This window comes from Vulpes vulpes, chromosome 5 (assembly GCF_048418805.1).
Source record: "Vulpes vulpes isolate BD-2025 chromosome 5, VulVul3, whole genome shotgun sequence".
In the NCBI taxonomy this organism is placed as follows: domain Eukaryota; kingdom Metazoa; phylum Chordata; class Mammalia; order Carnivora; family Canidae; genus Vulpes; species Vulpes vulpes.
The window spans coordinates 18,728,063-18,872,241 of record NC_132784.1 but is presented as its reverse complement, the minus strand read 5'-3'; the positions used below and the strand labels follow the sequence as shown (position 1 = coordinate 18,872,241).

At 37.8% G+C, this 144,179-nt stretch overlaps 1 protein-coding gene and 1 long non-coding RNA gene across 8 annotated transcripts; one reads left to right on the top strand and one right to left on the bottom strand.

Annotated features, from left to right (window-relative positions):
- Nucleotides 1-22,069: 22,069 nt before the first annotated feature.
- Nucleotides 22,070-37,294, bottom strand: LOC140598977 (uncharacterized). The gene is made up of 3 exons (XR_012001503.1): nucleotides 37,113-37,294; nucleotides 35,800-35,923; nucleotides 22,070-22,682 (listed from the first exon to the last, which is right to left on the bottom strand). It is a non-coding gene; the product is annotated as an uncharacterized lncRNA (long non-coding RNA).
- Nucleotides 37,295-80,239: 42,945 nt separating this feature from the next.
- Nucleotides 80,240-142,284, top strand: DARS1 (aspartyl-tRNA synthetase 1). 7 transcript variants are annotated; one of them, XM_072757641.1, is made up of 17 exons: nucleotides 80,995-81,208; nucleotides 81,300-81,484; nucleotides 82,880-82,937; nucleotides 86,466-86,558; nucleotides 96,606-96,708; nucleotides 120,400-120,502; nucleotides 123,260-123,340; nucleotides 124,341-124,400; nucleotides 126,361-126,472; nucleotides 127,288-127,422; nucleotides 129,484-129,631; nucleotides 132,765-132,911; nucleotides 134,519-134,561; nucleotides 136,015-136,095; nucleotides 137,156-137,267; nucleotides 137,454-137,525; nucleotides 141,621-142,284. In XM_072757641.1, exons 2-17 carry the CDS (start codon nucleotides 81,317-81,319, stop codon nucleotides 141,710-141,712), a joined length of 1,608 nt encoding a protein of 535 aa, XP_072613742.1. In that variant the 5' UTR covers nucleotides 80,995-81,208; nucleotides 81,300-81,316; the 3' UTR covers nucleotides 141,713-142,284. The 7 variants fall into 7 exon arrangements, with proteins under 7 accessions (XP_025871336.1, XP_072613739.1, XP_072613742.1 ...); XM_026015551.2 differs by lacking the exons at nucleotides 80,995-81,208; nucleotides 81,300-81,484 and adding an exon at nucleotides 80,240-80,892; XM_026015553.2 differs by lacking the exon at nucleotides 80,995-81,208 and having other exon boundaries at nucleotides 81,255-81,365.
- The last annotated feature ends 1,895 nt before the right edge of the window (nucleotides 142,285-144,179 follow it).

The window sequence follows — 144,179 nt, the reverse complement described above, 5'->3', positions numbered from 1 at the left end:
AGTTTAGCCAATGAGGGGTACCAGCAAGAGATGGGAGGTCAAAACAAGAAGAAAAAGATGGGAGGTCAAAACACCCCTGTTTATTCTCCTGGCCCTCCATCTACCAGGTGGCCACTTGTTTCTCTACCGAAGGCCACTTCTGATGGAAGTCCTCTCCACCAGGGCTACAGCTCTCTCTGGGTTCCAGTATTGGTTTCCTTCCTTTGTCCTTTTAGGGAAACACTAAATGCTTAACCTTCCTTGGTTGGTTCTCTTAACCCTGCCCACATCCTTGAAAACAGTTCTTTCATTAAATTACCCCAATGAACATGTCATCTGTTTCCGACCAGGATGCTGTTCCATACAAATGTCAAATGATAAGTATTTTATATATATATAAAGAAGGGTAAGGGTTAGAGGGTAAGAGGGAACAAGTGGAAGAGGGCTAATTAGTATAGTGTGGATGGAAGTCAGGGAAATCATGCCTGAAAAGATGATGTTTGAGCAGACACAAAAGAAGTAGGGAATAAAGCGTATGGATGTCAGGGGAAGAGCACTTCTGGCAGAGGGAACAGCAAATTCAAAGGCCTAAGGAAGAGTCTTCTTAGAGAGTTTAAAGAGCTACAACAGGTCCAGGGCACCTGGAGTGCAGTGAGGATGAAGGCAAGGATAGCAAATGAGATTGGAAAGGTAGCAATAGGACAAATTAGTTAGGGCATTTGTTATGGACGGAGTGTTTGCATTCCCCCAAAATTTATATGTTGAAATCCTAACCCTCAATGTGATGGTATCGGGAAGTGGGGCCTTTAGTAGGTGATCAGGTGATGAGGGGAAGCACTCATGAGAGGGATTAGTGCTTTTATAAAAGAGGTCCCCAAAACTTCTTCATCTTTTCTATCACATGAGAAGCCAGCAGTTTATAATGTAGGAGTGGGCCCTCACTAGAACCTGACCGTGCTGGCACTCTGATCTTGGACTTCCAGTCTCCAGAATGGTGAGAAATAAATTACTGTTGTTTGCAAGTCACCTAGTCTATGGTACTTTCTTATAGCTGCCCAAATGGACCAAGACAGCCTTGTAGACCATGATAAGGACTTTAGAATTTATTCTGAAAGAAATGGGACTCCACTGAAGAGTTTGAGCAGAAAAATAACATGATATGACTTTAGTTTTAAACGGATCACTCTAATTACTATGTAGAGAATACATTACGGAGGAGTAAAAGTGAAAGCAGGGAAAATCATTAGTGTGCAATTCTAATTGTGTAGGCAAGAAATGATAGCAGCTTTGACTAAAATATGAAGGCAGTCAGATGTCAGAAGTTTGGTTTTGGAAATGTTGATTTGAGATGCTTATTCTATATCCAAATGTAGATGACATGTAGGTAACAGATTTTCAGCTCTAGAGCCTGGAGGAAAGGTCAGGACCAGAGTTATATGTTAAGGAATTATCAATCTATATGTGGTATGTGTGTATGTATGTATTTTTAAAGATTTTATTTATTCTTTTGAGAGAGAGAGAGGGAGAGGTAGCGAGAGAGAGAGAGAGCACAAGCAGGAGAGGAGAGGGAGAAGCAGGTTCCCCGCTGAGCAGGGAGCCCAATGCAGGGCTCAATCCCAGGGCTTTGGGATCATGACCTGAGCTGAAGCTCAGATGCTTAACTGACTGAGCCACTCAGGTGCCCATTTCTCCAGAATGGAGAAATATGTGGTATTTAAAATCATGGACCTGGGTGACTCATGTTGTGAGGGAATGTCGGTACAGATGAAGAGGTCCAAGGGCAAAGCACAGGGCCCTACCATCAATTAGAGTTCAGTGGATCCATCAAAAGCAACTGAATGAAGTAGGGGGTGGGATTCAGAGAGTGACCTCACTGACCAAGTGAAAAAAGTTTGTCCAAAAAAGAGGGAGTAATCAACGGTGTTAACAGCAGATAGGGCTGAGAATTGATCACTGGATTTAGTAATGTAGCACTCATTGGTGACCTTGAAGGGAGATGTTTTGATAGGCAGTGCAGATGAAACCTGGCTTACATGGATCCATGAGAGGGAGTAGGAGGAAAGCAAAAGAAGTTGACATGAAATACAATTCTTTTGAATATTTTGCTATAATAAGAAGCATAAAACTGAGGAGGGGACATGGGGTCAAGGAAGACTCTGTTTTATTTTGATTTGTAAGCTCACAGGAATGATACAGTAGAGAGGGAAAAAAAATAATGTAGGAAAGAGAAAGAGACCAATTATGCAGTCAAGAGGGGGTGGCCTTAAATAAGAGCATAGTCAGTTTATTCTGGGTTATGAGAGGGAAGACAAGGAAGATGGAGGCAGACAGAAACAAATGAGTAGTTATCTTGGAGGAAGCTTGTAGAAATTCTCTTCTGAATGTTTCTATTTTCTCGGTAAGAAATAAAAAGCAGTCATCATCTGAGAATAAGGAAGGGGGAGGAGGTGTTGATGGTTTAGGAGAGAGAAGGTGTAAGACAGACATCTAAGAGAACAAAGAGGGTGCCAACCAGAAATGGATCAGTGCCGAGCACTAAGTGTCCCCTTGAGGTTTGTGGTCACACTGACCAGTGAACTTTGACCACACACCCTTCTGGTATGACCAATCCTCATATAAGGCTCTCTGTCCTATCTGCAGTATTGTCTGACCCTTGGGAAGCAACCATCCCTCTGCTCTCATCTCATGGCATATTGAGAGGCCATTTTCCTAGCATCATGGCTTTAGAAAGGATGGCTTTCGGGCAGGGTGCCACTGAGAAGACTGTCACCCTAAAGAGAACTGTTGTTTAGAGTCTTCTGTATTCTTCCTTTTTCTCTCACTCAAACTGTCTTATCTGAAAGACAGGGATTAATGCCCTACCTCTGATTTTACTCCCTTAGGCACTATGCTTGGTGCTTCAGGAATACAAAGACTAGTAGGGATCCTGACTACACTCAATGAATATATAATCTGTTTAGGAAGCACAGATTTGTACACCAGCCTCTATAGCTACACATACAATAGCTATATCACTTGACTGAGAGCACTTCCACAGCTAAAGCTGCAGACAACTAGTAGGGGTACATGACTCAGATCACTAGAGGGGATCAGAAATTCAAGAGATCAGGAAGGGCTGGCTATCAGGGGAAGCATCTCCTGGAGCAATAGGACTTAAGCAAAGTCATTAGGCATGCAGATCATTTTGCGAGGTTTCCAGTGTGTGCACTGGAATACGTTAATGAGCTCAATTTCTCCCAGCACTGAGGCTCTACTCTAAGCCTTTGAACTGACAGACACACCCTGTCAAAATATGTCAAAATTGGGTATCCTAGGTCCAGACCTCACGTGGAGAATCTGAAGGGAAGAAAGTGAGAAGTACTCACATGGTTGCCACCACCTCGCTCCTTTCCAGGCAGCTGGGTGTACGAGCTTTGCCCATACTTCTCAGCTCATTTTCTTCTCAAGATGTTTTTAACTTCCATGTTTTGTTTTTTTTAACCAGAACTTATCCATATTTGGGGATGCAGGGACATCAATAAAGATAATATAGTCCCACCCTCTCTGGATGGCCTCCTTCCAGTTCCTGGGAGTCTGGGATGTACACATCTCTATTCAGGATGGCAACATTTGGGGCAGGAATTAGCTCATTTGGCCTATTTAAATTAATAAGTTGGAAATGTGCTGTGTCTCTCATAACCATCGTGTAGCTGAGTGACAGATTGATGCCTTTGCCTAATGCAGAGGCTCCAGGGGAAACGCCATGTATTCTTGCTGAATTCTGATGGAAAGACAAGTGTCACAAACCATTTAAATTTGAGATTGTACCTGTCACATCACCTTTCCATTGCTTCAAAGTGATAAGAAATTCACCTAACATCTGTATTTCAAAGATCCTAAACAAGGCTAGTTCATTTTGTAACCTTAAAAAGATCATAGAAACTGCATTATAGCAAGCAATAAAAATACTGGTACAGAGTGCCCTGAGGTGAGCATTAGAGATTAGTGAGAGCAACTTTAGGCCTATCACAGGGAATAAAATGAGTAGCTAAGATAAGTGCTTAACATTGATATAGTTGAACTTAAAAGGGCCACTGTAGGAACACTTAAAATTGGCAACCTCAAAGACAAAGAACAGCAGAAAAGACAAAAATAAATTGAAACAAATCTAGACTATAGAAGGACTTATTTCCTGACTCATGTCAAAAGTTGATTGTCCTCTACGACAAGTGGACAAATAACATCGCCTTTCACCAACACCACCCTTTCTAATTGGTGTTCTCAGGCTGACATCTATTAATGACTATAGCTGGTTACAAGTTTTTAGTGAAGAACCAGCAAGAATTTTGCTCTGGCAACCCAGGGAGAGACTTTTTCACTAGGCAAGGTTATGTCAGAATGGGAGAAATGGTAGTTTCTTAGAAAGACCCATGCTGATTGAGAGAAGGTGGACACCACCAGCCTTGAGGCTCAGGGCTTGGCCAAAAATGCTGCTTGCTCAGGCAAAGTTAGGAGGCAGAACTAGAGCAGAAGGGCTCTTTGGATGAGCTTTGAAGTTCAGGCTGTGGGGGCCCTGCAGAAGGCTCTGCCTGGCCTGGGAGTAGATCAGGAATGGGACCAAACGGAGAAAATAATTTCTGAGCTAGAGAAAAGGGCTAACTGCTCCAGAGTGCTTGTCATCCATACTATCACTTGGCAATTCAACTTTGTGGTGCTATTTCACATCATTTATAGTTAACGTCTCCCCAACTAGATGGTCATATTCTTGAGGGCAAGTTTTTTAGGTTAGACATTTAATCTCTATGGCAATGTATGAGATAAGTAATAATACTGACTCTATTTTGCATAGGAGGGAAGTGAGACAGAGAGGGGCTGGATAAGCAGCTAATCCACGATAACACAGTTAGGGAGTGCATCCTGATATTTTTATTGAAGAAAAGAGTAAATCAATGAGGAGCAATATGTACATTTTCAAAATATTCTTTCAACTTTCTTCTCAAGCAAGTTTAAGATGTCATTTGGAATTTACAATTAAAGTATTGGAAGCAAACTATTTGAAGGAAGCAACTCAAAGTGAGTGCACTGAGATAGCAAAACAGTCAAAGGGGAATCTTTAATTAGTTTATTTGACTGTAAAATGCAAAACAGGGAAGCCTGTTATCTAAAGCACGAGATAAAAGACAATGCTGAGTCAAAGATAACAATTTCAGCAGTTATTTCTCTCTCTGGAAATCACAACTGTTTTTGAATCTGCCGACCAAGTAGAACTTGGTTGGCAGATTTATTGATTTATTAAAAGCACACAAGGTCCTGGCAGTGCATACAAGAGCCTGCAGAGGATATGGGCTGTCTCTTTCAGGGCCTCATATTTGAAAGAGGATTCACCATGAGAATTCAAAGGAAATCTGACCTGATGAGTATGACAGGACAAGCTTTGGAGCATGGTCTCACACACCCTAACACTTACACCAGGGAGCATAGCCCCTGGCCACTCTGTACAACAAAGAGGAAACAGGGACACCAAAAAGTCTATATGCACTGAAAGGCTATTATTGCTTTTAATATTTATGATTGAGGGTATATCAGTGTTGATAATGGTCACTCAGTCAACAAGCATTTGGGAGAATCTACTCTGCACTGGGCTCAATGCTTATTAGAAATTTGTCAGCATAGAGACCCCTAGAATCTGTGTAACTCAAGGAACCTCTTCTCCTCTTCATAAACCAACAAGCTCAAGTTGCATGTTGACTCAAGAAAGCATTAGATAGAGGTCCAGCAGGGCTAACAAGTCATCCAACCAGCTCTTATCCAATCAGCAAGTTGTCTTCCTGCTTGTCCCCCATCACCAAGGCAACAGAAGTAGGCCTGAAACTGACTGTCAAAGCCCTCCTCCCATTCCACCCCCCAGCCCCCTGGCCCTTGGGTGACATATCCCTCATCTCACCCCTTGACTGCCTTCCTTCCCCCACACTCTACCCACAGCTGTCCATGGTGTTGATGCTCACACTGATCAAGGCTGCCTTTGAAGTTTCATTTTTAGTAGGTTTCTTATGTCTGCTGCGTCACTGGGGAGTGGATACAGACGTCTTACCCTCAGAATGAAGCCTTGCAAGAGGTTGCTATGAAGAAGGCTAGCTGAGGTGAAAGGAAAAATGGGGTTAGTATTTACCGAAACTGGTCAGGCTGAAGTGGAAATCCCCAAAGAGAAAGATGCAAAAACACTCTACTGTTTCTAGTAGGGATAGAGAGATTTGTGGAACCAAAGTGGGAGTGGGGGGGTGGAATATGGCACAAAGTCAGTTATAGGGCAGGAGAAGATGAACTGGGGGCTACTTCTTTGTAGATAAAAGATGAAAGTGTTCCAACATGGTACAGAAATAATCTAATAGTGTCCAGATTAGACAAATGTTAACATTATGCCTTTTTGCTTCAACATCTTTGTTTTAAGAAATAAGATGTTACAGATCTAATTAAAGCCTCTTTTGTAATCCTTCTGATCTTATTTTCCCTCCCTCCCCCAAATGCAGATAATTTTCAAAAAGAATGAGAGCTACTGAGTCATCATATTGGGATCATTTTTGCAGCCTTTCATTGATTTTTGCTTCATGTTAGATATAATAAAGCTTTGTTAAACAACTACCAGTTTGTTAAAAATGTGTGTAACACAAGGCAAATCCTATTTCATATATACTCTACTATGCTCAAATAGATCAGACATTTCTTTTTAACATTTCTTTTTTTTATTTTTTTAGTGTTTATTTATTTATGATAGTCACACAGAGAGAGAGAGAGGCAGAGACATAGGCAGAGGGAGAAGCAGGCTCCATGCACCGGGAGCCGGACGTGGGACTCGATCCCGGGTCTCCAGGATCGCGCCCTGGGCCAAAGGCAGGCGCTAAACCGCTGCGCCACCCAGGGATCCCAGATCAGACGTTTCTTAACGAAGTTACTCATGGGGCACCTGGGTGGCTCAGTCAGTTAGGCGTCTGCTTTTGGCTCAGGTCATGATCTCAGGGGCCCTGGGACAGAGCCCAGAGTCAGGCTCCCTGCTCAGTGGAGAGTGTGCTTTTCCCTCTCTATCTCCCTCTGTGTGCTCTCTCTCTTGCTCTCTCACTCTATCACTCTCTTTCAAATAAATAAATTAAATCTTTAAAAAAAGAAAAGAAAGTTACTCACTTTATAGTCTGAAAGAAATGGAGACTTAGCTTATCTTCTCCTAAATATCTCCTGCGAGGCCCTGGAAAGAATCTGTCTGTCTGCCCCATTTCTGAAATTCGCCTCTTTCAACCTACATTTTTCACATGTGGCCTGTATCATTTTTGTAGCTAGCTAGCACGTCTTCCTAAGAACATATCTCCATGTGTATAATATAAATCAATAGGGATTGACTGAACACTTTATGTATATTAATTCACTTAATCTTCACAACAACCCAATGAGTCAGATACGGATAGTGTCCCCATTTTACAGATGTGAAAACTCATCTGTAAAATGTACTGGTCTTTGTGTACTTCTGTGAAGGAGTGACGTAGCTGTCACGAATTCTTAAGGACAGAGTAAGCTGTAGCCCTTGTCCAATTTTTCAATACTGCACTATGGAATTACTGGATCGTTAATAGCCGAAGGCTTCAATCCCTCCAGTCATTGTGCCAGGGCCTACACACTGTAGCTACTCCCTTGATTTTCTTCAAATACAGAAATTTCCTTTCTTCATGGAGAACTTACCAAAAGACAAATGGCTCCCTGGACCCAAGTCATCTATTTTGCATGTGGGAATATGTTAGCCATCCAGCTTCTTGAGCCTAAGGAAGGTCTGGGACTCCCAAGATGGTAAATCAGAGGTACTCAGCTGCAGCAGGACACACACCACAAACAGATGTGGTGGGAACGCGAAAGATGGTACCCCTTCAGTCCCAGTGCCTTTCTCCCCTCTTCCTTTCATTCTACTTTCTGACATCCTTCCTTGCCCTGATGCCTGGACAAACTGTAAAAGTTCTTCAAGGTCCAGAATAATCCTACATCTCCGATGAAGCCATCCTGGACAACTGCAGGCCACACTGGCTCCTCATCATGTTGGCCCTTAGTGTTATGGAATTGGTTTCTCTCTCTCTTTCTCTCTCTCTCTCTCTCTTTCTCTCTCTGACTGCCCAAGGAACTTCCAAAGGGCAGAAATAATATTTTATACTTACGCATACCTAACAGCAACCACTATCAAACTCAATGGAGTGCTGATTACTTTCTGTTTTAAGGATATAGAGAGGAGAGTGTGGAGGAGATGGGACAGAGACAGGGATATTATTATCATGTTGATTCTACCCAATCCACCCTTAAAAGGCAGATGGTGTTGCTTGGGCATTGCACAATCCTCCAGCAATAGAAGGGGCAATATTCCCTCCTTCTACTCCAAGCAAAAAATAATAACACATCTCAGGGATCTTCAAATGCCTTCTTACCCTGGTTTATAGGAGGCTCTACAGGATCTGTTATTAGATTGTATGTTATAAGAGGAATTAAACACAAGATAAAGATAGCAGAGTGAAGGGGTTAAGAACACAGACTCTAGGGATCCCTGGGTGGCTCAGTGGTTTAGCGCCTGCCTTCGGCCCAGGGCATGATCCTGGAGTCCCGGGACTGAGTCCCACATCAAGCTCCCTGCATGGAGCCTGCTTCTCCCTCTGCCTATGTCTCTGCCTCTCTCTTTCTCTCTCTGTGTCTCTCATGAATAAATAAATAAAATCTTAAAAAAAGAAAGAAAGAAGAAAGAAAGAACGAAAGAAAGAAAAGAGAAAAAGAAAAGAAAAGAAAAGAAAAGAAAAGAAAAGAAAAGAAAAGAAAAGAAAAGAAAAAAAAAAAAGAACACAGACTCTAGAACCAGACTGTCTGGGATCAAATCCTAGCTCTACTATTTACAACCTTGAGTGAGCTACTTAACTTCTCTATATCCCTGTTTCTTAATCTGGAAAACCAAGGTGATAACAATAGCACCTATCCCATAAGGTTTTATGAGTTTTAAATGTATTGATAGTCATAAAGCACTTAGAACAGTGCCTTCTACAAAACGACATCATATATACTTACTGCCATTTTTCACGTCCCTACTCTCTTCTAACAGTTTCTTTTCTACTAAAACAGGGCTTCCATTCAGACTGCTTATCTTATAGCTTTGCATACCACAGCTTGTGCCCAACAGGCCTCCTCAGTGTATATAATATTTTTTCTCAAAAACTATCAAGAAAAATGCCTTTCAGTCTGGCATAATGGGAGGAGTGTGGCAGACCCAAGTTCAAGTGCCAGTGCTACTCCCCAGCATTTCTGAATCTCAATTTCTTTATTTGTACAATGGGTTAATATTACTTTCTTCATATCATTATAAAAATTAGAAATGATGCTGGATATAATAATAAGCTGGCAAACAGTAGGCACTCAATTAATGAAAGCAACTTTCATCATCATAAATTGGGTTTCTGTCATGTCCCATAGAGTAACTTAAGATACTCTTAAGGGATTCCTGGGTGGCGTAGCGGTTTGGCGCCTGCCTTTGGCCCAGGGCTTGATCCTGGAGACCCGGGATCAAATCCCACATCAGGCTCCCGGTGCATGAAGCCTGCTTCTCCCTCTGCCTGTGTCTCTGCCTCTCTCTCTCTCTCTGTGACTATCATAAATAAATAAATTTTAAAAAAAAAGATACTCTTAAAATTTGTTTTTAAAAGATAGTTATTATATTCTTAAAGTTCTTAAGATTTCCTACAACAGTTTGCAGGTTCTATTATGAAAGTTAACACGGACTCTGTAAACACATTATCATGTAATTCTAATACTTCCTACCAGTTAACAGAGATGTGCTCAAGAAACCTAAAAATAGGGGGTCCCCGGGTGGCTCAGTGGTTTGGCGCCTGCCTTTGGCCCAGGGCGTGATCCTGGAGTCCCGGGATCGAGTCCTGCGTTGGGCTCCTGGCATGGAGCCTGTGTCTCTCTCTGCCTATGTCTCTGCCTCTCTCTGTCTCTGTCATGAATAAATAAATAAAAATCTTAAAAATAAATAAATAAAAATAAAAACTATCCAGTCAAAACCACATTTTTTTGGTAAGGCCTAAAAGGCTTTGACCACTCTCACCAGAAGGCACACACTGAATATTAGCATCAGGTCAGGCGGGTTACAGGAAGAACACCAAGAGCAGACTTGTTTTAGTCAACCTGATGTATATGGTTATAATGCATGTTTATGGAAAGCCCCAGTATTCACAGCGACTCAAATAGAGCAAAACCTTCACAGATGCTAGTGTACAAATTCTGTTCTCAAGCATACCTACCCCATCCCTCTTGATGCTATTGGACACTGCCTCCCAGAGGAAACTCACCAAGTACCCTACGTGGGCAGCTCAAAATGGCTTTGAACAGGTGTTTCCACAATGGCTTTTCAATTCCATGTTCTTGTAAAGGGCTATCAGATACCAGAATTAGAGACACGATGCAAACACAAAACTAGATTTTTTCCCCATTGTCCTGATATGACTCTTCACTGGTTATTCCATCCTATAGAAGCCACCCTCCTCATTGGATTACTTGGGGACAAAAATTGTTGAGGTTAAAATTTGTTCACAGGATGGAGAAAGTGACTTGCTAAAATTCTTATTATATCCCTGCTCACAGCACATCCTGAGTCTTCTGGGAATAGGGCAAGGGAAATGGAGATCATCTCTCCAAGGCACTCCAGCTTTCTCATGTATTTTCCTCATGATTATTTTTGAAATATATGAGGGTGAGTTATTTTGAAATCTTTATTTCCTACTTTTTTCCTCCTATTAATTAACTTTATTGTTATTTCGGTGCTTATTAGCACCTCTACTACACAACACAAAAAGGAAATGAAACTCATCTATAATTAGACGACACTGAGTAAACATTTAATTCAGTCAGTATTAGAGGAAAAAGAATCATAGAATGAAGTAACTTCAGAGATCAAGTAATTTGTAGTGATTAAGATGCTTCTAGATATGATATGGGCTGCAAGAAGAAAAAACTTGACTTTGTTTAAGAGCTAAGATATATGACTATATAATAAGAAGTTCATGGATAAACAGTTCAAAGGTTGGTGTAATGGCTCAGCAATGCAGCCAGGGACTTAGCCTCCTTCTGTCTCTAGACCCCACCACCATCAGATTGTTGGCTTTTCATCCTCACACTTGTTTACACATGGAAGAAAGATGGTTGTCACAATTCTAGGCATCTCTTTTCTCCCACAACTGCATTCAAGGCAGGAAACAGAAGGGAAAGAATGGGCATTCTTCCCATGTCTCTGACACCTTATCTAGGAAATAATGCTTCTCAGAAACCCTCTAGCAGCCTGTCCCTTGGTTTATATGAGCCAGATCTAGCTGCAAAGGAGGCTGAGCAAGGTCCTATTTCATTTCTCAGGCTCTATTCTATCCTAAGAAGTAGGCAGAAAAGGGTGCGTTGAAATGACTGCAGGGCTAGCCAACCAATAGTGTCTGCCATAAGTGAAAACTGCTTTAGTTATCAGAGGAGAAAACTGAGGCCAAGAGAACTTAAGAAACTCATATTTAACATTGGTTGGGCACCCAGTATACACTAGCTGGTCACAAAGCTAAAGCTAAAAGCTGGGTCAGTCTGACGTGCACGTTATGTGTATTAGATCACCCTATAGTCTGTTCAGTAGCAGAAGAGAGCAGGGGGCACACTGGAGATAGAAGCAAACATGTTCTTTGATTCTTCTTAAATAATATACACACAAACACCTTTCTACTAGATATTAGCACTGGTAGAAAGTTGCATCAAGGAAGGAATTTTGAAACTGGCTACTAGTAGTATGTTGGGATCTACAATCCCTGATTAATTACCACTGTCAACAAGGATACAAGTGATGTGTCCTTAAGATTGGGGGGGAATTGGATATAAATTTCTTCTACATCAGGTATCTACAAAAAATTGAGAATCTACCATCCAAAAGACTAAAAAAAAAATATATATATATAAAACACTTCCCTATTTTAGAAACTTTTTATCATCCCTGACTTCAGGAATGAAGAAACTGAAGCTAAACAAGTTTCAGTAACTTATGTTAAGTCTCAAGGAGATTCAATGACACAGTGCAGACCAGAGATCAATGAAATTTTTGTATGACATTAGGCAGCAGAGCTTAAGGTACACATTTAAGTAGAGTATATATTTATTTTTCTGAAGCATGTTAACTCTGTCTAATTTCCCAGACAATTCAGGCAAAGGGAGGGACATTAATCTGAATCACCTTTGAAATTCATCTCAAAATTGAGATTATTTCGTGAATGACCTAGATAGCTGTAGCTATGGTCCACTATGATCCTATGCATAACTTTACATGGAGACTTCTAATGACAGCTGAAAATCGTTTAGTTGGTAGCTTACACATGGAAATAAGAGTTTCAGAATTATGCTCTGGTCTGAATATAAACAACTCCAAATTACCAACACAAGCTTTGCCCAAAATAAATGGTCACAATAAGTCTATCCATCAAGGGCATTGACACAGGTCCCATGGACTAAGAGTATCCCTATATACTCAAAGGAAGGGGTGGGGATGGTGTCACCAGGCTGCAGGCCTAGAAATTAAAGAGGTCCAAGTCCAGGCCAGACCAGACTGGGGAAGGAGCATATGGGTGGGTCTCTTTACCTCTGCTCAGACCTTAGGCAGTTCCCAAGATATCTTGTGTGACTACAAGCAACTATAGTAGCAAAGGCATTGAAGAGTAGCCCTCTACTCTATGGAAAATTTGCTCCTACCTTTGGTAGTGCTTGGAGGGAAGGGGGATTTCAATTTCTTCATCCTGTTCCCTCATTAAGACATTGTTCTGGTTTAACCAAGCTCATTCCTTTGGAGAAAGACAGATGCCTCTTTGTTATATTCAGGGGAAATCCACATTAGATTTAGCATGGAGGCCCATTTTTACTAATTATGTCACCATGTAATTCTGTGCATGTGTACAGGCCTCAGAAAATATGAATTTGTAATTGTGTTTTTGCCCTATTGTATACACATTTTTTGTTCTCTAATTCAGATTATTTGTTCTAAAGACATACTGAATGCTAGAGACGCAAGAGCTCTAGAGATGATCTATTTAGACTCTTTAGATCCTTGAGACCCTTTTGACCCTTAGTTCCTTTGACAAAACAAAAAAAGACACCCTGACAGTTCTAAGAAAGCAGCCAAAGCAGAAATGCAATCCAGAGCTCCCAACTCCCAATCCAACCTTCTTTGATTCTCTTATGGAAGAAATGAAGTGCTTCCTGCTCTTCTGTGGCTCTATTTCCAATCACCCATCATGGGAGACATGTCCCTTCCTAGAATCCAGAATGTATCTCACTGTGAATAAACAGTTTAATAAATAGCAATTGGTAAAGGTAAAATCATACCATACTTCATGTATGTTATGGTATCTTGCAGATTTACTAGGAAACCTAATTATTACTATTGCTATTGCTATGGAAAAAAATTATTTAGGATTCCAAATAATCAACTTTCATATGCAATTTTGGAATAAAGACAGTTCATAAATAGCCTAAGACTATGAGCCCTATAGTATAGTTCTTGGAAATACTTGCATCATCTTCATGGATTTATGGGCAAATTTTTCTCCCAAATATATATCCTCCCTAATATGATATATATGATATATATGATATATAATGTATATATATCATAAAGTTTCAAGGAGAAAAGAGTTTTCCACACACTTATCTCCCTGTCTACTGAAGATAGTCCCATGATGCATGATACCTGGAATTGCAGCAACCTTAGGCACAAAGCAATCCAGAGGGGCAAATGCTCCTGGATCTTTTATGACATCATCAAGCTACTATAGAATTCTCATCACATAAATAATAAATGCCCTCATGGTTAAGACACTGCCAGTTGGGTTTTCTATGCCTTGCAGCTGAAAGCATTTCTAACACGAACTCACTCAGCTGGCACGAAAAGGGGGTTTATTATAAGGATTCACATGGCTAACAGGGAGAAAGAATCTCATAATGCTTTAATAAAAGGGCCAGGCCTCACAGAACCTGAATTGAACAGTAGTTCTAAATTCAAGGCAGGAATCCTCACTTGCAATTTTAGAGATTTTCATTCAAGTTCTTCACTGTATGTATCTTTTCTCTGCCTCATATCGTCTGCTTGCTCACAAATATAGTGAACTCGCTTAGGGCATTTCAAGTCTCTTTAAATGATATTTCAGCTACAGATATATCTGCTGAAGTCCTTCAGGGATAAAATACAACTGACCAATTGATTAAACACATCTTTTCTGCCAGGCCATACCACAAGCTACTAGTCAGTTTACAGATTATCTTTGGCACAAGTGTCCTGTCTTGTTCCAATCAACCATGCTCGGAGCAACAAAGTCATATCATATAAAACTGAGCCACAGAGAGCTGCCCCTTCAACAAGACTTCATGGGACAGTGGGTTGTTTAGTCGCAGAGACACATTAAGGTCTAGTACAGCAGTACTTGGGAGCAGAAAGGTGGAGATACCAATGCCCTGTGCTCTTATCCCTTATCTCTGTCCTCCCACCAAATTAGTCTAGTTCTAAGACCTTTTGTCTGTTATTTCTGGAAGCATTCCTGTCTCACACAAATAAAAGACAAGATGTCCCCAAATAAACTGTGATTACTGCTACTGGGAAGGAAGGAAGGAAGGAAGGAAGGAAGGAAGGAAGGAAGGAGAAGAGGAGAGGGACGGAGGGATGAAGGGAAGGAGGGAGAAAAGAAAGAAGGAAGAGACAAAGAGAAGGAAGGAAAGAAGGAAGGAAGGAAGGAAGGAAGGAAGGAAGGAAAGAAAGAAAGAGAGGGAGGGAGGGAAGGGGAGGAAAAAAGAAGGAAGGAAGGAAGGGAAAGAGGGAGGGAAGGGGAAGGAAGGATAGAGGGAGGGAGGGAGGAAGAAAGAACAGGGCAAGAGGCTATTGTCTTTGACAGGCACAGGCAGATGTTGATGAGGCACAGACAGGTGTTGATGACAAAGACTTGGCACATTAGTGAGAGAGGAAGACAGAAAGCAAAGCCATGGAGGAGTGAGGTCCAAGCCAGCTCCCAACTCAGCCTAGAACCAATGGGAAACAGAGGTGGTTTCATGCAAGACAGCGGTTTTAATGGATGACATAAACTAGACTAATCCAACAGGCTCCTGTGGTACAATCCTGCCTCAAAAGAAAGCATTCCATGGACTCAGCCATACTGTGGGTCTTACCATTCTTCCCACAGGAGTGTCACCTCTTTTCCCTGATATCAGCATTTATAATATATTTTTACTGCACATCTCATCAAATAGGCCTAAATTCATTCCATTCCCAAAAAGGCAAAAATACCCAACTTGCCCCTGGAAGTAAGACAAGCAATGAGGGAAAAAAAAAAAAAACCACACACACACACACAGCCCAATGTATCTAAAAGCACAGAGTGAAACTATGAAAATGGGATTTTACTCCATGACTACCAGAGGTTTCTTGCAAGCATTTGCTTTGCAAAAAACCTTGGCTTTCATTCCTCTCTTCATTTTTTTTAAGCTGGTCTTTGAACACTACTCAGTAGGTAGTTGGCCCTTTTGATGTTTGGCACTGGTATAAAAAGGATGAGTTATTTAATTTTCTGCAAAGGCAACCAAGCCTGTTCTGTATGTAAAGAGGCAAGCCGTTCAGGCATATGTGACTGTGCAGGAGTGAAAGCTTTTCTTCTTTGAAGGTTCAAAGTTAACATGTCAACTGATTCCAAGGAATTGTGCATCAGACCCTGAAATGTAGAAACTAAGCTAGGCAGCTTGAAGTGCTGGGTTAAAGCAATTATCAGGGAAATTAAGAGGAACTGAAGAACTGACTGCTCATAGTGGGAAAACACTTCTTTTCTTTTTTGTCTCCAATTACCTAGGTTGGCTCTCTTCTTACCAAATAGAATGTTGGCAATCCAAAGGAAAATCAAAAAGGAGCTTAAGTTGTCTATGTCCATGAAAACAAGACAAATTAGAAATCTTGGCTTGATTATGCAGACAGGTTAGAATACAGGCTAGTGGGAAAGTTCCATTTAGCTTAAATGGTCCAGATTGGTCACTTGCATGGAACTGGGTTGATGTGTTGTGACAGAAGTTTTTAATTTGTGTATAAACAAGGCCTGAGGGAAAGGAACCACATTCAACAAATTTGTTGAATGCCTATATGAGCTAGGCTGTATGCTAAGTGCCAGGAATACAAAACGAAAAAACACAAACATCTAACAAAACTATTTCATGAAATAAATTAAAAATTACAAACTGGAAATAAATTAAAACAGATATCCATAGAGTTAATGGGTTTAGAGGATGATTAAGCACTTTGAGTTTCATGAACTTTGTAAAGCCTCCACTCTACTTCAATCTAATCTCCTTAGCACAGAACCAAAGACGTTCTACAATTTGGCCTCAAATATTTTTCTATTCTTATCTCCTGCCAAAACTCTCCAGCCTCATACCATATACTTTAGCATCAACTCAACAGTTTTCAAATGTACTGTAACTCTATGGTTTTGGTCAAGCTCTCCCTTCAGCCCAGAATATCCTTCCCTCCTGCATTCCTCATATTCCCCATTCTCCCTGCCACCATTCCTTCTACTGTACCACATACAACCGTTCAAACCTGGCTTTTTTTTAAGCCTAATTAATGCTGAAGCCTCCATGAAGAACAGCATTGATTCCTCTTGGTCACAATACATTCTTCTGGGCTCCTATTATATTTTGTTTATGCCTCTTGTTTGGTGGACATTGTTTATGTCTGGCATTATAGTTATAAGCATATCTACAGCCTGATTGCTATTACTAGATTGATGTTTTTCTGAAGAAAGTCATAATCTTATTCATTTCCATAGTCCTGCTAGATTTACACATTGTAGGTATTCAACACGTGTTCATTAATGTGTGGAACTGAACTGAAGGACAAACAAGATGCATGAATATATTCTCCTTAAGTAAGCATAGCCAACAAGTGAAGTCTGGATAGTCTATAAAAATTCATTTATGCTTTTTTTTTTAGTATCTTTTGTTGTTTTCTATATCAGCATATTGCTTTTTCCACTGGCTTACCCTCCAGACTTCTGTAATTTTTGATATTTCTCATTTTTAAAATGTGTTTTTAAAATAATACTCTTCCTTTGTGTCTCTATCTCTACAAGGAAGTCAGACCACTTCAGGAAAGCATGGACCAGTATACATTGACAGAATTTTCTTATCAGAACATGCCTTTGCCCAGACATGTCAAGGAAATGTATATTTTGAAAGAATCTTCAGAACACTATCAGAAGAGTTTTCTTTATTCCAGAGCATGTATGCCAGCTATACAAGGAGAGGCATGTGGACAAACCTCAAATAAGGAATTTCCCATTTGCAACCAAAACTAATTAGATCCCTGAGCTAATTTTATCGAATTCTCCCAAAGACTTAAAAGAGGAAAGTGAAGCTTAGGCAAAGGATTATTTTGTGTCAAGAACTACAAAAATTGAAGATTGAAGGAAGAGCAAGGAAAAAGGGCAGCAGAGAAGGTGTCCCTTACGTGAATCAAGTTGCTTCTAGTTTTATGGGCTTTAGAGGCTTCAGAGAAAAAGGTGGTCAACGTTGTTAATGACAGCTCAAAGATTGAATCATTCACTTAAGCAATCGTTCAGTAAATATTTGTTGAGTGTCTACTACATGGCAAGACTATTTTAGGACTGAGCAGGGCAGTCATGGTCTCTGCCCTCAAAGAGCTTCCAGCCTAGTAGGGGTCAGATCTTAAATAAACAATTGTACAATTAATGGTGGGAAGTGTTACTTTGGAAAAGTGTATGGTGCTATGAGAATGCATGGTGGGGGTACATAATCTAGTCTGCAGGGTCAAGGAACACTGCTCTGTGGAAATAATATTTAAAGGCCCAGAAAGACAAGGGGAAATTTGCCATGTAGAAAAGTGAAGAGAATTCATTTCAGGCAGAGAGATGTGAACATAGACACAAATTAGGCCTGGAAGTCAAAATAGGAGGACAGACTTAAGAGACTAGAAAAATGGAGTGTGAATTTATGTATAGGTAGGGATCTATCTCTGACTGCCCTCACTAGCCAGGCTTCTGTATAATGTGTTCTTATAGCACCCTGTCTATATCCTCCAGAGTTCACAATTGTGTGTGTGAACAAGAGAGATTAATATCAATCTCCATTACCAAACTGTAAGATCCACAAGGGTGAGAATCATTTTCTGTTTTATTCACTGTTGTAAGCCCAGGGCCTGCCACAGAACTTAGAACATCATATACACTTAATACACTTAATAAATATTTGTGAAATGAGTGAATGATCAAGTGAATAAATGATTGGTAGAGGAGTAAAAACATGCCCAGGTGTTGGGTTCCAATTCTGGTTCTAGCATTAACTTTCTATTGATCTTGGATATTTCATTTAACCTCTTTGGGATCCACTTTTCTCCATGATCAAAATTAAAATAAAAATCCCTAAACTCTTTTCCAATTCAAAATTCAAATGTGCCCTATTCCCACAGATTCAGGGTTTTGTTCCTTTTCTTATTTTCCACTAAGTAGCATATGTTTCTCCCATTGCTTATTATTTGCCTGTTCACAAAGTCCAGTACTCTAGGTACTGTCATGTAAAGTTAGAATTTGCAAGTTTATCAGATACTGATCAATGGAAGCAAATCATGAAGAGCTGGCCTTTCCTCTACCCAAAATTATGTGGGTTATCAAAAGACAAACATCAAAGCTGATTACTTTACCAAGAGGTTCCCAGCCAAGCAGCCCTTTGATTTGCTTTTACTACTTACATGCTAAGATAAAGCTAACTAAAAAACAAAATTCAAAAAGATCTTTTCATTACATTTTTGGCTCTTCCAATAAAACAGATTATCCAAAACTAATTAACCATCAGAGGGGTATGATTCTACAGCCTACACCAACACACATATACACACAGGATAGATTTCCAGCAAGGCATATTTTTTTTTCCTGAAAAAATCTTGAATTAACATAATTCTATTTCAGTAGTTTATTAATATGTGATCTTTAAAATGCCTGTCTTAATGAATGTATATAGCACATTATTTATCTTTGTATCCAAAAAAATATTCCAATTAATAACCTAAAATATGCCTAGTAACAAGAGTTAAAATAGCTGATGTTTTTCACTATATTGATTATAACAACAAAAAAAAGTATGTTAAGTGCATAGTTTTTTGCACTAATCAAGGTCATAATGATATCAAAAACATAGATTTACAATATTTTAAATGCCCAATCCTATCATTCTTTGGGCATATAAAGCTTTTCAGCAGGTAAGAAAATTATTTTGAAAGTTGGTTTGGAGTCCTCTGAAAGTTTGTTTCTATTTCTCTGAGGGCCTACATCAGTGAAACTCAAGACATAAATCTACAGCAGTTTGCACAAAGGACATCTAACATATAACTGGGGACCTGAAGGAGTACATGCATATTCTGGAGAGCCTGTCCAGAAAGCAGAGGAAAGTATATCAGATCTAGTCTTCAAACCTTCTTCTTAATTATTTTGCCTCATCCACTTGCTCCTTATGTGAGTAAAGCCTGACTTACTTAACTCAGGATGATCATATTATGAATATAGAAAGTAATGACTATTCTTGCTTTTTTGCAAAGACCAAAGACAAGCTTTGGATGCATATTCTAGTAATACAATATAAAATATAATAAAAGAGAATGGTCAGGTGGAACTTTACCAATTTTGTGAAAAGTGGTAACAAGTCAAAGCTTAATAACAATGTACCAAAAAGGAGGATGTCTTAGCAAAAAAATAAGTGGCATCCATCCTAGCAGAATTCAACTGTTTAGTCTACAGGCAGATTTGTGATAGCCTGAGCAATTTTCTTCTTGCCAAGAAAACTGGCTTTGCCATCCAATTGTTTTCTCATAGAAAAAGACTTTTTTATCAAGACAGTTTATATATATTGATATTTCCCATGTTACATATTTATCTTTCAAATCAATTAAGATATATCTTTTAAAATAGTTTTATTGAAATATAATTCACATACAATTTACTCATTTAAAGTGTACAATTCAAAAAAATAAATAAAGTGTACAATTCAATTGCTTTAGCATATTTAGGGTCATGCACTTGTATAAATGGAGTCGTATAATATATGGTCTTTTGTGGCTGGCTTCTTTTATATGTTTTTAAGGATCATCCATATTGTAGTAGATATCAGTACTTTATTTCTTTTAATTGAAAAATAACATTCCATCGTATGGATATATCACATTTTATTTATCCACTTATCAGTTGATGGCATTTGGGAGGATATTATGAATAATGCTGCTACAAACATCTGAATACAAGTTTTTGTGAGGACATGTGTTTCATTTCTCTTGGCTCTGTCTATAGCTAGAAATGGAATTACTAGATTATGTGGTAACTCTATGTTTAACAACTTGAGAAACTGCCAGATGGTTTACCAAAGCAACTGTACCATTTTAAATTCCCATCAGAAGTGTATGAAGGCTCCAATTTCTCTATATCCTTGTCAAGACGTGTTTTATTTTTCCTTTTGATTATAGCCATCCGAGTATGAAGTGGTACCTCACAGTCATTTTGATTAGCATTTCCCTAATGACTGATTATATTAAACATTTTTTCATGTACTTAATGACCATCTGTATCTCTTCTTTCAAGAAATACATATTCAGATCTTTTGCCCATGTTTTATTGCATTATTTGCCTTTTTATTATTGACTTGTAACAGATATACATATATATTTTTAAGAGCTTCAGTATGTGAAAACACAAACAATTCAATAAATACATATTGATCACCTCTTATGTGCAGTTTAGGACAGTGTGCTAAGTGTGCAGAAAGTAAGGGAAAGATGCATCAAGATGTTTGCAATTCCTAACAATGGGAGTGAAACAAACCCACTAGTAGAGGAAAATCATATCAAATTAGAAAATCAGAATGAGAGGCACCTGAGTGGCTCACAGCGTTAAGCATCTGCCTTTGGCTTAGGTCATGATCTTAGGATCCTAGGATCAAGCCACATATGGGGCTCCCTGCCTAGAGAGGAGCCTGCCTTTCCCTCTTCCTTTGCCCCTCCCTGCCATTTATGCTCTCTCTCTTGCTCTTGCTCTCACGCTCTATCTCAAATAAATAAATAAATAAATAAATAAATAAATAAATAATTTTTTAAAAAAAGGAAATTGGAATGGGCTTCATGGAAAAGTTGGTGTTCTTATTAAGTCTTTTAGAGTAGGCAGAGTTTGGGAATAGAGAGAGATAAGGGACAGCATTTCAGCATGAGAGGGCAGAGGAGAGCTGGTGTTCAAGGCATGATAGGGTAATAGCACAAAGTTGTTGGGCTAGAGAGTGGAATGAAATAGCTAGATGATGAGGCTTGGAGAGGGTTAGATGAGAATATATCTTAGAGGCTTAAATACCAGGTTGAGGGATCTTCATTCAAATCCCCAAATCAGTGGTTCTCAACCAGAAGCAATTGGCTCCCAATATAACAAATATTATAACGTCATTCTGTATTTCAAAAACTTAAGTAGAGTCATAGAAGATATAATTTAAAAAATAAAACTTCTAGGGATAAAAACTACAACATTTGAAAATTAAAATATACTGGATGGGATCAAAAGATGAAGAGACATAGCAGAAGAAACAATAAACTTGAATAGAACTATAGAAAGTATACAAAATGAAATGCGGAGAGAAAAAGAATCTTCAAAAAAAAAACGAAAAGGTGAGCTCTGGGACAACTTCAAGGGGCATAATATACATGTAATTGGAGTCCCTAAAAATGGTTTAGAGGGAGAGAAACAGAATATTTAAAGAACTTATAGATACAATTTTTCTACATTTGATGAAAAACAATAAAACCACAGATCCAAGACTCAGCAAAACTCAAGCACAAGAAACAAAGAGAACCCTACTAAGACACATGATAATCAGATTGCTCAAATTCAGTGAGGAAGAGACAAACCCTATAAAAACAAAAAACAAAAACAAATCAGAGGGGAATAAGATGCATTACAGACAGAGAAATAAAGGTAATGATGGCAGATTTTTCATTAAGAAACAACACAAATGAGAAGACAGTGGAGCAACATCTTTAATAAACTGAAAGAAAAAAACTTCTACCCAGAGAAAATATCATTCTAAATAAAGGCAAAATAAAATTTCTTTCAAACATACAAAAGCTAAAAGAATTCATTACCAATTACGCATTGCATGGAATAGCATTATCTGAAAGTGGACTTAGATTAGTTTTAAATGTATAGTGCATGGATAGAAAAGAATATACCATGGGATGGGATAGGATGGGATGGAAAATGATACACCATTCAGAAAAAAAAATACACCGTGCTTATGGTATAATAATACACCATTCGGAGAGAAAAAAAAAAGATACACCATGCTTATGGTATATCCAAAAGAGAAACATGGAGTAGCTATGTTAATTTCAGATATAGTAGACTACAGAACAAAGAAAATTTTCAGGAATAAAGAGAAATTTTCAGGGGCACCTGGGTGGCTCAGTTGATTGGTATTTGCCTTCAACTCGGGTCATGATCTCAGGGTCCTGGAATCGAGCCCCACATCAAGCTCCCTCCTCAGTGGGCAGTCTGCTTCTTCTTCTTCCTCTGCCCCTCCTCCTGGCTTGTTCTCTCTCTCTCTCTCTTTCTCAATCAAATAAAAAATAAAATCTTTAAGAAAAAAAGAGGAATTTTCAGGAATAAGATAAATAGGTCAATTCTCCAAGAAAATTAAACGAACTTTAACATGGATACACCCAACAGTAGAGCATCATAATACATAAGGCAAAAACTGATAGAACTGCAAAAAGAAAAAGACAAATATAGTTATAGACTTCAACACCCATCTTACAGTAACTGATCCAATAGGCAAAAAATCAGTAAGAATATAGTTGGACTAAATAGTATCACCAACCTGCTAGATTCAATTAACGTTTATAGAATATTTTTATCCAACAGTAGCAGAATACACATTCTTCTCAAGTTTACATGGAATATTTACCAAGATAGCTATATCCCCAAGAGGAATAAACTACTGATCAATGCTACAATCTGGGTTAATCTCAAAATAATCTCTGAATAAAAGAAGCCATGTAAGAGTGCATATTATATGGTTACTTTATATAACATTTTAGAAAATGCAAACTAATCTATTGTGACAGAAAGCAAATGAATAGCTACCTGGAGATGTTGGAAGGGATAAGCTGGGGGGAGGCAACTACACAAGGAAATTTTGGGAGTAATGAATATGAAATATATTCATTATCTTGATTTGTAGCAGTGGTTACATGGGTGTATACATATGCCAAAATTTATAAATTGCACATATATGTAAATATGTGCAGTTTATTGTATATCAGTTACATCTCAAGAAAGCTATTTTTAAATGTATATAAGCAAAGATTCAGACAAAAATAATTTATATAATGTAAATATTTCTTTTGCCCTAAACCAAATTAAAGCATTTTCCAATCTGAGTGCCTTTTGTGGATTAGTTCAGTCAGCTCACAGACCTCTAAAATTCTAAAAGCATGAGTGATAAACTAACTTCATGCAGCCTGTTTCATTTTGTTTTGTTCCATGAATTATTCTTTCAGCAAATATATGCTTGGTTGTGAGTGTAGCAAGGTGAGAGTATATATACAGAGAGAAGCCTCAAGATAAATGATGGTAGGTCAGGAACATCATCTTTTTTTTTTTTTTTTTTAAGATTTTATTCCTTAAGTAATTGCTTTGGCCAACATGGGTCTTGAACTCACAACCTCAAGATCAAGAGTTGCACGCTCCACTGACTGAGCCAGCCAGGCATCCCAACAGCATTATCTTCTTATATAAAAGACATCACATTATATTTTTACAAGAAAGTATTTTATATCTATACTTTAACTGAGAAGCTCCTTACAAATCTCAGCTCTTAAAGACAGAAATCACATCATTTATGAGGGCTTCATCGAGCATCTGGGACTTAAACATACTATTTGATGAAAACAATGATGTTCAAACCAAGTCTTAATTTTGCTCCAAAAATCTAGTTATTTTGCAGTTGCTTAAAGCAACTATGGTCTTCTAGGGCTCTAAGAAAAGCAAATGAGCAAATACTACTTATTCACTTAGACACTATCTGAATATCATGAGGTTCACTTTGTGTTTTAAATTCTAGGTATGTGGACTTTCATTTGTTTTTATGTCAGACTTACATACCTTTGAAGACTTCCATTGGAGATCTGTTGATGACTTTTTTAATTATGGTATTCTCAACCAAATCGCAATTCACCTAGCATTTAACTCGCTATCACCTCTAGATATCATTAATGTAATCATACTTTAAGTGTATTCTACTATATTGAGAAGGAGGAGATTAATATATTTTATAAGTAGTAAGTTAGGTGAAGATATTAAGTGAAGCAATGCTTCTGAATATTTCTAGTTTTGTAGATAACACAAATAACTTTTCTCCAGTGAACCAGCTTCTTTATTTCTCTCTTCCATGAGTTGGCTTTTCTTTCTCAGCACCACAGTTAGAACATTGTAGACTCTGCCCAGGACTTTAAGCACTTTTCACTCTGAACATGTATTTAATATATTGTCAGAACCTCTCGTATGGACCTTAGCAGGATGCATTCAGCATCATTTTTTAATTTTCCATGTATAAATTCTTTCTCCCCAATAAAATTTGTGAGTTCACTGAAGACAGAGACTACATCTGCCTCTTTGAGTCTTATATTGAACATATCTAACTCTTAATATTGTTACCTTTTAAAAAAATCTTTGGAAGCTGAATATGTAAAGGACAGTAGGACTTTAGCAGATTGCACCATCTTCCATCAACATGTATGAAACACTACCCTTGATGCCTAAGTATCATGCTAGACCTGCAGGAAGTACAAGGATATGTCAAGTTGGCACAGAACTCAAATGAGATCAGATTGAAGAGGGCCCCCTGTGCAAGACCAAGGGAACTAATAAAGGTCTCTAAACAGGAAGAGAATACAATGAAAGACAGTTTTAGGAGGATTAGTCTAATGGAATTATACAGGATGCATAAATTCAAGGCAAATTAAAGACAAAAAAGACTAGAGTAGTTAAGGACTAAAGTTATTTGGCTTTGGAATTAAAGCAGAAAGGAAAAAAAAAATAAAGCAGAAAGGAGTGGATGTAACTCACGGAGAAGGACAGTCAAAAATGGATGGAAAGTTTGGTAGTGGAACCACAGTATCAATTAGATGAGTCCTAAGTATTTTTCCCTATTATTTCTATTCTTTACTTATATATGTCCCTTCTTCCAAAATAAAATTTCAGGGAGTTTACAAAAAACTTCATACAAGAAAACATAAAATTTAAAATAAGTTGGTCACTAAATTGGAACAAAGGAATAATTACGGTTAGAAAATAAGATAAAGCCAAAGGTAAGGTTGTTATATAAAATGCATGCTACAAAAAGTGTACAATCTAACACTTGAATCATTATGTAAGTAAGATAAAACACAAACCAATTTCTCAGGATAAGCCCAATAGTTTCTGATACCAAGAACAGACAGAAAGTTCTCTCTAAGGTCTGCACACAGAAGGATATTGTACTCTTTGGTAAACAGTAACTATCCTCAATAATATTCCTATAGTAAGTGCATCCAGTAATGTAGGCAGGCAGTATAAGCCTGGGGTAAGGGGAGTCAAAATCAGTGAGAATCATGTTAATGAAAGGTTCCAAAGCAACAGGATCTGTTTTTAGCTGGTCTGGCTTCATTTGGAGATGGATTTTCTTTTAAATCTCTAGGTATCATGTTCCTCAAAATGCGATCTATATGTCATCAATACAGACTAAAATACTTAATTTTAAAATGTAGATTCCTGGAATTCCCCTAAGATGTAATGAATCAGAACCATTGAAGAAGGGGCCTCAGAAATTTAGTTTGTGCTTTTTGTTTTAAGTTTGCCAAGCAATTCTAATGCACACTGATGTTTGAGAAACTTTGACTAGAGCTAAGTTTTTCAGTCTATGGATAGAGTTATTATGGGGTATGAAATGAATCCAGTGAGGCACGATGAGCATTTATTTTAATTTTTTGAGAGAGAGCATGTGAGCAGGGGTTGGGGGAAGGACAGAGGGAGAGGTAGAGAGAGAACCTCAAGCAGGCTCCATGCCCAGTGCATGAGCCTGACACAGGGCTCAGTCTCACAACCCCAAGATCATGACCTGAGCCAAAACCAAGAGTTGGAGGCTTAGCTAACTGAGCCAACCCAGGCACTCCATTGATGAGCATTAAGAAATGAAATACAGGGATCCCTGGGTGGCGCAGCGGTTTGGCGCCTGCCTTTGGCCCAGGGCGCGATGCTGGAGACCCGGGATAGAATCCCATGTCGGGCTCCCGGTGCATGGAGCCTGCTTCTCCCTCTGCCTGTGTCTCTGCCTCTCTCTCTCTCTCTCTCTGTGACTATCATAAATAAATAAAAATTAAAAAAAAAAACTATAAGAAATGAAATACAAAACAGAATAGACTAGAATATATGTAGAGCAGACTAGAATGTATATGCCCCAAGTTGCAAGGATATGAAATTAGAGTATTCTTTAATTGTGAATACATACATATTATTATATGCAATATGTATAATTTAACATTTTAAATGAAATATATTTGTATGTGTGTACACATATATATAAAGCAGAGTAATTATGATATATATATATGGCATCATGACATATGCAAATATATATGTTACAGTCATGATGTATTTTTCCCATGAAAACCACTAGCTAGAGGAATTCTTCAGACAACCACTCAGTTCTCCTTAAACTCTGAGCAGCAAGAAATCTAAACTCATAATTGTGAGAAGAACCCTATCACCAGGTAGGTGTCAGGTGTCCTAAACTGTCAGCCCCACTAGAGCATGAGTAAGTGACATTAGTGAGAAGCTGAGAAGTTAGGAGGAAGCTGGAAACTAAACAGAAGGCCAGAGATCTCAAAGTTAACTCCTTGAAAATGGGCCCAAAGTGTCCCTCAAGACATAATTTGGAGTCCGCCTAACACACAGGTAGAATGAGCAGGTCTGGGTTTATCTCTGTGTCTGAACAGCCCTTCTTCCATCTGACCATTTTCTCTTTCCCTTCCTAAGTGCAACCTCCCCTCCTACTCAGGAAAGAGCTGATCTTTATGAACCCAGGGCCTTGAAGTTGAGGCATCTGCTCCCTGCCTTCTCCATCTAAGTACCCATATTTCAAGGCCAAACTGAAGTTCCATCTTCTAGGTGAAAACTACCCAAACCACAGTCAAGTTTCCCTTCTTTGAATCTCTACATTTATTTATTCATTATCACAACTTAACTTTTATGACCTCATGCATTCACTCAAAACAAAAATTTATAAAGCACCTATTATATGTCAGGTTCTATGATGGTAGAACATCGTTAAGGCTTTGAAATCCCCCAGCATCCAGCTAAATGGCTCGCCACTAGTATGTTCTCAATATATACTGTTGACTAATTGGCTATTGATATGCATTTTTGCTTCCTACTTATGTTTTTCTTTTTCTTTCTTTCTTTTTTCAATTGAGGAATAATAGATGCAGAGAAAGAACATGAAAGTTTGGAGCAAACTGAGCAGCAGGTAGCTATGCTTACTTTCTCATACCTTTACAATACAAGGTTGCTCTTATGTAGCATGGCCTCCTCAAATCATATTTAACCAAATTAAAAATATTTATCAGGAATGTAGCTGAATACATTCCAAGCATCACTCATACTTAAAATGCAAGTCAGTTGAATGTATAATGAACTCCTTCATTTGTTTCAGTTTGATCCACTTGAGATGCCTAAATGAATACATAATATATTCACATCTCCCTAGGAATATCCTGAACCAAAAGCTGAAAATGACTTGCTTCTTTTTTTGTTAAACAGGCTGTAGGAGTGAAAATATTACCTTTATGCATTTTAAGCAATCAAAATATCTTCATGGGATGAAAAATTTTTATTGAATTTCTGTGGTTTTAATACAGTGTGTGTTTCTGTGGTAAAACAGTTAAAAGCTGGATCCATTAACTCTCTTACAATAAAGCTTTTGAAATACATAATAATACATGCTAATTGCAGAAAACTTTGAAAACACAGGTAAGCACAAATAAAAAGTTCTCTAATAGTTCAACACTTGTAAAACAATCATTGTGATAGATCACATTATAAGAGAAAAAACAAGAACCATATGATCCTCTCAATAGATGCAGAGAAAGCATTTGACAAAATACAGCATCCATTCCTGATTAAAACTCTTCAGAGTGTAGGGATAGAGGGAACATTCCTCTGCATCTTAAAAGCCATTTATGAAAAGCCCACAGCAAATATCACTCTCAATGGGGAAACTCTGGGAGCCTTTCCCCTAAGATCAGGAACACAACAGGGATGTCCACTCTCACCACTGCTATTCAACATAGTACTGGAAGTCCTAGCCTCAGCAAACAGACAACAAAAAGAAATAAAAGGCATTCAAATTGGCAAAGAAGTCAAACCCTCCTTCTTCACGGATGACATGATACTGTATGTAGAAAACCCAAATGACTCCACCCCAAGATTGCTAGAACTCATACAGCAATTCAGCAATGTGGCAGGATACAAAATCAATGCCCAGAAATCAGTGGCATTTCTATACCATTCTTTCTCCAAAGAGAAATTAAGGAGTCAATCCCATTTACAATTGCTCCCAAAAGCATAAGATACCTAGGAATAAACCTAATCAACGAGGTAAAGGATCTATACCCTAAAAACTACAGAACACTTCTGAAAGAAATTGAGGAAGACACAAAGAAATGGAAACACATTCCATGCTCAAGGAATTGAAAGAATAAATATGGTGAAAATGTCTATGCTACCCAGAGCAATTTACACGTTCAATGTAATCCCTATCAAAATACCATGGACTTTCTTCACAGAGTTGGAACAAATAATCTTAAGATTTGTGTGGATCAGAAAAGACCCCAAATAGCCAGGGGAATATTGAAAAAGAAAGCCAATGCCAGGGGCATCACAATGCCAGATTTCAAGCTGTATTACAAACCTGTTATCATCAAGCCAGTGTGGTACTGGCACAAAAACAGACACATAGACCAATGGAACAGAATACAGAACCCAGAAACGGGCCCTCAACTCTATGGTCAACTAATGTTCGACAAAGCAGGACAGACTATCCACTGGAAAAAGCACAGTCTCTTCAATAAATGGTGCTGGGAAAATTGGACAGCCACATGCAGAAGAGTGAAACTGGACGATTCTCTTACACCATACACAAAGATAAACCCAAAATGAATGAAAGACCTAAATGTGAGACAAAAATTCATCAAAATCCTAGAGGAGAACATAAGCAACAAGCTTTTTGAACCTGGCCACGGCAACTTCTTGCAAGATACATCTATGCAGGCAAAGGAAACAAAAGCAAAAATGAACATTGGGACTTCATCAAGATAAAAAGCTTCTGCGCAGCAAAAGGAACAGTCAACAAAAATAAAAGACAACCTACAGAATGGGAGAAGATATTTGCAAATGACATATCAGATAAAGGGCTAGTATCCAAGATCTATAAAGAATTTACCAAACTCAACACCCAAGAAACAAACAATCCAGTCATAAAATGGGCAGAAGACATGAAGAGAAATTTCTCCAAAGAAGACATACACGTGGTCAACAAACACATGAGAAAATGCTCCGCATCACTTGCCATCAGGGAAACACAAATCAAAACCACAATGAGATACCACCTCACACCAGTGAGAATGGTGAAAATTAACAAGACAGGAAACAACAAATGTTGGATAGGATGTGGAGAAAGGGGAACGCTCTTGCACTGTTGGTGGGAATGTGAACTGATACAGCCACTCTGGAAAACTGTGTGGAGGTTCCCCAAAGAGTTAAAAATAGACCTGCCCTACGACCCAGCAATTGCACTACTGGGGATTTACCCCTAAGATACAGATGTAGTGAAACGCCAGGACACCTGCACCATAGCAGCAATGTCCACAATAGCTAAACTGTGGAAGGAGACACGATGTCCATTGACAGAAGAATGGATAAAGAAGATGTGGTACACATATACAATGGAATATTACTCAGTCATCAGAAAAGACGAATACCCATCATTTGCTTTGATGGGATGGAACTGGAGGGTATTATGCTGAGTGAAATAAGTCAGTTGGAGAAGGACAATCATCATATTGTTTCACTCATATGTGGAATATAAGAAATAGTGAAAGGGATTATAAGGGAAAGGAGGGGAGCTGAGTGGGAAAAATTAGAGAGGGAGACAAACCATGAGAGACTCCTAACTCTGGGAAACAAACAAAGGGTAGTATAAGAGTAGGTGGGTGGGGGGATGGGGTAGCTGGGTGACAGGCACTGAGGAGGGCACTTGATGGGATGAGCACTGAATGTTATACTATATGTTGGCAAACTGAACTTAAATAAAAAATGTAAAAAAAAATTGTCTAACAAATCACCTGTAACCCTATTATCCATGAATAAGCACCTGGAATATATCCTTCTAGGGGCATCTGGCTGACTCAGTAGAGTATGCGACCCTTGCTCTTGAGGTTTGTAAGTTTGAGTTCTGTGTTGGGTATAGAGACTACTTAAAAATAAAATCTTAAAAAAAAATAAAAAGAATATATCCTTCTAGGTCTAACTTACAAAGGCTTTCGTTTATCGATCATTTTATGTGAAATCTTTAGATTTACTAGCCCTATGGATAGTCATCTTTGTTATCCAGCCTTGGACATAGTAGTAAAATCAGGTAGAAGAAAATAACGTGGATCAGGCCATCTTTGCAGAGAAAATTCATTACACATCTTTCTTAATGCAGCTATTAAAATGGGGGAGAAAAATTGTTAAGAAAAGGTAACTTTATCACCAGGACAAGATATGCTATTATTGCCTTAATAACCAAATTACTCTGCAATATTACTTTCACTCAAAAATGTTATATGCTTAATAAGAAGTGCCAGGATGGGATGCGCTCGGCATTTTCACACTCATTTACTGCAATACCTCAGAGCATTATAGAATGTTCAATTGAAATGTAATTTTCCAGCTAAGTAACAGCTCTGCAAAGAGTTAGGGAAACTCAAACTCTCGATTTTGTCCTAGAGATTTTAAAGTTTAATGTTATTATGACTATCTCACATGCCAAAGTAAACCCAACAGCATTAAGTTACACCCACGAGAATACAGTGAAACTACACTCACTCACTTACAACTGACTTACAACAGAAAACCCACAGGCTTAAACTGCTGCTTTAAAGGAGACATAACTAATGTCAGCATTGGAAAGATGAAAGCAACTTGATCCCTGCGTATTAATGTCAATATGTCAATTCATATCCAACTATGATGACAATATACATTTGGAAGAAGGTCGGGATAGCTAAGCATGGCACTAAGATCTAGACCAAATTAAATTTGATCAAAGGCCAAAGGTAAGTTACCAATATTAAAAGCATTCTGTTAAGTTGTATTATAACTGTACCCATAATTTATTTCCAGGTTCTCCAAGATACCCTAGCTAGTACTCTGGAATTTTTACCTAACATTTCAGGGATTGAGATATTTTAAGATTCTAAGCCTATAATAATATATTTGTAGATAATTATATGCTGTGGGATGTATAATATGATTCCCTGATCTTTTGATAATACTGGGACTTGTTGAATGAGAGCCTGAGTGAAAGCAATAATTCAAAATTTCCTTCCTTTGTGATTTTTTTGGTCTGAATCTCAGCATTACTTTTGCATTGTTTGGGCCTTATTGTATTAAAAGGCCGGGCAAGCCTGATAAGAGCAAAGGAAAGGCTTAACACAGTTTGGAGAAGGCAGCATGGATTTCCTCCAGAATCAGCACGGGGACCCACCCTAGGGGCCTGGAACCATGAGAATTTCCTACCGAAGGATGTACCAGTCTATAGTTTAATTTTTACCATAAGATTAATGGGACCTAGGATATGGAACATTCTCCGACTCTGAGGAAAATCAAATACCACAAGTTAGAAGTTCAGGTGAATTTCTCCTTTTTATGGATACTAGTATATTGTCAAGGAGACCCACAGACTACACGATGGGAGAAAAAAAATGTCTCTCCTACAACTCCCATGAACTGTGAAGAATTGAAATTATATGCTTGAAGACACAAGCAACAGCACAAAGCCTCAGAAGAAAAAAAAACTTTAAAGCTACTTTTGAAAACCGATGAATATCACATATTATGCTCACAGGATATCCTATCCAAAAGGATTTACTTCTCTCAACCATCCTGCAACTCACAGCTGTGACTGTCACATTCTTGAGGTGAAGCTATCCTCCATGTCCACTTAAGCTTGATCTGCCCATGAAAGCTGCCAACCACAAATATGCAGCCACTGGAGCATCTTGCCTTCCCATCACAACCATAAACATTTTGGATACTGCTTGATTTATTAAAGTGGTAAGTGATTCTACTAGAGCAGACATTCTCAACAGGAGCTGATTTTTACCTCCCAGGGCATATTCGGCAATGTCTGGAAACATTTTTGATGGTCACTGCTAGGGATGAGAGGTTGAGGTGCTACTGGCATTTGGTGGGTAGAGGCCAGAGATGCTGCTAAACATCCTACAAGGCTGAGAACAGTCCTCTATAGCAGAAGCATTATCTTGACCAAAATGTCAATAGCATCTAGGTTGAGATACTCTGAGCTGGACCTTTTGGTTGTTGTTCTTGTTGTTGTTGTTGTTGTTTTCCCACAACTGTTCTGTGCAAATGGGCACAGATGTGACTGTGTAAGGATGGGATAGAAATATATTTTTTTGCTCCCTAATTTCTCCACCCCTCAATACCCTCTTCTACCTTAGTATAACTGGTCACCATTCTGCTTTCACCTAAGTCTATGACCTCTTACTATAAGACACAAGGGGTTGCTTTTAGCACAAAATAAATGTTTCCTCCAGGCGCCAAACAGTCAGTGCTAACTTTTCAGGCATCTTCAACCATTTTTGATGAATTGAGGTTCTTTAGCTGGTGAAGAAAAACACCATAGATAATGGTCCCTGCAGCTGTTGGGAGGTTTCTATGTTATGTACTTTTCTGTCTAGATTAGCTGCCCTGGCCACGTTAATTCACTCACTCGACCAAGCAAAATGCCTCATTCTTAAAATAGGACAGTCAAAGAAACCAGCTCAACCTGGAAGGAAACGTGAAACCGTGGGAAAGAAGATAAGGCTGACAACCCAATCATCTCATTTTCTGAAGAATCAAAGTCTTGCAATGCCAAAGCCACCTGCTGAAGTCCAGGAAAAGAAACAATGGAAGAAGATAGAGATACTGATGAGGATGCAATGATAGGCCAACCTAGAAATGAAGGTTGGAGGGCCAGGGTAGACCACATTCTTTTCTCATAACTACCTCATAGCCATCCCCCCAAACAGAAGCATTGCCTGCCTTCTTTTAAAAGCACCAAAGCATAATCCACATCCTCCCTGGGTTACACATCACAGAGGTAACAGCCCAACTCTAATCAAAAAGAGGATCACTCTATTTCCAGGAATGTTTGGGTCTGGAAGCAGAGCAGCCTAAATGACCTGATACACCCTTATCTGCTATTACCCTTTGCCATAGAGCACATTTGCATTCTAGGTATCTGTGTTACAGAGAATATACTAAGAGGGAAAAAAGCCAAGCTTTTATCAAAAACTACATATCCAGGGATGCCTGGGTGGCTCAGCAGTTGAGTGTCTACCTTCAGCTCAGGGCATGATCCTGGAGTTCCAGGATCTAGTCGAGTCCCACATTGGGCTCCCTACATGGAGCCTGCCTCTCCCTCTGCCCATGTCTCTGCCTCTCTTTTTCTGTTTCTCTCTTGAATAAATAAATAAAATCTTAAAAAAAAAAAAAACCTACATACCCATATTTGGGGGGCAGACTTGAACTTATCATCAGACAGAGTGACATACAGGAGGATCCCTTGCTCAAAGTAAGTTTTCCACTGTCTGTCAAAATGCCTGAAAGTCCACCATTAAACATTCAGTCCTCCTTACTGCTTACACTCTAGCTACATTAGAAGGTGTGGTTTTTCCGCTTCAGAATTTCATTTCCTGCTCTCATTCCCTTTACATGCTATCCCTCACCCTCATCCCCACTCTCATCTTCCCTTTCTTCAAGGTCGGCTCAGATGTCATTTTTAGGGACCTTCCCTTTGACTTCACCCTCATCCCTTTTCTTTTTTTTTTTTTAAGTTTTTACTTAAGTCATCTCCATATCCAACATGGGGCTCGAACTCAGGACATGAGATCAAGAGTCACATGCTCTAGCAACTGACCAGCCAGGCACCCCCCCACTCTCACCCCTCTTCTATGCTTCTAAGATAGCAACAACAACACACTAAGACATTTTCACATCTATCCACATTTCTAGTAGATATCAAATGTTTAGTGAGCAAAATATACACTTGAAGAATCTGCTTAAAAACAAACAAACAAACAAAACAGAATCCCTTTGCTTTGTACAGAGATTTCTGTGGAACAGGCCCAGGAGGTTGCATTTGTAAATAAAACCCTCCCTAGTGATTCTGATCCTAGTATCCACCAACAACACTGGAGAACTCAGCCTTATCAGTACTCTGTGCCCCTTGACACTTGAGGTTAAAAGCCTTCTTTAATTCATCTTTATACCCTGCCCCCAATCCAGGACCACTCCATGGCACAGGGAAAGTTCATGCTTGAAAAAAAGTTGAATAAAAGAGTCCTGAAACATCTCTGGTTGAAAAAACAAACATCAAATAAAGTGTTAATGTGGAGTAGTTGGGAGTGTGAGGCCAGGAAAAGAAATCAGAAGAAAGGAGCAATGGAAAATCCCTGTCATCAAATTTCCAGTTGCTTCACATTTTGCCAAGAAACAGTATTCCAAGTCTCTCCCTCGCTCTCAGCATCAATTCTCATTACTGAGCTTCCTCTCTGCCCACCATGCCGGTGTTACACCAATCTACTATTCGTCGACTTTTGTATCATCTTTATACTGCATCCCACACCCTTCTAGTATTATAGTCAGAAAGGTGTGCTTTCTACTAAATGCCCTCCTGTACTTTCTCATCATCTATTCTTAATCGGTAGTGCCCAGCCTGAGGTGGAATGTTCTAGAACTCAATCTGAAAGAAGGCAAAAAAGAGGATCTCGTAGTATCATACCATCTTCAGGCAACTAAAAGCAGAGTCTGTGTACAACTAATAATATCAGGAAAGGGATATAGATCCTGGTTTGTAAGGAAAAGTCTTGTATGTACTTTGTTTGCTATAGATGTTACCCAGATTGGGAAAGAAAAAAGGAGTGTGTGCGCACATATGTGGGTGTGTGGTTAAAAATGAGCTTCTGAGAATTCCCTAGTTTCCTATTAGAGCAAAATGGATTTTATTCCTTGTTCTGGTGGCCCTCCTCCTGGTTTCAGTGGGAGCTGAAAATATTCTTCATTCAACCCTCAGGGTCAGAAGTTTTTCTGTATTATTGGGAATGTTTTGTTTTCAGGCTGTTTGATGTTAATGGCTTGATTACCCATACAGTGATGCAGTAGAGTTTCATTTTGGGAGGTCTTAGTACCATATGTCAATAAATACTTAGAAAAACATTCCTTTATGTCTCTAGCACACGCACACATGCACACACGTATACTCACTACATTCTGTCTCAACGTTCTATCTAAAAAGCTTTCCATTTAAATATTTTTAATTAACATTTTATTTTGGAGTAATCTTAGATTTACAGAGAACTTGTAAAGAAAGCACAGAGTTCTTACATACCCTTCATCAGTTTCTCCCTAGTGTTAACATCGTACATAACCTTAGTCCATTTATCTAAACCAGGGGATGACACATGGCAGTAGTTTGCTGGCCAAATCCTGGCTACTGCCTGTTTTCGCAGGGTCTGCAAGGCAAAGAAGAGTTTTTCTGTTTTTAAATGGTTGAAAAAATCTAGAAAGAAGAATATTTCATGGCATGTGAAAAGAATATGAATTTCAAACTTCAGTATCCACAGATACAATTTTATTGGAACACAGCTAGCCCAATCCTTTACATACTGCCTGTCGAGGCCTGATCACTATAGCACAAGTACGTAGCTCCAGCAGAGGCCATAAAGCCACAAAGTCTTTACTTTCTGGTCCTTTACAGGAAAAGTTTGCGGACTCCTTATCTAAGCTAAGAAATTAACACTTTAATACTGCTACTAACTACAGACTTTATATTACTAGTTTCTCCACTAATGTCCCACGATGCAATCCAGGATATCACAGAGCATTTAGAGAACACTTTTGCACGGTTGAACCTGTATTCACCCGCCAGGTGCATGGTCCTCTTTGGGAAATATTCCTGCCTAACAAGTGACTTTCTGCAGGCCACTTGGACAGGGCTTGTTTTTTGTTGCTTGCATGTTTTACACAATAGCCAAACAATTTAATACAGCCGGGCCAGGAAGGCCGTGCACTTGAAAGATGGAGGAAGAGCCCTATTTGTTCAAATAGTCCACACGCTAGGCCAAGGCAGGGCACCAAGCCCAGCCCTTCCGAAGAAAGAGCTTCCAAGGGTCCCCCTCGCGCACGGCGAGGCGGTCCCCGGGTCCCACGCAGGCCCCGCCCAGCCCCTGTCCTTTGTTCCCTCTTCCCGCAGCCCGGCCTGTGAACCGCGCGGCTCTCGCTTTCACCCGGCGGCCGCGCCTTTCAGCGGGCTCCGCGGGCACCGGCGGGCGGCGTCCGGTTGCCGGGCAACGGCCTGGGCCCCGCGCACGCTGCCGCCAGGGCCGAGACACATCCGCACCAGCCCGTCTGCGCCGCGAGCCTGTGGCCTGATTCCTTCCCCTCCATTGTTGCAGCTCACACAAAAGGCTACAACTCCAGTGTGGTCACGGGGCCTGCATTGAATTACGCGCCAGGCCCAGCCTTTGTAGCTCGGTTGCTCCCCTCCCGGTGCGGGTGCCGGGGCTCCGGGCCTGTCGCACGCTGGCTGCAGCGCTCCGCAAGCGTGGGCGAGTTGTCCCCCCCATACCCCCCTCCATCCCCCCCTCCATCCCCCCCATCCCCCCCCCATCCCCCCTCCCCCTGCCACATCCACCCACCTACCGCCTTTGTTCCTTTCAGCTGGCGGCCAGGCCCTCGTTTGCCTTTTGGCTGGTATGAGATCACTCCGGCGGCGGTCGCGGGCATTCCTCCTCGCTTCCTTCTCTCTCAAGCGCTGCACATGAAACCCCAGGCCTATTCGGTCATCTTTTCTTATCTCTTTCTCAATCATCCCCCCTCCCCCCATTCCCATCCCATCCCGCCCCCCCCCCCCCATCCCTCTCCCTCAAGTTTCTAAGGCTCCCGTTGCCATGGAACTCAAACAATTTAGAAGATGAAGAGCGCTTTTCTATGCTGTCTGCCAAACTCGCCAAACTTGAGAGACTGAAGTCAGAACTCAGAGTCCTTGGGATTTCCCAAGGCTTCCCTGTCCTCCTGCCTGAAGAGAGTTACATTTAATTCACCACCCTCTATACCCTGACCCCGGGGTGCAACGTTGTGTTTGGATTCGGGGGTGGGTGGTGGGTGGTGGGTGGTGGGTGGGGGGAAGTCGGTGGTGAATCGGGAAGAGAAATTTTAAGTCGTGCTCGGGAGCAATTGCGTGCACAAGCTGGAAGGGATCTCTGTCCAAAGGAAAAGCATGCCAGGATGTGAGCCTGCTTTTCTTCCACAGTGTGACACGGACAAAGAGCGTTACGTCAGCTCTTTGATACCAATAGTACTTGCCCTGGGAGAAGTGCATGAAGGCAACGCTAAGCTACCTGCTTTTTAAAAATATTTTGTTATCAATGAAATGCGTATCGCTCAGCAGGGTTCTCCAGAGCGCCATCCACAGGCCAGGGGCGGAGGTACAGGCACTGGTCCCATATCTCAGCACACTGGCTACTGCTCACCTGGGGCCGCTCTCTGTTTCTCTAGTTATTCCGGCTCCCTTCCCCCATAATATTCTGTTAAATCCCGGGCACAATGAAATAAAGTGGGCCATGAGAAAGATCCAAGTATACAGTAATAGCTTATGTAAGGTACAGAACTCATATTATGGGGGTGAAAGGGAGAGAGTAAAAGCCTGTGTGCCTTAAATCTATTTTAACTTTTTCAGTTGACCAATGTCAAATAACAGTTACCTTAAATCAATCAAGCGGGGGTGATGTGCGAATATTTGTCAACTGATGTGGCACAAGCACTGACCCATCAGAGCAGACACCTAGCAATGAACATGGACCCTGCATGGGTAGTCTGTATGGGTGTAAGCCAGCTAAGCAGTACCACTAACATGCACTGGGATCACAGCCCTGTGTTAGGCAGTGGATTAGAGGGCAAAGAGAGTTCTAAAAAACAAAACATTGTCTTTCCTCGAGGTATTTATTATTTGGTCTTCTTTTAAAGATTTATATATTTATTTTAGAGAGAAAAGGAGAGAGAGTCTCAAGCAGGCTCTGCATTGAGCACAGAGCCCAACATGGGGCTCCATCTGACAATCCCAAGACCATGACCTGAGCCAAAATCAAGAGCCCCCACGCTTAAAGGACTGAGCCACCCAGGTGCCTCTTATTTGTTTTTTTAAAGAATGAAACTAGCATATGTGAAATGATACCAAGTGATAGAAGACAATAAGATTAACTATTCATAGCTTGGAATTTTCCTCAATAATAGTAAGAACTAAACTTTCACAACAACTCTATGAAATTATTGGTACTATTATTATCTCCACTTTACATATGTGGAGACAAAGAATCATTAAGGACTTCTTCCTCCAGCTTTGTATATGTAATACAGAAAAAGAAAGGAGACACTTACTGCCTGCAGTGTTTCAGGTATGGTTCCAGGCAAGATAGATCATGCATACAGATGACCACACTTTAGAAACATGGATTTAGTAGCCATATGTGCAGGACAAGTAGGAGGGAGAAAAAGCTGCATTCAAGGACACTGATTAGGAGTTTATAAGAATCTAGGTTAAAGACTGCAGGAAAAGAGACTAGGGTGATGGTAGTAAACTAGCTTCAGTTAACTAGCAAATTCAGGGGAGCAAAATCCAGGGTATGTTTTGAAGGAAAAGAGAATAGGGATGTTAGGGGTAGCAGGGACCTCTGGAAGAAGGGGCCCCAAACCTCAACCACAGGCTAGAGATGGCAGTTGTGTAACAAGGCCTTCAAGACAAGCAGATGAAGAAAGGAAAGAAGTGATGTAAGAGGCACTTGGGAAAGAACCTTAGCCACTGATTTATGTGGGGGATATGAGACAAAGGAGTAAAACAGCGATGAAGGTTTCAAATTTCAGAAGTTTGTTGTAATAAATAGCTCTCAAGTGGACTCAAAGAGTTAACTTAGCAACTTAAAGTGCCTAACTCATCCCAAAGTAGTTTACTGCCAGAAAGTCTGGACCAATAAATAAATATTAAATTACTTTACATTATGTAAAACAGTGCTGGGCACATAGTAGAAGCTAATGGAATATTTATTGATTGACTGCTTAAATAAATTGAAAACCAAGATATGTGTAAATCCTAAGCTTTTCTTCAAATCAATGTGTTTTCAAGTTTCTGCCCTTCGGATGACCTGGAGGCGCCCAAGGCACAGGGGTGCAATAGAAGGGGCCAGGGATTTAGGTTCTGTCTCTAGCTTGGAGGTTCAGAGGTTCAGAGGTTCATTTTGAGCCTCTGCACTTGGGTGTCCTTGCCTGTTAAATGCTGAGATCAGATCAAATAATCTAAAGTATGAAAATCCATATCTCACAAATATATATCCACCTAAAGCATTGGAAAAAAAATAAATGAAGCATTTTGCACTGAGCAGAGCCTGACCATTTTCTTCAAACGCAATGGAAATGCATCTCACTGAATAGTAAAGAAGATAATCATGGTATTTCTAGGCTTTTCTCCTAGCAATCCTGGCGATTTTCACAAGTACAAAGGGACTTTCCCATCAGTTTTGATTCCCATGATTTCACACTCATGGAAATTTCCTCAGAGAAGCAGTTTCTTTGGCAACTTCATGCTCACGATCATCTTAGTATCAATGGGAGCTACGCAGACATGTCAGCAGGGGAATAGGCCTCTTCTGGGCAGTGGGAAAAAGGAGCTGTCTCCTTTTATTACCAAAAATAAATACAGAAGACACAAAAGATTTTTACTATACTTGTCACATATGGTGAAGTGAGTGGAAGATGAAACTAAAATCTCCTCCGTAAAACAAAAGGCTTTGTATGTGTTTCAAAGGCATTTTATGTTGCATAACATGGAATTAGCTCTAGCTCCAGCCCTTTGAGTTTTGTGTATACTGTATATAATAAATATATTGTCTAAAATGAAAGTATATTGAATTCGTATACTTACCCTCCTCAGAAAATAGAACACCACTATAAAAAAGCTGAAAGGAAACATTTGGAGAGAGCTTGTCTATAAACAATAAATGCCTTAAATAGTAAACAGTTCCAGCAAGTTGCACCATTGGTCAAACTCAGCATGCTTTGGCTTAGTATTTGCTCTTTTTCTAAAATCTATAGACTTAGCTTTGATTCATTACTCTCTACTTAGTCCCATGCTCTTCAGAGCATGCTCTATGGATCAGCTGCAAGAGCATCACCTGAGAGTACACATGCAGAATTGTGAACCCCACACAGACCTACTGTGCCAGAATCTGCATTTTAACAATACCCCAGGTGATTTTTATGCACATTACCATTTGAAAAGCACTGCGCTAGTCTATAACTTCCATCCGGTAGACATAATGTTTCAAAGTGGCTTGAATATTTTGAATGGCAGTTTTCCTTCCTGGGAAAAAAAAACTCTGTCAAAAATGGGACTGGACCCTAACCAGTGACAGGAAATAATAAATTATAGCATGGTATCATTTGTATATGAAAATGTCAGCAGAGATCAACTATCAGTGAGAGTAATTTTGGGGCTCCTCTATCCACACTCTCTTGACACAGCCTTCCTGTGACCAAACACGCACTTTTGAAAGATGACTGGGGTTAAGAGTGCAATCTGGCCACAGAAAGGAGAAAAGCTCGCTGACCCATGCTGGCCTCTGACCTTGACCTCATTAGCTAACCAAATGAGCTAACCAGCCATGGACATCAGAGAGCATTATATGTTGATTAAGCCAAAGCACAAAAAAAAAAGCAGCAAAAGATCAGTTATTGAGATGTTTCTACCTTGATCACCCATATTTATTAACATAATATGAGAAGCACATATATAAAAGGGAAATCTAATTAGTCTTTGGAAATATACAAATATACAAAGTTTCTTATCTTTCATAGCTCTCTACTTTCCCTTCAAAGCACTTAAGATAACTATAATTATTAATTTATTTTTATGTTTAGTCTCTTATAGTAATTTTACCACTAAATTCCCCAAGGGCAGAGACCTTCTTCCTTTGGTTCACCCAACATTTGGCAAGATCCCTGGCACCCACTTCAAGGTTCAAGAAACATTTGTTGAATGACTAAGTGAATGAATAGTGAATGTGAATCATCTTTCTAAAACCAAGCCTATCTCAACTACCGTATAACATTCAATAAATACTCAATACTCTATTATGCTAAGGATCAGATATTCAAAATTTTCCTTCACTGTTAGAACCTTACATTTTGGTGGAAAAGATAGATTTATAATAACATTAATAGCTAACATTTCAGTCAGTCTTCTAAGCATGTTATACATGCTAATGCATTTATCCCAACAACTCTAGGAAGTAGATGTTACAATTATCTCCATTCTGTAGATGTGAAAACTGAGGTTCAGAGAGTAACTTGATGAAGGTCACACATCTAGTACAAGGTGCACCTGTAAGTGAACACAGGCAGTTTAGCTCTTAGCCACATTCCTAATAAGCCATTTGGAAACCCACCTTTTACTAAGCCATGAGAAGGAATCACAGAATCTAAGGAAGCAGAGGAGGGCCAACTAGTTTTGAACCCAGCCTGTGTTCTTCAGACAAGCTCTTTCATGCTTTTCTTTTTATGAGAGCAAGCATTTGCTGCCTGCTAAAGGATTTCCTGGGAAGGTCTCTGTGGTGGATGCAGGGTGCAGCTCAGTGCTCCTGTGGGGATGGAGTCAGCCCGGAATCAGGCTCATCTTCCCTCGGCTTGCTCTTTTTGGCCTTGGTAGCGACAGTCCCATAAAAAAATATATTAACCCTCACTGTGAACATGAAGGAATCAAGTGGTGGCTTCAGTGGTTTAATTAATTCAGAAGAAGTGTGAAGGGGCGATCAATGACATCCAGATTCAGAACTCAGGTCACAACAGGATAGACACTCACTCACCCAGGGACAATACATGTAACTGTTGTCACTCTTGATCACCTTTCCACCTTCATTCTCCCTTTCTTTCCACTCTGGGGAAGGACCTATCTTCTCCAGTCTTGACATAAAATTAGGGTCTTTCAAGTGGAATTACTTCCTTTAATTCCTGATAGGTTATGAGTGTGACCTCAGGTTCTGCTTCATGTGTTTCGAGCTGAGATACCATCACAACTCATATTTCCCTTCCAGGGCTTCACAAATTACTCTGTTATGTGGGTTACATAAAAATATAACTCTCAGTTCCTCGAAGTAGTTCAACAGAACTTAGGATTTAGGGGAAATTATGCACTTTGGCGCGATTTTTAAATAACTTCTTAGACCACTTAAAATCCTAAAAGAGAGAATGCCATTTAATTCAAGTCTTCTGTGAGGCAGCTATCTATAATTAGTTCCTTGGTCACTGACTCGATAAAACAGGGACCTTTTTTTAAGGGATAAGTCATAAGAAGTAAAAGAAACCTTCTACTACATTAAAGTTACCTGGTATAGTCTTGGTACACTTGGCCTCTTTCTACTTTCTGTCTCCCCTTTTGGATAATTATACTTTTACATGTTTACTTTTGTTTCTCTTTTCTTATTTCTTTTATACTTAAAAGGTATCTGAGTTTTTATTTAAAAGAAAATCTCTTCTAATAGCGATTCCACTTACTCCATGGGATTTGGTTGCATTCCTTCTTCCCTTCTTCCTTACCACCCCTCCCAAATTCTTTCCTTTCTCTACTTCTCCTTATTTGCATTCTTTTCCCACCACCATAATTTGTCTTGTTTCTCCTCCTCCTGTGTACCTGGATGATTAAAAAAAAAAATCAATAGTATAGGGTGAGAGTATTTTTCTACGTGCCATTACATCTATCTCTATTCGTTCCATTGTCACGGAATTTGGTCATTCCTGGGAAAACACAAACATTGGCTTGTAATTCAGTATTAACAATCTCCATGATCCCCATTGTTTTAAAACATAGCATATCAATTTGTAGCCATATGAAATGGAACGAATGACCACAGTGAAGGCCAGATAGTGGTAAATTCAGCATCCCTCCCTGCAGTGGCCTGAATGAAGGGAGCCAATTAAGTTGGGCACACTGAGTGGGAATGGGCAGGGGATGCAATGGTAGGAAATGTTCTTATTAGAAACCATTCTGTTTCTCTCATTTGCTCTGCATGGCCTATGAGCAGAACTGGAGAGCAGTAAATTCCGTATGAATAACTAACAATTTATCTGTGATTTTCCAGCCATGTCTACTTGTCTGCATACCTGAAATATTATTGTTCTGCTCCTCATTTCAGACAAGAATTACTCTCAGTGTGTCACTGTCTAAGGAACAAAAATTGAATACGAAAACTCAATGAAATTTGGTAGAAACATAAACCATACAATGGTTTATATTGTTTAAACCATTGTTTATACTGTATGTAGCCATACAGTGTTTCGTTATTAACCTCATGCACATAGTATGGCTTAAATACTTTTAATACTTGGGTGTATCCTCCTAAATTTAACTTTTAACTATGCTTACTAATAAGAATAATCCTATGTCGACTATACTTCAATAAAAATAAAAAGTAATAAAAATAAATAATTAAATCTACTTAAAAAAAAAAAAAGAATCTAAAAAACTACCTTAAGTTTTCATTACCTTCCTAACCAACAGTGCTGTCACCATGGTTCAACTCTTCAGCCTACTGAAGGCATAAACAAGAATATCTGGCAATTTTCCTTTCACTGTTAAATACCAACATTATTTACATCCAAAGAAAGTATGGATGAAATAAGTACAGTTGAGTGGATCAAGGTAGTATAGCACTGATATATCAAGTTTTCTGCTAGTAGTATATCTAAGTAATATACCTTATTGGTATAAAATAAAATTGATGATTTCCAAAGCATGCTATAACAAAGAGAAATCAAATTGGAAGTTTGTTTCTTCCAAAGGTCTTCTGCATTGTCACTGTTCAAAACAAGGTCTCTTTCAACAAAATGCCCACATCCGATGAGTGATGTTGAAATGGTAAGTGATTTGTAATTCCTAATAATAACTTTCATTTTGTCAATCCCTTTCTGCCCTTTAGCATCCTTCAAAGCTTTAATGATCCATATAATTAAGTTATAACTTAGAATGAGAACTTATTAGAAATATAACATACAATACCAGAAATAAAGGTTTTGGTTTAAATCAAAGCAATGTAATTTAAAGACAAAAGGCTAAAATTGAAATTGGGGGAACCTGAGCCTGAAACAAGAAGTGCTTCTGATAAAGAAGTGAGCTGAAGATGTGTGAGAGGACAGAGAGCCACACCCCTGAGGCCAAGGTCAAGATTAATTCACTTTCTAACCAAGACAGATGAGAATCATTGCACAGCAGCCCACGGAGATGAGGGCCATGCATCAAGCTTTGATGCCTATGGATCTCAAATGCTACAAATGGCTACTGAAAACTCATCAATTCCATTTCAAAGGGGGCAGTCTTAATGAACAGGGTGCAGGGCTCATGCAATCATGTAGTTCAGACTTGGGGGACTTTCTGTCCAAAGAGTAAACCGTGTCAGATTCCTGCTACAAACAGAACTACAAGAGAAAAGAAAAAATAAAACTGGGTTTCATCATCACAAAGTGTGTTGCTATTTTGTCATCTGGAAAGAAATAACAGCACAACTGTCCAGCTGACACATTTGGATAATGTCCTGCTATCCTTGGAGAAAAAGATTGTCCGATTGAAAAGTGTGGCAAGTTTCAGTCTGGATTCACTACTTTCATATTTTAGAAAAGATACGATACGTGAAGATATGAAGTGAGCATGAGGAGGAGTGTGTGCAAGTGCACGCACCCAACCTGACAGCTAAACATCTACCGAAGATTCTTACTGCTAGACAAAGCAAATTAGCCATGCTGTTCTGGGTGGCCAGAGGACAAAGGAAAGAGCTCACCCTTTCTCCAGCCTACCCTTCATACAGGTGGGGCAGTGTGGGGGGGTGTAGGATATCTTCTAGCTATTACAGTGCAGGAGGCACATTAGAGGTTGATTAGCCTGGTCAGGTCCATTCTAGAATAGCATTTTTTTAAAGATTTTATTTATTTATTCATGAAAGACACAGACAGAGAGAGAGAGGCAGAGACACAGGCAGAGGGAGAAGCAGGCTCCCCGTGGGAAGCCTGATGCGGGACTCAATTCTGGATCCTGGGATCAGGACCTGAGCCAAAGGCAGACGCTCAACTGCTGAGCCACCCAGGCATCCCTATAATAGCATTTTAGTAGAGCACATCTGCCAGAATTTCTAGACTGATGCCTCAATGTCTCCTCCCCAGACAATTGAAGACATCTACCAGAGATCAGAATCTCTTGAAATTGCACATTATCCACAGATCAAAATAACTGGTCATATCATAGCTCTAGCTCATAGCTCATAGCTCCATCTAACAGCTTCCACAATAGCTCAGCTCTGACCCATTATCTGTAATGCCAAGAACTTATATCATCTTGAAATTGTAAAGAAATGGCCAAAATTCAGATTAGACAGAGTGCCCCCTAAGTTTCTCTTTCTACCCCTAAGAGACTTTTATCTTTCTTATATCCTTTGAATCACACTTTTTTATAATTATAATACTCCATAGCTCTACTGCACTTTCAGAAATATGAGGGAGGTTCTCCTAGACATGTTTGCCAAATATGGAGAATCTATACATGGGGGAGTGGGGGGATAACAAAGTACCAACCTCAGTTTTGTTTGGCTCATATTTTTTTTGACTATCTGTTTTTAAGCCATGTGAGGTTACCTTACACTTATGCCCAATGTGAATTGTTGTTTTGCTTTGATAATGACAGTACTATTCACCCACATGGTAAGTAATTACATGATGAGTAATACATTGGACTATGAAGAATTACTGAAAGCCTGGACACCAAAATTCCAGTCCTGTCTGTTGCCTGACCCTCTGGCATCCCAACATTGTTAGTTCCTTTTCCACACTGCCTAGATATTTTTCCTCCCCTTAAATATAAGGAGATATTCAAAAAGAAATGCTGAGAAACAAGAGAGGTGGAGAAAAGCCCAACCGCACGTGCCTGCAGGAACCTGGAAAAGAAGAAAACTCATTCTGTGAAGCAGAATGCCAGTAAAGAGCTTGCACTGTGTTTGGAATGGGTCCTAGGGAAAGGCGTTTTTAAAAATCACATTTTTGTATTTATACAATTACCATGCAATACTTAAAAGTTAGTAGGGAAAAGAGACAAGTGAAAGGCAAATATGCCACATATTCCACATAGTCAAATTACAGATTCCCACTGTAACTTGTTTGTCCTGTATTTTATACACAGGAATTTAGGACAATATAACCCCTTCCTTTAAAAACAAGCAGTTTTCCCTTCTGGCCACCACACTATAATACAATTGTAACCCTGGCGTGCGGGATGGGCCCCACGGAGCCTGCAGCCTCCCCTTCCTCACAGCTCTGGGAGCTTCCTCCACGCACTGTGTATGCTCTAAGAGTTTGCTTTGACTTTGCCTGTTTATAGAACTGAGGGAGGAAGAAACAAAGCAATTGTGAAGCTTGTTAAGAGGCAGTTCATATGATATTAAAGGTGACCTTGCCACTTCCAGTTCTATTTATTCCACTTCCTTCCAAACTGGAGTAAATCCTTCCTTTCAGGGCAAGAGCACCGCTCTGTGGATGCAGTCTGTGGGAACGGAGGAAAGTTCAAGCCCTCAGAGGTTATTCATTACCCAAGTCTGGAATATAGCATTTCCCATTTGCTCACATGTTAGGTCTGTAAATCACTGCTACTTGGCAGAGGGAGCAAACCTCTGCCCAGTGAAAAGCAGTTTTTGTTGTTGTTTACTGATAAAAATAATCTATTCTAGTGAGGCTTACTTTTGTCATGTTAGGGAGCGTTACAAGAAAAAAGTAATGATCCCCCCAAAAATACTATAAACGCATACATATACACATACGCGGATTTATACATACATATATAGAATCTATACTATTTGGATTTGCATATATCTGTGTGTGTGTGTATATATATACATACATATATATACATATATATGTTTCTTTTTTTTTAATATAAGAACTTCTTTTGTGAACTTGGCCACAGCACAACCTGCAAACACAAATCACCCAAGTACCTAACCCCGTCAAAGAGATAATTACAGTTTACAGTCTAGTGTCAGCTGGCCATGGTGGTATTTTGTGTTGTAGTTTGTTGCATTCTTCAGGAAGTAAAGGCATTTCCTGAAGACCCACAAAAGCCAGCAGGTGTATTGCTAAGTATAATAGGACATGTAGGTTATACCAGGTGGGGACAGAAAATGCCTTAGCAAGACTTGAGCTTGACTATTTGGGGTTTTTTTGTTTGTTTGTTTGGTTGGTTGGTTTTTTTAAAAAGATTTTATTTATTCGTTTATGATAGACATAGAGAGAGACGGGCAGAGACACAGGCTGAGGGAGAAGCAGGCTCCATGCCCGGAGCCTGGCGTGGGACTCAATCCCGGGACTCCAGGATTGTGCCCTGGACCAAAGGCAGGCGCCAAACCGCTGAGCCACCCAGGGATCCCCCCCCCACCTTTTTTTTAAGGAGCTTGACTATTTTGAATAGTTCAGCTGCTCAGCTTATTAACTCCCTCACTGATAGCATCGAGGCATTTTCACCATTAACATGAATGGCATTTATGCTGTCTATTGAATCTGGGAATGTATAAATCAATGTGCATCATCAAAACTCTTTCAAAGTCTTTTCTTCCCCACTGAAAACATTTCATTTTTATTTTGCCTCTCAATTATCCAGCAATCTCATCTCTTCATGGCTGTGTTTAAGACCTACTGATTAAAACACATGTGATTGAGATGGTCAAACAACTGATAACTGATCAAAAGTCCTTATTTTCCCTTGCATAGGTCTTCATCAGTGTTCCCTCTTGGTTAAAATTCTAATCTACTGCTATGGCGAACCAAGGCAGAGCCAAGAACAATCTCTAGGCAGGAGGAGGAAGCCCCAATATTTGGTAGCCATCTAAAATCTTAACTTAAAAGGCCACAGTGATTTTATTGCTATTCTAATTTTCATCTCTTTGATTACTAATAAGGTTAAACATTTTTATTAAATATTAGTGGCTATGGTGCCAACACATAAAATCCTTCAAATTGGATGTTATTAATAAGAAGTGATCCAAAAAGAATGCATCAGATGCATTTTCATTTTGCTTCTTGAAATGAGATTGTAAAACTATTGATCTTGAAGCTACATTGCCAGGAAAATAAGGGAGAGGGCCCTGATTTTCCCATTGATTGCATCCACCCTCATCTTCTGTCTTCGTTTGACTGGGAACAGCTGGCCTTTGAAAATTGGCCATGCAGTAATGCCCTGCACAAGAAGCCCAGTTCTCTGCCTTATCTTAGGCTCTTTGAACCCTGACCTCCTTTTCTTCCAGCTCTTTGAAGCCTCATTAAAATTTATTCATCTCTGAAGGCATGTATCATATTTTGTTTCAAAAAATCTTTCCCTTCTACTAGGTTTTAAGTTTTCTTGAGAGTCAGTTATTTTGTCAAATTCACATTATCTCCCACCCACAATGCCTAAAATGTGGGAGTGTGTTTTTGAATGGAAATAAATGTAATGGTTTAAAAAGTATTTATTTCCTTTTCTTAAAAACAATTACCTTTTTGTTGTCTGTGTGATCTCTTATTTTTGGGAAAAGTCCCCCACATGAAAAGAAAATCTCAAAAAAAAATTACCAAGTTAAATGGCATAATGAATTAAATAATAACATTAATACATAAATAATATCTGAAGAGGATATTTTCTCATTTCTAGAAACTCTCCCCTTCATGGACCAGCTGTCACTGAATCATTAAATCATGTTGTATTCCAGTTGATGTAAATAGGTACACATTTTTAAAGATCCTTATCTTTTGATTCACAAATAAATTCAAATTTTTTATATATTTATGGAATGTTTATTTAAAACTCCAGATTTTAAAGTGAATTCCAAACATAATCCATGTTTTATTTCTCCACTGAAAAGCTTCACCTCTGTTGAGAACAGGGTTTGTGAAATGGAACCTTAATAGCATACTTAGCAAAGGAATAGTTGCCAGCTGACTAGCTATTGATTTAATGTTCTATCATTTCCATGGTTCAATCATGCCTACCATGGTGAATCAGTTGGAGCATCCTCAATGAACCAATAAATGAGCAATTTCCCCCACCAAAGGAATATGTTTCCTGTGTGGCAAAGGCACATATAACATATCACAAACAACGTCAGGCTCTAGTACAGCATTGATTTACCTTGGATTAGCTAGCCTTCTGTTTTTGTAATGGTTTATTTTTCTAATTGGCACTTGCTACACACCAGCTTTTTGTTTAAATGTCTGGGTATATGATCTGTCTTTGCTTGAGGTCAGGGACCATTTCTTATATGCTTTGTCATTTTCTATCGCATATATTGAGTGGTCAATAAATATCTGTCAAGTGAGAATCATATGTTAACACAGAACAGGGCCAGAATCTGCTATGTGCCTGTGGTTCTCAATCCTGGATGCACCATAGAATTACCTGGGGATCTTTTTCAAAAATACCCAGGCTCCATCCCAGAGCCACAGATTTATTTGGCTCTAAGGTAGGGTTTAAGCATCATACCCAAGACCCTATGTTTAAAAGGTTTCACAGATACTAATGGACAGTTAGGCTGAGAATCATTGCTGTGAGCCACTATGATATAAGAAGACAGGCAGGAAGATCAACAAATGGCCTACATAGTACCATTTGCTTTCTCTTAGAGCAGTGGTTCTCAAAGCATGACCTCCAGATCAGCAACACCAGCAGCATCATGCAGGCTGTCAGAAATGCAAATTCTCAGCCCCTCCCCAAACCTAGAGAATCAGAAACTCCATGAGTGTCAGATGAATCTGATGTCTATTGAAGTTTGGGAACCACCATAGTAAAGAAATATGTTGAACTAAAAATGACAATGCTGTGAATGTCTTAAAGAAAATGATTTCAAGTATATTCAACTCAAAACCTACTGTAGGTTATGCTTCACAAAACAACTCTCTGGTCCATAGTTTTTCTTTGGGCATATCCATTTTAGCATATACAAAACTACTGTTAAGACCAGACACTGGAGAGGAGTACAGTCAACATTCCCTACACAGAAATACTGAGCCTGGAGGAGGGAGCAGCTGCATCTTATGAGCTCCTGTCCCATTGCTCTATGCTTTCTTTGTGGTGGCCTACTGCTTGGGCAAGAGGTCTGTTACTCAACTTTGGTTTCCACTCATTGTAAAATCAAAGGTGCAGGAACTCCAAACCATGGGCTCAACTTTCTAACCAGGTTTGCAAACTTCTTAAGAATCCAGAGTCAGAAGCAGGTGTTCCTTTGCTCCCCAACATAGGTAGAGTGAAGGTAGAATGAGAACACCCTCATCCTGTCTTCCAAAGTGTGCTTCCTCAAGTGCTCCACAGTGGATCTGACTCAGCCTTGGTGGGTGAGGGGCAAGAGAGGTAGTGGCAGTTGGTGGTGGCAAGGGGGAAGTGACAAAGGGAAACATGGCAAGAGCTGGTGGCAAGAGCAGAAGTGGTGACTGGCAGCACATGATGTGGTGTGGGATGATGCTGTGACTGTCACACCCCACCGTGACATGCTCCTTGTCTGCCACACCTTTATCTCAGATCCATCACAGGAACAGGCAGATTGGGTCTGTTGGTTTAAAAGTGATTAAAGCTGGTTGGTAAGGCGGAACTGTGAGCAGATTTCTCCAAGTGCAATCTCTGTACTACCTGCATTGAAATTACCAAGGCACTTGCTAAAGCTGCAGCTTTCTGGACCCCACCCTAAACCTACTGAGTCAGCATTTCTGGGAGTGGGAGGTCCAGAAATCTGCACATTAAACAAATCCTTCAGGTCCTTAAGATCTGATTTTCACAAAACTGCCCAAACGCTGATTCGATATTGACTCTATGTCAGGAACTGCAAGAGGTTCAGAAATGGTCCCTCACAAAGAGGAATTAACCATAACAACAGTAGTAGTAGTAGTAGTAGTAGTAGTAGCAGCAATGATAGATAAACAAATACACATTAAATTGTAACTAGGTAGAATGTAATAGGGAAAAATAACAAGGGAGGCCTGTGAGCATTCAATTGAGAAAGAACAAAACTCAGGATTCAGGGGTACCTGGGTGGCTTGGCAGTCGAGCATCTGCCTTTGGTTCAGGGCATGATTCTGGAATCCCAGGATCGAGTCCCGCATCGGGCTACCTGTGGGGAGCCTGCTTCTTCCTCTGCCTATGTCTCTGCCTCTCTCTGGGTCTCTCATGAATAAATAAATAAAATTTTAAAAATAAAACAAAAAACAACTCAGGGGTCAGGAAAGGCATTAGGATGGAGGTGGCATTTCAGATTTTTTTTTTATAACTTTTTCTTCCTAAAACAGGAGCACATATATAACAGTAGGCTCTGTTACTTGTAGATATGTGAGACCATTCTTGGAGGAATGGGCAAGAGTGGGATTCCAGGCAGGGAAAGGAATATAGGCAGGGCGGTGTATTGACCGGTATTTCTGTCTCCTCTGAATTTGCTCTTAGTAAGAATCCTCAAGGACCCTCGAGTTAGGAAGCTGGGTTGCCCTTCTAGCTAATAGACGCTCGCCTACATTTGTTGTGTCCAGTGACTTTTTTTTTTTTTTTTTTTTTGGTAATTTTGTCTGGTTCCAGAATGTATATCAAATAATTAGACAAATAATGATAAAACTTAGTGTTGCTTTTAGGGAAAGAGTATAGATGTCTGAAGTTCACTTTGAAATGCGTCCAAAAAATAAGGTAGAAGGATTGAGGGATGGCTAGATAGATAGATATGTGATAAACAGGCTTAATGAAATGATAACAGTAGACTCTAGATAATGGTGTTCCCTGGGAAAATTCTTTCAACTTTGCTGTGTAAATGAAATTTTTCCTACTAAAATTAGGGGGAAGGGTTTGCTTCTATAGGTCATGCGATCTTGAACCAATTTCTACTTGACTTGCCTGGGCTTCACTGTGCTTAGCTATCAAGGGCCTCAAACTAGTCAATCTCCAAGTTCCCTCTGGTTCCCAGATTCTCTCATTCCCTCTTCCTCTCCGACAGGGACCCCAAGGGTTACTATCAAACAGAGGCAGTCACCTAACCTACCATGACTTAGCTTAGCTAATAAAGGTAGTTAATCTTCCTCATAGCATGGCAGGGATGACCTAACTTGAATCCAGACAGGGTTACACTGCTGTCTGTGGTTCTAGAGCAGGTGCCACACAAGTCAGACCTTGAAATTTGTTTTGAAACTGACCACCTGTTACTGTGATTGTGTGGCTGTTTTCCTGGCTTATGGGATTTTACTTCAGCTGTTGTTCTCAGGCGAGAGTTTATTTCCTCTAGGAATCACCCAGGCCACTTGCCCTAAACTTAGCATTTGTGTGTAGGGATCTTCCGGAGGCTGATTCAACTATGTAGCACTGAATAGTCAGCCAAAGATCTGAAGTCACCCACAGACTTCAGTAACAGATTTTTAAGAGGGAGAAGAATTCTCTTTCAAGTGTTTTGTTACAGATAATCATCTCTTTGAATTTTGCTTCAGGGAGAAGGACCAAAAGGATCAGATTTATAGTTGATCCTGGGTCAGTTTTCCTTCTGCTAACAGACAGCATTGTGCTGAGTCAGCACTTCTATGGCATTGGTTGCCTTGCTGAAAATTCTCGTGCCTGTAAAATTTTATTGCAAGTTAACACTTGTCAGACAAAGATTCAGTTTTTCTTTGATAGTTTGAAGGGAATGATACAATTTTGGAACTAGAATGGACTTTAATGATTTACTAGTACAGCCCTTTGTTTTAAAACTAAGGCAAGAAAAGCTCAGTGTCATTATAAAGTGATTCACTCAAGGTAATAAACCCTGTTAAGGACTGAGCAAGAAATCTACTTATATTGCAGAATGTACTTGTATAAAAGGAAAATAATGGAAAAAAGCTTAAAAAGCTGTGCTTATAAATAGGAGGTTAATTTTCTTTTTAAAAAAATCATGATCTTTTAGTTTCCTATTGATGCCAAACAAACTACCACAAAACTGAGTGGCTTCAAAGAACTATTTATTATTGTCATGGTTCTGTGAGAGAGAATAATATTTGTCTCTTTTAGGCAGTTTCATGCAGGATATTTCATGCAGGAGCAATCAGATGGTGGCTGGCACTAGCCTAAGAAGGCTTTTTTATTCACATGTCTAGTATCTAAGCTGGGATGGCTGGCAAAAATTGTGGGAGGGTCAAATGTCTCTTTCTCTCCATGTGGACAAGTTGGACTTCTCAAAACATGGTGGTCCCAGGAAGTCAGATCTCTTACATGGGAGCTGGCTTTCATCAGAACAAGCATTTCGGTGGACATCGTGAGGCTTATGATCCAACTTCCACTTCATTCTATTGCCTAAAAACAATAAGCCTAGACACATGGGAGGAGAATTATAAAAGGGCATGAATACCGGGGGGAGGGCTCATTAGGGACCATCTTTGGAGACTACCTCCTACACATGATATCAAAACTACCCTTTAAAGATGATACGTTTTAATATTTTGCATACTGGGTACAGTCATATTAAGACCTATGGCTTATGCCAAGGTAACACGGGGTGGGGGGCACATGGGATGGAGAGAGGGACACAGAGTTTAGAGTTAGAAAAGCCTGATTTAAACTCCAAGCATTATTACCTATGAACTATGAGACCTCAGGCAAACCATTTAATTACTTGGAGTCTAAGTTTCAACATGCATATAATTAGAATAATATTTACTTCAAAGTATTATTGGTAAAAATCAGATATATAATGGGTGTGAAGCTCTTCACACATAAGAGTTGCTCAGTACATTTCAGGTCCTTATACCCTCAACCATCTCTGGAATCCAGAAATCTAGCCAGGTATTCGCTGAATGCATGTTTGAGTGTGTCTGATGGACCTGGTTCTATGATACAAGGTAGGGATTCAAACATTTTTAAAGACATATTCCTTTCCTTTAAGGAGCTCATGCTCTGTTGAGGGAGAAAAAAGCATAAACACATGTGCGACCTTGTGAGTGAGGTACTATCTTGAAGGCAGATTAGATGTTAGGTTGGCTGCACAGAGGAGGGAATGGTCCACTCTATAAAGGGATCCTCAGGGAAGGCTTCACAGAGAAGAGAGTGCTGAGCAGCATCATGAAAACCAGGTAGGAGTTTGTTATACCTAAGAGGTGGGGAAAGAAAAATCTGCGAAGTAGCAGTAGTACGTGCAGAGGCAAAGAAGTACCAAATCTTATTAAGTAGTGAAAGCAGTTCAGCAGCACTGAAGCAAGGAACGGTGGGAAATGAAGTCGGGTAGAAGCATATCCAGGGGGCTGAAGCATGGGTTATGAAGGCCTGAGGGAGAGCTGGAGTGGAGACGAAGAGGAAGAGAGGGATTAGAGAAAGACTGGAGGAGGAAAATGAAAGGAGTGGTTGGCGATCCAGATTAAGGAAGGAAGAAATCCAGAGATAATACACAGATTTCTGGCCAGGATGATGCAATGGAGGATATAGTTATTAGCTTATAGAGTGTATCCAGGAGGATGAATGGGTGGGGTAGTAATGACTTTGGTTTTGGACACACTTAAGATATCTGCAGGACTTTCAGAAGAGAACTGTTCCACATGCAGTTGAATTTATGAGTCTGGGGTTGTGGGAGTTGCTTGGGCAGGAGAGAGAGACTTGGGAGTTACCTGACAATTTGGAGAAGTCCTTCTAAAAGTTCACTTTTTTTGCAAACTAGCCAGGTAAATAAATGATGTCTGAGGTTGTAATAATTGCTTAAACAGCCGTAGCTTTTAGATTAGAAGACTTTTTTATTTTTCTAAAAGTTTCTTCTTAACTAGAAGATGTAAGCAAAGGAAAATAAGTACAGCAGTTGGAAAGGACTACAGGAGTACACCAAACAGGTAAAGTATCTTACAACAATTCTCACTGTAGGAAAAAAAATTTTTTTAATTCTTGCATCATAAAGCAGCAATACCTACCAAACCTTAAGGGAGAGTCCGTTTAGTTAATTCCATAATAATCACAACTAACTCATAATAACCAAACAGTCCCTAGTCATGGAGTTTGATTCTCCCTCATTTATAAGGGTAGCAAATAGAGTCAGAGCTTAATAAAAGTGATGGAATTACTGAGACTTTGGCTTAACTATTTTCACCAATGGTCAGTATCATTTGCGCTTACTCTTCTCAAGACCCTGTAAGAGCAGAGCATTAGCAACAAGGGGCTAGGAGTTCTAATTTGCATTCCTTTATTCCCTAGCAGGATTGGCTCTCAAACTTTTGGGAGCTTACGAATCTCCTAGAAAGCTTGTTTCTTTTTTAAATCCAGATTTTAGAGCCCAACCTCACTAACTCTCATTCAGTAGGTCTGGGATAGAGCCCAGGTATCTACAATTTTAGCAAGTATCTCAGGTGATGCTGATAAAACTATATGACCATAGGCAACTGAATCATTTCTTAGGGCTCAGTTTCCTCATCTGTAAAATGAGAATGACACCTGCCTTGGCTACTTCTCAGGGCTTCTTTGAAGTCTGGAACTACATTGATAGATGTGCAAGGGCTTTGAACACTATGGGTTCTCTACACAAGTAAGATGCCAATATTGTCTAGGTTAATGCATCAATCACGTCTAAAGTCCTTGTTAAGACATCAGTCCTGGACTTAACAATTTAGGGTAATTATTAAATTTCTGAATCTGAGTTTGTGAGTCAATATGCCTGGGATAAAGTGCCCAAGAATTTGCCTTTCTACCAAGTTCCCAGTGGATGCTGATGCTGCTGGCGTGGAGACTAGTCTTTGTGAACCACTTATCTGGGACTCAAAAGCATTGGTCTCAGGTCAATTAGCTGAAAGCTGTTGAGCTGATTCAGAGGGTTCCTCATCTTACCACATAATTCTCTTGGCATAGGTTTACACTGTTCATGATCCCCAAAATTTTATTCATTGATCCAATAAATATTTTCTGAGTGCCTTCAATGTGCCTGGCATTGCTTTTGACACTGAAAATACAACCCTCAACAAAACAGACCCAAAAATGAATTAACAAAATGATACCAGATAACAAGTGCCATAAAAAAATATGAAACAGAGTAATGGGATAGATGGTGGCTAGCTGGGGGTGGTTCTTCATATAGAATGGTCAGGGAAATCTCCTCTAAGGAAGCAACATTTAAGCCAACACCACAATGAAATAAAGTAGTTAACCACACTAAGAGAGGACAAGAGCACCCCAGGCAGAAGGAATGGGGAATGCAAGAGTTTAGAGGCTGGAATTAGTGAATGAGCAGTAGAGTGTTATGGGATAGGACTGGAGAAGTGGGCAGGGCCAGAGAATATGGGATTCTGCAGGCCTTGGTGGTGTAGATTATGAGTCAAGTCTGTAGTAGGGAATAGACCAGCTCTTCCCAAAATTTATCGTGCATGCAAATCACCGAGGATTCCCTTAAATTCAGTAGTCATAGGGCAGGAACTGACAGTCTGAATTTCTACTAAGTTAGATGCTGTTGCTGTTGGGAACTAGGCACACCTTGAGTAGCAAGAGCACAGAAGAAAATGTTAGGAAGGACATAGGTTCTGTCAACCCTCAATCAGGGAAAAGTGGTATTAAAAGTTAAAGGGAATGGTGAGAGATGGGAACTGGAGGAAAATCATGATGTTGGGGAAATTCAGACATTTAAAATTATTATTCAGGAGGAACTATGGTGTTCCTTCGAGGATATAGATAAAAATCATTAAAACAGTGTCACCAAAATAATCTGAACAAAAAAAGAATTCTTTTGGTAGTTTATTTAGAAGCAGCTGGAATAGATTTCCCAGGTGATTTTTTCTGCTCACACTTTAGTGCTGCTGCTTCTTCCTTGGCCCTACCAACCCTGCTTTCTCCCTACCTGCAAAAGTAGTGACCGTTTCCACCACCTCCCTAGCCTCCTATGGCTCCCTGTGCCTACTGCCCACAACTCAAAGCTGCCTGCCCATTCCTCTCCAGCTCAGCTAACCAATGCTGCTGGCCCTTCTCCCTCCATCCTGCAGGTAAGGGCCTCTGGCTTGGTTGGAGAGAGAGGAGAAACAGACAACTAACAAGGGCAGGGACAAGAGGATAGAAGCCCTTAGAAACCCATAAAAGTCCTTTACCTCTACAGCACAGCCTTGGAAACACAGTCAGAACCTGCCTCCCCTCTTCCCTGCTCCTCCCCTCTCCGGGGGTGGGGGTTGGGGAGGGTGGGGGTGGGAACAGAGTCATTTTATGTTATAGGCCATATGGCTTTTTCTTTTAAGGAATAATCTTCCTAGAATGCATCCAGAAGCACAGGAGTCAAAAAAAAAACTTAAAATCGGATGCCTCCTTGCATAAACTTCTATACCACACTCCAGATCCCTTGTTTGTTACCATCAGCACGTGTTTCCCCCAAATTTCCTGTTTTTTAGATGATTTGTGAATTAGAAATTTTGTCTGTGGAAGGAAAGCCACATTATTGAAGCTGTAAACAATAGAATGACTATGGCTTTAATCCTTTGAATAAGACTTTGTTTCCCATTGACTGAAAACTTCCTAAAGGAAGGAAAGCTAGGACCATTCAGGAAGGATTTGTATTTTATTTTACAGCAGCTTTGTGAAGGGGGGAAAATCATTTGAAAACCTTAGATTCCCTTTCCTGGTTGATGGACATCAGAACACACAGCCGTGCTGGGCTCTGGCTGCAGACAGTAGCTCCCCGCCCACCAAAGACTTCCTGACCCCCGGTGCCAGCTTTGTTTTGTTATTGTCACACTGACACCAACAGACGTTCATCCTGTGCCAGACTTTCGTATATTCCTGAGACAGGCTAGGAACAGGTGCACCCATCGTGTATCTCAATTTATTTACATAGATTAAAAATGTTTCCCTTATATAGTCCATACATTTTACATTGTATACTCCATAATTCACAAATTATCTGTTCATTAAAGAGATATAATAACAATTGCAAAATTAGTCATCATCCATTGAACTTTTAAATTACTTTAAATCCCCTCCCCAAGAACTGTATTTTCATTTATTTGATATACCAACAATCATTTTCCTTAAAAATAAAATAAAATTATTTAGCCAAACAATCTCCATTTTGCGGGGAGAGGATTTGTGGAAAAAAGAGGCTGGCCTTAAATCCCAAAATGCTGATGTGGCCACTCCTGCTTTGTGAGAATTATATGCCTGAGGCATAAATTATGGAGCCCAGTGTACAGGCTGTTAGGCCCCATTGCAGAAGCCAAAAGGGCCTCCTGAACACCTGTCCCTTTAGAAATTCTGAGTGATATCATCCTCATTTATTAATCCCCATAGAATGAAGAATACCACACACAACCCCACTTAGAGCTCTGCCTCAGGTATGTGTCTAGGGACATAATTTAGATATTCATCATCCTGAGAATTATATTTCAGGTAGCAAATCCTAATTATGCTCTGCTCCATAAGTGACTTCGCGGAGACAGAAGGTACAGCTGAGGCCAGGCTTTCGTCTTTGTGAGATGTAATTACAGAAGGCAACGCCTCTTCATCCACAGAATACTGTCTTTATGGCATTTACCTGTGCCAATGGGAAGAGCCAGCCTCCCACTCTACTAGAGACACACTGGGGGGAAAGAGACTGGGCTTTGGCTGAAAGACAGGATCAATTCCCAGTGTTTCCCAAAATTGTGCCTGCTTTGTCTTAAGTCAGGGAAGCCCTCCAAGTTACTTTCAGGAGAAGAAGATTTAAAAGGCTGTTTCTATATTAGAGTTTTTTAGTCTTTTGTCCAAACATGGATCCTTTTGAGAATCTGTTGATAATTATGAATCATCTCTTCCTCCAAAAATGCACATACAAAATGTTGACACACAAAATGTTGCACTACATTTCAAGGGGTCATGGGCTCCTGGAGACCAGTAACAGTAAACCTCAGGTTAAGAACATGCAAGCAAGACTTAAATACCTTTTGAAACTAGAGAAGTCAGTTTTATACCACACACCTCTAGAGCATTTAGGGGATGAAAGTAAAAGGGAAAGGCCTAAAAAATAGTACTTTTCTTTTTTTTTAAATTTTTATTTATTTATGATAGTCACACAGAGAGAGAGAGAGAGAGAGAGAGAGGTAGAGACACAGGCAGAGGGAGAAGCAGGTTCCATGCACTGGGAGCCCGATGTGGGATTAGATCCCAGGTCTCCAGGATCGCGCTCTGGGCCAAAGGCAGGCACTAAACCGCTGCGCCACCCAGGGATCCCAAAATAGTACTTTTCTAAAACCAATTGTGGCAGGTGCCTTTTTCCTGAGCAGCCAATAATATAGCAGAGCCTGAAACATCAGCTTACACTCTAAGGCTGAATGGTATCTCATGGTTCTATAGATGTCCAGTATATCTGTCTATGGCATAATCGGCACCCTCATGGTTGCTTGGTATATATGAATCCAAGAGTTCTGCCCACAGTACTTATTTATTCCTCACAGCCACACAAGGTAAAAATCACTAACCCATTCTACTGCTAAGGACATTGAGGTGGAAGGAAGAAAGCGACTTTCCCAAAATCACACAGTGATTCAGCAGCAAAAATGGAGCTCGGATCCCAAAACCGTCTGTCTCCAAAGGCCCTGCTCTGAATACAGCATGAGAATACAGACCTATTGAATACTGTAATTAGCTTTTTTATGTCCCTTCAAATTCTTGCAGCAATTAGGCAGAATAGGAAGCAGGAGGACTTTAAGACTACTTGACACAGAATGCCCTGTGGTGACAGCTCTGGAATGGCTGCCTAGAAGAGACCTGAAGGCAGCAGTCCAGCTGGAAAGTGGCACTGGGAGCCCGTCAAGGCTGCAACTGCTTAATAGGCACAAAGGCTTCCCTCCACTGCAAATCTGAGTGGCATGGCTTTGGCCCCTATTATTGGAAGTAGCAGTCATTCCTTCCTTCAGTCTGCTAGGTGCTGAGAGGCTTTGTGCAGCAATCCTGGCCGAAGGCTCTTGTGGTCTAGAGGAATAAAGGCTCTGCCCCAGACCAGCACTGCTTCTCTGCTCCCTCCTCCTGGTCGCTGCCTGCCTGTCACTCTGCTGCCCTCTGCGGAGGAGGAGGAATGGAGATGAGGAACCTGTGCTTCTATCCTACCCAGAACTGTGAATGTAAAAATAGTCAAGCATTCTGACTTTCCTAAAATTAGGGTTTTCTAAATATAAATGGCGACACAGTTCAGAATCTACTATACATGAATGAAACAATCAAACCTTTAAAGGACTTGCTTAACCAAAGTAAGAGGATCAGGTAACATAAGTCACTTACCTCAGTCACTTTAGGATTAATCCGGTGAACTTGAGGCATTTTTTATGGGAGGCAGTACCTTGTAGTGGCTCAGTGTGTGGCTCTGGAACCTAATGCTTGGGTTCCACATGCTGTTGGACTTTGTACAAGTTACTCCATCTCTCTGTGCCTTGGTTTTCTTATCGATAAAATGGAGATAATAGTACCTAGCTAAAAAAAAATGTTCTAAAGATTAGATATATTAATAAATATAGTTAAAACACTACCTGGCACATCATAAGCATTCAAAAAGTATCCATTGGTATTATGATTATCAGTTGGCCATTTTCACTGAAGCATGAGCTATTTTGGCCCTAGAGCTAAAAGGAGATTGTGAAGACCCAGAAAGTAAGTTATACTTATTTCCTTGCAGAGGTCTAAGGGTGGAGAGTTAAGCTGGTAAGCTTGGCACAAGGCCTCGAAAATAAGATTAGTGAAGGGGTATCTGGGTGGCACAGTTGGCTAAGCATCTGACTCTTGGTTTCAGCTCAGGTCGTGATCTCAGGGCCATCAGATTAAGTCCCACTCAAGCTCTGACCTCAGCATGGAGTCTGCTGGAGATTCTCTCTCCCTCTTCTGCCCCTCCCACTAGTGCTCACTCTCACTCTCTCTCTAAAATAAATGAATGAATAAATCTAAAATAAATAAAAAATAAATAAAAGATTAGTGGAGTCCCAGCGGTTCAGGTAGGCATGGCTGCATTACAAACCACCTCAAAATATAGTAGCTTAAAACAGAAGCAATTTCTTATTTCCTATATTTCTATACGTTGATTAGGCAGTTCTAGCTTATAGAGTATTGGCTAGGGTATCTGAGGTATCTGGAACAACCAAAATAGCCTGATTCACATCCTAGCTGGAGACTTAGCTGGGGTTGTTGGCCAAGGTCTTTGGTTTTTCTTGATGAGATCTGTTCACGTGGTTTTTAGGGCTCCCTCCCAGTATGACCAGCTGGTTCCAAAAAAAGAACATTTGAAGACATCAAGGTGGAAGGTACAGACCTCTTAAAGCCCAGCCTTGGAGTTTATACAGCACATTTCTAATGCATTTTATTGGTCAAAATAGGTCATTGACCAGCCTAGACTCAAAGGGAGTGACAACAGGGGTACCTGGCTGGCTCAGTTAAGTATATGACCCTTGATCTTAGTTCAGAACTCTCACAGCCATGAGTTAAAGCCCCACTTTGGGCTCCACACTGAGCATAAAACCTACTTTAAAACAAAAAACAAAAGGAGTGACAATAAACTCTACTTCTTGATCAGGGAATAGCTAGCACACTGCAAAACATACGAGACAGGAGATATTATTGCAGCCATCTTTAGAAACATGATCTAACAACAGCCCAGGGAATAGCAAATTAGATTTTCTTAACAGTGTTTGGGGTGAGTGACTCAATGATGAAGACCAATCTGAGTTTGGATCACCAGTTTACCTACTAAAATGAAGTAACTGGAATTTAATGTTTTAATTTAGCATAACTTATGTATATAGAACTTATGAAGGCTTATTCTTCAGAATATGGAAAATAGTTCCTTTGGGTTAAAGTCATATTCAGAAGCATAAATGAGAATAGATAAAGGACATTAGGTTGGAGAAAACAGTGTTCAGTAAAGAGCATTTCTAAAAGTAAAAGCTTTTTCTTAAAGAAATGGCAGGTGGTAAAACCACATACTCCCTGAATAGACATAGGTAAGCTTACAGTGAAAAATTAAAAGGTATTATGTTGAAGTAAACAGAAGAGAAGACAATAAAAAGCATCAAAATAATCAGTAGGAAAAGTCACACAAGAGGTCCACAAGAGTCCTATAATTGCCATTACTGAAATTTTTATTTTTCCCCACCTCCTGCTCATATACAATTCTTTTAAAAATGTGGGAAACTTTACACTTACTTTGTATTTTACATTTCAATTTATTGGTGGATGGGAGTCCAAAAGTCTTTATAGAATTTCTGGATATGGCTATAGTAATGCATGGAATTACAAAATTAGATTGGAGGGGATCCCTGGGTGGCTCAGTAGTTTAGCATCTGTCTTTGGCTCAGGGCGTGATCCTGGAGTCCCAGGATCGAGTCCCACATCAGGCTCCCTGCATGAAGCCTGCTTCTCCCTCTGCCTGTCTCTGCCTCTCTCTGTCTCTCATGAATAAATAAATAAAATCTTTAAAAAAAATAATAAGATTGGAGATAACCTAACCACAATTATAGAAAGTCTGGTCTTTGAGATAAGTTAGAGATGGATAATGTTAGAAACACAATAGCAGAAAGATTTTGGTAGATATTTCAATGTTAGGGAGAAGAGAATGCAATAAGAAATCAAACACACACACACACACACAAAATGACACCAAGATTTGGGGCCTGGATGATAAATGAATGGTTCTGTTTCCCAGAGTGATTAAGAAGCTAAGAAGAGGGGAAAGTGAATTGTGTATTGCAGGGGAAAACAAGTTTGTGACTAAAAAAATATTTTAAAGCAAAGTAGCAGCTAGCCGGTAGTTTTCTGAACATACTGAAATCCCTGGCTTACTTCTATTTGGGAGAGGGGCCCCACTCATTCTCCTTTTATGAGACTATAACTTTTTATTATTCATTTTACTGTTTGTCATTTATTGAGTTGTTTCTACCCAGTGTGTTTACAACTCACATAAAATACTGAAGACAATCAAATATACAGAAACAAGCCTGGGAAATGCAACTTGCCCAGTGAAAATGCCATTAGTATCTAGTAGCAGCTGCACACTGTAAAACAATTGGAATCACCTCAGATAGAAGGCAAATGAATAACAAGGGAAATGAGTATACAGATGCCTCAATGGAAAACTTGTTTTTTGATAGGAGGTGGTTCGAAATGGGCAGTTGGGAAAAGAGGGTAAGTTGTCTAGATGAGAAACGAGACAATCCATCAAGAATGGAATGCAGAGAAGAAAATGGTAAAGTTCTCATGGGAACAGGATATAAAATTGATGACAATGGGGCCTTCGTAGAAAATGAAGAGCAACATAACAATGTGTGCTATGTATTATTTGCATGAACTCCAAAGAACTTGGCACCTTCTACATTTTCCACATTACAATCATAAACCAGGAAGTAAGAAAAAAAGGGTTTTGAGCAGCCAAAATAAGGGCTGGAGTATTCAACCTTATTTAAGAGAGTCCCAGGACCTCACTCTACAAATTATTCCAATAAGCTTGGCTACTATCTCTTTTTCCAAACTCAACCATTTAAAATGAGATTCAGATTCGAGATTTATCTACTACAGTGTAGTATATGCTTGTTGAGCATTAACTATGCACCAAACATCGTTCTAAATTCCATAAGAATCAACTTATTTACCACCAGGTAGGCCTAAGAGATAAGGACTAGGACTATCTTCATTTTACAGATGAGATTGGAACACAAAGAGGTTTGTGAAAGTACCCAGAATCATACAGCTGGTTAAGTGGTAGAGTTGGGATATGAAGCTAGTCAAGTTCCTCCATCCTTTAACAATCAGGCTAGCTTTTCTCAAACTTGAGTGTGCATTAAAGTAATCTAAAAGGGGTTTTTTGTTTTTGTTTTTGTTTTTTTACCGAGTAGGCTCCACATCCAACACAGGGCTTGAACTCACGACCCATTAAGAGTCCCATGCTCCACCAACCTAGCCAGCCAGGAACCTCCTAAAGAGCTTTTAAAACACAGGATGCTAAGCTCCACCCTCAGAGTTTCTGATTCAGTCTGTCTAGGATGGGGCCAGAGATTTTATATTTCTAACAAGTTCCCTGATAATATTAGTTTGCTACAGCTGCCATAACAAAGTACAACAGACTGGGTGGCTTAAATAACAGAAACTTATTTTCTCATGGTTCTGGAAGTTTGGAGTCTGAGATCAAGGCATAGGTGGAGTTGGTTTCTTTCAGGGCTTCTGTCCTTGGTGTATATATCAAGAACTGTCTTTTCTCTGTGTCTGCACATGGTCATCCTTCTGTGTGTGTCTGTGTCCTAATTTCTTCTTCCAAGGACACCAGTCATAATAGATTAGGGCCAATGGTATTGACCTCATTTTAATTTAATTACCTCTTTATAAACCCTATCTTCAAATACAATCATATTCCAAGGTACCTATAGTTAGGACCTCAACATATGAATTCGGCCCATAACACCAGGTGATGCTGACGTTGACGCTGTTGGTCCAGGGACCATAATTTCAGAACTAATTAACCAGGCAATACTATGTGTCATGGCCTGTCCTGGGTGGTTGTACATATGTTTTCTACATATGTAAATTATTATATAATTTAATTATCACATGAGCAAAATAGCATTATTCTTATTTTCTCAAGAAAATTGAGAATCAGAGATGTTTAATGACTTTCCTCAAATCATACAGCTGGTGTAGTGACACCATTGGCTGTATTATTACTACAATCACCTGTTTCTATTCACAACACTTCTGAAACTAAATGTATGGATTTTCTACACTTTGTAATTCTCTAATTCCCCACAGACACCAACTGGGTGTCCTGCAATTTTTTTTTTTTTATGATAGTCACACAGAGAGAGAGAGAGAGAGAGAGGCAGAGACACAGGCAGAGGGAGAAGCAGGCTCCATGCACCGGGAGCCCGACATGGGATTCGATCCCGGGTCTCCAGGATCGCGCCTTGGGCCAAAGGCAGGCGCCAAACCGCTGCACCACCCAGGGATCCCATCCTGCAATTTTAATTCAATTCTGACACTACCTGCAGTTGGCAGAGACACCAAAAGTTAAGGGCTCAGTTCCACAAGACTGCCCCCACTTCAGACACCAGTTCAAAGTAGTGGGTGCTCAGATTACCCACACTCTGTCTGACTAGGCGACAAGTCAGAAATTCCCATAACCCCCTCTTCAGTTTTGATAATTTACTATAATGGATTACAGAACTCAGAAAAGCATTTTACTTACTATTACTGTTATATTATAAAGGATACAATTGAATAGCCAGATGAATACATAGGGCAAGATTCCACAAGGATCATAAGCACAGGAGTTTCTGTTCCTCTGTAACTTGGGCTGCACTACCCTCCTGGTATACGGATGTGTTCACCAAGCTAGAAGTTGTCCTGACCCTTTCACTTAGGTATTTTATGGAGGTTGTATTATATAGGTATGATTGACTAAATGATTGGCCATTGGTGTTTAACTCAATGCCTCACTTCTCTCTCCCGGAGGTTTAGGGATGGGAGTAGAGCTGAAAACTGCAACCCTCTAATCACATGGTTGCTTCCTCTGGCAAACAATACCTTCATCCTAGAGCTATCTAGGGCTTTCAGCTGCCCATTATTTCAATAACACAAATTCAGGTGTGGTTTAAAAGAATAACAAAAGACACTCCTATCATCTCTACCACTCAGAAGATTCCAAGGGTTTAGAAGTCCTGTTCCTGGAGTGCCAGGGTGGCTCTTTCAGTTGAGTGTCTGCCTTGGGCGTGGGTCATGGTCCTGGGGTCTTGGGATGGAACCCCCTCTGATTCCCTTGGGAATCAGGCTCCCTGCTCAGTGATGAGTCTGCTTCTCCCTTTACCTCTGCTGCTCCCCCTGCTTGTGTTGTCTCCCAATCTCTCTCAAATAAATAAATAAAATCTTAAAAAAAAAAAAAAGTCCTGTTCCAGGAACCAGAGATGAATACCAAATGTATACATCTTATATCACAATGCCACAGCTGTGTACTCAGCATCCTTCTCTCCTTCCTCTTTTCTAACAGAACCAATTTTATATAGGTATCCACTTCTCTCCCATGCATTCATGTGCTTCTATGGGGGCAAGAGACCCAAACCATCCCAGTAACTGTTTCAGACACAGGCATGTGATAGAATCCTGGCCAATCCAATGTGAAGGAAAGCCTCATGAAAGGACTTTGAGTAAAGACTCCCGTGTCTAAGAGACAGGAACAAGAAAGTAGGTCTCTTTCCTTCTCTGATGTTCTCATGACTTAGCTGCAACTTTCTTGCTACCAGCCTGAGGATGAAACCTGCAGAACTGAGAAAAAGAAAAAAAACAAAAAACTTCTCAGTCCTTGATGACATTGCTGAAGGGCTGCATAGAACAAACTTGAACTCCCTTTCTCTAAACTTTATACTATGTGAGCAATTCATTCCTTTACTGTTCCTTTACAGTCTGATTCAGGGTTTCTCTTTCTTGCAGCCAAGGCCTTTCATCTGAGTCAGCTGGTAAATAGGGGTGTTAAGGTTTGACTTACATGCACGCAGGAGAGAAATGATAGCTAAAAGTAGAGCAAGACTGGAATACATTTGCAATACAAGAACTCAAAAAGCTTGGTAAATGCTTTCACAAAAGGACAGATAGTGTGTGATCCCACTTATATGAGATATCTAGAGTAGTCAAAATGAAAACAGAGAGTAGAATAATGGTTGCCAGGGGCTGGGTGAGGGGGATATGGGGAGTTGTTTGATAAGCACAGAGTTTCAGTTTTGTAAGATGAAGAAGTTCTACTTATCTGTTATGCAACATTGTGAATAAACATTACTAAACAGTATACTTGAAAAAGAAGGTATATTTTATATTAAATGCATTTTTAATACAATTAAAAAATAGCTCAGCAAACTGGAGTCAATAAGTCTTACATTTCAAAAGCCCTAAAACATTATTATATAGATCACTGTCCTTGTTCCTACCATCTTAAAGCCTTCCCACTGGCTGTTCCCCTGCCTGGAATGCTTTTCCCCCACGTATGTACATTGCCATATCTCTCACTGCTTTCAAATCTTCAAATATCACTTTTTCAACAAAGCTCTGACCACCATATTAAATATTGCAACTCTGCCCTCCTGTCCCCCAGCATTCTTCATTCCCCTTATCTTGCTCTTTTTCTTAAAAAAAAAAAAAAAAAAGAGGGGATCCCTGGGTGGCTCAGTGGTTTAGTGCCTGCCTCTGGCCCAGGGCATGATCCTGGAGTCCCGGGATCGAGTCCCACTTCGGGCTCCCTGCATGGAGCCTGCTTCTCCCTCTGCCTGTGTCTCTACTTCTCTCTCTGTGTGTCTCTCATGAATAAATAAATAAAATCTTTTAAAAAAAAAATATTTTTTAAATTTATTCATGAGAGACACACAGAGAGACGCAGAGATGGGGCAAAGGGAGAAGCAGGCTCCCCACAAGGAGCCTGATACAGAACTCGATCCCAGGACCCTGAGATCACAACCTGAACCCAAGGCAGATACTCAACCACTGAGCCACCTAGGTGCCCTAACAATTTATTCATTTTGTCTTTTTTTTTTTTTAATTTTTTATTTATTTATGATAGTCACACAGAGAGAGAGAGAGGCAGAGACACAGGCAAAGGGAGAAGCAGGCTCCAGGCACCGGGAGCCCGACGTGGGATTCGATCCTGGGTCTCCAGGATCGCGCCCTGGGCCAAAGGCAGGCGCCAAACCGCTGCGCCACCCAGGGATCCCCAATTTATTCGTTTTGTTTATTATTTATTGTCTGCGTCCTCCCTCTAAAAGATAAGATCCACAAGAGCTAGGATATTTAGGGCCTCTGGGTGGCTCAGTTGGTTAAACATCTGCCTTTGGCTCAGGTTGTGATTCTGGGATCAAGCAGATCCAGTTTTGCTCCTGCCCCTAATCAAAGACTACAATCAAGAAAATGGGAGAACAGAATAGGAGACAATACCCGCAAAATGTGGGAAGCTAGAGTCAGACAGACCAATGGTAAACAACTTTGCAGATATGAAAAACTGAATCCTAAGGTATCACTAAGAATCAACCTAATATATACCATAGAAACCTCAAAAGACTGAGAACAAGCAGCACTAAGTACCTCTGAAAATGGAAGTGGGGCCTGGGAGTTATAAAAAGGAACATTTAAGGGAAAGCCACCTGAAAAGTCTGATCCCTGAATCCCTCCATACTCTACTCTCTTGGCAAGAGTCCTCTCCTACCCTGTCATGATGTAGTCTCTAGAGAGGGTAAATGGGTGAATTCTTGGACTATAGGAACTAGATACTGGGACACAATGACAAAAGGCATGTTGAATGCTGAATATTCCCAGAACACTGTCAGACTTTTACTCTCCAAGAAGAAGATTAGAAGAATTTTTTCTTGAACAATCTGACCAGCCAAGGGGAAATATCTAAAGATCTTCACATCTGGGCTTGCCTATCAAATGGCCCAATGAGATCACTGTATGGTAAAACCCAAAACTGACAAACCCCATCCAAGTGCTCAGAGATTCTAATTATATTTTTAGTTCCCATCTTTAAAATAAGCAGACAATCAAGAATTCACAAAGAAAAGATGTTAAGATATCACAATTACAGAAAGTTAAATAAACATTCACCAGACAGCTGGGGTAGGTCTCTAACATGGAAGATAGAAGCCAGAAATGAACAAATAAAAAACAACTTGTAAGAAATGGGCTATGTAGAGAGAATACTTTAAAAAAAATTACCCATTTCCAAAATCACCTTATTCATATGCTCAGAAAGATATGATGTTGCCTTCATGTAAAAAGATCACGAAAAAAAAAAATAAAAAATAAAAAAATAAATAAATAAATAAAAAGATCACGATGTTATTCTTTTAAAAGATTATTCAAAGAACAAAAACGTACTTTGGGAAATAATAAACACGGTGGCAGAAATGAGATTCTCAACTGAAAGATCAGAAGATAAAGGTGAAGGAATCTCCCAAAAGCAGTTCAAAAAGACAAGGAGATGGAAAAATGGAGAAAAATGATAAGAAAATTAGAAGACCAACTCACAAATGCCAATATTTGAATAATAAGAATTCAAGAAAGAGAACAGAGAGAAAATGAAAGGAAGAGAATCATTGAAGAAAGTTTTCAAGAAAATGCCTCAACATTAGGTTACATGATTTTCCAGGTTGCCTGCTGAGTATCCAGCACAATGGTAAATTTAGACCCCCATGATGGCACACATTGTGAAATTGCAGAGCATTAGGAACAAAGAGAAGGATGAGTAGTAACCTACTATCTGCAAACTTCTTTTCTCAGGGAAAAAAGAATCACAAAGGATTAGAAATCACAATGGTGCTTCAAACCTCTCAACAGCAACACCTAGAATGGGTGGGGGGGGGGGACTATCCATAGGTATGGGGGCCTACCCATAGTCATTATCCTGATCTCTAATTGTATAGTTTGGAATGGACACAATTGGTAATTGGAAGAACCCCACATTGGTTTCTGTCAAGACAGGAACACACAAGACAAGCAAGGCCAAGGTCAAGCCCTGACTGATCCGATCAGTAAAGATATAACAAGCCACTTTTAGATTTAGATAGCTTGTTAGTTACATAGTGAAAAGAAGGATAAGCCAAAGATGCTAGCTCTTCATGATCCTTGCCCTGCACACCAGAAAGGATAACAATGAAACAAAAGGAGCCAGATAACTACAATATGAGTTATAGACACCCTGTTCTGAGGAGCCATTTCTAGGCTCCATCTATGCAGCTCACATTGTGTGGCTCCACTGGTGGGAAGAGCATGGCAGAGGCCCATATCTCATCAGACAGCATCCCAGGGGAAACAGGGAAGCAAGTGGGAGATCACAGCCCTTTCTGTTCTAAAATGATCACATGGCATTTTTCCAAGACTCAGATTAGCTGCAGTTCAAGCCAGCCTTTGCCTATAAGGTTTATGTGGATACCTGCCAGGTTGTTGGGTTACACACTGGAGTTGTTCCCTTATAGTCCCCTAGTCTGTGGAATAGGGCTATCATATTGCAGAAAACTAATAAGAAACATCTAAATATGCTTCCCCAGTCCTCAACTATGAGAGTGAATCATAAATAATATCATAGCTCCAGGGAAAATGGCAGAGATTAGTGTAACACTTAGAGACCTCATGGTTGACCATCCCCATCATATTTCTATTTTCACCAATCTGGCTCCTGCAAAAAGCAGACAGATCCAGGAAGCTGATGGCAAATTCAAGGAAGTAGTTGCAGATGTGGTATCTTTAGAGTACATTCACAAGATCTCAGGCACATGGTACACAGTCACTGTTCTGCCAAATTCTTCTTTTCCATCACTATTAAGAAAGCCAGAAGCAAGAGTTTATATTTATAGTCTTCCCCCAGGGCTATGTCTTAATTAAGAATAATCTATTGAGATAAGGGGAGTAAACTAAGGAAGCATCTGTAGAGGCCTCATGAGCAATGGAAAGATTTAAAAAAAGAAAGAAAGAAAGAAAGAAAGAAAGAAAGAAAGAAAGAAAGAAAGAAAGAAAGAAAAAGATCCCTACTCTAGCAAAGGGACAATAATGTGTGTTCAGATTTCTGACCATCAGTTCCTATACTAGGACTATAATTAACTGAGGGGGAAAAAGCACCAACCAACCATGGTCTGGAGGAGTCTCACTTCCCTGAAATTCATGATTCCTTACCAAGTGAGTCCTTACAATCCCCAGAAATAATACCAAATAACTTCCAGAACTTTTTTTTTTTTATCTTTCCTGTTCTCAAATCACCAATCTCTCTTTCCTCCTTCCCCTACAACCCAACTCAACATTCATGACTTAGCCCTTTTAGAGAAAACAGAATTTATCAAATGGGAGTTCTCTCCTTTTCCTGAAACCAAACATCTATAACTATTTTAGCCTTCTCTCCTCCAGTTGTGATAGAGGAATTGTCATACTCTTGCTTGTCCCACCTCCTGTGTTTTGAATTTTATATCTTTCTTATACAGAGAATCTTACACTGTCTCTCAATCCTTCTTTGTCTTGCATATTCATCTTTTTCACGAATCCTTCCTATAGTTTTTCAATGCACTCCCATCTCTCTCTTAAAAAAAAAAAAGTTTCAGGGCACCAGGTGGTACAGTCAGTTGTGCATCCAACTCTTGGTTTCAGCTTAGGTCATGATCTTAGGGTTCACGCTCAGCACAGTGTCTGCTTGAGATTCACTCTCCCTCCCTGTCTGCCTCTCCTGCTCATGCTCTCTCTCTATATATAAATCAATCAATCAATCTTAAAAATAAAAGAAGTTTCACTTGCCTTATTCCCCATTAGCTATCACCTATATTTTCTTTCCCATCATATCCAATCTTCTCATTGTCTCCCAAAGACAAGAAAGGCAGTAAGTTACCTCAGTTATGAACATGGATTCTGGCACCATATTCCCTGAATTGAAATATATCATTTTAATGGTTCTGTAATCATAGGTAAGTTACTTCACATCTCTTTGCCTCAATTTTCCCACATGTAAAAAGACTGTAATGTTATCTCTCTGATAATATTGGTGTAACAATTAAGTGAGTTATAGAGGCAAGGGGAACATGGCAGAGTAGGAAGTATTGAGCTCATCTCCGCACATGGACACACCAAGGATGCAACTAAATATAGAGCAACTTTCTGAAAATCACCTGAAGACTAACATAACAGCTCTTCCACAACTGAAAATATAAAGAAAAAGCCACATCCAGAAGGGTAGGAAGGAGGGAGAGAGATGTAGTCTGGTCAGGAACCAAACCCTAAAATAATTTAGAGCATATGTAGAGAAGCAGGTATCTGTAAGAACTTTGTCCAGGAACAGAAGTGCTGGTGGGCCCCATTTCTCTTCCCCTCCTTTACCTTAGCTGACCCAACAGTGGTGGGTGCCAGTTCTGATACTTTCCATCTACCTTGCAAGGACCACTCAACCTACCCTGATGTTCCCCTGAAGACCTACCCCACCCAACCCACATGTTTCAGCAGGCACTACTTCCCTAAAGTGGCTGCCACCCTGACACACCCAATAGACAGCCTTGGCCAGGACCAGTGCTCCTCTAAAAATTTCCACCCAAGGAAAAGGAGGAAGGCCAGACCCATCCACCAGCACATCTATAACAGTCACAGCCCAGACATAAAAGAAGAGTGCATACAGCCCACACAGAGAACACCCTTGTTCTGGTGACAAGGGTGGATTGGGCTTCTGAGCCCCATAAGACACCTACTATATATGGCCACTACTTTCAAGACAAGGAGACATAGCGGACCTTCCTAACATAGAGAACAATATACCAAAAGAAAGAATAAGACAAAATCTCAGAAAAAGAACTGAATGAAGGGCACCTGCCTGGGTTAGTCAGAAGAGCATGTTGACTCTTGATCTTGGGGTCATGAGTTTCAGCCCCACATGGGATGTAGAGATTATGTAAAATATAAAACAAGAAAGGAAGAAAGGAAGAAAGAAAGAAAGAAAGAAAGAAAGAAAGAAAGAAAGAAAGAAAAAAGAAAAGAAAAGAAAGAAAGAAAATAAGAAAGAAAAGAAAAGAAGAAAGAAAGAAAGAACTAAGTGAAACAGAGATAAGCAATCTACCTAATGAAGAAGTCAAAGTAATGGTCATAAGGATGTTCAACAAATTTGGGAGAAGAGGGATGAATTCAATGAGAACCTCAGCAAAGATATAGTAGATGTAAAAAAGAACCAATCAGTTCTAAAAAAATACAATAACTGAAATGAAAAATATATTAGAGGGGATTAATAGGAGATTAGAGGATGAAGAACAGATAAGGAATCTGGAAGATGGACTAATGAAAATCAACCAAGCCAAACAGAAGAAGAATTTTTAAAAATGAACATCAGTTAAGGGACCTCTGGAAAAACATCAAGCATACTAATATTCACATTATAGGGATCCTATAGAGAGAACAGAGAGAGAAAAGAGAAGAAAACTTATTGAAGAAATCATAGCTGAAAATTTCCCTAACCTGGGGAAGAAAACAGACATCCAAATCCAGGAAGCACAGAAAGCCCCAGACAAGATGAACCCAAGAGGCCACACCAAGACACATAATAACTAAAATGTTAAAAATTCAAGATAAAGACGGAATCTTAAAAGCAGCAAGAGAGAAACAACTAGTTATCTAGAAGAGAAATCCCATAAGACTATCAGCTGATTTTTCAGGAGAAATTTTGCAGGCCAGAAGAGAGTGGCATATATATTCTAAGTGCTAAATGGAAAAAAAACAAGAATACCCTACCTGATAAACTTATCATTCAGAATTGTGGGAGAGACAAAGAATTTCCAAAGGAGTTCATCACTACAAAGCCAGACTTAAAGAAATGTTAAAGAGACTTATTTATGCAGAAAAGAAAAAATCATGACTATAAGTAAAAAAATTATGAAAGAAAAATTTCACTGGTAAAAGCAAAATATAGTAAAGGTAATAGATCAATTATTTATATAGCTATTATGAAAGTTGAAAAAGCAGAAGTAGTAAAAATCAACTACATCTACAGTAATTAGTTAAGGGATACACAAAATGAAAGATGTAAAATATAACATCAAAAACATAAAATGTGGAAAGGGGTGTAAAAATGTAGTGTACCTTTAGAATGTGTTTGAACTTAAGCAACCATCAACTTAAAATAGACTGCTATGCACATGGGGTGTTATATATGAACCACGTGGTAACCACAAACTAAAAATCTATAACAGATATACAAAAAATAAAGAGAAAGTAACCCAAGCATAACACTAAAAAAATTCATTAAATCACCAGAGAGCAATGTAAGAAGAAAGGAACAAAGAAGAACTACAAAAACAACCATTTAACAAAATGGCAGTAAATATACATCTAGCAATAATAACTTTATAGGTAAGTGGACTAAATACTATAATCAAAACCCAAAGGAGGACTAAATGGATAAAGAACAAGACCCAACTATATGCTGCTTACAAGAGATTCATTTCAGATCTCAAGTCACATACAGACCAAAAGTGAAAGGATGGAAAAAGATATTCCACGCAAATGGAAGTGAAGAAAAAACTGGGGTAGTAATACTTATATCAGACAAAATAGATTTTAAAACAAAAACTAGGGATGCCTGGATGGCTCAGCAATTGTGTGCCTGTCTTTGGCCCAGGGCGTGATCCTTGAGTTCTGGGATCAAGTCCCACATCGGGCTCCCTGCATGGAGTCTGCTTCTCCCTCTGCCTATGTCCCTGCCTCTCTCTCATTTGTAAATACTGTTACATCCACAAAGGAGCACCTAACTATGTAAAGCAAATGTTGACATACTTAAAGGGAGCAACTGACAAGCAATACGATAATGGTAGGAGACTTTAATACCCCACTTAAACCAATGGATAGATAATCCAAACAGAAAATTAACAAGGAAACAGTGGCTTTAAATGATACATTTGACCAGATGGACTTAACAGATATATATAAATATATATAGAACATTTCTTGATCCAAAAAGACACATTTTTTTCAAATGTACATGAAACACTCTCCAAGACAGATCACATGTTAAGCCACAAAACAAGTCTCAGTCAATTTAAGAAGACTACAGTCAGGAATGCCTGGGTGGCTCAGCAGTTGAGCATCTGCCTTCAGCTCAGGGCGTGATCCCAGAGTCCTGGAATCGAGTCCCATGTTGGGCTTACTGTGGGGAGCTTGCTTCTTCGTCTGCCTGCGTCTCTGCCTCTCTCTGTGTGTCTCTTGTGAATAAATAAATAAAATCTTTAAAAAAAAAAAAGACTACAATCATATCAAACATCCTTTCCAACCACAATAGTATAAAACTAGAAATCGGTAACAAGAAAAAGCTAGAAAAAACCTCCACAAACATGGAGAATAAACAACAAACTACCAAACAACCATGGGTCCACAAAGAAATCAAAGAAAAAAATTTAAAAATACTCTGAAACAAATATAAATGGAAACAAAATGGTCCAAAAATTTGGGGATACAGGAAGCAGTGCTAAGAAGAAAGATTACAGCAATTCAGGCCCACCTCAAGAACAAGAAAAATCTCAAAAAAGCAATCTAACTTCATGACTAAAGGAGCTAGAAAAGTAAGAATAACCAAAGTCTAAAGTTAGAAGAAATGAAACAATAAAGATGAGAGTGGAAATAAATAAAACAAACAAAAAAATATAAAAGATGAATGAAACTTAGAACCATTCTTTGAAAAGATAAATGAAATTGATAAACTTTTATCCATACGCTCAAAAAAAATAAATAAAAGAACTAAAAGAAATAAAACAAATCTCATGAAAGACAACCTACAACTGACACCACAAATACTATTATACAAGAAAATTATGCCAACAAATTGGACAACAAAAAAGAAATAAATTCCTAGTAACACACAATCTCCCAAGATTGAATTATAAAGAAATTAAAAATCTGAACAGACTGATTACTAGCAATGAAACTGAATCAATACAAAAACTCCCAACAAAGAGAAGTCCAGGACCAGATGACGTAACAAGTGAATTCTGCCAAATATTTTAAAAGTTAATACCCATCTTTCTCAACCTATTCCAAAAAATAGAAGGGGAAAGAATAATTTCAAATTCATTCTATGAAGCCAACATTACCTGATACCAAAACCAAACAAAAACACTACAAAAAAAGAAAATTATAGGCCAATATCCCTGATGAACATACATTCAAAAATCTTCAACAAATATTAGCAGACTTAATTCAATAACACATTAAAAGGATGATCAAGTGGGATTTATTCTAGGGATGCAAGGGATGGTTCAACATCCACAAATCAATCAATGTGATATACCACATCAACAAAATGAAGGAAAAAACAATATAATCATTTCAATAGATACAGAAAAAGCATTTGACAAAATTCAACATCCATTCATGCAACTTTCAGCAAAATTGGTATGGAGGGGATATACCTCAACATAATAAAGATCATTTATGACAAATCCATACTCAATGGTGAAAAGCTAAATGCTTTTCCTGTAAGATCAGAAACAAGACAAGGATGCCCACTGCCACAATATTTACTCAACTGGAAGTCCTACACACAGCAATCACACGATAAAAAGAAATAAGAGCCATCCAAATTGGTAAGAAAGACATAAAATTTTCATTATTTGCAGATGACATAATACTATTTATAGAAAACCCTAGACTCCACCAAAGAATGATCACAACTGATAAGTAGATTCAGTAAAGTTGCAGGGTACAAAATTAAGATATAGAAATATGTTACATTTCTATACACCAATAACAAACTAGCAGAAAGAGAAATAAAGAGAACAATCCCATTTATAATTACATCAAAAAGAATAAAATACCTAGGAATAAATTTGACCAAGGTGGTGAAAGACCTATATTCTGAAAACTATAAGACAGTGATAAAAGAAATTAAAGATAACACAAATAAATAGAAAGATGCTCACAGATTAAAAGAACTGATATTGTTAAAATGTCTATACTACCTGGGCAGCCCGGGTGACTCAGCAGTTTGGCACCTGCCTTTTTGGCTCAAGGCCTGATCCTGGAGACTCAGGATCAAGTCCCACATCAGGCTCCCTGTGTGGAGCCTGCTTCTCCCTCTGCCTGTGTCTCTACCTCTCTCTCTCTCATAAATAAATGAATAAAATCTTAAAAAAAAAAATGTCTATACTACTCAAAAAGAAATCTACAGATTCAGTGAAACCCCCATCAATATATCAATAGCACTTTTCACAGAACTAAAATCAATAATCCTAAAATTTGTATAGTACCAAAAAATATGCCAAATAGCCAAAGCAGTCTTGAAAAAAGCAAAGCTGGAGGTATCACATTCCTAGATTTCAAACTATAGTACAAAGCTATAGTAATCAGAGTATGGCACTGGCACAGAAACTGGACAGCTACTTGAAAAAGAATAAAACCGGACTGCTTTCTTACACCACAGGCAAAAAACAACTCAAAGTGGATTAAAGCTCTAGATGTGGGTCCTGAAACCATAAAAATCCTAGAAGAAAACATAGGCAGTAATCTCTTTAACATCAGCCTTAGTAACATTCTTCTAGATATTTCTCCTCAGACAAGGGAAACAAAAAGCAAAAATAAACTATTGGGACTACACCAAAAAAAAGCTTGAACACAGCAAAGGAAACCAACAACAAAACAAAAAGGCAGCCTACTGAATAGAAGGTATTTGCAAATGATGTATCTGATGAGGGGTTAATATCTGAAGTATATAAAGAATTTATACAACTCAACATCCCCCCAAAATCTGATTAAAACAGGCAGAGGACCTGAATATTTTTCCAAAGACATACAAATGACCAACAGACACATGAAAAGATTCTCAACATCACTAATCATCAGGAAAATGCAAATTAAAGCCACAATAAGATATCATCTCACACCTGTCAGAATGGCTAGTATCAAAAAGACAAGAAATAACAAGTGTTAGCACAGATGTGGGAAAAAAAGGAACCTTTGTGCACTGTTGGTGGGACTGTAAATTGGTGCAACCATGATGGAAAACAGTACAGAGGTTCCTCAAAAAATAAAAAACTATCATATATTTCAGTAATTCTACTTCTGGATATTGACCCAAAGAAAATGCAAACCCTAATTTAAAAAAAAAAAAGAAGAAGAAGAAGAAGAAGAGACACCTGGGTGGCTCAGCAGTTGAGCATCTGACTTTCGCTCAGGGCTATGATCATAGAGTCCCGGGATTGAGTCCCACATCGGGCTCCCTGCATGGAGGCTGCTTCTCCCTCTGCCTGTGTCTCTCATGAATAAATAAATAAATAAAATCTTTTAAAAAATAATAATAAATAAAAAAGAAAACCCGAATTTAAAAAGACATGCACCTCTATATTCATTGCAGCATATTTACCATAGCCAAGACATGGAAGCAATATAAATGTCCATTGACAGATGAGTGGATAAAGACAATGTGGTATATACACAATGGAATATTACTTAGCCATAAAACGAGTGAAATTTTGCCATCTAGGGCAACAAGGGTGGACCTAGAGGGCATTATGCTAAGTGAAAAAAGTCAGACAAAGGAACACAAATATTGTATGATTTTACTTATATATAGAATCTAAAAAAGAAAAGAACAAAATATAGAGTCATAAATACAGAGAACAAACTGCTGGTTACCAGAAGGGAGAGGGTGAGAGGATGGGCAAAACAGATAAAAAGAATTAAAAGGTACAAACTTCCAGTTATAAGTCATGGGGCTAGGGGTCGGGGAGTGTCTGGGTGGCTCAGTTAAGTGTGTGCCAGGGTCCTGGGATCCAGCCTGCCATTGGGCTCTCTGCTCAGTGGGGAGTCTGCTTCTCCCTCTCCTTCTGATTTCTTGCTCTCTCTCAAATAAATAAATAACTAAACAGAATCTTTAAAAAATGAAAAAATAAGTCACGGGGATATAAAGTACAGCATAAGGAATATAACCAAAACTATTGTAATAAAATTATATGGTGATAGATGGTAACTGCACTTAAATGTGGTGAGCATTTCATAACGGATATAAACGTTGAATTCCTATGTTGTACACTTAATATTGTTTCATCTATACTTAGAATTTTAAAAAATTTAAGAATTGAGTGAGTTAGTATATGGAAAACACTGACCACAGTTGGCACATAGTAAGCACCATATAAAGGTTTGTTATCATCACTTTCCCAGTACTTTCATTTCTTCACTGTCACTCACTTCTCAGCCAATTCTGACCCCATCACTTTACCATAAACAGTGTTTATTATGCATACCAATGGCCTCGATATTGCTAAATCCAACTAGTATTTTTCAGTCATCATCTTAATTGAGGTTTATGCAGTAAGTGACAATCAGTGCTAATACTCTTTTCTAGTAATATTCCCTTTCCTAGTCCAGGACTTTAATTACTACCTATCTCTCCAGTCTTACCCATCCTTACGGGTAGCCCAGACCTCTCTTCCATGCTCCCAACCCCACAAGGCGAGTGATTACCTGGGCATCTCCCCTTGGATATCTCAAAAGCATCCCATGCCCATAACCTCCAAACCTGACCATGATCTTTCTCTCTATCCCCTCATCTTGAATATGCTATTTTTTCAGTCCCTCTTGACCTAGCTGATCCCTATGCCTACTTTAGATTTTAGCTGAAGCATCACTTCCTCAGGGAACACGAGGTGAATGCCCTCAAAGAAAACTTTCACAGCATTTCTCTGCTTCACAGATACAATAAGCAGGGCAACAACTCTGCAAGGGCGGGGATGACTGTGTTCTGTCTGTATCCCAGAACCTAAAGGGGTTGGGTTGGCCTCCAGAGCTCTTCTATTTGCACCGGGGTCTCTCTGCAGTTTTTTTTTTTTTTTTTTAAGATTTCATTTATTTATGAGACAGAGAGAGAGAGAGAGACAAAGACAAAGAGAGAAGCAGGCTGCATGCAGGGAGCTCGACGTGGGACTCGACGTGGGACTCGACGTGGGACTCGACGTGGGACTCGACGTGGGACTCGACGTGGGACTCGACCCCGGGACGCCCTGGGCGGAAGGCAGGCGCTAAACCGCTGAGCCAGCCCGGGTTCCCCTCTCTGCGCTCTTTCAACGAGTGTTACCTGTGCCAGGGTGAGACATTAGATGGTTACAACTTGACAGAGTGCAAAGAAGTGTAGCAGGTGAGAAAGTCATCTAACCCCCAAATTACTTTCAATTGCGATAAAAGGCTCGTGGATCACAATTTTTTTTTTTTTTTTTTTTTTAAGCCAGAAGGTTTGTCCCTTGAACAACCAACACCAGGCACACCGTGAAGCAATGCTACGGGTCCCGGGGGTTCCTATCCTTACGTTTACAGCTCACTTAGGGCTTGGGGAGCGGTGCCCGGTCCTACCCCAGCACGCCCGCTGCTTTTAACCCAGCACTGCGGGCCCCGTACAGAGAGCGGCTTGCGTAACCGCAGGCAGCCCTAGGGCCGCAGCGGGGAGGGGAGGCAGGAGAGCCGACACCTGAGCTTGGCCAGGGGTCTCAGGGGACGGTCCGCAGTCATAGCCTGTAGGCTTAAATAAGGCGGAGGGAACCGAGCAGGAGCTGCAGCTGGGAGCAGCGCACAACGACCGAGGCTCGCACCCCGCCGCCCAGGGATCCAGCCGCTCCGGGCCAGTCCCGCGAGACCACAGCGAACTTCCAGGGATGCCCTCAAACCCCAGGTGAGCCCCGAAGGGGCGGGGCCGAGCGGAGACGGCGTCGCCGGGCGCTCGCCGCGCCGGCATCTCAGTTCTCGCGATCTTTCCGGAGCCGCCCCTCCACCGAGAGTCGGAGCGCGCGTGCCGGCTGGAGGCCCGGGAGGGCGGGGACTGAGTGACCGGGAGAAGCCCCTGGTGCCTGCTCTACGGAAGCCCGCGAGGGAGGGTGGTGACCGCCGTCCCGTCCTGTCGTCCCGATGCCCAGCGCCAGCGCCAGCCGCAAGAGTCAGGAGAAGCCGCGGGAGATCATGGACGCGGCGGAAGTGGGTGTCCTCCTTCCCCGGGCCTGGGAGAAGAGACCCCTGGGCCGCAACGCGCTGAGGGAGGGAGGGAGGAGGGAGGGGGGAGGCGGGTGAGCAGGGGCGCGGCCTGCGGCGACACGGCCCCCGGCTTGCGGGCCGCGGGGCCTGGGGCTGGGGTGCCCAGCAGCCTCCCTGAGCGTCCGGGGCCCTCGCGAGCCGCTCGGGACCGCGGTTCTCACAGGGGCGCTCGGGAGGCCTGGCGCGCCCCGGGGCGGGTGGCCGTGCGGCGCCCGCGGCCCCGGAAGTAGGAGCGCCGGCCTCACGCTCGCGCCTCCCGGTGAGGCACGGCCTCCGCGTCCTCCGCCCTTGCGCCTCGCCCCTGGTCGCTAGCCATCGATTTTATTTTTTCTTTTCTTATTTTTTTAAAGCGGCTCTCGTGTTCCTCATGTTTTTTGCAAGTAATGACGGGACTTGGTTAAAAAAACGGTCTGCCGGTAGGTTTGAGGACCATGCACCACGTGACAGCCTTAGAGCCCGCTCGCCACGTTCGCGGTCTCCCTTCTCGCGATCCCCGGGAGCTCAGGGGGGCGAGTTTGCAGAGCAAGCATCCGAGGTGAAGTGATGGCAGAATCCTGCGGGTCATTCGTAATAACCACCCCTTCGGGCGCCTTCGGTGCTCTTCGGGAACGAACGTTTGAAGCCGCCCTGCCGCAACGTGTGTCCTGCAGGATAGCCCAGGCCTTCATCCCTACCTGGCTCTTAACCGCCCCTCCCCCTCCTTGAGAAATTACAGATTTGTGATAAGCTGCGTAAGGAATGGGTCATCGTAATAATATTGGGTGGAGTGAAAAGCTGCTGAAATGTGAACAGTACTGATAAGTGACCCTGTATTCCACACGTTGTGATCGATTTATGCTGGCCTCGTGCTGCATTGTGTGATCGTCTCTCTCCCCACGAAGGCTGGGTGATCTTGGTCTTTCGATGTGTTTTTTATTTGAAAAAAAAAAAAAAATGTTCAGTATGCACCTTAACACGTCTGGTTTATTTCCGTGTGAACACAAACTCCACTATCTGCCAGATCTAAAGGAGAGGATGCCACGCAAATAGCTACGGAGCGACCGAAACTAACTGCTTCGTGTATGTCTTACGTTACCTTGTAAAATCGAAGGAAATTCTTTTTGCTCGCTCTTGATCTGATTGGTTAATTAAACTGTGCTCCCTTGCAGATAGTATAGGTCTAGATAGAAGGTCGACGTAATGGTGGGACTGTGTCGTTTTATAGCTAGAAGAATCTTAAGATACCACTTTAGAAGTAAAGCGAGATTAAAATAAAAAGGCCACTTACCTATTCTGTCAGTAGAGTTTGTTGTTAATCGTCTGCACCGTAGAGATCTCCTGTTTCCTGTTCCCTGACTTTAAAATGTAACAAGAAATTAGTGTGCATTTCCAACTGCCTGCAGCCCTGTATACTGAAGGTAGTTTTAGAAACAGGAAGCTGGTGGATATTTTTTTGCCTTTTTTACAAAGTTTGTAGTAGCTTATATCCAACATCTCCGATGTCTAAATACTGAGGACATCTGGTGCTCAGAGAGCTTACCCAGAAATGTTGGTTCTCTTTGAACATCTCTTCCTGTAATAGGAAGTTAATAAAACTGTGGTATTTCATCCTACTCCCTTCATAAAGGAAATTTATATCCCTGCTTTGAAGTCATTTAGTGTCCTTTTTTTGCAGAAGGTACTTACGATGTATTGTGTACGTGAAAATTTTATCTTTGAGTGCTGTTGTGTATGGTCTATCCATCCAGGAATGATGATCCTCAAAACAAATTAACCAGAAACTTTTTCGTATATAGGTAAATGATCCGGCAGATTTCCACACTTTACAACTCCTGGCTCTCTAAATTCCGGAAAGTTAAAATGAATTCACTTTTATATTGTTGTTTGTAGGTATGTGTATACTGCGTTATTCGTGCTTAAAAAGTTGTAATCCAAGACCATTTTCTTGTAGGATTATGCTAAAGAAAGATACGGAGTATCTTCAATGATACAGTCACAAGACAAACCAGGTTAGTAGCTATATGATAATACAGCCTTTTTTTTTCTTTTCTTTGTAATTCCAGGAAACCCTTCATGAAGTTAAGTAAGTTTGGCATATCTCTGAAGGCATAACTCTGAAAGGTTAAGTGATTAACCCAGGCAGGCGCCGTAACTCTGCATAATCATGGTCAGTCTAGGGCTACCAATCTTGAAAGAGAAGAAGAATATGTTAGAGTTTACTTTAAATGGTAAATCATATTTAAAAAGATGAGGTAAAAGATTTAAGATTTATCTCTAGCCTAGGAGACAAGAATGGTTAATATTAACTGCTTTCGTTATAAGCAACCTTCTTGTGTGTTTTATGAAGCCATCTCCTTTCCTTTTCCCCCTTGACTCTGTTATATTTATTTAAAATTTACTTGTCACATGCTGTTTCTCTCAGATCTGTACGTTTTCTATTTCTAATTATTTCTTCCTTTTGTTTGTATTTTTATATGTATGTATGGAGTTTCAGCAGATTTATCTTACTCTCAGCTATTTAACACTTTTCCTTTGGTAGACACCCCAGATCCTTCAATCTTTGGTACAATTGCAGACCTTTAAGTTCTGGCTCATTGGAAGTACTAAATATATCTCCCTCCCTCCCTCCTTCCTTCCAAGCCTACCTGTGAATTTTATGCTTTGAAAATGAACCTCCAAGTCAGTTTTATTGTACTTTTCGAATTTGATTTATTGCATTGCCGCAATATCACTTATTTCCCAACTTTCTTGGAAAAATGTACAATATAAGACCAAAATGGTTTGCTAAAAATAAACTACTTCCAAAAGCAAAGAGGGTGGAGTGAAATAATTTAGTATAAAATGGAATATAAACTGTATAGTATAGAATAGGACATTCATCTGCCAGGACAAGCAGGAGGGGTGATTTGAGACTTTTTTCCAGCTTTAGTATCCTGAATTGGACTTCCTTGAACTATGACAAAGAAGCGCACTGGAGTGTTGATCTCTTAACATGAGCCCCAGTCACTTGCCTTACTATTCCCATTTGGCTGGCAAAGCCAGACTAGTGTCTTCCACTTACAATTTTATTCTCACAAAGGGGAAAAATAACTATATATGTCACCTAATTAAAGTATTAGAAAAATTCTGCCCTTGGTTTATCTCTGCTAAAATCCTAATAGTTGAACGTGAAGTTTGCTTCCTATGTGCTTCGAATTCTCCAAATTCCTTTGTTCTAATACTAGTGACTTACAAGTATGGAAGAGGAGGCACCTGTGTGGCTCAGTTGGTTAAGCATCAAGCTCATGTCAGGAACCCAGGATACTGGGATCAAGCCCTGCATCGGGCTCCCTGCTTCCTTTTCCATCTGCCTCTCCCTTGGCTCATGTTCCCACTTGCTCTCTATAAATAAATAAATTTATTTATAAATTTATAAATAATAAATAAATAAATAAAATCTTAAACCACACAAAAAATATGGAAGAGGCAATAGATTTTCAAACTAAAACCCTGCTGGCCCTGATCATTGTCTCAGCCAGTCATACTGGTGAGAGTGTGACATGCGCCTCAAGTATGTATGGATGTGAAGGTTGAGAATCCCTATGCTAATTAGTTGGAATGCCACACAAAAGAAAGAATGATACTTTTTGCTTTCAAAAGCACTATTAAGGGGCAGCCCTGGTGAGCGCTGCTTTCAGCCCAGGGCGTGATCCTGGGGTGCTAGGATCCAGTCCCACGTCAGGTTTCCTGCATGGAGCCTGCTTCTCCCTCTGCCTGTGTCTCTGTCTCTTTATCTCTGTGTGTGTGTGTGTGTGTGTGTCTCATGGATAAATAAAATCTTAAAAAAAAAAAAAAAAAACACTATTAAAATAGGGTCGCCTGGGGGGCTCAGTGGTTGAGCATCTGCCTTTGGCTCAGGGTGTAATCCTGGAGTACTGGGATCAAGTCCTGCATTGGGCTCCCCACAGGGAACTTGCTTTCCCTCTGCCTCTGTCTCTCTTCATGAATAAATAAATAAAATCTTTTTGAAAAAAATTATTATTAAAATTAATCATGCTGTTTATTTATAAGGTTATTCTTTCAGATTTACGTTACTCTGGTTTGGTTTGGTTTTGACTGACTAGTTAATAAGTCATTTGCTTTTTTAATCTTGGCATTTTCAAATTTGTCTTTTAAAATTTTTTGCTGCTTTGTCTGTCTTTTCTTTCACACTTTCTTTTGCCTGAGTTTACACAGCAGATTTGGAAGTTTGTTTAATTCATAAGATCTGTTGGCAATGTTTTGCAGAAATTTTCTTGTGATACCTCATGGCTTAAAAATTCCCCATTCTCTCTCTTTGTTTCTGGCAATGAGATCTATGGCTTTCTGTAAATCAAATTCTCTCTAAGCTGCGTCTTTGCTTCAAGAGACAAGTCATAAATACATTTAGCAAAGTAGGTAAAATAAATTTATAATTTGATTATATTATAATATCCTCCCAAAAGTATTTTTAATAATGTAACTAGGTTTTGCTGCATGCGATATTGACAGATTTGGTTACAGTTAGGCAATGTAACTCTTGAGGAAAGCGAGCTTTTATTACTTTTAATGTTATGATGTCATCTATTACTGTTTTTAATTAATACTAAAAATTTTTCTTTGAAGTTACTGTATAATTAAAATAATAAAATGATTTCTGGATCATGATTGCCCTATTACTATCTTGACATAATAGTTGTTTTTTCCACAGTTTTACTGTTTTGGGGACTCTGGATATAGCATTTTGTAATAGGAAACCAAGTATGAGATATTATACAGCATGATTGAATCTAGAGGCTCAAGCAGCATCTGCAGTTTCTGTCTTTACTTTTTGGCTCTGTTTCCTTTAGGTTATTGGCCTTATCCTCTCATCCTACCATCTCGGGTACTGGGAAAGGTAGTGGCTGCAGCCTAGGCCTACACCATCTCAGCTCAGGAACCCCAGGAAAGAGAGTTTCATTTCCATGTGTTTATAATAAGTCCCACAGAAGGATTTGATTAGCTCATTTTGAGTAACATGCCTCCTCTGGATCATTCTCTGTGTCCTGGTACCGTGACTCTCCAGGCCTTGCAGAAGAGCGTCCCGTGTGGTTGACTTACATACTATGGCAGGCAAGGGGAAATACCATGTCCCTTAGGCAAAGGCAGGTGAAGACAGGCTGTATTTGGCTCTATAAGTTATTGAAATGTTCAAGAGATTTGCATTTTGGAACTATCTCTTTGACTCCGATGTAGAGTGAATTAGGGGATCAGGGGAATGCCAGTTTTAAGGCTGTTGCTGCAGTTTAGGCAAAATAAATGGTACTTTGGTTTGAGATGGTAGCAATGAAGATGAAAGAGAATTGGATAGATTTTAGAGATATACTTAGTGTAATTCATAAACCTTAAAGCAAATTGTATATGGAGAATGATAGGAAAGAATATGTCAGAGATTGAAGATTACTTGAGATAATAACAAGTACTTATGCTAGCTGTTAAACCAAAATGATTATGACTTTGTACATTCTGAATTAGAAAATTGTTTCACTTATTTACTGCAGATCGAGTTTTGGTTCGAGTTAGTGACTTGACAGTGCACAAAGCTGATGAAGTTGTTTGGGTGCGTGCAAGGGTTCATACAAGTAGAGCTAAAGGTAAGATTGATTTAATGATTACAGCCCTTTTGATAAGGACTCTGATTTTTTTGTTTTGCAGATTCCTCACAAATCAAAATAAATCTTTAAAAACAAAGCAAAAACATCTGTTTTCTTTCTTGAATTACTGTGAAGCATTAGTTAATTAAGCATGGTTAATTACTTTTAGATTCTTGCAAGATATCCTTGGGATGCCTGAATAACTCAGTCATTTAAGCTGACTCTTGACTCAGCTCAAGTAATGATCTCAAGGTCGTGAGTTCAAATCCCAGGTTGGACTTCACCCTGGGTGTAGAGCCTATTTAGAAAAAGAAAAAAAGGCATCCTTAAAAATAATTTGACCTTAAAGACTCAGATTAAATCTAACATTTTAAGTAAGGTACTTTTCTAGCATCTCTCAAAGGTTCAATTTATTTATTTATTTATTGAGTGATTGATTGATTGATTGATTGATTGAGTTGGGGAAGAAGAAGAGAGAGAATCCCAAACAAGCTCCACACCCAGGGTGGAGCCCAACACAGGGCTCTATCTCACAACCCCAAGCCACCCAGGGACCCCAAAAGTTTAATTCTTTTAAGTGAAGAGTATATTTGAAAAGCTTTTCATATTTGATATTCTTATATTTGTCATATTTAGATAGCCAGATACGTGATAGAGAAATAAGGCTAAGATCAAGTTGTCCGATACAGTGGCCACTGGCTACATTTAACTATTTAAATTTGGGCAACCTGGGTGGCTCAGCGGTTTAGCACTGCCTTCAGCTCAGGCCGCCATCCTGGAGACCCAGGATCAAGTCCCACGTCGGGCTCCCGGCATGGAGCCTGCTTCTCCCTCTGCCTGTGTCCCTGCCTCTTTCTCTCTGTCTCTCATGAATAAATAAATAAAATCTTTTAAAAATAAAAAAAATAAAATAACTATTTCAATTTAATTCAGTAGTTCAGATGTCACTAGCTGTATTTTGAGTGCTTAATAGCTGCAATGGCTAGTGGCTCCCAAGTACAGCAAAACTACAGAATATTTTTGTTACTGTAGAAAACTATGTCAGACGGTACTAAGAATTTAGCATTAACAACAAAGAAAAAAGGTTGGGGTAGTTTAGACAGACCTGTTCCTTCTAGAAAATTGTCCTAGCCTAGTGTTTAGAATTGTCTAAACATATTAATGACACTTAACATTAGTTTATAATTTTATACTTTTCACATACTTTTTTGAAACATTTGATCATCCCTACAAATTTGTGAAGTAAGCAGAACAGGCTTTGTTATTCTACTTTGTAATCAGAGTACTAAGACTTCAAATGGTAAAGCCACTCACTCAAGTTCTCATGGTAATTGGTATGTAGAATATGAACAGAATGTGGTAGTTTTCTAAGGCACTTAATATCCCCAGCAAAGCTAGTTAGCTGGTTACTTCTGTGATATCTAATGTATTCTTTGTTACATTATTTCTTACTTTAAGATGTTTTATTAGAGAGTTAATGTAGGCCCATCACTTTTAAAATTCTAACATTTTATACATATATCTCACTCTCAAGATCACTACTACTAGAAGTTTGTCTGTTCTTCCAGTATACTCCACCCAAATAGCTGAATGCTGTTGGACTTTGAGAAGAATACTGGTGGAATTTTAATTTTTTATAAAATGGTGATTTCCCTTTCTGAAAGTTTGGGCTGTTTATTCTACCAAAAGATAATCACATTGTATTGTAATCATTCATTTAGTTGTCTTTTTCCCATTAGACTGGGAGCCTTTGTGTGTTCCCTAAACATAGTTATTTAGCAAATTAAAAGATAGAATGTATGCTACATGTGGGCCTGAACCAAGAATATTTCCCTTTGCACTCATCCCCCAAATGGAACAGTTTGATAATTGCAGTGAATTGAAACACATCAGATACTTTTAAATTCATAAATTTATAACATTTCTAAGACAGGCAAACAAAACCTGGTTGGTAACCAATGAAACAGGCTCATTATTTTGAAAACTGATAAATAAAGAGAAAATACCATTTCTGTATGGAAACAAAATGGTAGATGGGAGAAAGTAACAATGAGGATGCAGTCAGCAAAATCTAGACTATAGGAAACTACTGGGCAAAAAATGACCTGATCTCTCCAATAAATAAATTGAAAAGGAAATATTAGAATTAAGAATTTTATCCGTCAGCCAGTTACTTATTTGGATTCGAAGTTAAATAAATGAAGGAAGGAAAGACACTTGAGACTCTTGGAAATTTGAACATTGGCTGGATGTTTGATGTTAATAAATGTTCTATTTTTTAAGTTGAGATAATAGTACTGTGGTAATGTTATTTTTAAAAAGATCTTATCTTAGGATCTATACTGAATTATGTATGGATGAAATAATGTGGCTGAAATTTGCTTCACAGTAGTACAGGAATCAAGGGATATGAGGATTGGGATAAAGCTGAAACAGGAATGGCCATGAGTTGATATCCATGGGGATTGTAGGTAGACAGAGATTGTTATCATTTACAAATAATGATCTTTTTGTCCTTTTCTTTCAAATGTTTATCTCATTTCTTGTTTCTCTTTGCAATGATTAGTAGATTCTCCAGTACTACGGGGATTCCCTCAATGAAGAATTTTTCAAACTGCAGAGATTTAAACTCCTGATGAGTTATTTCATGACTTTGGGTATTCTGCATAAAGTGTCATTAGAAAATGCCACAGTTCAAAGACTAGATTAAAAGAAGTTTTCTTCTAGTCCAGATTTTCTGTTACCGGAATAGATGTTAAGTTTTACTAGACCTTTCTCCATCAGTTTTTTTCCCTCAAAATATAATTGTGTTGAGTGTATTTATATAGAAGCTGATATACTATTCTCTCTGCTTTTGTGTTTGAAATTTTCCATATAATAAAAAATTAAAATGCAGTTGATCCTCTTTATTTGTGGACTGTGTATTTGCAAATTTTCCTGCTTGGTAAAATATAGTGGTAACCCCAAAATCAGTACTCGTAGCACTTTCACTGTCATTCACAGAAATGCCAGACATGTGCATGTGCAGAGAGGCCAAAAACAAATCACCCAATGCACATATTCCCAGCTGAGGTCAAACAGTGAAGCTCTGCCTTCTTCTACCAGCTCTCATTTAACAAGTGTTCCTTTCACAGTCTAATGCCACATTCTTCACACAGTTTTGTGCTTTCTGTTGGTGATGAGGTGGTTTACAATGGTCACCAACCATAGTGCTAAAATTTTTTCTAGTGTTCCTAAGTGCAAAAGGGCGCATGCCTTGCAGAGAAAATACATGTGTTAGATAAGCTTCATTCAAGTGTGAGTTGCAGGGCTGTTGGCCATAGTTCAATGTTAATGAATCAGCAATATAGTGTGCCTTCAAACAGAAACACATACATAATAAGGTTATGTATTGATGGACTGATGAAAATATTGTGACCAGAGGCTCACGGGAACCTAAAGTTGTATTTCCCCTAGGATCTGGTTCAATGTCTGTAAATTCTTTGTTCCTGGTGACTTTATAAAATATAACTACCACAAATAACAAGAATCAACTCTGTAATTGCAATGATTTACAATAGTTGGATTTCTTAATGTTGAACCATTTTTTGGATTCTTGGAATAAACTGAATTTGGCAAAGGTGTGGGTAGTATTCTTTTTAGTATAGTACTAGGTTAAGTTCAGTATTTATTCCTTGGAATTCTTTTTTTTTTTTTTTTTTTTAAGATTTTATTTATTTATTAGGGACAGAGAGAGAGAGAGAGAGACAGGCAGAGGGAGAAGCAGGCTCCATGCAGGGAGCCTGACTAGGGACTCAATCCCAGGTTTCCAGGATCATGTTCTGGGCTGAAGGCAGTGCTAAACTGCTAAGCCGCTAATGGCTGCCCTATTCCTTGAAATTCTACATTAATCTGGTTTTCGTAATTTTTTATTGGGAAATACTATTATTTTGTTTGTAAGTTTGTATATTTGTGTGTATCTGTGTTTAAGCTGTAAGTTACCCAAGTAATACATTAATATCTTTATATGAATTTTTCAGAGAATATAGAAGTGATACCCCCTTTTTTCTTCTCTACACTCTATCCTCTGCCTCATTCTCTGTTCTCAATAATTTGTTCAGTGTCTTTCTAAAAATCTTTCTTTTTAATGCACATATGCACACATTCATATATACAGGTTTTCATTTGTGTGTGTGATTTTGAACTTGTCTTATTTTACATAGATGATATATTTTACATGTTATTCAACTTTTTTTTACTTTCAATTAACTGTTTCTTGGAGACCTATCTGTGATATTAGTTCTAGACCTACATATGACAGTTATTTCAAGGTAGATATCTAGAAGTGAAATTGTTGGATTGAAGGGTATACATATGCATATTTAAAATTTCTTATACCAGATTACCCTTTAAAAAGCTATGTTCAGTTATACTTCCAGAAATATGTGACATTACCACTTTCCCTATATTGATCATTGTTTTTTATTTCCAATATGATCATTGTTTTTTATTTCTGCTAAAGTAGATTATCTAAATAAATAAAATCTTATGGTTTGATTTTGCAGAATCCTGATTGCTACTACTCCCTTCTTACATAGGAAAAAGTGCCAATAAATATGACTTACTTGGAAGCATTCAGGGGCTTTATCTCCAAAATTAGTAACACATTAAAACTGGACCTGTGGAAATAACCCATGCTGGCAGTTTCAAGTAGAGCAAAGCTCTAGAAAACCACGAATAAGGAAATGGAAGTGTCAAAATCATAGTGTCAAATGTTTGGCAACTAGAATACTGTCATGTGAAGAAAAAAATGCAACTTTTTATAACAAATACTGTTTTGTGGTTTGTTTTTTAAGATTTTATTTATTCATGAGAGAGACAGAGAGAGAGAGAGAGAGAGAGATAGGCAGAGGCACATGCAAAGGGAGAAACAGGCTCCATTCAGAGAGCCCAATGTGGGACTCGATCCCAGGTCTTCAGGATCACGCCCTGGGCAGAAGGCAGGCAACTAAACCACCGAGCCACCGGGGCTGCCCTATAACAAATATTCTTAAGGATAGTGTTTCATACATTTTTGAAAATTAAATCAGATTTCTTACTATGTTTATGTATCCTATCCCTAAAATCAGGTGGTTTATACTGGAGCAAGGAGAAATTTCTAACTCTTAATGATATACTTAAAGTTCATTTCTTTCGATTGTGAAAGCTTTTGAGTTTAAGCCTGCATATTGAAAGATTCATTCAAATATCTGTGGCTGCTTTCAAATTTTATATATACCATATTGAAGTCAATGGCACAAATTAATTCTGCTTCAATACTATTCTTTCTAAAATCTCATATTTCCAAAATACTTTATTTTGGTTGTCAGATAGCTTAGAACCTCATGAATGTGTTGGGAAATAAATGGAAAGTACTTTAAAACATTTAGGTCTTTGCTGTTTTATTGGGTAATGAATCAAAATAAATGATGAAGGAAAATGTTAATGTTTTAGTATGAGGAAGCGAAGGTACATTATCTAAATAATATTCAGGAGCATGGCAAACTAAAAGACAGTAGGAAAAGATGAAAGCGTAAGATTGCCTCACATCTTAGATAATGTAGTTCTTCCACAAAAGCCCACTTTGTTACTGAGCTATCACCATTAAGAGAGATGAGGGGAAGCCTTTTTGTCCTGACTGTGACCATGTTTGTTCTTCAGCTTAGAAATAAAGAATGCACCGAATACTTTAGAAAAGGGATCAGACTACATTGTTCTTAAACATGACTCGTATGTAACTGCCTCTTCTAAAAACTGGAGAACCAAAATACAACACAAATTCCTGTTAAGGAGCTAAATTTAAAATATCTAAAAGTAGCTAATTCATTCAGCTATTTTCAACATTGACTTTATTCTCCTTTCTCTAAACTGTCTCCTGGTAGTGTTCGCTTCTGCAGCACATATACTAAACTCTCCTGGTTGGCAGGTTCCAAGATGAAAGATGCGTCCTATTTAGCAGTTGATTAATCTTAGAAAGTTCTAGTACTAACTTATGCAGTGAGGACTTTTTGCTAAAGTGAGAAATTATGTATTTGCTTCTTACAATATATATGGACATAGTAAAAATTAAAACTCCAAAAAGTGCAAAAAGAAAAGGAAAAATTGAAGTCTCACAATTCTATCTTCTCCATCTCATCACAATCTCTTCTCCCAAAAATAACCACTGTTGTTTCTTGTATATCCTTCCAGGAAAAAACAATGCATTTACAAACATGGGTATATTTGTTTTTTAAATTTACATAAAAGGAATGGCAATTCATATGCTGCTCCCTGTTATCAATCACCAGTGTCTATGAGATAGGGCCTTGCAAAACATGGAACATAGCAGATCATGCAGCACAATGTATCCCCAACCAGAACCAAGGAAGTTTACTAAGAGCCAAGAATTTGACCTCTAAAGTACTTGATAAAAGTAGTCAGAGCAGACAGGCCTACTTACCTGGAAACCAGTACTGGGCTTTTTTGAGTCTTTTAAAAATCTTTTTGAGTGGACCATTAAGGTTCTAGTATTTGAATATCGAAAACCTGGGAACCATAGCATTAAAGTCACTTGTAGATCATTCCACTAGTAAAGACTGCCTAAGTGTGAAGTGAGTGATAATAGAGCTTCAGTGCTTTTAGAGAAATAATACTGCTATGAACATCTTTGTCACTGTGGCTCTTTCAGTACTCCGTTTTCTTAATACATTCTAAGAAATAGATTTCTTGAAGCAAAGAGAATGATTTTAAGCCTCTAAATGCCCACTGCCAAATGGTTCTCTGAGAGCATATGCAAGTTTACCTTGCCATAAGCTTATGAAGGAATGATTTTCACTTAATTCTCTCAAGCATTAGATAACATTCCATATTTTTAAATCTGCAAATTTAAGAGGTAAATTATGTGTCATCATTGTTTGCTTCAACTTGCATTACCTTCATTTTTTTCCTTATATTTACTAGGGTTTTTTCTTTTCCTTTCAAATGATTTGTTCTAGCTTATTGCCCATTTACGTATTGGAATCTCAGTGTCCTTATAAATCTTCATGGTATCTATGTATTAAAGATGTTAACTCATATTGATTATAAGTCGTTCAGCAAATAATTTTTCCCAGTGTTTCAATTTTTTGTGTATTGATATTCTGTAACTTTTTAAGCTTGGAAAGGTCTCTTCCTCTTGTACAGTTTAATATTCAGCTTTATTTTTTTACTGTTTTTTTATCTATTGGGTTTCTTTTTTTTTAATTTCCTGAATTCCATCTAGAATTAGAATTTCTTTTCTCTAATAGGGTTATTTTGAGTCTGTTCTTCTGTTCCATTGATCTGGTTGTTTTTGTGTTGGTTTTACTTGTAGGTTTATATAATATCTCATGGTGCTAGTTTTACTACTTCACTCCCTTCTGTTTCCTTTCTTAAAAAATAAAAGGTTTAATAATTAGAATTACATACAGTAAACACATTGAACATTAAAAGAGAAGAATGAACATTCTTCCTTCTACCCTTTGCCATTGATTTCTTGATTTGTTTCCCTAGTAGTCATCAAACTTTAGGGAGTGCATTTGCATCTATACTTAGCTTCGTAGAACTTCTCAGGTTCTATGTACCTAAATCTTCAAGATTGCCAAGATTTCCTTCAAACCCTTACCTTCTATTCATACCTCCCCAATTGTATTTTTCTCTTAAAAAGTTTTTTTTTCTGATTAGAAAAGTACTAAATGCCTATTGTAGAAAGTTTAGAAAAAAACAAAAAAAATTTTTTTAAATTTTTATTTATGATAGTCACAGAGAGAGAGAGAGAGGCAGAGACACAGGAAGAGGGAGAAGCAGGCTCCATGCACCAGGAGCTCGATGTGGGATTCGATCCCGGGTCTCCAGGATCGCGCCCTGGGCCAAAGGCAGGCGCCAAACCGCTGCGCCACCCAGGGATCCCAGAAAAAAACAAAATTCGGAAGAACAGCATAATTTCTTATAATTTCACATCTGTTAGCAGCCACATTTTGGTGTTTTTTTTACTATACAATCAATTTTAATGTACTTAAACAAAATTGGGATTATACTTTACCTGATTTTATCACTTTCTTCACATAATAGTCTATCATGATTGTCTATCAAATATTTATTTTGTGTTCCCAGCACTTGGCATGGTTGTTGCACATAGCAGTCCAATGTGAAATAGGAATAGTAATCAATCCTCAAGCCGCCAGTGGCAGTGGCCCTATTAATAATAATTAACATTAATAACATTCATTCATACTTAACATTAATTGGGTGTGTCACAACATATAACCTGTGTAATCCTCAAGATTATATGAGAAAACCCCAAGAGTAACAACACTATTATTTTCTCATTTAACCAATGAAGAACTGTAGCATCAAGTAGTTTAATTTTCCTCAGGCTCCTTCATAGGAAGTGATAGGATATGGTCCTAGGTCTTTGGATTTCAAGGCTTTTTACTCTTTACCAATCCTTACACTAAATTACCCCTTAGTGTGCTGACCCAGAGACATTTCGTGTACTAACCCTTTTTGTGAATCCTGTAGGGCTCTATTCTCTTGCAAGGTCTTTTGTGTAGTATTGGAGTTCATCAAAGCATGGCTTTGTAGTACAGCTATGTCTGTGCTGCCTATCTGCACTAATAGAGCAGCTAAAACACATACTAAATCACATTCCATTCCATTTTACAAAAACATTCTGTTCAAGGTTTCTCAAACATTTTGTGGTTTCAATCATTCTCAGGATAATGTCATTTTGATCCATCTGCAGATTTCTCCATGGTAACAATCTTTATCCATTCAGTATCTTAAAATCCCCTTGAATGTGTTTAGTATGTATAGCTTTCTTTTTTTAAGATTTTACTTTGTGACTGGATCATACTCCAAAGGAAAGGGAAAATAAGTGCATATTTAGTGGTTAAAAATATGTTAGTGATATATTATTCTGAAGTCCACAGATTATGTCTGTCTTGGCACTTTGTTTGCAACCTGTCTTTTTTTTTTTTCTTTGACTCACGATTGTGGTCTGATTTGCGTTTCAAAATACTATATGTTGAAAGCAAGGACTATAAATCTGCTTGCATTTTTGTCGTTTTTTTTTTTTTTTTTTTTTTGCAAGGATTTTAAAACTGAAATCTTCTTTTGAAGTTTTATAAAACAATCTGATGAGAAAACTGGTCTTGAAAAGATTTAACTTGTTTTATGAGGAAATAATTTCCCAAAACTTGATCAGAGACTTAAAAAGAATCTGCTTTATAGGAAAGGGATGTCACAAGGATAAATAGTCGCTGGATCTATTATGAATAATATTTTTCAAAAGGTTAAGAATAGAGAATGACAGTTCCTTATGAAAGGAGAGGGGTTGGGGTGCTCATGAGGCCCAGAATATATAAAAATAAAAACAGTTATAGAGGATAAAGGGAATGACTTATAGACAAAGTAAGCTCTTTGGAGTAAAGAGGAAAATGTAACTCTTAAAAAGGATGAAGGATGAGGAAGATGATAGAGGAAAATAGAACAAGGAAGAAACTAGCCTGTCATTCTCAGTGCTCTTTAAAATGTATTTTGGAAAAAAAAACAAAAAAAAAAATGTATTTTGGTAGGAAGTAAAATGGACCACCAGCACAGAATCCTTGTGCCCTCTATACTTAGCGCTTTATTAGCACTTCTGTGGTTACATCATTGAAGATCTTGGAGTAGTTAGCACAGTGCCTTTGCCTGGAGAATATACTTGTTATTGAATGAATGTTGAAAGAGATCTGAAGTTACTTGAAATTTGTTTAATCAGTGCAATGACAAAATAATTATCTATAATATTTTTTTGATTTTCCTATGTTCACATGTTAAAAGCCTTTTTGTTACTCGTAGTGGGAACTTAGGTTTCTTTAAAGCTTGTCAACAGTATGAGTATTTGGGCTGCGGAAGCTGGATACGCATGTGTACGTGCCTGATAAGTATAGTAAATTTTGGCTCAATTTTAAAGTAGAGCAACATTTTTCTTCTTTGTAAAACCTGAAGTAGCATGTCCTGAATACACTTGTGTTCTTTTGTCTTCTTCAGGGAAGCAGTGTTTCTTAGTCCTACGTCAACAACAGTTTAATGTCCAGGCGCTCGTGGCAGTGGGAGACCATGCAAGCAAGCAGATGGTTAAATTTGCTGCCAAGTAAGTAAGCAATTATATCCTGTTGTCAGAATAAACAATGGTGGGAACCAAGACTCCCAGGGGTTTGGACCATTTTCATACATTAACATCAATGCTTCGTTTGTTTAAAAATGTAGTTATTTAAATTGTCAGTTCAGTATTGCTGAATACATTAAACTTACAAAAGAGAAAATATGGAACACAGGCTTGAAATTCATTTGGAACTGCTGAAGCAGCACTCTCTACAGACAAGTCACATTTACTTTCAAGTAGAGTAACAAAAAGCCTGGCAGCCTCAACATAGCAAAGCAACTTTATTTTGTTGTGCATGTTGAGCTTCATGTCCTCTCTCCCTCCCCCAGTTTGAGATTTGCATATTAAGCAACAAGTTTTCTAACTGAAAAATAAAAGCACATAAAATAAGGGTGTCGTTTTGCAAATGATTCCCCCCTAAAGGAAGTAAAAGAAATGTCATACCGTGTTTCAGCTTTTAACTTTGACATCAAAAGGGTTAAAAAAAAAAAAAAAGTAAAATCACCTCTCACCACCCCCAAAGTCTTGCTGTCTGGCTCAGAGTTCCTGTAGAAATGCATTGTTTTGTTAAGTTTGCAAGAGGCAGGATATAGAGATAGTGTAGTGCTTGTGCATGCTGTAGCTGTAAGGTAATGATAGTTGGTAATGTGACTAGTTCTGTTTGTTTTTCTCATTTTAATCAATTTTATTTCCATGATAATCAAAGAAGACTTGGAAAAATGGACAATCTATATTTTAAGTAATAGCATACTTCATAAGCATAAATGTTTTTTAAAAGAAATTAAATTTGGGATAAATACATTTTTCTATTGATTCTTGTCTGTTCTTTAAATGATACTTTCAAAGATGAGTGAATATAAATAGAATTATCAATTTTAGAACTAAAAGACAATCTGATTTAACATCCTAATTTATATTTGGGCCCTCCCTGACTTCCTTATATAGTGTTTTACATGTAGTAGATGCTCAGTAACTTGGGGAGGGTTTAGAGATTTTTTTTATCAAATTTAGTTTTATTGTATCACAGCAATATCTGTACTCTGGTTTAAAAATTCCAGTGCCACTAATTATATCAGTATACTGATGACTCACTAGGATTTGTATTATTGGTACAGTAGCCCCACCTCACCCTTTCTCCCAGTCCCACTACCCAGAAACTTCCATCTCTTCTATCTGTATCTTTTAGTGATCAGGTTTGCTCTTTTCTTTTAAGATTTTATGTATTTGAGAGAGAGAGAGAAGGAGAAAGAGACAAGTTGGGGGAGAACATGAGCAGCAAGGAGAGGTAGAGGGAAAAGCAGACTCCCCACTTAGCTGGGAGCCTGACTTGGGCTCAGCACGGGATTCCATCCCAGGACCTTCAGATCATGACCTGAGCCAAAGGCAGACACTTGACCGACTGAGCCACCCAGGTGCCTCTAGGTTTACTGTTTTCATCTCATGGTCTATAAGGGTATGTTCTTGTGGGGTACATTGTCAGCTAGCTTTTTAAGGTCAGTCTGTATCCTGTGAAGTGGGACGTAAATAACCTTGATCCCTAGAAATAAACTTTCCACACAGCCTTCTATAAATAGAGCCCCTGGAAATCATAGATATATAGGCCAAATTATATATATATATATTTTTATAATAAATTTATTTTTTATTGGTGTTCAATTTGCCAACATACAGAATAACACCCAGTGCTCATCCCGTCAAGTCCCCCCCTCAGTGCCCATCACCCAGTCACCCCCACCCCCCGCCCTCTTCCCCTTCCACCACCCCTAGTTTGTTTCCCAGAGTTAGGAGTCTTTATGTTCTGTCTCCCTTTCTGATATTTCCCACACATTTCTTCTCCCTTCCCTTATATTCCCTTTCACTATTATATTCCCCAAATGAATGAGAACATATAATGTTTGTCCTTCTCCGATTGACTTACTTCACTCAGCATAACACCTTCCAGTTCCATCCACGTTGAAACAAATGGTGTGTATTTGTCGTTTCTAATGGCTGAGTAATATTCCATTGTATACATAAACCACATCTTCTTTATCCATTCATCTTTCAATGGACACCGAGGCTCCTTCCACAGTTTGGCTATTGTGGACATTGCTGCTATAAACATCGGGGTGCAGGTGTCCCAGCGTTTCATTGCATCTGTATCTTTGGGGTAAATCCCCAGCAATGCAATTAATTGCTGGGTCGTAGGGCAGGTCTATTTTTAACTCTTTGAGGAACCTCCACACAGTTTTCCAGAGTGGCTGCACCAGTTCACATTCCCACCAACAGTGTAAGAGGGTTCCCTTTTCTCCACATCCTCTCCAACATTTGTTGTTTCCTGCCTTGTTAATTTTCCCCATTCTCACTGGTGTGAGGTGGTATCTCATTGTGGTTTTGATTTGTATTTCCCTGATGGCAAGTGATGCGAGCATTTTCTCATGTGCATGTTGGCCATGTCTATGTCTTCCTCTGTGAGATTTCTCTTCATGTCTTTTGCCAAATTATATTTAATATACTGAAGAATACGGGGAAAAAGTCCACTTCAAATCAACAAATAACCTTTATGGCTTTTGTCTTTTATGTATTAAATTGGTTCTGAAAACTAATATATGAAGCTGACAGTTTTTATATAGAATGTGTGTTTCCATTAAATTGCATTATAACCTTAGTCTTAAATTCCTAAAGAAAATAATCTAGTCTAAAAATCTTTTGAAATTCCCACTTACCCTTAATATTTACTGAGAAACATTCTACTGACAAAAGGACAATGAGTTCATTTGATGTCTTCAGAAGTAAACACTTTGAAGTAGTCCACAAATAGTTATTTCTTATATTTTGGATCTTCTCAAACTTCTGGCACTTAACTAATATCAATTGACCATATCAGAGATCAACCAAAGCTTACTAAGCTAGCAGAGCTACTTGCAAATGGTCTCCCAAATAGAACTTAGTTCACTAATGTCCTCCTCATAATATGTAAATTAGAGTTTTGTATAAATGATATAGATGTGATCTTTTTTTTAGACAAGGCAAGAATTTAGTCTGGATTTCATAATCCTGAAGTAGGTAGAACTCAAGATCTAGATGTAATTCAGCTTAACAATTAAATTGTGGCTTGGATTTTTTTTTTGTTTTGTTTTTGTTTTTTAAGCAAAGAACATGTATCTATTTTTAGTCTCCTCCTCAAAAAATGGACTTTATATAATTAGTAATGTGTGGGAAAAGATGGTTTCATAATAGAGCTTTTGCAAATTATAAAGCCTTTGACTGGCTATATACAAGTGAACGAAGCCAACTTTTTACAATAGGCTTAACATGTGGTACTTAGGTTAATTATTTAACTTTTGGCACTACTCATACGTTAAGGTATCTAGCCTGAGTAATTAAGAGTGTGTTAATAACTTTGCTACCTTGTGAAAGAGGAAAATTCTCATGACTAAGACTCTCTGTGGTAAAATACGATGTTTTTTTTTAAATTGAAGTATGGTTGGCACACAATGTTACATTAGTTTCAGGTGTACAACATGGTGATTCAGGAACTCTGTATAATTATACTATGCTCACCACCAAGTGTAGCTACCATCTGTCACCATACAGTGCTACTACAATACCATTGACTATATTCCCTATGGTGTACTTTTCATCTCTGTGACTTATTTATTCCATAACTGGAACCTGTATCTCTTTCATCTTTTTTTGCCCATCCTCCCATTCACCCTCCCCTTGGCAACTACCAGCTTGTTCTCTGTACTTGGGGATCTATCTCTGCTTCTTTTCTTTAATCATTTGTTTTGTTTTTAGATTCCATGTTATAAGTGAAATCATACGGTATTTGTCTTTGACTTACTTCACTTAAGCATAATAACCCCTCTAACGTTCATCCATGTAAAAATGATGATTTTTAAAATTTTTGTGGTTCGTTGATAATTTTCTTAGGAACATGATTTCATGCCCCTGATAGGTCAGTCCGCTTGTCTTTTTTATGTGCCTTTAGACTGTACTTCTCAGGTAGTACTGAAATCCTGATGTTTCTCGGTAATAGAAATCTAAGGCACATGTTGTTTCTGACAGAAAGCCAGTAGTATGATCTTATATTCAAAGTGCCAATTTTTAAAAAGGAAAATCAAGAACAGAAAAATTTTACTTTGAGATTACCTGCTCTTTTCATGTAATAAATCCAATAAGGTTGTAGTATGAATTCTAAAGAACTTTCAGGATTTTTTTAGAAAAAAGTTGTAATTTTTTTCCTTCATCTTTTAAAATCCTTTTCTTAAAAATTATCTTTGGGCCTAGAATCTTTATGGCTAAAATAAACTTTTATTTAAAATGAGTTCATTGGCTCTATTATGAAAACAAAGATTAAGGTAGCTGTCATACATTAATCTTTAAGGTTACTTGTTCTGGCAGTGCTGTCTGGTGAGCTGGCATTTCTGTAAAACAGGAATCTAAGGTGTGAGGTTATTGTTAAATCATAAATAACGTTAAAAAGAAATTACTTGACATTAACAGCTGATAAGTAAGAATTTTTATAACTTGCTGTGATCTAATTATACTCATATTATTTTTATACCATACTGCAAAAACCTTAACTTAAGCTCACATAGACTTTCTATGTTCTTAAGCACGAAGAATAATTTTCAGATATGTCACTAGAATGATAGTAATCATATAGTTATTTTACAAAAATTTGGGGGGGAGTAAAGTTTTCTTTTTTGTCTCTCCAGATGAGTTTTCTAAGGCATTTGGCTTGTTTTTTGTTGTTACTCTCTTTTAAGTGTTGTTCTTTGTTTTTTTTTTTTTTTTTGTTTTTTTTTTTTTTTTTTAATTTATGATAGTCACAGAGAGAGAGAGAGAGAGGCAGAGACACAGGCAGAGGGAGAAGCAGGCTCCATGCACCGGGAGCCTGACGTGGGATTCGATCCCGGGGTCTCCAGGATCGCGCCCTGGGCCAAAGGCAGGCGCCAAACCGCTGCGCCACCCAGGGATCCCTAAGTGTTGTTCTTTGTAATTTCTGCCACATGTTGAGTTGGAACAAAATAGTCCAATCATTTATTAAACTTCGTATTTATTGAGAGATACAAGCTGTTTTTGCTTCTCCTTAAGTCTATATTTGCCAGAAGTTTATTTTCAAGTGGTATTTTTAACTAAAATCTTTAATGGCTTTCTATTTCCAACCATGTGCAAGATTACTTCTGCCTACTGATTGCCTCACCATAATATTATTTCCCACTACTTTGCCATATACACTCTTCATATTGGGCACATTCTCCGTCTGCTGTGACCTCTCTTCCTCTTACTTTAAAGGTTTTGCTTTTATTCGTTGAATCTTCATTCTTCATCATTTAGCTTAAGCCCATGTCACTGATCATCCTCATTCACTGATTTCTCTTTTCATTTCTTTGAGTTCCATAGACATGTTCTTAGGAGGCTGAAAGTTTTTTGTTTTTTTTTTTAATTTAGTATACATTTTGATGATTATCTTGAAGTTATAAAAGGTATTTTTCCATGTTATTTTAAAGGCCTAACTTCTAACAGAGAACTGCTGTGTACTTTTCATGCAGCATTTACTGTCATATTTACAGTTGTGTTCATGCCAGCTGAAGGCAGACAACCGCCATCTTCTGTACTAATGATGATTTCCCTGTAATTTGAATAGCAACACATGCTGAGAACAATTTGGGTTACTAGTTGGCATTTGATATTAAGAGGCATCCTTGGGCAGCCTGGGTGGCTCAGCAGTTTAGCGCCGCCTTCTGCCCAGGGTGTGGTCCTGGAGACCTGGGATCAGGTCCCACATCGGGCTCCCTTCATGGAATGGAGCCTGCTTCTCCCTCTGCCTGTGTCTCTGCCTCTCTCTCTCTGGGTCGCTCATGAATAAATAAATAAAATCTTTAAAAAAATAAAATAAAAAGGCCTCCTGAACTTTTAAAAGCCTGTGCTATTCCAGCAGATTTATTGAATCCTATTTTTTGTCTCTATAGGAGCAGCACATCACTAATAATATAATAGTTCCCATGCAAGGAAAAAATGTTTCTGTTTCTATTTCTAGTAGTTCTCAGATTAGATACCTGTTTGACTCAAATTTCAGTTAACAGTGCTATATCGTTAACTTTCATATGAACAAGATAGTTTTAAAAGTAATCAACTGAAACCTTATATAAATTGTCATTCTTGGATTGCTGTTTGCAGTATTTGGGTCAATTAGAGGTCTAATTGTCCTAAATTAACCTCAGACTTAACATTTTATGTAATTGTGAGCAGACATTCTTCACATTACTGGTAATAAAGTAAAAATACGTAAACATTAAATATAGAACTGGATCTGAGAATATAACTATACAGTAAACCAAATGATAGCAATTTAGTTTTAGCAGACTTTAATCTTTGAATTTTGTTATTTTTAGTATTTGCTTTCATTTTCCTTTAAAATTCATTTTGATTTAAAATTAAGGGCTGTACACAATGGAAAACAGTATAGAGGTTCCTCGAAAAGTTAAATATAGAACTACCCCATAATCTAGCAATTGCACTAGTAGGTATTTACTCAAAGAATACAAAAATACTAATTCAAAAGGATACTTGTGCCCTAATATTTATAGCAGCATTATCTACAATAGCCAAATTATGGAAACAAACTAAGTGTCCATTGATTGGTGAATGGATAAAGAAGATAATAGTGTATGTGTGTGTGTATATACATATACATACACACAGGCATGTGTATATATGTATATATAATGTACATATTTTATATATTTATACATACAATGGAATATTACTCAGCCATAAATAAAGAATGAACTCTTGCCGTTTGCAACAATATGGTTGGAGCTAGGTAGTATTTTGCTAATTGAAATAAGTCAGAGAAAGACAAATATGATTTCATTCATGTGGAATTTAAGAAACAAACCAGCAAAGGGAAGAAAAGGGGAAGGGAGCAAAACAAGAAACAGACTCTTATCTATAGAGAACAGAGTGATGGTTACCAGAGAGTAGGTGAGTAGGGGGGATGAATGAAATAAGTGATAGTGGATTAAGGAGTACACTTGTGATGAGCATTGGATGATTTATGGAAATGTTGAATCACTATATTGTATTCCTGAAACTAATATTGTGCTGTAAACTAACTAGAATTTAAATTAAAATTTAAAACAAATAGAATAAAGTTAAGGGCTATAAGCCTATGGCATTCATACTACTTTTATATTTGTAGGTATTTAAGTAACATGATAACACCAGTTAAAGTGGGTCCTTGACATTATTTATACCATGTAAAAGTTTGAGAACCAGTGGTCTGTGCCATATTGAGCTTATTTTTTTACTAAGCTTATTTTGAATTCATTATTGGAGTTTTGGTGAAGACAAAGGAGTTCACAAAACAAGTCATCATACAACTACTAGAATGATTTAAACCATTCATTTTTACAAAACAAAAACAAAACGAAATACAGATTTTTATTATCAAAAGGTGGCTTATTTTTTTAGCTACTTATATAATTAATACTTTTTGGATACTATTTTGATTTAACTGGCAAATATAGGTTTTCTTATGTTTGGGAATTTTGAATTCTTTGCCTCAATGAATTCTATATTTAATTTGCATCGTTGATGCACTTTGTGTTGGTGTATTACTTGAAAAAATAGTGTGTAGCAACTTTTTAACCTATCCTTTTTTTAACTAATTCTTTATTACACCTTTCCCAAGATGTACAGATTATTCATTTGAATATGGGTGGTTATGTAGATCTATGGGCCACACTTCTTATTGAGTATATTAAGAGTCAACATAATTTTTGACAACCAGAAAGCTAACAAATTTGCTGCCGGTTTTGCCGTAAACCTTTAATACTCAAGTTTCTAGAAGTATTAAAATTGTAATAGTTTTTGTTGATACTAGAATATGTAAACATGCCCCCAAGAAAGCTTCAAATAGTGTCTGTTTCACCATTATTGATTTTACGGGGGAGGAATGAGGGTAAATAGGAATAAAATGGGAGTAGTTTTTTAAAATTTGAGCTGATGACTACCTAATATTGTAATGAGTCTTTACCTAGCTTTCACCAATTCCTAGGTTTATCCCTACTATTAACAAATAACAGTCAACATATATTCATATATAGGATTTTTTGACATATTTTAGGCCTTACTATGACAAGCTAGTTTGATAGAAGCACTTTGAGGGGCTTGAGTATGTGGTACCTAAAATGTGAAATAAAAGGTAAAACCACTGTTCACACAAAGGTTATATAGCTAACCTTCCATCATTATCTTGGATGTGTTGAGTAGATTATATGAGTAATGATTGCGTACTCTTCAGTGGCCTCTGTTACCTGGTGACATATATTTCCTAGATGAAAGGTCTGGGGATCGAGTCCTACACCGAGCTCCTGCAGGGAGCCTGCTTCTTTCTCTGCCTATGTCTCTGCCTCTCTCTTTCTCTCTCATGAATAAACGAATAAAATCTTTTTAAAAAAATTACTTCAGAGTTTCTAGTTTGAGATATTATGTGGAAATGACACCATCAATCTGGACTAAATTCCCAGGAGGGGCTGGGACTAAACACAGTCCACTCTCTGGAGCTGTGACGGGCTCACCTTCTCTTAGAGCAGATAAAGTGGATCCTGAATGGGGGTGGGGCTCTGTTAGCCATGAAGAAAAGGAAAGTGAATTTGAATAGGCAGCTGTCAGTATCACCTAAGTTCATCTATGCTAAGCAAATTGGAGAGAAGTTCAGCCTTTGGAATTATGAAGAGTCTAAAGACTGAATGAAATAGGTTGTTTTACTCAAAGCCATTTTATTTTTCTGGCTGACGTTATTCCTCTCATTTCAAGTCATCTCACTCTAAATGTTTTTTGGTGTTCATTTGGAATAGATTGGCCTTAAAATTCCTTACTTCTCCTCCAATAGCTTCACTATTAATTTTAATAACTCACTCCTCTGGCTACCACTTGGATTTTTTTTGCTTCTTAGAACTTAATTTTAAACTCCAGTGGCAATTTTCTCTAACCGTAATTTCCAGCTTTTTGCCTATCATATGCCTCCTAATATTCTATTGGACCTTATCAAGACTTCTGGTCTTTTTACCAGTCTCCCCTTTTGCCCTACTTTTCTGTCCTCTTCTGACCTCATGCAACCCAGTTCCATTCTCAGAACTACTCTCACGCATCCCTGCCCACTGTTCCCCTTCTCTTTGTTACTTTTGCCCTGCAAATACTCTGCAAACTATCCAGCCTCATAGACTCCTGATCCTAAAATCTAACTCCAAGATTAAGGAGTATATTGTATATTTGTGGCACAAGAATTGATTTTTATTCCTAAACCAGGCCTAGTGAAATGTATTCTACTTTATAATAAAAATAGAGATTTGTAGGCTGCCCTTGTTTTTATTGTTTGACTGAACTCTTCAGTATCTCATTCCTCTTGATCCTTTGGTTTCTAACTATGATTGTACTTAGAAAAGAAAAATTTAGAAAACACTATGACTTCTATTGCTTCATATATCATTAGCCTTGTATTCTGACTAAAAATAGCACATGAACAACAACATATAAATTCTGGTGGATTTTGTTACTTACTTAAATGAAGCAAAAATCCTTACTTATAGATGTTTTTAGCTTACTTTAGAAATATGAGGACCAGCGAAGCATGAGGTAATTCAAATGCATATTTACTAATACATTCACTTTGGGAAGGTAGTAGCTCAGTTAGTAAGTCAGCTAACCACCCCTTCTGCTAGAGTCTTTGGTTTGGAAAATAGCATGCTTAGAAATATGTCCATGAGAAAAAGGCCATTTCTGATCCACAGTTAATTTTCATTCTGTCTCAGATCAGTTCTTGTATGTGAAATGCTTGCAATTATCTTTAGTACTGGAGGAGTGCCTAAGGACTACTAATTTATTCTCAAGGTGTTTCCATTTTGAATAGTGCTACCCTAAGAGACTGGACATTTAAAACATGTGAACTCCTACACAACAAAGTGGCAGAAATAATGGTATTTATATGTTAATTCCATGAGGCCCTACATTTAACTCTATTCCCTCTGGCCATATACCAGGTGGAAAAAAGCAAAGACTCCACTATTAAAAATATCAAATCAGATAGTTCCAGCTGAGGTTTCCCAATCATTTAAAAGGCAAAATATGAGGTCAGTTTTAATATCTTAAGTGGATAACTATCTTAGCATTTACTTTAGATATTAAATCTGAGGTGCTTATCTTTGCTTTACTAACTAGATTGTACCGCTAGCAGTTTCTAGCTTTTGAGTGTATTCTTAAGAGCAACATTGGCACTTAATGTGGGGTCAGTTGTTTTCCCCACTTATCTTTCCTAGGAATTTCCAATTCATCAATATACTAATCTGAAAAGTTGACTCACTAATTGGATTTAAGTGCCACAGGACTCAACACATTATTTTAATCAATTTGTTGGAAAGATCAATTTTCTCATGGTTGAATGCATATAAAAATGAAGCAACTAAATGAGTTACATAGAAAGGTTGGCACATCTCATTCCCTAGAGATCTTTAAGAAGAGGTTCTTAATTGAGTATCCAAAATGGTTTGTGGTCCTTAAATGAAATTTGTCTGGAAGCAGGAAGATGGGATACCTATCCAGGCCTGTGTTTCTGGATCTCCATCTTATGTTGACATTAACTTTCCAATATTTAGTAGCTAGTGTTGGAGTTGAGGCAAGAAGTCATCTCTTCTTTTTAAAATTATTTTTTATTTAGTGCCATATTAAAGAAGTGAACAGAGGGCACCTGGGTGCCTCAGTTGGTTAAGCATCTATCTGCCTTCTACTAGTCTGCTTTCTCCTGGGGTCATGATCCCAGGGTCCTCTCCTTCTCCCTTTGCCTGCTGCTCCCCCTGCATGTGCTTGTACTCTCTGTCAAATAAATAAATGAAATCTTAATTAAAAAAAAAAAAAAAGTAATGAACAGAGTAGTCCTGTGTTAGTTAGGGTTGAGTTTTGTAAAGACAAAATTATTTTAAGGGTAACCCGTAGAGGCCTTTTTGTATTGACTACTATTAAGGACTACAGTGAATGTAAACAGTGTATAAAGTTTCAAGCTATGTTGAGGGGGAGGAGCAGCAAGTTTAAGGTACAAGTGGCTAAGTGATCTGTAATATTTCCTTCAATGGTCTTAGTTCCATTTTTTTCTAGTTTAAAAATTTTGAGAAAAAAAGTTTCAAGCTAAAGTTATAGTGACTACTATAAAATGCTACAGTTAATTTGAATATTTTGTTATTTGTGCTTTTGTAACATCCCTCTTCCAACCCAGCATAAAGATGTTTGGATCCTGAGAAAAAAGACTCTTTCAGACTTTTGGTTGTATACATACATGTTTTATTTTCTTTTTCTTCATATTAGTCATTGTGGTTAAGTGATTTATTGGTAGCTATTGAGTCACCAGTATATTTTTCATTCTGTAATGAGTCACCTAGCTACATACAAGTCTGTGCATTTTCTTTCCTTTCTAGATCTTTCATCTAAAAATAGGTATTTTATTTAGTTGGTAAGTTGAAATTTCAGTTTGTTAAATTAACTTTTGAAATTGTAAAATATCACAATAATACTCAGAAGAAATCTCACTGATTTAGAAAACTTGTTTAGCACCTCCTCTGGTCCAGACACTCTGCTGAGCTTGGGTATACCATGACACATGTATCACATAAGAAACTTAATTTGGGGAGAAAGCAAAATAGATTAACAACTGTGTGCAAAGACATGCTACAAGTGCTGTGGTAGAAGTGTCTCTGTATCATGTATAGTCGAGGCCCAGAGGGAATGGGCATTGGGTGCTTCTTGAGCATGAGCATGATGTGGATAATAAGTTGGTGAATATTGTATTGCCGTGATTTGCAACTCTTTGAAAAACTAACTGTACATAGATGATTTATACTTCTTTGTTGGAGTAAGATACTTATCTATTGGAGGAGAAACAGAACTTCTATATTTGATCCTGTCCAGTTCAACATTTGTATTGAAAACTTTTATAAAGATGTGCTTTTTTTTTTTAAAAAAGATTTTGTTTATTTATTCATGAGAGACAGAGAGAGAGAGAGAGAAGCAGAGACACAGGCAGAGGGAGAGAAGCAGAGAGAGAGAGAGAGGCAGAGACATAGGCAGAGGGAGAAGCAGGCTCCATACAGGGAGCCTGATATGGGACCCGATCCCAGGACTCCAGGATCATGTTCTGGGTTGAAGGCAGGCGCTAAGCCACTGAGCCACCCAGGGATCCCCCAAGATGTGCTTTTAAAGGTAGGTCTAAAATCTGTCAGAAATTCTCAGGCAGTTTATGGGATTTTTTTTTAAGCTTTACTTCTTTATTATTAGAGACAGAGAAGAGTGAAGGGGGAGGGACAAAGGGAGAGGAAGAGAGAAAAAAATCTCAAGTAGATTCCCTGCTGAGCATTGGGGAGCATCTCCCCAATGCGGGCTCAATCTCACAATGCTGAGATCATGACCTAAACCAAAATCAAAAGTCCGATGCTTAACTGACTGAGCTACTCAGGTACCCTGGGATTAATTTCTAAGTTAAATATAACTTTAACAACATCATATTGTTTTATACAAAGATTCTGAGGAACTTCTATTGAGGGTGGCATTAAAAGCAGGATATTGGGGATCCCTGGGTGGCTCAGCGGTTTAGCGCCTGCCTTCGACCCAGGGCATAATCCCAGAGACCCGGAATCAAGTCCCACATCAGTCTCCCTGCATGGAACCTGCTTCTCTCACTGCCTGTGTCTCTGCGCCTCTCTCTCTCTCTCTCTCTCTCTCTCTCTCTCTCTCTCTCTCTCTTGAATAAATAAATAAAATCTTTAAAAAAAAAAAAAGGACATCAAGATGCATCGTTGTTACAGGAAGATAGTATGATGCTTGAGCCTTTGATAACTATTTGTGAAGGGCCTGTTATTTCCAGTTGCTTTCACATAAACTGCAAAGGAGTCTGGCAGGTCATGAACTTCTAAGAATGAGAATGTATTTCAGAGTGAACTGATGATGCATTCTGGAGTATTTAAAATTCGGTGCTAATTTGTGAGTGTAACAGAACAGTCTAGTGCAGTAATCAATACATGATCTTACTACTGTATGACCTTAGGCTACTTACTTGACCTCTTACAGAGTCTCAATTTTCTCAACCATAAAATGGTGGACATATCAATCTTGTAGGCCTTTGAGAAGTTTAAGTGAAATGGTTTATGTGTAAAGCACCTCATACAAGAACTGGAACATAAAAGGAAATTGGTAAGTCATACGGGAATAATAATACTTCGGGTATTTATATATATTAAGATCATTTTTGTTTGAGCTGTAAACCTAAAACTCTTGCTTCAACATTAAAAAAATACAGAGGAAAGTGAACAAAACTACTGTAGAAGGACAACCCAAATTTACGAAGCATTCTCTATTTTTTACAAAGAAAAAATCTGGAGGAGTATAGACAGTGCTTATAGGAAGAAGGGGTTGGGCATGTGATGGGAGAGTTTTAAATGATTAATTAACATTAGAATTTATAATAATAAATATATTTTGTAATAAAAAAATAAGTTCTTGAAACAATATATTAAAAAACAGTGTTTCAAAAATAACTTTATAGCAACCCTGCCATTTTCCATCCCTCACTAACAAGGTGCAGTTGCTGAGTATAAATTGGAGGTAATTCTTTATTCTCCAAGAGAACTTGGCCAGAGTCAACAGTTGCCACTGGGACTCAGCAACAAGAGGTGGATAAAGTACTTCTTTCCCAGATCCATTTCTCTACCATTTATATGCAAGATAGTAATCTCTTTGGAGTCATGTACTGTTAAATATTTTTTCACTTATGTGTTCTACAGAAATGAAACTTTCACTGGTGGCCTATAAATCACCTATTCCAACAACCTTTTCTCAGTGTTTATGATTCTTAGTCCCTATTCCAGTGTTCTTCACAGTGCAGTTTTGCTCAAGACTAACCATTGAGGGAAAGAAAGTAATTAAATTGCTATTTATTTCCCTTCCTTCCTTCCTTCCTTCCTTCCTTCCTTCCTTCCTTCCTTCCTTCCTTCTTTTATTTAAAAAAGTGGGAAAGATTTTGAGTTTTTTGGTTGACCTTATGGTTCAATGGTTCAATGTTTATAGATAAACCCTGAGCCTATCACTTGGATTGCATCTCAGAAGGCCACATGTCATCTATTATATATGAGGTTTCTGAAGCAAGACTGCAGGATTCTAGTAACAAAAAGCTAACACTGGTACCCAAACTTACTCCCTTTGGCATATTGTAACCAATTGCAGTTTATTGTGCTTCATTTTGCTTTTTGGAACATTATATTTATATGTATTAAGATAAACTAAAAAGGAACAAGCAGCTTAACGAACTTTCTACTAAGAGACCACAGATTGAGGATATAATTTAAAATGTAAGGGACACCTGGGTGGCTCAGTGGTTGAGTGTCTGCCTTTGGCTCAGGTCATGATCCCAGGGTCCTGGGATTGAGTCCTGCATCGGGCTCCCCAGAGGGAGCCTGCTTCTCCCTCTACCTATGTCTCTGCCTCTCTGTCTCTCATGAATAAATAAATAAAATCTTTAAAAAGTAAAACATAAGCACATATGAGAAAATGTTAATACTGACACTTCTACTCTTTTAGATCTTTGGATCAGCCACATTGTGCATGCTGTGTGTATGTGTGTGGGTGTGTATGTGAGAGAGAGAGATATATAATCTGATCATCTTGAGCAAGGTATCAATGTTCTTGAATTAGGAATTACCAGGAAGACTATAAAGTATGAATCTGCATTCGCTATTGCTAATTATGATGAACCTTATCCTCAGTTTATGTTTGCCTAAGGGTTATAATTATGTTTAGGATGTATATAATTTTAAAATAAATAAAATAGGGGTACCTGGGTGGCCTAGTCAATTAAACATCTGCCTTTGGCTCAGGTCATGATCTCAGGGTCCTGGGATCAAGCCCCACATCATTATCCCTGTTAAGCAGGGAGTCTGCTTCTCCTTCTCCCGTTGCTAGTACACACACATGCTCTCTCTCTCTCTCTCAAAATCTAAAGAATAAATATATACATATTGGGATATATACTCTCCAATTTTTTTTTACTGATAGAGTATATCAAATTATCAGAAATGTTTGGAGATAGTTTTCAACCTGTAGTTAATATATTAATTATATTTATCTGTATTAATCCTATATGTAAGATTAATCTCTATATGAACCCTATAACTGATATATTATTCTCTCCTTTTTGTTTTTTGGGTTTTTTTTTTTTAAGATTTTATTTATCTGACAGAACACAAGCAGGGGGAGCAGCAGGCAGAGGGAGAGGGAGAAGCAGGCTCCCCACTGAGCAGGGAACCCAATGTGGGAAGCTACCCAGGCATCCCTTTTCTCTCCTTTTTGAAACATGTGACTTTCTTGCATCTCTAATGCCACTCTCTCTTAATTTTTTGGGGTGGAAGGAAGGTGTCTTCTTTTATTCTCTATACAGAGTTCTGTCATGGTCTTCCGCATTTCTTTTTTTTTTAATATTTTATTTATTTATTCATAGAGACAGAGAGAGAGGCAGACACACAAGCAGAGGGAGAGAAGCAGGCTCCATGCAGGGAGCCTCGCGTAAGACTCAATCCCGGGACCCCAAGATCATGCCCTGGGCCGAAGGCAGACGCTAAACTGCTGAGCCACCCAGGGATCCCCGGTCTTCAGCATTTCTGACAGGTAGTAAACAATAGTTATAAATGAGATTGACCCCTCAAAAGCTGTTTTATGTGACAAAACAGAGGTAATTTCAGATAAGTTGTTTGAAGATTGTTTTAGGCAGTGCTAATTTTGAAATGTATTTATAGTCCCTACCGTCTTTCCCTAAACACTTTAAAGAGTACAATAAATAAATAAATAAATAGATAGGTAGATAGATAGATAGATAGTACAGTATTCATTTGAATGGATAAATTCTGCTGTGTTTAATATTAAATCAAGCCTAATATTTTATAGTCAAATTTTGTATATCTTCTTAAAAATCTCTTCACAATGCATAATATACACTGGAGGTTTGCAAGTATGGTATGTAACAAATCTACTTTCACTTATTTCAGAGCCCTTCTTTAGGATCAGATGATAGCTTTGAGCTCAAGCATTTTTTTTTTTTTTAAGTTTTTAAACTTAAAATTGTATTACTAGTCAGCTGTTGCAAAAAAAACTGTAACAGGCCATCTTAAATTCTGCAGTGTGGTAAGACTATCCACAGCCATCTACAGATTCAGTGCAATCTCTGCCAAAAATCCCAATGGTATTTTTTGCAGAAATAGAAAAATCCATCTTAAAACTCATATGGAATCTAGGGGGCCTGGAACAGCCAAAACGGTTGTGAAAAAAAGAACAGGGCAGCCCAGGTGGCTCAGCGGTTTAGCGCCGCCTTCAGTCCAGGGTGTGATCCTGGAGACCCAGGATCAAGTTCTGCGTTGGGCTCCCTACATGGAGCCTGCTTCTCCCTCTGCCTGTGTCTGTGCCTCTCTCTCTGTGTTGTTCATGAATAAATAAATAAAAATCTTTAAAAAAAAAAAAAAGTAACAAATGGACTCACACTCCCTGATTCCAAAACTTCCTACAAAGCTACAGTAATCAAAAGTATATGGTATTAGTATAAGGATAGACATATAAACTGACAGAATAGGGATCCCTGGGTGGCGCAGCGGTTTAGCGCCTGCCTTTGGCCCAGGGCGCGATCCTGGAGACCCGGGATCGAATCCCACATCAGGCTCCCAGTGCATGGAGCCTGCTTCTTCCTCTGCCTGTGTCTCTGCCTCTCTCTCTCTCTCTGTGTGACTATAATACATAAATAATAAATAAAAATTAAAAAAAAATAAAAAATAAAAAAAAATAAACTGACAGAATAAAAGAGAGAGCCTATAAATACACCCTGGCATAAATGGCCAATGAATTTTTGACAAGGGTACCAAGACCTTCTAATGGCGCAAAAGATGGTCTTTTCAACAAATGGTGCTGAGAAAACTGGATATCTGTATACCAAAGAATTTACCATACACCACATACATATAAAAATTAACTCAGGGGCACCTGGGTGGCTCAGTCGGTTAAGCATCTGCTTTTGGCTCAGGTCATGATCTGAGGGTACTGGGATCAAGCCCCACATCTTGGCTGCTTGCTCAGCAGGGAGCCTGTTTCTCCCTCTCCCTCTGCCTGCCACTCTCCTTTTGCTTGTGTGTGCTCTTCTCTCTCTCTCTCTCTCTCTCTCTCTCTCAAACAAATAATTTTTTTAAAAAGGAAATTACCTCAAAATGAATCAATTACCTAAACATAAAAGCTGAAACCATAAAACTCTTGGAAGAAAACTACACCAGAAGCTTTAGACATTGGATTTCGCAGTGATTTGTTAGATATTAACACCAAAAGTAGAGGTGACAAAAGTAAAACTAGATTACTTTGACTTCTTTGAAAGTAAAACTCAAAGGGCAGTATTTAAGAGAGTGAAAAGAAAGACATGGAATAGGAGAAAATAATTGCAAATCATATATCTGATAAAGGATTAATATTTAGAATATATAAAAACTCTGATAACTTATAACAACAACCCAATTCTAAAATGGGCAAGGGACTTGAATAGACATTTCTCTAAAGAAGATATACAAATGGCCAATAAGCACATGAAAAGATGTTCAATATCATTAGTCATTTGGGAAATGCAGACCAAAACCACAATGAGAGGTCACTCCATGTCCATTAGGATGACTATTATCCCCTCTCCTAAAAAAAGGAAAAATAATGAGTGTTGGTGATGTAGAGAAATTGGGACCCTCATGTATTGCTGGTAGGAATGTAAAATGGTACTGCTGCTGTGGAAAACAGTATGGCAGTTCCTCAAAAAGTTAAACAAGAATCCTCATATGATGCAACAATTCCACATCTAGATAGATACCCAAAAGAATTGAAAGCAGGGGCTCAAATAGATACTTGCCTGCTATTGTTCATAGCATTATTCACAATAACCTAAATAAAAAAACAACCCAAATGTTCATCAACAGATGAATGGATAAACAAAATGTATTATGTATTTATAATGAAATACTATTCAGCCTTAAAAAAGGAATGAAGTTCTGATACATAATATAGATGAACCTTGAAAACTTTATGCCAGGTGAAGTAAGTCTGACAAATGTTACAAAGGACAAATATTACAGTTCCACATACCTGAGGTACCTAGAATAGTTAAGATCATAGAGACAGAAAGTAGAATAGAGGTCACCAGGAGTTGAGGTGGATGTGGGGAGCAGTTGGAATGAGTGGAGAGTTAATTGTTTAATGAGTACAGAGTTTCTGGGATAATGAAGAAGTTCTTGAAATGGATAGTGGTGGTGGTTGCACATTGTGAATGCCCCTGAATTGAGCATCTAAGAGTGGTTAAAATGTTTAGTTGTATGTATTATATACTTTACCAATAGTTAAAGCTCAGCAGTATACAGTAATAATCCTTGATCTCTTGCTCCTAAATCTGTGGGTCTGCTAGAATTCAGCTCATCTAGGCTTGTTTTGAAGTTGTGGTTTGTATCGTGGTCTGCTGCTTGTGTTTCTCAGCTTCCTTGGACCAATCGCTACTTTAGACATCATCTTATGGAGAAAAGTAGGAATGCTGAAGAACAAGTTCAGCTGCACAAGCACATTTCAAGCCTTTACTGGTGCCACATCCACTGATACATCGTTGATAAAGCAAGTCATATGGCCAAACCCAAAGTCCAGAGGCCAAAAAGTACCTTCGGTCTACCTTGAGGCTATGGCAAAGTGTGGATGAATACTACTACCATAGGGGAGCAAAAACTTGAGAGCAAGAATTCATTGCACCTCAGAGATAAGCTAAGAACTTAGAGAATTGGCAACATTGAAGAATAAGGCAGTACTCATTAGTACATTGTTTGAGGCTATGAAGCTTACCTCCTTTAAGTACTGAAACTATTTTGACAATTTTAACAGAATCTTTGAAGTCTATTTTATATATTCTTCCTTTTTAAAGTTTTGGTTTTTTGTATTTTGCTTTTTGGGTTTTTTTTGTTTTTTGTTTTTTTTTTTTTTTAGTGAGAGAGCCATCCTATGAACATCTATTACTATGCCAAGTTACTCTGTGGTTATTTGTCATTTTCCTGTTTGTTTTTTAATATATATTTCTTAGCAATCAACTCTTTTTTTTTTTTTCAAACACACTCAGCTTTTTAAAATTTATTCATGAGAGACACAGAGAGAGGCAGAGACATAGGGAGAGGGAGAAGCAGGCTCCCTGCATGGAACCTGATGTGGGACTCGATCCCAGGACCCCAGGATCACAACCTGACCCAAAGGCAGACACTCAGCCACTGAGCCGCCCAGCTCTCCCAGCAATCAACTCTTAATAGAATAGTTGTGCCTACTTCTAATAGTTATTATACTTCTTATTTTAATTTGTTGCTCCTAAGGTAGTGTAGATACGAACATTTATAATCAAGATTGATAAAACTGCAGATACTGAGAGTGTCCCTGAGGTTACTGGTGAGGCCCTGAGTAGTAAACTATATGGCACTCACATTGGAAAGATGGAATTTTATTCCTTCAGATAACAGAGTAGTTTGTGTTTATCCCAAGTTGCATGTTTTATAATTGAGTTATTCATACATTATATCATTTGTTTTTTTAAAAAAATTGTAGCAAACTCAAAATTTTTTTATAAAATACTTTATATAAAGAATGATGCTTTTTACAATTTTATTATTTTAAGATTTTATTTATTTGTTTGAGGGAGAGAGAGAGCAAGAGAGAGCATGAGCCGGGGAAAGGGCAGAGGGAGAGGAGGAAAAAAATCTTAAAGAGACCCCTAGCTGAGTGTGGAGCTCAATGCAGGGCCCGATCTTATGACCCTAAGGTCATAACCTGAGCTGAAATCAAGAGTCAGATGCCCGACCGACTGAGCCTGGCACCCTTACAGTTTCATTTTCTAAAGATAGTAAGTTAGAAATAAACAATAAGTTGATTGTTGACTGTTCCTAGTGGATGACATATGACATAGGATGGCCTATTAGGACATTTTTAATATCAAATCTATAACTAATTTATCTTATTTGTAGAGTGATTAGTTATATATAGGGTGGAAAGTGGAAAACTTGTGATACACAATGCAGTAATAGTGTGTTTTAGGAGGTAGTAGTAATAATAAAGATAGTTGACTTAGTTCTTGGAAGAATGTGTTTCATCCATTTCTTCTATGATCAGATAGTTCCCATGCTTTCCACCATGGATTTTTTTTTTCCTGCTATCGCCTCTAAAAACCCAAGGCTTTTAGTTGTCTGTTTGACATAACCTTCTTTCAAAATACGGATATAATGGCATATTAGTTTCAAACTGTAAAACCAAAACTTTAATAGTCTCTTTATGAGAGCAGTCAAACTACAGTATACACACTCTAAAGTATTAAGCCATCATAACATACTATATCAGCTAAAATCATATTAGGTTTTTTCTAAAAAGTAGAATTTCATCCTTCTACTAGCAGTAGCTTATTCAAATATTCCTGTCCCTCTCTTGCATTGACTCTAATTATGCACACACATACATAAAACCCTCATTAACCCTTTATTAAAACTGACTAGCAAGTTCTAGTCTGACTCTTTTTTACAAATTTGACTCTTATTTTAATATTATTTATACTGAATCCATTCATATCTACAGATAAATAACATTAGCTGGATACAGATATGGATGTAAATATAGAGATATTAGAGTAAATTATCCAAGGTTTAAAAAAAATCATGGAATGGTGTTACTAAAATCTAAAAAGACTTCTGTTAACAGTGTATAGCTATTAGGTATAATAAGGAGATTATACTGAGATTGGAAGGGCAAAAAAATAATTATGAGCATCCTCTGTATCTGGTTAATTCTACCTTCTTTCTAATTGATTCAGTAGACTAATATATGATAGAAGCCTATCTTTGACTCTATTTTAAGAAATAAGTTGGGCAGCCTGGGTGGCTCAGCACTTGGGCGCCCACGGCGTGATCCTGGAGTCCCAGGATTGAGTCCCACGTCAGGCTTCCTGCATGGAGCCTACTTTTCCCTCTGCCTGTGTCTCTGCCTCTCTCTCTCTCTCTCTCTCTCTCTCTCATGAATAAATAAATACAATCTTAAAAAAAAAAAAGTTGGGTTTTCAGAAGTTCCTTTTGTGAGTTGTTTGGTATTAGAAATGATGTTTAAAATAGTTTTTTTTTTGGTCTAGCTGCAAGTATTTTATCACATAATGTTACTTAATTAAATGTATTAAAAATAAACTTAGTTATAAGTTTCAGGTCCTGGATAAAGGAAGGAAGTCATCTGGTACTTTTGTGGAAAAAAAGAGACTTTTATTTTATTTAATTAGACCTTTGGGGCAGAGTGTCAGATTACATCCCAGCTTTTTTTTTTTTTTTTTTTTCAGAAGGATATTAACTTAGTGCTCAATCCTTGAGAGTAGGTATGTTTAACTTGAGTTGGCTTGAAGATTTTCTGATAATGAAAGGCTTCTTACTAAGGGGATGACCTGAGAGGGATAGGGTCATAGCAGAAATGTAGCCGAATGGAGCTCTAATTGGGGTAGGACAGGTTACTTGATGAAACACACTGATCAATAAGGAAGAGAAAGCCTTCCTCATGGCAAGGTGGAAGTAAGCTAAGCAATAGAATTCTCATATAGCTTGAATCATATACTCAGGTATCAAGTTTACTCTTCCAATTAGGAGAGGTAACTAATAGGTGGAAATCACACTGAAGAAAGATTCAATGACACTAGATTACAAGTATTAGAAAGCTTTAAGCAGTACACCACAATAAATAAACTCTGAGTTTCTTCAGTGCACAAAATTTTAGCTAGATACTAGGCAATGGCTCTAGTGCAGGAGACTTATGAGAGTGCAAGAAATATGTATACTGTTGGGTTCTTTTTTAGGTTGGTATCAGTCATGTAGAGTTCTAGACAGTGTAGTAAAATGAAATGAAAATTTTTCTTCCTTTTTTCACCACTTCTCATCTCTTGTCCTCATTTTGATCCTTTTCTAACCATGAGCAAATGTTTTTTGAAATGGATTGTGATGTTCTCTTCGGTAAAAGAAACATTGTTGGATTTCTGAAATCTTCTCAAATGGCACCCCAACTACTAGGGACCCAATTCCTCATCAGAATATATAGAACTAACTTTTCTTGTGCAGGTTAAATCTTTATTTTCTTCTTCTTCTTCTTCTTCTTCTTCTTCTTCTTCTTCTTCTTCTTTTTTTTTTTTTTTTTTTTTTGGTTTTGTTTTGTTTTGTTTTGTTTTGTTTAATTCTTATCTTTTAAGACAAGATTCTGGGTTGGGACATAAGCCATGAAAGATTAAAAGCTAACTGGGGCTTATGACATAGCAGATAAACAGCGAGTCCAGAACACATTTTCTGATCCATGTTTGCCCTTTCTGTTATGCCAGCTGTGTCAGGAACTCCGCTCTCTCCCAGTTACCACTCTTACATTTTTTTCTTCCTTATCTTTTCACCTCACTTCTACAGCTCCAGTTACCACCTGACAGTTTTTTGGGTTTTTTTTTTAAGATTTTATTTATTTATTCATGAGAGGCACAGAGAGAGAGGTAGAGACACAGAGGGAGAAGCAGGCTCCATGCAGGGAGCCCAATGCAGGACTTGATCCCGGGTCCCCAGGATCAGGCCCTGGGCTGAAGGCAGGCGCTAAACTGCTGAACCACTCAGGGATCCCCCACCTGACAGTTTTGATTGGTAGTCTTACATTGATAGTTTTGGCCAGTTGAGCTGCTGTGATGCTGTGACATCACTCTCCAAGCAAGATCTGAAAGTTAAATCTTAATTTTTTCCACAAATATATTATGATATATTCTGTTAGTACAATATTACACACAAAAATAAAACTGGTATATTTTGTATGGGAACCACCATTTTGGATTATAACCTGTCTTCCTTGGTTAGGTACTAGAGATCAACAAATAAACACTTGGTGAGCTTAATAAGGTACTTCATAAATTTTATATTTCAGAATTTGAGTGTTGTATGTTCACAATTCAAGTTTGTTATAAGGTTAAAATGCCCAGGTGACCTGTTGAGTGTATATTGAGCTTCATGTAGACATTCTTAAATGGGATTGCACAATCCCTATAGACTGTCTGCCATAAATCCAATGACAGAGTACTCAGAAACTATAGGCAAGGAGGGCTTAATTGCAGCCACCTAATGTCCTTTTATTACCTTGAAATCTTTTCAGTTGACCTTCTTCTATTATTTAATTCCATTACATACCAGTAATTGCATTTATTGAAGCCCATGCTTCTCCTTATAGGAAATGCTGATCTTTGTAAATTTCAACTCTAAGAAGGAAAATGTTCTTTAATAAATAATTGAAAGACTTTTTTTCTGCATTTCACAATTCACTGCCTGTCTGTTGCCATTTATGTTCAGAGTATTTTATGAATGGTAACTAAATTATGGCATCTAGAAAATCATCTCTTTGAGGAATCTCACAAGGTGTGCTACATAATAGCTTATTGTAAGTAGGTTAAATAGACTGGCTTTATCTCAAGTGGCTTACTGTATTAAAAAAGAGTTTAGTATTTCAGCTTTACTGTTGAAACACGAAATGATTTCTGACACCTCTGATGAGATGATTAAAGTTGGGAATTTTTTCTTTTGACAGCATTAACAAAGAGAGCATCGTAGATGTAGAAGGTGTAGTGCGAAAAGTGAATCAGAAAATTGGAAGCTGTACACAGCAAGATGTAGAGTTACATGTTCAAAAGGTAACTTTTTAAAACAAAATTGTGTACATAGATTCAAGTGGCTCTTATAACCATTCATATGAAATCTTTATATTCTTAGAGTTGATATAAAATACTGAGATTTGTAAATTGATTACTGAATCAATTAGCTCTTGTCTTAGAAGAAACCACCCTAATACTTAAAACATTTATTGGCTCATGTTCCTGTGCGTGGGGCAGTTAGAGTCCGCCTATCTGGGATGACTCATCTGCTCTGCATGACATCACCTGGGCCTACTGATGTTTCTGGGATATTTCTCCCTGTAGCCTCTATTCATCCAGCAGGCTAGCCCAGGCTTGTTGACATGGTGCCAGATGGGTTCCCAGCAGCAAGAGAGAGAAGCCCTAGTGTGCAAGCACTTTTCAAGCTTCTCCTTGTGTCACGTTTGCCAAATGTGTCATTGGTCAGAGCAAGTCACATGAACTAACTTAGATTTAAGGGATGGAGAAATAGATTCCACCTCTTGATGGGAAGAGAGGCAACGTCATTGAAAAGAGACATGTATATAGAAGCCTGAGGAATTATTAGAGCCATTTTCTACAAAACAATGTTGACACATTTAAAAGCTTTGTTCATTATTATGAATAAGTTTTGCTGTGAACTTTGTTCTGACAATGTACTTCTAAATGTTGATTAATTATACTAATTCTTAACGATTATATTTCCTTATAATCATTGTATTTCCTGTACTTTATAGAGAAATCAAAAGAGACAAAACTGTGGGTCTTACAGTCTAGCAATAACTGCCTTTCGTACAAGATTTATCCCACATCTATTTTCTTCTCAGACATAAAAACTATAAATGCTCATTATCTTTGACAATACTTTTTAAATACTGTAAGTGAACTCTCACATATTTAGTACTTCTGAAATATTCAGTTCAGCTTTGAACCTGCAGTTGTCCAGTCCAGGCCTAGTAGTTTTTATCTACAATATGCATCATTATATTTCTCTTAAGGAGTAGTCACTTCCTACCCTTATCCCTATATGTGTATTTACATGTGTGTGAGCATAAGTAAGATAGAGCCGTTCAGCAGATTGACAGATGCAGAAAGATAGACTTATACACACTAGTTTGGGAGTAAGGTTGTATTTAACTAAAATCATCATAGGAACTCTTCAAGACAGAAAATCTTGCATTTTTTTACTGAGTTAACTTGCCAAATTAATTTCTTTTATTTTTGTAAATTCATTTGAAACCAACTGCACCAAGAAGGTTAACCTAAGGTAACCTAATAAAGGCAAACCAACCTGAGGTTTTGCTGGCCAAGTAAAACAACTCCCTATTTTTCAAGGAACAAATCTTTTTCAATACTTCAGTAAGTAAAATTTTAGTAAATTGAGCAAGCAAATATACTTCTAAAACATTCTAATTATTTAGCATTCAATACAACCTTAATAAATGTAAATGATAAATATACAGCCTAAAGAGCTTACAAATCTTGCCTTAATGGAAATAATTATGAAGTATCTCACACAAAGTATAAAGTATCTTATAAAGGATCTGATAGTAAGCACTGACTCTTATCAGTTATTTATTTATTCAGCCAGCAGTTACTAAGTACATTTGTGCCAGCACTGTGTAAAGTTACAGGGGTTCTCACAACCTAATGAAATGAATATCCACTAGTTACAAAAATAGAAGAGGTAGCTGTTCCATTCTCCAACTTTGCATTGGAAATCAAGTTTCTATTAACTCATCAAAGAGAAACGCCATACTTGAGCATAGAAGATGGTAACAAATAATTCTGTTTCATTCTGAGGAGGACTAGAGTGTCCTTCTGACACTTTTTCTTAAAGAGCCTGAGCTGAATGCTAAATATGATCTACCAACTGGAAGAATATAATTTCCTTTCCTGAATTAACTAAATAAGCTCTGTTTCCCTTTTGTGCTTTAACAGGTTTTCCAAGCATAGTTGGAAGTAACTGATAGGGTAACATGTTTTTTTAAGAGTAGCCAAAAAACTCTAGCTCATTTTTTATTACCTAACTGCTTTTTAGCACTAAAATGTGCAATTAGTATGGGTGAATTTAACAAATTAAAAGGAATTTTAACACCAGAGAGGAATACCTTCGATGGTAGCTCCCAACCAGGAGAACAGCAGGAAGTGAGATATAATATGTTTGATAAAAGATGGCAAGGAAGGGATATTTGAGGGAAAAATGAGAAAAGGGAGTTGATGCACAGCAGAGTTGAGCTGACTTTGGTCTTAGTGGTAAAAATGGCCAAATGCTGTGAACCTTGATAGTAACACATTTGTTTAATGGCCTCTTCAAAAGAGCAAGTGTTTTGCTTATGAAGTGTTTTCATATTCATTACTCCATTTGATTCATACCTCAGACCTTATTTTACAGAGTAGAATATTGAAGCTCTGAGGTTAAATGATTCGCCTAACAACAGCTTTTATGTGACAAAGCAAGGCCTTAAGCTTAGACCCCTTGACTCCAATTAGTACTTATTTGTCACACTGGTATGCACATTAGAGTTTACAAAATATTTGTATGTATGTTATCTCATTCGACTTCCAAAAACCTATGGAGGTTGGCAAGAAATACTATGATCCCCATTTTATAATAAGTGAAAAAACATGTATATCTTTGTTTGATTTTAGCAAGTAGTTTCGGTTAAGATATATGCAAACATAGCTTCATATATAAGTCAACTGTAGATTTTTTTTAAGTAAAAGATAACAGGTTTTGTGTGCTTCATGATATTTTTGGTAATCTCTCACTTTCAGATTTATGTGATCAGTTTGGCTGAACCCCGCCTACCCCTGCAGCTGGATGATGCTGTTCGGCCTGAGGTGGAAGGAGAAGAGGTTAAAATTACATTTTTGAAATATTGTTCTTCCTCTGTATCTTTAATTTATAAAACATTGAAAACCTGATGCCCTACTTTTGTATGAAGGGTGCCTGTGAAGTGATTTGAGCTTCATTTTTTTATCTAAATTTACTCTTACATTGATAGTTCCCAAACTTTTTGGTCTCAGGATCCCTTTACACTCTTAAAAATAATTGCCCCCACAAACTTTTGTTTTTGTATATCTTTATCAATATTTACATTAGAAATCAAAATAGAAAAATTTTAGTGTGTGTTAATAAAAGAATCAGTAATCTAGAAATATTTTGGTGTTTATATATATTAATCTTATATGAATGACAAAAATAACATTTTTGAAAAATATTTTCAAAAACAAAAAATAATTCAGTGCCACGAGTGACATTGTCTTAAATATCTACAAATCTTTGTAATGTCTGCCTTAATAGACAACAATTAGATTCTCATACCTGCCTCTGCATTCACTCTGTTGTGATAGCACACATCATGAAGCCTTGGGAAAACTCAGTGCAGAGTGAAAATGTATCATTGTGAAAAATAGGTTTGACTTCATGGACTCCCTGAAAGTGTCTTTGGGACCTTCAGTGGTGCCCAGAACATACTTTGAGAACCACTACTCTGTCAGCTTTTATCTGTTCCTTCAGTCTTTAACTAGCAGGTAAAATCCAGGAATCAATAAAGGGGCAAGCGGTTGATTCTTCAGTTGTCCCTGTAATGAGGCAAGGCTTTGATGGGGATGGGAGATGGAAAGAAAGCATTAACCTCTATTCATTTGCATTTCTCTTCTTTCCATCTCTCTTTTAACAATAGCTTCTCTCTGGCCCTGGTTCTTGTTTCTTGGATCTCTGATTTGGGGGTGTAATATTAATATACATAAGCACACTTATTCTCACTTAAAAGTAAACATGGCTCCTTAAATGTTTTTGTGTTCTTAAAAAAAATAAGTAAAATCTATTTTTTTGTTTTTTGTTTTTTTTTAGGAAGGAAGAGCTACTGTTAACCAGGATACAAGATTAGACAACAGAGTCATTGATCTTAGGGTATGCCTCATTTATTTATTAAGTGACATGATTGTGCCAAAATCAGGATGGGCAGGGATACCACACTTGTCTCAGGCTTATAGAACTGATTGGCATTTACCTATTGTATGACGATACAGAAGCAATTTACCTTTCTGACTGACTTTTCCCCTAAAAATAATTGGAGGCAACAAGGGCAGTCAAGTAATAATTCACAGGATATTATCTTACTTTGTTTTATAATGACAAAGGAACCTGAAACCAATAAATGGGCTTGCTGTCAAATGATACCTGTTTTAGACAAGTTAGTAAGGAAAAACATAACCATTAATATCACTAAAAAATTGTGAAAGAAATTATATGCACATTTTAGATTGTGGACCAGGTATAGATCAGTAATTAATGCCTCAGTCCTTTGAATTTGAACTGAGCACAGAATTAATAATAAAGGAGTAGTTGGCCCTGGTGGTTTATTTAGTAATCTCATAGGTCTTCTGTTTCCCTTTCTGGTTTGGTTGCAAGTGAAAGAGTTCAGTGGTTTCATCATTGTAGTAAAACCAGTGTCATCTTTCTTTCTTAATGTTTTGACCACATCTTCCTCCTTAAATATTCTACCTAAAGCATAAATTCTTTGTCACCTTAAGAGTTCTTTCCAACTTTTCTGCAATCATATGGGTGTACCTTTATTATACACTCATGTTTCTCTTGATTATTTGCTTTTTTATCCCTTTTCGTTTCTATTTTTATTTGTAGTTCATAGAAAAAGCTATAACAATAATCAAAAGTCCTCTTGATACTGCTTAGAAACCTCAGGTTTTTCCTAATTTTGGCCACAGTAGGTAGACATCATACTCTCTTCACACAAGTTATTGGTTGTGCCTGTAGAATTTGGCCTCAAGATATTTTTCTTTGGCATCTTTTTTTTTTTTTTTTTTTAACTTAAATTCATTGCCACCTTTGAAAAGTAGGGATTCCCACATTAAATCTAGATAGATGGCTTTTCTTAAAAATTTGGTGGTGAATCTGGCAATACTGTGACATGGCAACATTAGCTAGCACTCTAGATGGGGCATTATGTCCTCTGCTATGCCCTGCACCACCCAGAAAGTTTCATTCATTTATTCCATTTATGTTATTTTTCTGACCCTTGCAAGCATTCACTTTTTTTATTTTTTATTTTTTTTTGCATTCACTTTTTTAAAGATTTATTTATTTGAGAGAGAGAGAGAGCATGTGCCTGCAAGCAGAGGGGAAAGGGGCAGAAGGAGAGGGAGAGAGAAAAATCTCAAGAAGACTCCCCGCTGAGCACGGAGCCGGATGGGAGGCTTGATCTCATGACTCTGAGGTCATGACTAGATAGGAAATCAAGAGTCCCACGCTTAACCAGCTGAGCCAGCTGACCCACCAGTCGCCCCTAAGCATTCACATTTTTAACCCCTACTTTGACTTTACATTTGGGGAAACACTGTATACTTAAAATCCTTTAAGCATCTTAATTTATGTCTAAACTACTCTCTAATCTTTTATAGACTCTCAGCAAAGTCAAGAGTTGGAGAAGTTGGAGATTTTAAAGATTTTATTTATTTACTTGAGACAGAGCACAAGTGGAGAGATGAGTCAAAGGGAGGGAAAGAAGCAGACTCCTCACTGAGCTGGGAGTCTGACACAGGGTTCAGTCCCAGGACTCCAAGATCATACCCAAGCAAGGCAGATGCTGAACTGACTGAACCACCTAGGCACCCCTGTGTTGGAGATTTTAAAGGGCAAAATTGCCATTCTCTTATAATAGAAAACAAGAAAAAGGTTAATTTCATTTAAAGTTAGGTTAAAGTTAGGCTAATTGTCATATAACCTAACTTTTCTGTCATATAATGAATTGTTTTTTCTGTGAATCTTCTATGCAGGTGGCCTGATTAGAAAATACTCCATTTCAGCTAAAGTGTCAGATGGATTTCATTAGATTTTTATTATTGTCTTTTAGACATCAACTAGTCAGGCAGTTTTCCGTCTTCAGTCTGGCATCTGCCATCTTTTCCGAGAAACTTTAATTAACAAAGGTTTTGTGGAGATCCAAACTCCTAAAATTATCTCAGGTATGCTTTAAGACATTTCTCTTAATTTTTAAAAGTAAAATTGCTTTCTCCCAAGTTGCTTAATATTAACTTTGAGAACCCCAACTGTCTTTTAAGATTTATTGCCATGAGACTTTTTATTTTGAAGTCTGCTATATAGCAGCAGTCACTTAGAATTGACATCAATAACACAACATCTCCTGTTTCAAAAGTCATTATGTGATAGTGATTATAAAATGAGGCAGTAACACATGAAGCAAGATTGTTATTAGGTAAGTTGCACCAGAACTACTTTCATTATGTAGGTTTCTTTCTAAATTGATATTGCAATTTTGTTTTGTATAAACTGCATTGTAATATTATTAAATGCTACAAATAGAAATATCTCATTAATTCTCATTCTTACATAAGGACCTTATTTTAATCATTTTACCTTTTTTGGAGTTGCTTAAGTAACACTAAAAAGTATGTTACAAATGACATTTAGTTATAAAGTCAAGAATTGAGTATTGCATTCTTGATACATAGAAAAATCAATAAGAATATCTTTTTCTTTTAAAAAAATTTTTTTACAACCCCAGAGTAGCTTTAGTTGATTTGAAATTGATGCAGAAAGGGAGTATGTAAATCTGAAGAAGTAAAATGAAGGTATAGCCAAAGAAGTAAATCTGTCCTAAATATAAACAGTTTATAATCAGGTAAAAGACATATATAGACTATGGTTTCTCTGAAATTTTTTTTTTTAAGTGAAATGCTTAAAAGTATAAACTTTTTATTAGAAGTATGCATTGATAAGCTTGCAGCTGCTTATAATGACATACATGTTTACATTTCAGCTGCCAGTGAAGGAGGAGCCAATGTATTTACTGTGTCATATTTTAAAAATAATGCATACCTGGCGCAGTCCCCACAGCTGTACAAGCAAATGTGTATTTGTGCTGACTTTGAGAAGGTTTTCTGTATTGGACCAGGTAAGGTTTTGGTGGTTATGGTTTTCTCAAAATTTATTAATCATATCATAGTTACAGTTTTAGGAACACATTTTACATACAGACATTTTCAAAGCTTAAATCCTTTTGTAAGTTGGCTGTATAAACACTAGACTTTTAGGTAAAAATGACACTGTGCTTGGGTAGACATTTCCTAAAAAAATTGTATGCTCTTTAAGTAGTTGAACATCATTTATGTGAATAGAGTCATAAGCATTTTATATTCCTACATAAGATTGCTGAAGAAAATGTTTGCCTTGGGAATATCTCATTTTAAAAATGCATACTTTGAAAATATATACCCTCTAAAATACACTTGAGTATATTACTTATTATTTCAGTGTAATTAGAACAGAATTAGCTCCTGTTTGAGCTCTCAACTCTCCATGAACATGAAAGAACAAGTAGTAGCAATCTTCTAAATAATGTATTTTTTTGTCCTTGATAGCCTTTTACTACTCCTGTAAGTTTATAAATGTACCTCTGTATACTTTGCTACCGACTTTATTTCAAGCTGTTCTGTTTTACTATTAACTGTTTGTACTGTTCTTAGTGTTGAGAATATACCAAAGTCCATCAGAAATATTAACAAATGTCTGATACTGATTAGGATATGTTAACATGATTTTTAAGAAATATTAACCGAAAGTTAAAGCATGGACACATAATCATGTAGCATATCCTTTAATGAAGCTAATTGATTATAAGCAAAAACGAGCTTTGCTTCATTCTGTAAAATTTATCTGATTATTTTATATATGTAAGTTTTTTGATAGCTAAAAGAGAAATTGAATGCCTCTGTTAGAGAAACTGGGAAGAACAGTAATTGTCTGAATTTATTAACTAATTTGTTGTATGCCTGCTGCATACATAGCCTTGTGCTAGATAACATGTACATGAAAGAAGAATCAACCAGCATTTCTCAAATGTTAATGTGCATGAATCACTTGAGGATCTTGTTAAAATGCAGATTCTGACCAGTAGGTCTGGAGGGAGGCTTGAGATTCTGTAATTCTCACAAGCTTCCAGGTACTGTTGATGCTGCTGATTTGTAGACCATGTTTTGAGTGACAAGGGAATAAACATTGTCCATGCTCCCAAGACAGAATAAGACGTGCATACATATAGCAGTCGCAGGGAATATTCAGCTGATTTTCACAGCGAATAATCAGATTGTGCTGTACAATCAGCAGATTGGTGTTAATTATGTAGTATATCTATACTACATAGTGTAAAAAGAGGGAGAAGATGGAGTTTGCTAGAGTTACCATAAAGGAAAATGCAAACTGAAGTGGGCTTTAAGAACAGAGAAAGAAATACAGACTACAGAAATGGCATTCTAGTAAGCAGAAGCAGAATTCATAAAGAACATTGGAGAAAATATAAGTAAGACTAGTTAGTGTTAAGAAGAAATAGAAAATATAGGGTAGGATTAAATATGAAAGCATAACGGTTTTAGTTTTTTGTCATTTTATATTCTATTACAGTGCCATCTGGGAGCAATTTATGATCAGTGGTTAATTAATTAATTACTGAGCAAGAATGTGTTGTAGGAATATTAATCTTAAAGTGATGTGAAAGATGAAGCAGAGATTAGAGTCAGGAAGACTGGAAAAGGAGGAAAGTGCAGTGAGGACAATAACAGCTGGACGGAAGTAATGGCTGGAATATATATAATGTTACCTCACTAGTACAGATTTCATTTAGCTTGAGTCAAGTTTTAATAAAATTGAGAAGAACTCAATATATTGAACATATTTTTAATTATTGAGAAGGCATTCAGGACCTTGCATTCCCTCAGGATTATCTGGAGCCTCATTTATTAATTTACATTTGTTACAGCTTTTACTACATGACTGTAGGAGTTGGTAATGTACTTGATGACCAAGAGAATGCTGAAATATATGGCTTATCACAAGTCTTTCTAGAACCCTGTAATGATCATGAAAATAATAGTACGAGTAAATAAAATTTTGTTTAAATCTTAATTTATCCAAAACCTGAAACACTGTTTACTATTTATTTCTTTTAATAATGTTACAGTATTCAGAGCTGAAGACTCGAATACCCACAGACATCTAACTGAATTTGTTGGTTTGGACATTGAAATGGCTTTTAATTACCATTATCATGAAGTTGTTGAAGAAATTGCTGATACCTTAGTACAAATATTCAAAGGGCTCCAAAAAAGGTAAAAACAAATATTGCATATCTCTAGATGGACTTAATGTCTGATCAGTTTGGGTTCTTCAGATAAAGCAATTCTTGAATTAAAACATGTAAACTAAGTTTATATAGTAAACATACATATATATATGGGGAGAGAGGACTTGCCACTTAGATGATCAATAGTTAATTAGAGAAAAAATGAACACTCAAAATAGTACTTCTGCAGAATCTAAGTCAGTTGGGACTTCAGCTAGTTAACCTCATTTTGGTAGTGAAGTTTACCCTGTTGTGAACCAGCCTAGCTATAGTGTTTTCCTTTATATTGTATCCCGAATGTCTAAAAGAAATAAAGCCTATGTTATTTTTATACCAGTTTATTATTAAACTGGTAGTGGTGGGATCCCTGGGTGGCGCAGCGGTTTAGCGCCTGCCTTTGGCCCAGGGCGCGATCCTGGAGACCCGGGATCGAATCCCACATCGGGCTCCCAGTGCATGGAGCCTGCTTCTCCCTCTGCCTGTGTCTCTGCCTCTCTCTCTCTCTCTGTGTGTGTGTGTGTGTGACTAATAAATAAATAAAAATTAAAAAAATAAATAAATAAATAAACTGGTAGTGGTAATAATAATAATGTGAGTAAAATTTTACAAAAAATTATTAGACATGTTTGGGATATGCAGAAATCTGAATTATGTAAAATATTCACATTAGGTACACCCTCTAAACTGGCAAATAGTTTCTTCCTTAAAGGTCATTGAAAATTGTTTACTTGTGATAATGTTTAACACAGAGAAAATAGGAAAAGAAAATGGAAGAACAAGTAGGATCAAGAGAATCTTTTTTTTTCCTTTTTCCATACTTGAGACAGTACTTCTATAATAAGTAGGCTATAGTAGACTTACAGCACTTTGATAACTGACCAAAGTCTGTATTGAAATTTTTACTTAAAGACTGCTGATTTAACAGTTAATTGTTGATTTATTTGGATATGCTTCATTGATACTTAAAAAGAGTTCAAAAATACTATTCATCTTATTTACTCCATTGCAAGTCTAATGAGTAATTTCAAGGACACAGAAATTTTGATTTTACAAAAATCTTGTAGGATAAGCACCAATATTTTCTAGGCATTCTCTGCATTGCATTAGAACATTGATGACAGCCTTTTCTTAAATCTTTGTTCTCTGAAACATTTCAATACAGTTTATTTTAAGCAACTTTCGTTTAGATATAGTCTATGGAACAACTAATGTTTCCTTATAAAATACCCTTTGAAACCCAGTGAAGGAACATTTTTCTCATTTTTTTCCACATTTATAATTCAAGAAAGTTTCTTAAGCCCATTTATTTTGGATATTGATATTTTCGCTCTTTAATATCAGGAAATGAAAGTTCCCACTTTGTTTTTTTTAATAACAGAGCAAGTATGAATCGGGTCCTTGGGATTAATCAAATCTCTGTTTATAAATTAGAGATTCAGACACCATCATCACTGGACTTTTTCAAGTAGATTTAAGATGGCAACCTTTATAGAAATAAAAGCCTTCTTTTTATATTATATAAGTCATTTAGGAATTTTAAGTTTTTCAGTCAGTTGTAAGTTGGGCTACCTAACTTGTGTCATGTCCCTCTCACGTATATCCTTAGTACTTATCGCTTATAGAAGAATAATATACAAATATATTTTCAAATATTGATAGACATGCATGGGTTAATATCCAAAGCAAAGAAAGGCAATTTAAAAATCAATTATTGGGATCTTCTTAACCCTTCTTACATAGAGATTTGAATAAATCAGTGACAAGGTCTTATTGCTCCCATGAAAATCTTTAATCAGAAAATGATAATGTTTTCATTTCTACTGTTTTCATGGAATATAAGCATGCTTTTTCAATTTTATAAATTATGAAAATTTCAAGACACTTTTTAAATCTTACTAAAATATGATCTTCCACAATTCAATATGGTGAATATTTGTCATATGCCTGCTATTTAAAGACCAGACACTGTACTATAGTGGCTATTAAAATGAGAAATTGGCACTCACACACTTACAGTATAATGGGAATGGGGAAAGATAAGACCAAGTATTCACTAATTTGGTCTGCCTTGAGGATAACAAGTGTTAAAGGATTAAAAAGTCTGTTATTTTTAATGCCTTATAAAATGGATATTTTATATCACTAGCAGTATTAGCTGATACGAGTTATAAAGTTTTTAATCCTTTAATGCCACTGTAGTGACAAATTAAGAGGAGACTAAGAAAGGTGTAAATATTTTGAGTATTTAAATTTCATCTTTAATGTAAATAATTCCTTGTTAATACTTTTTCCTGGTACATACACTGATTCAAAGAATGATTTTATGTGACAGTTAGGTACTCAATACCTACCATATATTTTTTCTTAGATGTTACTACTACTACAGAAGAGCCTGAAAGTCTCCAAGGCAATTTTTGTATTGAGGCTGATCTTACATAAGACAACTTTCTCTAAAAGTATTTCCTTTAAGGGGTGCCTGAGTGGCTCAGTAGGTTAAGCGTTCAACTCTTGATTTTAGGTCAGATCATGATCTCAGGATTGTTAGATCAAGCTTGCTTCGGGCTCAGCACTGAGCATGGAGCTTGCTTAAGATTCTTTTTCTCCCCTTGCCTCTGCCCATCCCCTTTATAAAAAGTTAATTATGCTATAATTAATTTAAAATGCTATAAAACTATTTCCTTTTGAGTTACCTCTGAATTTCAAAATCATTATCAGTGGAACAGATAGAACTAATAATATGTAGAGTAGACTCTTTGGGTCCATATCAGCCAGCCATTAGGTAATGGTTCCCCAGATAGTTAGGAGAGTCTGTAAAGGCTGAGTGGTTCAGCTAGAGAAGGCACTTGGCTGACCATGGAGCTGCTACCACCCCTGAACCTACTCAGATTGCCCTTTCTTCATCGTCGCACATACGGTGACCCCTGTGAAATGTTAAAAATGTTTCTTTGTTTAAAAAAATATATATGTATCAAGTTGTAGAAGAATAAAGCTATATGCTCTTTATTTCACTTGTATTAGTAAAATTTTTCTTAAAAATTATGTTTATGTATTGTCACAGTGACCTCTTGTGGAGAGAACATGACACATTTTTTTTATTAATTCTATCATTGTACAAATAGGTTTCAAACTGAAATTCAGACAGTGAATAAACAATTCCCGTGTGAGCCATTCAAATTTTTGGAACCAACATTAAGACTTGAGTATTGTGAAGCACTGGCTATGCTTAGGGAAGCTGGAATCGAAATGGGAGATGAAGAAGATCTGAGGTTTGACTTTGTGATTTTTTAAACTTTAGTAATTAGGTTTAAGATACAAAAGAATGAGTATATTAAAAAATGATTTTTTTTCCACCTAGCTGATAAACTTCAGTTTTATTACCTTTGGTGTATAATATGATGTTTTGTTTAATGTATGATCTGAAATAAAACATTATGTTTAATATGGTCTGCCCAAGCTTCAGTAGTTTTGTTTATACATGCCATTTTTTGACCCTACACCACCCTCATGTTTGTAACACTTTAAAGAATATATAGGGACGTATGCCTGTGATTTTATCATCTGATATGTTACTCTCTTTCTAAATCAGTGGTGTTAGAGTAGACAGCAGTTTTAATCCATCCCCACACAGGATTAGGGCACAAAATTAATATCTCCAAAAGTTATAAAAATATCTTCTTTATTTGGTAACATAGTATTATGTTATCTAAATTCAGGTCATGTAACTTATAATTTTGAATAAATTATGTAGTTTAATAAATACTATCTACCATACTTACATTTTTCTCAAGGGTTCTTAAAATATTTAAGCCCTTACAATAATTGGTATGGATAAAAAAAAATAATAATTGGTATGGATAAAGGAATAAAAGGACGGTTGTCTTTTTTTTTTAGGGCTTTTTAAAAGCATATTTTGCTCAAAACCCTTTATTTTTGTTTGTCAGGAATATACATTTATGGTTTTAAGCATCTCCTTCATTGCTAAATTACATTTTTAAGACAAACTATAAATTCTTTAATTATTTTAAGCTGAGCAGAATTTTCTTAAGTATTTTGGCAGTTGTTCTTACCTAGGTTAAGTAATAGCCTCTTAGCTATAGTAACACTATTAAATTTTAAAGACTTGGAATGCCTGGGTGGCTCAGCAGTTGAGCGTCTGCCTTCGGCTCAGGGCATGATCCTGGAATCCGAGATGAGCCTGCTTCTCCCTCTGCCTAGGTCTCTGCTTCTCTATATGTCTCTGATGAATAAATCTTTTTTAAAATTTTTTTTAAAAAACTTGAAAATGTTGATTTTTGTTTTATAAACTTTTGATGATAAAGTAACAAAATGGGAGACCATCTTGAAGTGGAGCCACTTAAGATGGCAAGAATAGCCTATGTTGCTATAGTAAACTTTTATTATATATAATTGTAGGATATTATTTCATCCTTGTTATTTCTGAATCTATAAATTGTTATATCTGTTTATTTTATTTAAATATTTTTGAGCAGCACCTACTAAGTGTTGTCACTATACTTCTTTTTTAAAAGGAGGATAGGGATGCCTGGGTGGCTCAGCGGTTGAGCATCTGCCTTAGGCTCAGGGCGTGATCCTGGAGTCCCAGGATCGAGTCCCACCTCGGGCTCCCTGCATGGAGCCTGCTTCTCCTTCTGCCTATGTCTCTGTCTCTTTCTGTGTCTCTCATGAATAAATAAATAAAAATCTTTAAAAAAAAAAAAAAAGGAGCAGGATAGACAACTATGTATTTTGACCAATTTTTTTATCCTTTGAGAACTTCAAGTGGAAGAGGGGCCTTATTAACTTAAAACTCTTTAAGTTGCTACTTGATATTCAAACACCTGATTTCCTGGGGGGGGTTGTTTTTGTTTTTCAGTACACCAAATGAAAAACTGTTGGGTCGTTTGGTGAAGGAAAAGGTAGGACTCTTGTACATGGTAGATTTCTTTTTCTAAATTTGAAACATATTCTGGTACTAAAGAACAGTTGCAGGGTAAACAGTCTTCCAGAACAGTAAGATCCAATAATAAAAAATACTCAGACAGGCTTTGCTCAGTCAGTTTGATTAGCTCAGTGTCTAATTTTTGTACTAGGTTGTACTGAGGTACCTCTAAAAGTGATATCTGTATGAGACTGTCAGATTAACCAGAAACAACCTCAAGATGGCTTAAAATTATTTAGAAATGGCCTTCCCTCCTACCCTTGATGACTCATGGTACTTGAAGGCAAATGAGTTTCTTTTTTGCCTCTTTTGTGAAAGCTGCTTTCCTATCTCATTTTCTAAAACTCCAGAGATAAAAGCTGAACTTAATGTAGTCTTTCAAGAAATTAGAATTGTGTATAAATGAAAACAGTCCTTGAGCTCCTCCTACTGGTTGCACTCAAAACTGACTGGAGAGCTCACCTATTTCTGAAACTGCAGTGTTGAATGTATACCTTTAAAATGCTGTTCAGGGCAGCCTGGGTGGCTCAGCCGTTTAGCGCAGCCTTCAGCCCAGGGTGTGATCCTGTAGACCCGGGATCGAGTCCCACATTGGGCTCCCTGCATGGAGCTGCTTCTCCCTCTGCCTGTGTCTCTGCCTCTCTCTGTGTGTCTCTCATGAATAAATAAATAAAATCTTTAAAAAAAATAAAATGCTATTTCAGCAGAGTAGATTCCAGTTTGTCCGCTCTTGACCTTCCTCTACACTTGAGTTTTAGTAAAAATGTTTAATGTAAAAACAGTTGAAATGTGGTTGGTTTCTTTTTAACTAAATTTAGGTTATGAAGTAACTATTCTTTGTAACAAAAATATAATAATTTCATGTTAATGTTACTTATTTCACTTATACTTTTCATATGAAGAAAACTACCAAATTTCTTTTTAGATGTCTGCACAAAAATTTAAATTGCTTGTAAAATAAGGTTTTTTTTGAAGATGAATATTGTAAAAGATGTCAGGTTTTCCTAAAGTAATTTATAGATTTAATGTAGTTTTTGTAAAACCCAAAGAGATTTGGGATAATTTAACAAAAAGTTAATAAATTGCATCTGAAAGAATAAATGAATTAGATTAGCAAAGGAAAGAAATGAAATTCAAAGAATTGTATTGTAGCCTAATTTTCATTGGGAAAGAGATTACGTGTCAAAAAAGAAGAAAACAATTTTTGAAATAGTAAATGAATAGTAGCTCCTACAATTTAAGTATTGGAGGAATTTATAACGTGATGGCAAAATACTATAGGATACAGATGACACTTGAAAGAAGTAGAATACTTACTGCATACATAGTATAATTACAGTAATTTTGAAAGACAAAACATTTTTTAAAGGACAGTTAATTATCAAAATGTTAACCTTTTTTACTTCTGTTAAATTTTTTATTTTTTATAGTATGATACAGACTTTTATATTCTTGATAAATATCCATTGGCTGTAAGACCTTTCTATACCATGCCTGACCCAAGAAATCCTGTAAGTAATTTTATTTTAAGTAATTTGTTTGGGGGAAGAAGGAAAAATCTTATTGTGACTATGTTAAATTGTATACTGGGAATAATGGTTTTTATCAGTAATTTGCAGTTTTAATGGGCCATCATTATATGTATTACTACTAGTTTCTGTCAATTCAGGTCAAAATGATACTGTGAAATATAAGTATTCTAGAAAATTAGTCCCAAAACCTACATTAAAAATTATTTTCATGTATAATTTTTTGAAGATTTATGAGGAAGAAATGCCATATAAATAATAAGTAGTATCATTAGACTTGCAGACTTTAACATATCATATTACCATTGACTTTGAACTAAGAAACAGCATTCTGTCTTGAGAGTTCATCTAATTTGTGTTTTGTGGCCTTTTACTGTTTTTCCATTGTAGTGGTTCCCAAACCTCAGTGTGCATCAGAATCACTAGGAGGGCATTTTAAAAGACAGATAATTGGGCCCCATCACCAGACCGTCTGATTAGTTGGTTTTAGGGGATCTTGATAATTTGTATTACTGAGGCTGATGATCTAGGACTCATACTTTGAAAACTATTGGTTTATCAAAAGACAGGGAAAGTAAGTTAAAACCTGATACAGGAATAAGTTAAACTATGGTAAATTGATGTTCTATTTACTTTTATTAAAATAAAAAAAAATTTTTGGATTAAAAAGACAGTTGATAATTTGAAGTTCTAAAAATAACCCCAAATCATATCACACTTAAAAACATTTCTGATGATGAAATGAGAATCAGCACTACATCTTACAAGCCAGATTATGGTGCTCTGATCTGTTATCCGAAAGTGTAGAAGGCGGGGATCATAAAATCTGATAAAGGGAAGGAAGAAGTTATTATACAGCTCTCATTAGTTTAATCTTGTGTTAGAGAAACAAATTGTGCTCGTTAGAGCAGATTGCATCATTAATAGAGGGGAAAATGGACTTGCTCTTTGTGCAAGAGATTTTTTTTCTCATGAGTGATGGAAGTGGAATGACAGTCAGTTGAAAAGTGGTCTTTTCTTGTGTGTTTGTTTTTCCCTGAAGAAACAGTCCAACTCTTATGATATGTTCATGAGAGGAGAAGAAATACTATCAGGAGCTCAAAGAATACATGATCCTCAGCTACTAACAGAGCGAGCCTTACATCATGGAATTGGTAAATAACTTAAAGATATGCGGGAGATTAATGTATATTGTGAAAGCAACACATTTTAAACCTTTTAAAGACTTCTCAGAAACATCATCATTTGTTTTAATCTTTACTGAACAATAATTGCTAAAAGTCACTAAATGAGATGATAAGTTACATTTGGTTTTTGAGTTTTTTTCTATTTTTTTCTAGATTTGGAGAAAATTAAGGCATACATTGATTCCTTCCGCTTTGGAGCCCCTCCTCATGCCGGCGGAGGCATTGGTAATATTATTTTAATATTATGACAATGTATTTCCAACCCAGATTTCATTTGGCAAAGTGTTCATTCACTTCTAGCTAAATTTCTTCAGCATTGGATCCAAAAACTAAATTTTGTTTATTGTGATTGCTTACAAATAAGCCCATACGTGCTAAATATAGTACAAATTTGAATTATAACAAATTTTATAATTTTATAACAAATTTATAATTTTTTTTTAATTTTTATTTATTTATGATAGTCACAGAGAGAGAGAGGCAGATACATAGGCAGAGGAAGAAGCAAGCTCCATGCATTGGAAGCCTGATGTGGGATTCGATCCCGGGTCTCCAGGATCGCGCCCCAGGCCAAAGGCAGGCGCCAAACCACTGCGCCACCCAGGGATCCCCTCAAATTTATAATTTGTTAACAAATTTTATAATTTGTTATAATTCAATGAATAATTCATTCATTTGCAACTGAATGAATGAATTGCAACTGAATGAATATTTGATTTCCAAGGAACAAAACAAACAGGTAATTTGTATGTTCTAAAATACTAGAATTTCTAGCCATTGTTATTCTCTGAAGAGTTTAGAAGCAAAATTTCTTATAAATTGAGTATCCTACTTTATGCATCCATGAGTTCATTTGGACCACCCCAAATTAAAGCTCTCCCACAAGTTAGCTCAGATTGCTCCCAAATTTTTTTGTAATGTAACATTTCATTGACTTTTCGGACCACTTCTAAAATACATGTAAGATACCACTCTGATACAAAAAGGGTAAGGGGTGACTGGCTGGCTTAGTCAGTGGAGCATGCAGCTCTTGACCTCAGGGTTGTGAGTTTGAACCCTATAATTGGGTGTACAGATCACTTAAAAAAATAAATAAGAAGAGTAAATGTTTAGCTCAATTTTGGATGTCCGTATCAAAGACTCTGAATTCTGAATGTATAGATTTGTTAAAATTTTTGTTTGTTGTTTTTTGGAGGGGGTTGGTGAATAGGTACTATATTTTAAAATTTTTTTGGAAAGTATAGAAGAATGTGAATTCATCTCCCTATAAAAAACTTGTTTCTAGTTTTTTCTTTTTACTTTTGTAAAGATAATCTTTGCATATGTAAAAATACACTTTTAAAAATATTTTTACACAAATTGTAGCATACTGTATAAATTATTCAATACCTTGCATTTCTCACTATATTTTGTAACTTATCAATTTTTTTTTAAAGATTTGTTTTATTTGGGATCCCTGGGTGGCGCAGCAGTTTGGCGCCTGCCTTTGGCCCAGGGCGTGATCCTGGAGACCCGGGATCGAATCCCACGTCGGGCTCCCGGTGCATGGAGCCTGCTTCTCCCTCTGCCTGTGTCTCTGCCTCTCTCTCTCTCTCACACTGTGTGCCTATCATAAATAAATAAAAAATTAAAAAAAAAAAATTAAAAAAAAAAAAAGATTTGTTTTATTTATTCATGAAAGACACACAGAGAGAGGCAGAGAAACAGGCAGAGGGAGAAACAGGCTCCATGCAGGGAGCCTGACATGGGACTCAATCCCGGATCTCCAGGATCAGGCCCTGAGCTGAAGGCCGCACTAAACCGCTGAGCTACCTGGGCTGCTCTGTTCCTTATCAATTCTTAAAGACTTTTTCAGTCTTTTTAACACTACATAGAATCAATCCATTGAAAGGGTACGCCATAATCTTGTTACCACCTTCTTAACTGATGGACATGTAGATTGATACCAACCTTTTTTTGTATTACAAACAGTGCTACATTGGAAATATAGTTTAATTTTTAGTGGGAGATTGACAGCTATTTTCTCTTAAAGTATTCAGTAATGTGCATTTGTATTTTCCAAATTTTCATGACTGATTGACAATGTAAATTTTAATCATACTTGTGAAGGACATTTGAATGATTATCAAATACTACTCATTTTCTGAGTGGGGACGTGGGGGGGTGTTGTTTTTTGTTTTTTAAGATTTTATTTATTCATGAGAGGCATAGAGAGAGAGGCAGAGACACAGGCAGAGGGAGAAGCAGGCTCCATGCAGGGAGCCCAATGTGGGACTCAATCCCAGGCCTTCAGGATCATGTCTTGAGCCAAAGGCAGATGCTTAACCGTTGAGCCACCCTGGCGTCCTGGGATATGGTGTTTTTATTTTAAGATTAATATTAGATTACTATAATACGAGGTTCAAATATCTGCAGGGGTTTTTTTGTTGTTGTAAGGTATAACAATAAAAATGTTAATTTGGGAGGCACCTTGGTGGCTTAGGCCATGATCCCAGAGTACTGGGATCAAGTCCCACATTGGGCTTCCAACTCAATGGGGAACCTTCTCCCTCTCCCCTTTTCTCCCTTCTGCCTGTGCTCTGTCTCTCTCTCTCTCTCTCTCAAATAAATAAATAAAGTCTTTTCTTAAAAATGTTAATTCTCAGGCATCTGGGTGACTCATCATTTAAGCATCTGTCTTTGTCTCAGGTCATGATTCCAGGGTCTGGGATGCTTCTCCCTCTCCCTCTACCCCATCCTGCTCATGCTCGTGCTTGCTGTCTCTCAAATAAATAAACTCTTTTTTAAAAAAAAAAAAAGCATTAGGGCAGCCCGGGTGGTTCAGTGGTTTAGCGCCACCTTCAACCCAGGGCCTGATCCTGGGGTCTCAGGATCAAGTCCCACAGCAGGCTCCCTGCCTGGAGCCTGCTTCTCCCTCTGTCTATGTCCCTGCCTCTGTGTGTGTGTGTGTGTCTCCCATGAATAAACAAAATCTTTTTTTAAAAAAAAAGGCGTTAATTCCTTGAACGCCTGGGTGGCTCAGCAGTTGGGTGTCTGCCTTCAGCATAGGGCGTGATCCTGGAGTCCCACAATCCTTCCTGCATGGAGCCTGCTTCTCCCTCTGCCTGTGTCTCTTCCCCTCTCTCTCTCTCTCTGTGTTTCTCATGAATAAATAAATAAAATCTTTAAAAAACAAAACATTAATTAGAAGTTACTGCTAAATGAAAATACTCTTTAACCTTGCCTTTTTTCTGTAATACATGTCTATACAACTTTGGGAAAATAAATTGTACACCCACAATTTCATTTACTAGTTCTGCTCTGTTTCCTAAGTGGTACTTGGTCTTAATTCTTTCCAGTAATACAATATTTAAGTCAGTGTCAAAATGAGTCTCTTCTGTACTCAAAACATTTACAATAACGTATCCTAGAGTATTTTATACTAGGAACTACCATGTTACATATCTATTGAATTACAGTAAATTTTTGGTATTTCCATTAATAAACTTCCTTGAACAAGTTTATGGCTCTCATCTTATAGTGATGGCCTGGACTATTAAGATTTTGGACCCCCCCCCCCAAAAAAAAAAGATTTTGGCCCCATTTGAAAATACGTATATATACACCTATATAAATATATATATATATATATATATATATATATATATATATTTTTTTTTTTTTTTTTTTTAAGAGAGCTCAAGGGGAGGGAGAGAAATAGAGAATATTAAGCAGGCCTATGCCCAGTGCTTGAGCCCAGTATGGGGGTCTTATCTCACAACCCCGAGATCATGACCTGAACCGACATCAAGAAGTTGCATGCTTAACCAGCTGAGCCACCCAGATGCCCCAAATATAGATAGGTTTATAAAATGGGTTTTTTGTGTTTGTTTAAATTATAAGTTTTGGACATTTACATGATTTTTGTAGTTCACAGAATCCAGACAACTTAAGGATATCTCATTTAATCCTTCCCACAACCAGCATCATTTCTGTTTTTCCATTTCTGAATCATACCCAATATTTATTTATTTTAGAGCAAAAGTGTGCATGGGGGCACAGGGTGAGGGAGCAAAGGAAGAGTGAGAGAGAATCCTAAATGGGCTCCATGTCCAGTACAGAGCCAAATGGGGCTCAATTCTAAACCCTGAGATCATGAGCTGAGCAGAAATCAAGAATTAGATGCTTGAACCACTAAGCCACTTAGGCACTCCAAATCAGTCCATTTGAAATAAACCCAAAATAATAGTATTTTGTTGAATGATACTGTGATAGTAGTTTCAATAAGTAAGACCCTGAAAGGTTTTCAGAAAAGGAGTTAATTATTTTTTTTTCCCCCAGGGTTAGAACGAGTGACGATGCTTTTTTTGGGATTGCACAATGTTCGTCAGACGTCAATGTTCCCCCGGGATCCTAAACGACTCACTCCTTAAAGAAGCCTTGCTTTTTTTTATTCTTTCCAGTAACCTGCTATTGATCAGGCTATCCCTTAGCTACTTAAAATATACAATGGAATAAATGTCTTATCTCAAGTGCCACAGTTACTTTGGATTAATGCAATATAGGTCACTTTAAAACAGAAGATTTTTATAACTTTGGACATGCTTCAGTAGGAAATGGTCGAACATTTTAATGAAAAATTCATGTGGTTACGTTAAAAATTCATACTGCATTACTACAGTAAATGTTAATTTTAAACAGATTGTGTAAGGTTTTTTTTTTCTATATTATAGTGGCTACAATATTAATGTCTTAAATTTTCAATATTTGAGCTTATTTTTTTAAATTCTAACATTGAAATAAGGGTAATTTTAGGGAAGCATCTAAGATTTTAATGATTGTATAATTGGCATCTCATGGAAAATTAGGCAGAAAGTATCAATTCTTTAAAGTTGTGCCCTGAAATCCTGTAAAGCAGGTGAGAATACTGGTTAGAAGATACCCAATATAATGCTATATTAAATTGTTAAATTCTAACTTGAATTTCAATAAAATTTTAAAGCTAGTCATTGTTGTCTTTGTGTAACTTCATGGCAGTCTGATTTTGTAACTGGTTTTGACATTTATAATTTGGAAAAAGAAAAAGTACTTTAGTTCATGTAAATGCCTAAAAATAAATGAAAGCTGATATATTGATAACATATATCAGGATATAAGTTCAGATGGATATAAGAGGGTAGAATTCCTAAAACTAAAAGCTTGGGTTACTTAATAGTTTATTTCACATAGATTTTAAAATATTGCAGAATTTTGTTTCATTTTTAACTGGTACTAATATTTAGTGAAATTTCATTGAAATGCACTATCATTTTCCCTACCAAAAAGAAACTTTTGTGTACGAATTACAATTAGGAATACTTTCCCACTAGAGTATTAACTATGTTGATGCTAATGTTAATTTTACAGTGAAAAACATGTAATGGACAGAAATAAAGTGGATATTTTCCTACAGGAAAAGAAAAAATAATGCAGAAAATAATGAAGTCAGAAAGGTAGGACATTACTCCTGGCCCATAAACATCTACCCACTACTTTTGATGAAAATTAATATTTCACAATCTAGATTATAAGCCTCTGAGAAAGTAGAGACTCAATTTTTAGAATATCGCCTTCATATTCTACTAGACTATCCTGAGTATAGTAGGCACTCCAAAACTATTGAATAAGTTTAAGCTACCCCAAGAATAAATGGACTATTAACCATCTTTTTCTGTATTAACTCCCAGGCCCTAAAATAGCCTAAAGCTATTCTCAAATTCATAGAATCATAGTTTCTTTCAAAATAAAGTCTGTAAAGTCTTAAAATGATATGACATTTTTTATTTAATTTTTGTATTATGAAGTATTCCAAACATGTCTAGTATTGTTTTACAGATTTATTTGATATATATATTTTGGGATTTTGATTGCAATTGCCATAAATCTGTAGAACAATTTGAAAGACTTGGAATTTTCTTCTCTTTAGTCTTCCAGTGACTGAACATTGTCTATCCCTTCATTTCTCGTATTTTTCTTTAATTGGAAAATACATTGGTACTCTTTATTTTCCTTCAAAGTTGTTTTTTAATTTTTACATTACGCCAGAGTATCTTACTACTTTTTTTCTATAGGGAATGGGATCTTTTTTCCTATTAGATTTTTAAGTTGTTTGTTACTAAGGCATAAGAACACTATCAGTTACCAGTTTTTATGGGGGTTTTTGTCTGTGCAGCAACATACCTGAACTCTTAGTTGTATACTTCGTACTGAGTGTATTTTCAAAGTAGACTAATGGTAAGGATAGCACAGGAGTAAGTTATGTATTCTTTGTCTATACTGACTGGATTCGCATCCTGATTTTGCTATTCACTAGCTGTATAACCTTGGGTAACTTGCTTATCCTCAACTTTCCTCATCTGCGTAATCCTATTTCATGGGACTATTGTAGGGTTTAAAAAGTGAAACCCTTAGAACAGTGCCTGGCACATAGAATAGTGTCTGGCAGTTAAGGAAAGGAGTTTTAGCTCTTCCTGTCTAACTCTTGTTTCATTTACTTACTGCATTAGGTTGAGTCCTCAAGTAGAATGTTGAATAAAAGCATGGGGCCATGCTTTTCCTGGTTTTTTTTTTTTTTTTATGCTTTTCCTGTTTTTATTTAAATACATGTAAAGTCTCAAAACTAAGTGTGATATTTTCTGTAGGTTTTTAATAGATGCCTTTTGTTAAGACTTTGTTATGAATGTCGAATTTGTCAAATACTTTTTCCGTATTCGCTGCAATTTTTTTTCTTTTAGTTTTGAATATGGTAGATTACAGTAATAGAAAATCCTGATAATTTTCTGGAACAGATATTCCTTGAACACTACATAATACTTTGTTCGTATGTACTACTGAATTCAACTTTCTAATACCTATAACAAA

Excerpts from the sequence above, each read along its gene's own strand:
- DARS1 (XM_072757641.1), top strand. The coding sequence starts at position 81,317 with ATGTTTTTTGCAAGTAATGACGGGACTTGGTTAAAAAAACGGTCTGCC. Across the intron at positions 82,938-86,465 it reads ACAGTCACAAGACAAACCAG|ATCGAGTTTTGGTTCGAGTT; the intron begins GTTAGTAGCTAT and ends TATTTACTGCAG. Across the intron at positions 137,526-141,620 it reads TCATGCCGGCGGAGGCATTG|GGTTAGAACGAGTGACGATG; the intron begins GTAATATTATTT and ends TTTTTCCCCCAG.